This window comes from Acomys minous (genome assembly GCF_964271855.1).
Source record: "Acomys minous genome assembly, chromosome: 1".
NCBI classification, from domain to species: domain Eukaryota; kingdom Metazoa; phylum Chordata; class Mammalia; order Rodentia; family Muridae; genus Acomys; species Acomys minous.
The window spans coordinates 102,806,914-102,951,092 of NC_140483.1; the positions used below are offsets into that span (position 1 = coordinate 102,806,914).

Consider the following 144,179-nt stretch of genomic DNA (forward strand, 5'->3'; position numbering starts at 1 on the left):
GCCCAAAGCACCCCAATGTGCCACCCGGGTTCTTCTCTGTCCTCCTTATATAAAAGCCACTACAGCCCAGCCCCGCCCCACCCCATTCATAAGGATTGACCATGCCAGTATGGTGACTATTCTTTCATCGGCTGAGCTGAGGGAACCAGGCAATGGGGATTTCCAGGCAGCAGTCAGCGTCTTAAGTTCTACAGTATTCTTTCTTTGTCCTGTGCTAAGAGTGCTTCCCTTTTCTCAGGAGCCCAAAGTTGCAGGGCTGGCAATGGAACTCAGTGGTCGGTTGTTTATCATGGAGTTAGAAAAAGAATGATCCTGAGAAACTCACAAATCTGACAATAAAGTAGAATACTGTTGCTTCTGCTTTAGTTCCCAGGTGTACATGTTGTTCCCATTGGGGGTGACTCCCAAAGAGTAGTGCACACACAGCATCCAAAGGACACGCAACGCACCTCTGCAGGTGATTTCCGTTACGCTGCACGTTAGCTGCACGTTAGCTGAGAACTGAGAAAACCATTCCATCATTGGCTCTTCATAGACGATATAGGTATTTGATACTGCAGTATGTGATAAGGCCAGTGGCCTCCACAATCAGGGACCATTCTGGAATCTCCTACAGTATGCAGTGGCCCCCATGTTTTGCCATTCTATACGGCCCTGTCCAATTCTGTAGAAAGTTGAGCAGGAAAAGTTGGACTCATGCCTAGAATAATAAGGATGAGCCATTCCTGCTTCCAGGCTGGGAGCAGCCAGGCAAGTCTACTTGACACCAAGTAGGTGACTTGTTCTCAGGGAGAGTCTCTGTTGCTGGCAAGCAGAATATAGAGAGAGCCATCAGTAGCTAAGCTGTCCTTGACTGGCTAAGGCTGCTAAACTCATGAGCTCCCCATTTCAGATCTGTGATGGCAGATAATGAAAGCTAAAGTTAACTGCCCCAGCCCTGATGTCCACTTGGGATTTCAATGTCTCTCAAATGGAGACTGTCAGCATTAGGGGGCAAAAATACAGCAGCAAACGAATCTCTTCGGAGTGCTCACGCCCACATGCGCATCATTCACCCACATACCCCTGCCTTGAACTTCCAGGACTCTATCTCCCAATGGTTCTCTTTCAAGGCCCCTAATCAGACAGCCAGACTGTTGGCCACTTTCCAGAAACAAGCATGTATTTGGACATTGGCCATTTTTCCACTCACATGAAACATACAGTGAGATTCACTGCTGTCACGGCTCTGTCCACTGGATCGTTTTCTCCCTAGATTTTTCACTCTGTAACACACCTCCATTCATTTCCAGCTTCTGAGATACATCATGCCCATCTGTCCATGAACCAAATGCGGCCTTCATTCTTCCTTATCTCACAGTATAGAATCCTAAGCTAGGCATAAGAGAAGCTGGAGAAATGGTATTAGAATAACCCCAGAGGGAGACGTGGAGGTCTGGATAGTTGGTCCTCTCCGCTTGATACTGGACTTAATATATGAAACTTAAAACCAATTGCTTTGAGTCCATGCAACTTTTTTTGTGGAAGGTTCAACAAGCCCCCCCCCCATCACAATGGAAGTTTCTGGAAGAAAGGTACTAGGTCCTATGGTCAAATGTCCCTTCTCTATTAAGACGACATAACTTACCAAGCACTGTTTCTCAAACGGTATGTACTTCTCCATTGCAGATGACCTGGCCTTGCTTTACATCCCTACCCATCTACACTGTGATGCACTGGGACTTGACAACGTGCTTCTGTTATGTTTTAACACCACCAATATGTCCAACATCTTCCAATATGAATGAGCAAGTAATCTAAGAGGCAGAGCAGCTTAAGTCACAGACTGGGCCTCAGGTTGTCTCTAGCAAAATTCTGTCCCCCCTGAATCCTCTCAAAGCTAGGCATTCCTTACCGTGTAACTTCCCACTAAAGCTGAAGCAGGTTCAGAGCATGAATAGAAAGCACAAGAGGCTTGCCTGGAGCTCAGCATCCTTTATGTGTTAAGGGACAAGATGTGCCAACTTCCCTGTCTTGTTGGAGGGATGTTGTGGGCAGAGCATGGCCTTGGTGTAAGCACAATAGCAGATCAAGGGTCATGGCAGCTGGAGGCTTTCTGCTAGTGTTCTCACTGGAGGCTCTCTTGAAGGGACATCTGAGCAATGAGCCACCAAGGCTACCACATAGACAGTACTCAAGTCTGTGCGAGCTTTTTACAAGCAATTTAAAACAAAAAAATAAGCATTTGCCAAGTGAAAGTGGCAAACGAAATCCAACAGATAACAAAAGTACTAGAGCATGGTTTTGACAGTGAAAAGATATGTAGGCTTTCTCCCTGCCTATGTGGGTATACCTGTTGAGGAGGCAGATGGGGCCATAACACTTAATGAGGATAAACAGCCCCTTGTCATTCAGCTGAAGAAAAGCTTTCTCTGTGTTGCTCGCCATTGTTTCAGATCTCATCCCAAAGCTCTTAGAGTCATTCAATCCTCATTTATAATTTACATTTCTTTCACTGTCCAATAATTGATTTTTTTTCTTTCCTTCAGCTCTGAGTCATTTAGCTGATTTAGTCCTGAGTTGTTCTTTCCACAATATTGTGTGGCCTCTCTCTTCTTTAATCAGCTGCATTATGAAAAGGTTATCAAATCAATTTTCACTAATTTAGTCTTACTATCAACACTCCTAAATACACTTCTCTATTATTCCCTTACCACCCCCAATTTGTGGTATTTCAAATTGGGAGTTCTCTTTGAAACTAGCTCTGTGACTTTCTGTGCTGTGTGCGAGAGACAAAGGCAAGGCAGTTCTTGTCTTTTCAGAAGCCAGGCACACTTTCCCAGCAAGTCTCTTTCCTCACAATCTAAGTCACGGATTCTTCTCATTCCTTGCTTGGTAGGGTGTCTGTGTTTCAGGAGTTCATTCCATTGCAGTGTCTGGAAGGATGAACTTCATTATATCCAAAGGCTAAACAGTGCACCATGATTCCCCAAAATAAATTCAACCATGGCAGTTTACAAGATCACTCAGTTCTTTGAAATCTTAGGATATGTGACTCTTGGTGGCTATTTGCAGCTATTTCCTGTGTTTTCTTATTATTTTTCTTCTTATTTCCTGTGTCTTTAGAGATAGTTCCAAAAGACCTTAAGATCCAAGTCTACGCCGTACATATGTCTCCAAATCTATGGCAGATAGCGCAGATGCATATACACACACATATATCTTATACTTTGTTTAAAGTCTTCTTATTACTCTTTTATTTGTTTGTTTGAGGCAGGGTAGCTCTGTGTTGTCCTGGCTAGCCTACAACCCCGCATGTAAATGTTTGCCCTTGCTATTTCCATAATACTCAATTATTGTTTTTATGCAGCAATCAGACTTGTTTCTAAATTACCCTTAGCCTGCCCTGCAGGACTGCCTGGGTGTAGCAGCCAACAGGTATCCAGGCTGTCCTCAAGCTCCCAGGAATCCTCTTGCCTCTGCACTGGAAGTGTATTTGTTACAGGTGTGCACCATCATATACTGCTGCTTCTGGACCTCAAAATAGAATGGAAGTTCACTCTGCCTCTTCAGGCTACTACTCCTAGTAAGTCTCACACTCATTGCCTTTTTCTCTCCACCATTACCTTTCTCGTTGCTCGAGTGTTCCTGAAAGCTGCTGTGAGCTTTGCTGTTGGACACAGATGCTATTCTCCATGTAGTTTTCCCCATTAGGAAAAGCAGGCAGAGGGCCACAGGGACAAGTCAATGGGAAGAAACCAAAGCACTGCCCTTGAGATTTACACATGGCTCAGCTGGTGTTTTTACATAGGAATTAAGACTGTTTCTAAATTAGACAGTCTCTAGGGCAGGACTGCTAGATACTAGCCAACAAGGATCCAGCAACTGCGCTAAAATTCTGTACCATGATGTTAAAAGCTGGAACACAGCAACTAGCCAAAAACTAAAGAGGATAGAAATAAAACAAGGAATGAGCTACCCAAAGAGGTGGGAGAGGAAAGGTGAGAGACACAAGAAAGATGGGTTTCACAGAAGTCAAAGAGTTGAGTTCTTACAACTACCAAATTCGCAGCTGTCACTGGCAAGACAGGAATTAAAGACAAAGCCACTTCATCTATGAAACAAATGTTTCATAGTGGGTCCCAGCCACTAGCTAATGACACTTCAGTAGATTACTAGGGTCACAATAGGAATTAAGCATTATGAAAATCAGAGATGGGCGGGTAAAGATTGAATTTTGATGCACTTTGAGGAAGCCTGAAGTTTTGAGAATAGACACAAAGGGCTTGAAGAGGGAAAACAAAACAAAACAAAACAAAAGCAAAACAACCAAAGGAAAAAAAATAACAACAAGATATAGAGGACACCAGAGTTTTGTTTTGTTTTGTTTTTTGTTTTGTTTTGTTTTGTTTTTTGTTTTGTTTGGTTTGGTTTGGTTTTTCGAGACAGGGTTTCTCTGGGTAGCCTTGGCTGTGCTGGACTCACTTTGTAGATCAGGCTGGCCTCAAACTCACAGCGATCCGCCTGCCTCTGCCTCCCCAAGTGCTGGGATTAAAGGCGTGCGCCACCACACCCGGCCTAACAGCAGAGAAATTTATTCTGGCTAGGAGAAGATCCTAAAGTGAATGGAGAAATGAATTGACTGGTGCCTTAGAGAAGGAAAATAATCTCTTTTCTCTGTGCCTGGGAGACGAGATGTGAGGAATACGTCAGTCCTCCAAGAGGGATAATGGTAATCTGGTCCTTCCTAGCTCTTTCCTTCCCAAGTAACATGACGTCACAGGTTTCCTCCATCACATTTCCCTCTCCTCTCAAGTTCCTCCTCACCACAGGCACAAAGGTAAGAGTGCCAAGCAAGCCTGGGCCAAAAACTCACAGAAAGCCAACACAGGTACTAACTTGTAAAAGCACATCACCTTTTTTCCTTTGTAAAAGTTCTTTTTGTTCGACTGGCAAGGGTTATGGCTGAGAAGGGCTGGGGGACCATGGCATACATATGCATGTGGCCAGGAAATGATCTGCCACCAGCCATAGGGTCTCTGCATAAAGCTCGTGACCACAAATCTGTGGTGACAATAATTCAATGGTGTGATTGAGTCCACAGGGGGTGTGCAGGACCAAGGGATGGAAAATGGCGGCACAGGATTCAGGATGGGCAGACAGATGTACCAGAGGACACTGTGAAAAAGAGACGGAGTGCCAGAACAGTGAGGGAGAAATGATTACAAAGGCTTCTAGGCAGAAGGAACTCAAGGAGTGGGGACTTTGATAAGAGTCACTGGTTTCTTACGGGACAGTGGGAACCAGGAAGGAATGCTGTCACTGAGTAAAACTGTAAAGTTCCTATTACCAGAACTGGGCTCCATTCAGGTCAAGGTTCTGTCTGAGGAAGTGAACTGTAAGATGAAGGCCACAAAGCTGCAAAGAGTGACAGACACTCAGAGGCCAGGGTGATGCTGTAGAGGACGATGGCAAGGTTGGGAGAGCAGCATACAGATCAGGAGTAGTGGGATAGCCACCATTCCTTTTAGAGCACAGAGCAAGGACCTAAAGATGCTACCAAGAGTAGGCCTCTGGTTCTCAGAAGGAAGAGCTACTGAAAGGAGAAAAAATTTACTTACTAACTTTCAACTTTTTTTTTTTTTACCCTTATTACTCAACAGCCTACTAATGCGTTCCAGTACGTTTCCGGGTCTTGCCTGCAGGGCAGGGGTATGAACGCAGAGCCTTGAGTATGTTAGGCAAGCACGCTAGCCCTGAGCTACCTCAGCTGTGGTGGATTGGCATGGTCTACACATCATCCTCTCCTACATGAGCGTGTCCTTCCACAACCAACGCCTCTACCCTCTAACTCTAATTTGTTCTTCAAAGCCCAGACAGCAGCAGTATAAATCATTCAGCCACGCAAGAAATAAAAATTATCTCTACCATACCTCTCCTTACTCCACACGCAGGCCATTTTCTCCTCCCACCTGAGGGCTCTCAGTGTGTTCTCCAAAACTATTAAAAGACCACCTAAAGCCACAGTGCTGGCACAAGCCAGTAATCCACAAACTCGAGGGGAGGGTGGTAAGGCAGGAGAATTGAAAGTTCCCTGCCAAGACACACAACTCAGTAACACCATCTTTCTAAGAAAAAACAAAGAAGAGCTGGGGATATATTTAGTGGTAGAATTCTTGGGTTCCAACCCCAGTATAGAAAAAATAGGTTTAAGAAGCTTAGCACAAGTTCTGGTATGCAGTTAATTGCCCTAAAAAGTTTGAAGATCATTAACTTTGGAATTCTTCTGATTTCATACTGTCTGAAAAGCTTAGATTTCCTAATTTTTTAAAAATTTATTAAGCACAACTTAATTTTTTATGAATGCTTATTTCAAATAAATCATTTGGATTTCTTGACTTTATAAACCAAGCTAATCACAATCATTTTGAATTACATGAGTCACTTTATTTCTACATACAACTTTATGGACTTTAATTCATGTTCCTTAAAGAATAAACAATCATACTCAGCCCTTTTCTCATCTGTAAAATTTTTATTAAAACTCTCAATAATTCTAATCCAGTCAAATCACTAAATTAAAAAAAAATTGACTTCTAAGCAAAGCATTCTTACCAACATATGAACTGGGCCCACACCAAAGCAGCAGCTCACTGTTTGTTGTCAGTAATTTTTAGAGGAGAAAGTTCTAACCGCTGGGCATTGTGCACAGAGGAAAGGAAACTGCCTAGAGTGGTGGTTGCTGGGGCCCCTGGACTTGGCTGACCTCCCCCATCCCACCTGTCACACCAACATTCACGTTCTCTTCTTACTAATCCGGTCTTAAAGCTAAATTCAACTCCCCCTTATCCAGGGCAAAGGTTCAGAGAGAGAGGGGACATAAGGACACCACTCACCATGACTCCGAAACTGCAAAGGTGGTATTCCACTGCTGGGATCTGCTTGCTCGGCACCTCTTCCCCCCCCCCCCCCGCCGGCCCCTCCCCCACCTACCAAGGCCACCGAATGTCCACATCTGTATGATGAGGAGGCTTTTCTTTGCGGTGCTATCAGGTTAACTGGAGCCATGGCTTATATAGTTACTTGACTGAAAAAGGGTTCAGGAAACAGGAAAAGTTCAGGGCTGACTCTCCCAGTGACAATTAGGTTAGGAGTAAGTTTCATTGGAATTTAACAGTTCATATCTAGTACAAGGTTCTCAGTTTTACTCCAGGTTGCTTGCACGGAAGGTTAGGCAGGAGAAGTAAACAACTGTGTGTGTTACCCTACCCAAACCTCCACACCCCGCCCAGATAGGTGCAGGTTTACCACTATTTCCCTGCACCATGAGTGACTATCTACCTACTGCAGAAGTCAGAAGATTGTGATGTCTAGCATGAAAATCCTTATTTTGGGGGAACTAATTGGGGGAGGGGGCGGGGGACACAAATACTTCCAGAGAAAAAGCTCTTGAAGGACACTTGGATCCTAACACATTAAAGTAGGTCCAACAAAACCAAACATAAATATGCTTATTCTGGGAAGAAAGCCAGTTGAAAGCCCAAAGAAATACCACTTTGAGCAACCCCACTTCTTTTCCTACCAAACCAAACCCTCAGAACAGGTGGGACGCCGTGGATCTACGTGATCCCCCAATTCTGGGGTTTCCTCTGACAGAGAAGTAGAATTGTGGCTCAGCTGGCAAGCTTTTGGGGCCTCGGTTTTTTTTTTCCCCAGTGGCCTAAATCAATCTCCAGGCCAGGGCAAGATGCTGAGCAAGATGCCTAATTATTTCAGGCCACTGGGGTGAGCACTATTCCTGGCACTCTGCGAGCTGTACCGTGGAAGTAGATGAGGGTTTCTGATTCTCTTCGGAGATTTGGCTCAGTGTAAACAGATTTTTTTCCCCTTTGGTCTTTCAGACAGATAAAAGCAGGAAAGGCCAGCTCCAGTTCTGAGAGAGACACAACTCTGTTCAGGAAAATCTCCCTTCACCTTGTTCTCCTCTTGACACCAGTCCTTAGTGTTTATCTGATCATCAACAACCTAGTGAGAGTCCCGAGTGCTCACCTGGTCTTGCAGAAGCCTCTCAGCCTAAGGAACAACTGCAATGCACCGCAGAGCTGTTTGTCTGAGAGGCCTTTGGAGACCCTGCCTTGTGACCTGAGAAGACTTCCCCGAATGGCATCATCTTGAAGGCACTATGTGGCTCAACTGTCCTGTTACCAGTTCTTGAACTCTTCAGGGGACTACTGTCATGATATACCAAGTCATCCCCTAAGACGGAAAGGGAAGGGCCAAGCCTGGTGTTTCCATTCAGAAAAATGGTGGAAAAGGGTTGAAAGGTTTAGAGGAGGTATTTGAAGTCTGTTCAGCAAGGCAGTGGCGCTCCAGGAGAGTGGATCAGCTGACACCTGTCCTGGGTTTAGTAGGTCACAGCTTCTTTGTTCCTTTAGAGGAGTGTTTTACTTACCACATTTTCTTCTTGAAAACTTGTTTACTTTCTTAAACCAGCGGAGAGGTCCCAGGTGTACATTCCAGGCACTCCAACAATATACACAGACTGAGCTTGTTTGGTACTCAGCTCCTGGCTGAAGAAATTCTCAAGTTGAGAACTGATGAGGGAACAGGCTGGAATGTAAAAAGACAATGGCCTATGCTCCTGTAAAGCCAGATATGAAGCCTATCATTATTACAAATAAAGCCTAAACAACTAACAATTTATACCATGCTTTTTCAAACTGCATAGAATTGCTCTCTCTCTCTCTCTCTCTCTCTCTCTCTCTCTCTCTCTCTCTCTCTCTCTCTCTCTCTCTCTCTCTCTCTCTCTCTCTCTCGAAATCTTCATTAAAGAAAGGCAAACACATGAGCCCTGAAATGGGTAGGTGTAAAAGAACATTCTGCACAATTATATCTAGGCTGCCACAGATTTATCCCATGCAGACATATATTTGGAGCATATTAATTCACGATGACAGCTGCGCATGGCAAATCCAACAGTGCACAAGTTGGAATGCTGGAAGAAAAAAATAAATGCAACTACAAACCCCATGCAGACAGACACACACATAGGAGTTTTCACCTCATCACACACGTGGTGGCCTCACTTACGGAAGATTAAATACAATTGAAAAGCCCAAACACTGGAGGTTCTAGCAGCCAAGAGCTTGCCCCCAACCCCCTCCCCAACAAGAGCAGCCGCACCTTCATTCTCAGGCTTGACGGTCACAAGTCTCAGAGTACACTCGCCCTCCCACCCACATCCCACAGCGGGGACACACGTGCGTCCAGAGCTCATGAGCCAGCCAGCCGGCGGGGAAGGGAGGCTCCAGGGGCTGGGGGCAGGGCCCGGCGGGCGGGCGCGTCGTGGGGCCGGGCCTTGGCGCCCAGGGAGGGGACTAGGGGCGGGCGCGGGGCGGTGCCCGGCTCACGTGGGCGGGCGGGAGCAGCTGAAGGTCCGCTGGGGAGCCTGGGCTGTCCTCTCGCGCGCGGCGCTGGCCGGGGCGGCGGCGGAGGAGGAGAGAGGCGGCGGTGGCGGCGACGAAAGAGGAGGGGAGGACGGGGGCGGCGTCGGACTGGAGCCGATCAGCGGTGCGAGCTGCCCGGGGCGCAGTCGTGAGCTCGCCCGCCGGGCCCCCACCCCCGAGCTACACCCTGCCGTGCCCAGCTTTGCCCGCGTCCGTGCGCCCGCGGGGAGCGCGCCGGGGCTGCCCCCCGAATGACGGGCGGAAGGTTCGACTTCGACGATGGCGGCACCTACTGCGGCGGCTGGGAGGAGGGCAAGGCGCACGGGCATGGCATCTGCACGGGGCCCAAGGGCCAGGGCGAGTACTCTGGCTCCTGGTCGCACGGCTTCGAGGTGGTCGGAGGCTACACCTGGCCCAGCGGCAACACCTACCAGGGCTACTGGGCGCAGGGCAAGCGGCACGGGCTGGGGGTGGAGACGAAGGGCAAGTGGATGTACCGGGGGGAGTGGTCACATGGTTTCAAGGGGCGCTACGGGGTCCGGCAGAGCCTGTGCACCCCCGCCCGCTACGAGGGTACCTGGAGTAACGGGCTACAGGACGGGTACGGCGTGGAGACCTACGGGGACGGAGGTGAGCGGCGTCGCGGGCGGCCAGCGCAGTGGGCTCTTACAGGGATACGGGGACGTGGGGAGGACGCGAGACGCACGTGTCCAGAAACCCGCCAAAACACCTGGGGAATCTCCCACCCCTCTCGACCTCCACCCCACCCGGGGAAGACTGGGCACGCTGCTGGGCACGCTGCTGGATCGCGAGGGTCTGCTCAGACCGCGTACCCCGGGCGGGCGGGGTTTTCCATACCCAGGGAGTTAGGCGTGCTTGTACCTGGCGGGGCCCGGAGCCGGGCTGCCACCGGGAGGACTGGGCAGGAGAGGGGACGCTGTCACTTGAGCCCTTCACATTACGTTCCTGATCCCTCCCTCTCCGGGCCGGGTTTGAAATCGCCACTCTGGTGGAGTTAGACGGACGCTTTGGGCTGTGTAGCTGCCGGTCGGTACTGAGGTGCTGACCGCCTCGCGGTTTGGTTTCACGTGGAGTCTCATGTTTCGCTTCTGGTCCTCTAGTTAGCCTAAAGATAGAAGCCAGAACCCCATAAGTAGGATGTTGGGGAATTGGACCTTGTTGAGGGTGTGTTTGGAAGAGTCTTAGTTATGGGCAGCAGAGCGACCGCCCAAAGCAGGTGAAATTCCTAATTTTCTCCCTAACTTTCACTTGGCTCCTTAAAATATTTTGAATCAGCAAAATTGTAATATTTGCTGACTTGGAGATCTTTGGAAAAATGCTTTAGGAAAAAAATCGACAGAGTTTCCATTAAAAACAAGTTGTTAAAAATGTAGAGTATGCTATATCCATGATATACATTAAGGGGTGTGGCCTAAACAGTATACCTGGATGCGATTAATGATTTTTGTCATCTAATTTGTGTATGTTATAGAAGAGGATTCTTTTTTTTTTTTAAACCAGGGAAGCATACATTAGTGAAACAGGTGTCAAAACTTGATTAACTTCTTTGAAAACAAAGCTGAGAGAGACAAATGGCTTATGTTCTGGCAAAGTACATTTTCTGATAATAAACATAATCGTATTTAATTGAAAAGGATTGTAGGAGGCGATGTCACCTTGTGGAATTAAGCGGCTTCAGAGATCCAATTAAAAGTTTCTACAGCCCACTGAAATTCCGTTATGCTATTGCTTACATAAAAGCTTATACAATTTGTACACTTCACTTGCTCAGAACACTTGGGCTGGGCTTCAAATGCAAAACCGCAGAATGGTAGGATTTGCCTGTTGGGGGGTGGGGGGGGATACGTCTTTTCACCCTACAGTATAAATAAGGGCTATGGTTCTCATAGATTAAAAGGGAAGAAATCAATACTTTTCAATGAACTGAGCCGTGAGTGGTATGGTAGTTTAACAGGAGCCTTTAACTGTTCAGAACCAGCATAAAATACCTCGACTGGCAGCCTATGGTTATGTTTGCTTATGAGTGGATTATATTGGAAGCCTAGCTCTAATATAACAAAATACTGTCTTCAACAATGGACAGTTTGTTGCTTTTTAATGTGGTTGTTTTATAGCCCTTATTTTAAAGATTATAAAGTGGTTTTATTTTTTAATTTAATTACAACATAGACTTTTTAAAAGCTAAAACTTATTAAAGAAAATCTGGTGGTTCAGCATATTTGTTATGCTTACTAATCAAAACATATAGAGCACAGTAAAAACCATCTATGTGTCTGTGTTGTTTGTACAAGGGCAAATATATCTCCAAATAGCTATGAATGACCTGCCTTCTGTCTTAAACCAAGTATGAAAATTTAAAAAGACAAAATTTGGCAAAACAACAACCTGGTGGGCTATAATCAGAAAAAAATTAAACATGAAGATTAGTTTTGAATGCCTACTCAGTGCTAGCCAGTTTCCTGGGTTTTCTCATGTCATCACACTTTATTAGATAATCCATAATGTTTTTAAAAAATGGCCTGAGCAGAGTTATATTACTGCAACTCAAGTCATAGGGAGGTTTTAGTCCCAGTAGGAACACCAGCCTCTCTATTCCTGAGTTAGCTTAATTTTGCCTCCCTTCCCATGTGTTTGTGGTGACAGTAGAGATGCCTTATCTATCATTTTATTTCACTACAGATCTCTGTGTAAAACATCACTGAAATAGAAACTCCTATAAAATATTAAGAATTACCTCCATCATATTCATGAAATCCAAGTCTAGATGCCCAGATTCTTTTTTTTTTTCCTTTATTAATTTATTCTTGTTACATCTCAATGGTTATCTTTTGTGCAAACTCTGACTTGCTATTACAAAAAAAAAACCAAATAAAAAAATACAAACAAAAGCTATAAAACTATAGAAGATGCATAGGAAGACTAGGAAAGCTATCTGTGTATTTGAGGCAGGGTCAACTTGTGACCCAGGCTATCTTTAAGCTGAGTGGGGACCTTGAACTATAAGCCAGGACCAGGTGGGGATGGAACCCAGGGCTTGACTCCTGCCAGGCAAGCACTCTGCCAACAGAGATGTGCATCCTCAGTCCCACCCATTGTTTTTAAAACTATGTTTATAACTACATATAGCCATCCACAGCATGTGCTTAAGTTTGACACACGGCAGTATCGAATTTGACTAAAAGTCATCCTCTTCTGGAGGCCGTTCACTGCAAAACTTGGCCGTCAGCTCCCAAGTGGGCACAATTCAAATCAAAAGCTGAAAAACCATTTGTTGGCGTGTTAAATATGCACGGTGTCTTAGGAAGGGAGAACAGTAAATCATAATCCCTTTTGGACAAAAGAGCTTGGAGACCACCTGCTTCATAGAGAAATAGGTCCTGTTTTCTAGGTTCCTTACTAAACCAAATCTCTTTAAAATTTCGGGTCAATTAGTTAGGATTTGAGCAAACTGGTGTCTGGTTGTGCTGTGGATGTCCTGGAGGAATCCCCTCCCATACTGTGGTGTTATAACAACACAGAAGGCAAGGTCTGGAATACCCCCTGCCTCTGCCCTGTTCGATAATTCCAAGGATATTTAAACTTTCTAATCATTGTCATTCTAGAAACAGCTAGAGTCTTCAAGCAGTTCTTTGGGAAGTAAATCCTGCCTTGACGACTTTGGAGGAAGGTGGCTACTAATTTTCCCATCGATGTCTAAGCTTTATTAAGATGGATGGTTGTGTCTTAAAAACATAACTAGTTATGCCATCTTTCATCTTTATAAATTATTTTGAAAAATCATTCTGTAGAAAGATTAGAATGATAGGAACATGACATTTAACAGGTCAAAATGCTAAATAGGCCGTTTGTTTTAAGGGTGTGTGTAAGGTTGTATAACTTTTATTCTGCTATTTAGATTTTATCTAGGAAAAGCCAAAGTTAAAAGTTTCTAATAATTCATTGTTTTCCTATTGAGGCAGTAGCATTTGGGGATAGCTGTTATTCAGTAGGAAGCTCGTTATAATATAATTATAACCCTACTGACGTTTCTTTAGACAGGGTCCAGCTGTGTAGGCCAGACTGGCCTAGAACACAGGAACCTTTCGGGGTGCTGGGATGGCAGGCATGTACCCCCACACCCAGCTTCTGAAGTGTTTTTCTATAGACCCTGTTCTCAGAGCTGTGCCCCGCCCTCTTCAGAAGCTCACAGGTCTACTCAGATACGGCAGTTACAGTCCCAGACCCTGACATTAAATACTATTTAGTAGTTCACTGTTGTCCTGCTGCTGTTGGTTTGCACAATGGAAATATGTCAGCGTGAGAAGAAGAAGGAGAAAGTGGCTTTGAAATTGACTTAGGAACAGTTCCTATTTGCACGGTGGCATAAAAAACCACTAGCCAGGACAGGCATGGTGACATGTGCTTATAATCTCTGCATTCAGGGGATTAAGGCAGGAAGATTGAGAGGACCAGGCCAGCCTGGGCTACTTACTAGAAGTCATCTTAAGAAATAGCAGTACCCCAACCCCGGTAGTATTGTTTCTCGCTGTAGTAAAAATAAGTGTGTCCCAGTCCCTGGAAATCTGTAAGGTAATGTAAAATACAAAGTAATCAAAAGTAGAGCAAAGTCAACAAGACTAAAGAAATGATTTATTTTCTTTGACATTGAGAATTGTTATGAATAACACTGAAGTGCTTACATTTAAAAAAAAAAAATTTCCAGATAGCTGTTCTGAGGGCAGACTAGGATGCAAAATTTGCCTTTAATTAAAGAAAATGGCCTTTGAAAATCCTGAGCTCCTTAATTTAGCCTTCATTTCCTCCAGGAGAGCATTTAAAAACCTCCACCAGGTTATTTTTTTTTAAGCTTATTTTTGGTTATGAAGTAGAAAGACCTTACTGAAAATAATTTTTTAGGGTCCATCTTATTCTAAAAAGTATAGTAGTCACTGAAAAGGTGATCTGAGGCAACAAAACTTTAGTGGACACTGCCGAGTGTTCCTCGGAGATTTTAAACCGTTTCTTCCATCCTGCCGGTTCTCTTAAGCTCTTTAATCGTCATCTTCAGACAGCTAAAGAACACAGGACACACAAGCCATGAGCTTGAGACACTTGGCTTCTTTTGACAATCATCCTGCCCTCAGGTACTTCCAGTGTGATGAGACTCTGTGCTTTGGCCGGAGACGAGGGAGATACATAAAGAGAATGGGCAGGAGAAAACAGATTTAGCAAGGAACATGGTACCGTACGCCCTCAACTCCCCCCACCGCCTCCCCCACCAATCCTTGGTACTCTACAACTTGCCTTTGCCTAAGTGTAGGATGTTTTGTGTGCTCGAAGAGCCAGTGCAGCTTGTTGGACAACCCATGCCCCAAGTATTATGGTCACTTTACTAATGTTAAACCTGTGTGCTTTTGGGGATGTTGTGCTGAGCATAGACCTAAAAGCCACTTTTCAACTAAATTAGTAAAACTGTATTTGACACTACGACTAGAATTAATTTGTTTTTTTTTTCCCTGCTGTGGCACTGCTTTACTTTGATGTTTGGGGGGCTGGGGAAGGGGAGATGATTCCTAATGATCACTCTTTTTGTATTGGGGGAGGTGGGACATTCACAGCTCCGAGGGTGTGGCTCACTGAAAGAGCATTAGCCTAGTATACATAAGGTCCTAGGTTCAATCCCCAGAGAAACACAACAAACAGTGGTTCCTGTGTATGCCTACCACTCATGAAATGTTTTAAATAAAAAGCAGAAGTCAGGCTATCACCAAAGTTTAGACATTAGTCTGTAAGAGTCAAAGTCACCAGGTAGCCATTCACAAGTGGGTGAAAAGGGTTGCCCAAAGAAGTGTGTTGAATTTGACCCTGGCCTTTCTTGCCCAGGGTCCTGCTCTCTCAGTGTGCAGGTGCCATACCCCAAAACTCACACTCTGCTGATGTGCTTTCTCGAAGGTACCTACCAGGGCCAGTGGGCTGGAGGCATGCGGCATGGCTATGGTGTGCGCCAGAGCGTGCCCTACGGCATGGCCACGGTGATCCGCTCCCCACTGCGTACCTCTCTGGCCTCCCTGCGCAGCGAGCAGAGCAATGGCAGCGTGCTGCATGACGCCGCCACCGCCGCCGCCGCCGCTGCAGAAAACCCGGCTGGCACCAGAGGCGGCTTCGTGCTCAACTTCCACGCGGACACAGAGCTGGGCAAGAAGAAGGGTGGCCTCTTCCGACGGGGATCCCTGCTCGGCAGCATGAAGCTCCGCAAGTCCGAATCCAAGTCTTCCATCTCCAGCAAGCGCAGCTCAGTCCGCAGCGACGCTGCCATGAGCCGAATCAGTTCCAGCGATGCCAACTCGACCATCAGCTTTGGTGACGTCGACTGTGATTTCTGCCCTGTGGAAGACCATGTGGATGCCACCACCACAGAAACCTACATGGGTGAATGGAAGAACGATAAGCGGAATGGCTTCGGCATCAGCGAACGCTCGAACGGCATGAAGTACGAAGGCGAGTGGGCCAATAACAAGAGGCACGGTTATGGCTGCACCGTGTTTCCCGACGGCTCCAAGGAAGAGGGAAAATACAAAAATAATGTCCTGGTCCGTGGAATACGGAAGCAGCTTATACCAATAAGAAATACAAAAACTAGGGAGAAGGTGGACAGAGCGATAGAAGGCGCACAAAGGGCTGCCGCCATGGCTAGAACCAAAGTGGAGATAGCAAACTCAAGGTATGTAAATACGGAGAGGGTCATTTGGCTTAAGGTAGGGATGGAAGTTCTTCAAAACACTGCGGTTTTCTGTCTGTCTGCTTGATGGTATCACCGAATAAGTTCCCAATACATTAAAGCCGTGCGGGGAGGCTGATGTTGGGGGACAGAAAATGATTGAATCCAATGGAATGAGAGTGAGAAGCCATTTTCAAATATTGTTGAAGGCTCATGGGCTATCTTTCCTCTTCTAAATTATGTCCCTAATATTTAGCAACCAGGTGGAGTTCATTCAGACATCCTTCTAAGTCTGGAAATTTAATGTTTTTAAAAAGTCCTCTGCAACACTGTCACTGCTTTGTGTGTTAAAAGAAAATATCCCTTTAGGTAGAAATATACCTACAATATAGATTATATGCCTTTATTACGATATTAAGTGGAACATATTTACAACTCCCTAATAAGATTATTCTAACTTATGAAATTTAAATTATTGATCATTGGGGCTTTCTAGGCGAAATCGTCTTAGAGAAAGACGCAAGTGGCTAGGCAAGGAGGCAAAAGCAAAAAAGTGGCAGCAACAACATACGTGAAAAAAAGCCAGAGCTCCTCATGGAGACAGACCAGGAGACCAAGGCTGTGAAGGATCGCCCCAGTCTTTGCAGGAAAGATTAGATCACTGGTGTATTAAAAGGAAGGGGGTGGAGAGAGCTTGACGTGGGCAGATGGCGTTCTCACTGAGCCAAGGTTGGAAGGAAGTAGAGCAGTTGAGAGCAGGGCTGGGGTAAACAGGAGGAGATTGACAAAAAGATGCCAATGGGCATGGGAGAGTTTTGTGTTTGAGGTTTTACCCTAGAAACAAGGCTCAGCGGCTCAGCATAGACACTTAGGCCTAGAGTTTATCTATCCATCCCATCGGTTAGACAGGAAAAGAGGGTTTTGCTTGGAGGTTTTGGGTTTTTGTTTCTTCGGCATAGAATATTTAAAATTCTGTTTCTATTCAGTAATACTCATCTACCTCCTTAAACCTTCCTCTGAAGCCACACAATATTAGCATATCTTCAGGGTTTTCATTATTAATACTGAATGTGATATGCTAATATTCAGAGAGTAACTCGTAACCCCACCCCTTTGGGCTGGACCATAGGAAGTTTACGGTACTTGGAACTATTATTTTTTTTAAGATTTATTTTTTATTATGTGTATGTGCCTGCAATAGGATATGCGTACCACATACGGGGTCCCATCAAGGTCAGAAGAGGATATCTGTCTGCTGCCCTGGAGCTGGAGTGATCAGCAGTTGTGAGCTATTGCGTGGGTGCTCAGAACCAAACCGAGATCCTCCACAAGAGGAGCACATGTTCTTAGTCATTTCTCCAGCTCCAGCAGTTGAACTTTTAATGCACAAATACAAAACAAAGAAAACAAAACAAAACAAAAAAAAACAGGTAGCTTCATAACTATTCACTTGAATATTTCTAGAATCCTAGATTTGTTTTGTTTTGTTTTTGAATACTCCTGTTTTAGGAGTACTGTTGTATCTGAAACAGTAATTGAAAAGTAAAAATGGGGGTCACATTTTTTTTTTGCCCTCATGGCTTTCCTCAGCTCAAACTGCCTTACAGGATCGCCCCTGCTGTCCCTCCCCCCATCCTCCTCCCTCCACCAGCATCCTCTGGTCTAACAGTTTTCTTTGCTAAGCACTAGATCTGTATGCATTTCAGAGTGCTTGGCTCACACAGTCTCGATGACTTTCCTGGCCCTCAGCTCCCTTTTAGAGCTGACACTGCACCCTTTGCTTGCTAGGCCCTAATCTCTAATGGAATCTTCCGTTTCAAGCTCTCCTTACATGGTAGTGACACGCTACAGGCAAATTCAGGCAGGCTCAGTGGACACGGGAAGTAAACCTGTGCCGAACACTCTTGCAGACGCTGTATTCTAACACTGGCCTTTTATGATTTGTTTAAATTAGAGGAAACAACCTTGCTGAAGTGGGCATGCCTGTAACACAGGCACTACTTGTGATTATCCAAGCATCATAAAAATGTTCCCAAGTCAGAGCCACATTCTTCCTTGTTGAAAGACAGGGAGAGTAGCACATAGTTTTGGGACATTGTATCATATAGTAAATAATCCAGACATCTTTAGATCTTGTGCTTTCAGCAGCTGAGATTTCATTTAGCCATCTAAAAATATTCAACTTATTATGCTAGGTGAAACAGACTAGTGGCAGAAGGACAGATACTGCCTGATCCTGCTTAGATGGGCCATCTAAAATGGTCAAACTAAAACACAGAGAGCAAAGTGGTAGCTGTCAGGGAATAGGTGAGCTAAGGAGTCACTCACTGCCTGTGGGTTTGCAGTTGAGAAAGTGTGAAATGTGTCCATTCAAGAGAGCTGTGCATCACCGTGCCTGCAGTTCACAGTACTGGGCTGAGAATTAAAAATGTCTTACGAGGGCTAGAGTTGTGTCAGGAGATTTTGTGTTTCCACGACATAAAGGTAGTATGCAGGTGAAAAAACAGACAAAACATTAAAAGCATTCAACTGCACTTTTATACCTTCTTTCATTTTTCAGTGTCCTTCCTTGAGGCAACAGATAGTTCAAATATAGAGTTTTGGCTTTAGTTTTGGAGGTAGCTGACAGGTTGATATTTTCCAAGAATCCGTGGAGTTTGGACTAACATTAGCCATGAAATGGATGAGTTTAAAGTTCATGACATAGGTAGGTACTGAACATCACAGAGTAGGTATACAATGTGTAGATGACTCCCTGGAAGGTTAGTCCTTTTAAAAGTCAAAATTTGAGCCTGGAAGATGACTCCATGGGGAAAGGTACTGGCCACTAAGCCTGGTAAACTGAGTTTGGTCCCCAGACCCACATGATAGAAGGAAAGAAACAATGCCTGCAAGTTGTCCTCTGATCTTTAGCACATGCCCACACATACACACATAAGCAAATGGCTCTCCTCCTCCTCCTCTTCATCTTCATCCTCCTCCTCCTCCTCCTCCTTTTCCTCCTCCTCCTTCTCCTCCTCCTCTTCCTTCTCTCCCTCCTCCTCTTCCTTCTCTCCCTCCTCCTCTTCCTCCTCTTTTTCCTCCTCTTCTTCCTCCTCCTCTTCTTCCTCCTATTCCTCCTCCTCTTCCTCTTCCTCTTCCTCCTCCTTCTCCTTCTTTCTCCTCCTCTCCTTCTCCTTCTTCTTCTTTTTCCATTTAAAGTCAAAACTTTAAGAGCTGCTGATAATTGTGGACCTGTAGACCTTTTCCTCAGGTTTCTGCTCTGATTTAAAAAAAATATATGATAGAAACTGACATTCTTTTTCTTCCCCTCTTGTCTTGATTGCCTTGATCAGTGACTGGCATTGGTCTCAGCTTTGTTGCTTAAGAAACATTAAGGCTGTGATCATTTCGAGACGTGAGCATGCCTAGCCATCCCTAAGCCTCCGTGCCAATGGCTGACCTCAGCCTCTCTGCCACTCTCTGAGAGACTTTCCAGCCAGGGAGAGAGAACCATGCCAACACCCAGACCTTGTCTTGCCTTAACCCATGTTCACCCTTTCATAGACCTGACCAGCTGGCCTTGCTTTCAACTCACTGAAGTATTCAGAGCATCACAGCTGAGAATGGGTCTTTTATGACATTGGGCTTGTTTTATAGAAGTCTGTCTGGGTAGAAAGGACTAGAAAGCACAACCCAGAGCTTGAAGGACTGTGAGGTCTTACCCAGTGCACTTTCCTCATTCAGAGAAAGCCATGACACTTTGTCCAGAATTACCCACCATCCTTCTGACTGGCCTGCTCCCAGCACTCAGTGACCTTCAGTGACCTTTCTCTTAGCGCGTCCTCCAGCAGTCCCTTCTGACGTCCTTTGTCCTGTTCCTCATTCAGTCACTATTTACTCCATCATGGCTAAAGGGATTCCTTAGGTGGAATGTTCAAGGAGGATCCTACAGCTGGGGAGAGATATTGTAAAGAAGGGAAAGTACGTGGTTGAAAGGGTAAGTAAGAAGTGAGTTTATGGAGCCACGCTTCTTTTAGAAATTAATGGTATTCCGAGGAGTGAGCTCAGAAGCTGTGCCTTGGAAGCAGTCATGATAAATGAGGGCTATGATGTGCACTGACATGTGAGAGGGACAAGAAAGTGCTAGCATCAATGCTTATGCTACGGTTATCCTATCATAGCATCAAGAATCTACCACCACAGGGAGGTGGTAGATTGGAGAGGTCACAGGAATGATTCATTCTGCACACCTGTCCTGGCCCTGGCACCTGGCACTGAAGCTAGTGAGGCCCACTGGAGTATGGCTAGCCAGGCTTCAGTCTTGAGATGTCAGGACCTATAGGTCAGAACAGGTAGCTGTGAAGGACTTGGGCTTCTACCATCAACCTCACCCTGACCATGAGTACCACTTCTAGTGACAGGAGCAGTCTCTGGATGGATAATGTCAGGAGGCTCCCTCCTCTCCTGCCTGTCGTCCCAGGGATGCCTATGGAAAGGGTGGGAGCAGACAGTGTGTGGAGGGCCTTGGGTGCAGGTGACTTGAAGCACAGGTCACCTTGCTGTGTTTGTCTTCAGAACTCTAGGGCAAATTCTGCTCTCGCCAGTTGTAGACTAAATATAAAAATGCCTTACACTTTTCTATAGGATTTTTAAAGACTGCTCCTCATACTTTTATAGTTTCACCCCTTCCCCAAATAATGAGTCACCTGTGGGTCTTTCACTGGGAAAGCCCCTCCACCTGGAGCCTCGCCCTGTCTTCCCCTGGCTAGCTCTACGGTCCTCACTCAAATGTCAGTGTAAAGTATAAATATTCAAGGTAGTTACCCAGGACCCCATCCTCTCCCCTCCACTTCCATCCTCCTCAGTATGGATTAAGTTCTCATGTTACCCTTGGTTGCCATTGCATGGCAGTCATGAGTTGAGTCTCTCTCCCGAGCTGGATTGGGAGAAGCTGACCCTACTGGTAGCTCTGGTCCCTTTTGTGTCCCCGACATGAGCTTTGATCAGAGAATAATAGAGAGTGAATTAAATTGTCATCGCTCAGGGATTTGATACGGTTTTCCAGTGCGTTTATGAACTATAGTTTGAAGCAAGAAGATGTATTACTGATATTTCCTGTGCCGCAAATTGATAGTCAAGGAAGACTAGAAAGTGCAGAGCTGGCAGTCACGGGTACCCTTTTCCTCATGAACCCAATAGGACCAAGAGGTATGGGAAAGGGACAGAGCTGTACGTTGACAAGATGTCTCCGTTCTCAGTGGGAATTGAGCTGGTCCAATAATAAGCTGTAATTTCTCCACAGAATAGGAACCTTTGGGAATTCAATCCATAGTGGGTATAACGATGCTGGTTTGTTCTGTGCACTCGACAGCACCAAGGAGTAACAGAGCAGGTTGTCTCTAAGAGTCAAAGGTTCCTGAACATTCAGCTGTCTTTTTTTTTTTCCAGTTTCTCTTGTTCTGCTTCTTTCTCAGGGCCATGTTCTTAAACTGAATCCTATCTGAGCCCAACACATGAAGTTGCCTAGGATAGATAGGTCAGCCCTTTATAAAAATACTTCATTTAATTCACACTTCACTTATGGGTATTAAAATCCAAAGTCACCCATGAGTCAGTACATGTTAAGAATCCAAAATAGCTTGATTGCTACTGATTTTAGCAAGGGGTGGGGGTGGGGGGGACCCTCATTCTACACCAAATTGTTGTGGAAAGTAAAGTCACTGAATTTCTCAAATTCTATTGGAAGAAGATTGTCTTTTTTCTTTTGAGAGTGAGAATGAAAATTTTGTATTCTGTTTTGTTGGGTTTTTTTTTTCCTCCTTAGTGGGCTTTCTGTTACTTAGTGTTTTTAAGACATACCTGCTGTTTTCTTGCCCACACTAGACTTAAACTAGTAATCCTCCTGTCTCAGACTGAAGAATCTTGGCATGACAAGGCCTCTATACACAATATCATATTTTTAAGAACAATGTAATGTTACCTTATGTATTTTTAAATTGTTTCTTCCACTGGGAGTCTAGTTAGTTCTTAAGTGTGAACACAGTAGTTTTTGCATGAAGAGGAATTCTAATGCCTTCAAAACTAACTTAAGGAGGAGGCAGCTCATCAGATAACACACTGGCATTTTCTGCTGAGCAGAGCATGGGTTATTACTCTCACTTGGCTGCCAGTGTATTTCACATCATTATACGTGTGCACTCTGTCAAGCTGGACCCTGTGTGCACAGTTATGAGTGCCAGCCTGTTCCATGAGGCTGAGGGTGTGGCTCCGTATAGAGTACACATTACCTACACAAAAAGGACCCCATTCCAGCCTCTCTTCTGTATGGAGTCGACACATAGCCCACAGGCAATTATCTTTTTAAGAGGCAAAGAAAATAAGCAATTTTTTAAAGATACATTTCTCCTCTTTCCCAAAGAATGGCCATTCCTGTGGGAGAAAGCAAGGAGCCTGCCCTAACTTCTTCCCACTTACTTGTCTATAGAGTGTTTAATGGCAAACATGGCTTCTCTGGAAGCAGGGCCCCAAAGCTGTCCCCAAATCCTCTGACTGTGGGCATATGGAGAGAACAGCCGGAACTAGAAAGATGACCTCCCAGGGACAGTGCTGTCCTGCCCCCAAGCCAGGACTGAGGCTTGGCAGCTAGAGGGCTAGGAGGTGTAACTCAGGGACACAGAGAAACTACTGTGGCAGTCCAGTCCCTGGTGGTACATCCCTTACCTACTGTTTAACAGGCCATTGCACACAGCTCAGGAGAACATTGTTAGGAGAGCTTTCTCGTGACCTTTGACAGGGTGTCTTGATTAAAAGGACTCTTCCTTCAAAACCTATTTCTTTAGCTCCCAAATCTGAGCCTAGTAGGAAACTCAAACGGTGAAGTTGGGATGTGTCTTAACAATGAAGTAGATGTAACCGAATACAAATTTAGGGACGATTAATGTTAGGCTGAGTCAATGCCACACTGTCAACCCGACTTTCAGATTGTTACAGTCATTCCTTTAAAAACGCAAGTCATAAGCGTCGCTCTTAATTTGACTAAACAAGGAAGACTGTTTTGTGTGGTATGAATGGGATTGGAGGCAGTGTTTAATCCTGCAGAGATCTGTGTGGTGACAACCAGCTTAGAAAACAGGAGGAAAAAAAAAGCTGAAAAATCTGCAGTCATTAGCTAGGTTTGAGGTCATATGTTGACTTTCTTTCAACTGTAGCAGTTGGAGTCTACCTTGTACAAGTTTCAGCAAATTCCATCTCATCTAGTATGAAATAGAACATGTTCCTGAGGGTCTACATATGAACAATTGAAACGTGATATCTTTTAAGAATAGCTTCATTTATAATGAAAGCCATAAGCTATGACATCCTCTTGGAAGTGCCTCCGAATTGTAATGGCGTTCACAATTCTGTCCTATGTATCCTCTGACCTCAGCTCCGAGGGAGAGCTGCTCTGTCTTTGGGCAAGTGGCAGAATCCCATGTGCAAGCGAGCTGTGGAGTCTGCCCAGCAGCAGCTGCCAGCAGCCCAAGCTCCCCACTCACAACTTTCCATTATGGATTAAGCTGACTCTGCCAATCTCCCTTTACTCAAGACACCAAACTGGACGCTTGCAAGACTAGTGCCTTGCAAATCTTTGAGATGCTTTTCTTATTATAGATGAAATATGAACATTGTGTTTAGGAACGGGATCCAGCAAATGCCAGAGGTATTTATGTAAGTCATTCAGCTTTAGTACAACGGCCTCCTGAGAATAAAATCAAATCAGCTTTTCAGAATTCTGACCTTCTGTTTTAGTTGGTGTTTCACATTTGTTGTATACTATGCCAAATTCAAACTAAGCTGATTTCTGAGAAATTTAATTAATATGTAAGGAGTCAAGACTGGCTCCAAAGTGCTCTACTCTTTTGAAGGCAATCTCCTTAGGAGATTGTGTGGGCCAGAAGAAACTTATTAAAGACAACTGAAGAAAAAAAATACATATATACATATATACACACACAATACATATATATATTGTGTGTGTGCCCTCACTTTCTAGTATTTTTTAAACAATTATAGAGATTAACAGATAATTTTCATTTGGTTTCCACTAATTTTCTTTAACTTCAGATTAAAAGTTTTACAAATTTAATGGTATCAAATAATAAAATTTTGGTTTCAGTTGCTGAAAGTCTTTTTTTTTTTTTAACATTTTGCTGCATTGGTATGAAATATTTCTTAATTTGGTTTTGTAATTTCAAGATTTCATACTTTTGTTTTTGTGTATTAAGGGTTTGAGATATATTTGAGGAGCCATTTAGTCAGAATACCTGGAACAGATATACCACTGAAGCCAGCAATTTAGGGCTCAAGGGTGAGACTGAAGACATGTCAAGCAGGGCTATTAGACATCTTCATATTGACCTGGTCCATTGTTCCTCATCCCGTTCTTGCTCAGCTCAGAGAGTGGAAAATCAGTGGACCCGTTATTTGCCTTAAAGAGACACAGATGCCACTGAAACATGGCATTTACCCCTTCCTTAGCTGTCATATCTTACTATGCTCAGTAATATTTTTATGCAGAATCCCAGAAAACACATGTCCTAGTTTGTTTTTTTTTTGTTGTTGTTGTTGTTGTGTGGTTGTGATCAAAACCAACTTGGAGAGGAAAGGACTTATATCATCTTACACCTCCCAGGTCTGAGGAAGTCGGAGCAGGAACCTAGAGGCAGGAACTGAAACAGGTGAGGAGGAGGAACCGTGGAGGAACACCGCTTACTTACTGTCTTAATCTTCATGGCCTGGTTTTTATACGACTCAGGACCACCTGCCCAGTGGCCTGGGCCCTCCTACATCAATCATTCATCTAGAAAATGTGCCCACGGAAATGCACACAAGCCGGTTTGAAGGAGGCAGCTTGTCAGTTGAGGTTCCCTTTTTTCAGGTGACCCTAGTTTTGCTGTCGATAAAAAGTAACCAGCACGATACACGTGTTAGCCAGTCCGTCTCCTAAGGCCTGTTGCTTAGTGAAATAGGAATTTTAATCATTCTTTGAACCTATAAATTTTCAAGTAAATGCACAATTAATACTGAGACTTTTTATGGACTCTAGTTGGGGGAATTTTAAAAAAATATTAACTATGGAATAATTGATGTATTGCCATGAATCTAAGAACCATGTGGGAGGAGCTTTATTCTAATATAGTACTAGAAGCAGGCTTCCACAGGTGGTGTCTATCCTGAGAAGCACAGGATAAGTAGATATTTTCTAGAAGGTGGAGTGATGGAGAAGGGTACACATCAAAATAGTCCACTAAATGGGGGTAAGGTAAAATGTTGGACTAATTGCAGCTATGTGGAGAGTAAGCTGAGATGTTATTCTACACACAGCAGGAAGTACCACTGATAGACGTTTATGATCATATTTATAAAGCTCACTCTGGATGCTGGTCATGAAGGATAACCAAAGGGCTGTAGAACCAAGAGTCATGACACAGGAACCTGCTAACTATTAGCAAAGACAAGAGCCCATGGTTGAGCGATGCAGGGCACTGGGGGATGACAAGAAAGCCCATGTGCAGGTGCACCAGAACTGTCTGATGTGGTTAAACAGATGTGGGTAGAGTGTACAGGTACACCAGAACCATCTGATGTGGTTGAGCAGCTGTGGGTAGAGTATGCAGGTGTACCAGAACCATCTGATGTGGTTGAGCAGCTGTGGGTAGAGTGCAGATGCAACAGAACCATCTGATGTGGTTGAACAGTGTAGGTAGAGTGTACAGGTGCACCAGAACCATCTGATGTGGTTGAGCAGCTGTGGGTAGAGTGTGCAGATGCTCCAGAACCATCTGGTGTGGTTGAGCAGCTGTGGGTAGAGTGTACAGGTTACCATCTGATGTGGTTGAGCAGCTGTGGTTAGAGTGTACAGGTACACCAGAACCATCTGATGTGGTTGAGCAGCTGTGGGTAGAGTGTACAGGTGCACCAGAACCATCTGATGTGGTTGAGCAGCTGTGGGTAGAGTGTACAGGTACACCAGAACCATCTGATGTGGTTGAGCAGCTGTGGGTAGAGTGTACAGGTTACCATCTGATGTGGTTGAGCAGCTGTGGGTAGAGTGTACAGGTGCACCATAACCATCTGATGTGGTTGAGCAGCTGTGGGTAGAGTGTACAGATGCTCCAGAACCATCTGGTGTGGTTGAGCAGCTGTGGGTAGAGTGTACAGGTTACCATCTGATGTAGTTGAGCAGCTGTGGGTAGAGTGTACAGGTGCACCATAACCATCTGATGTGGTTGAGCAGCTGTGGGTAGAGTGTACAGGTTACCATCTGATGTGGTTGAGCAGTGTAGGTAGAGTGTACAGGTACACCAGAACCATCTGATGTGGTTGAGCAACTGTTGGTAGAGTGTGCAGATGCACCAGAACCATCTAATGTGGTTGAGCAGGTGTAGGTAGAGTGATCATGGCCTGGAAATTCTGGTTTGGTTGGTTAGATGGATCGGAGTGCTGCTTACTCAGAATATTGGATTTCATCTTTTCATTCATTCTGAGAGGTGGGGGAGGAGAGGGAGAGGGAAAGAGAGGTCTATCCACCTGTGTCTGCCTCCTAAGTTGATTGACTTCTTGGATTTCTAAGTGATAATTGGGAAGAACTCAGGGAAATTCACAGTCTACCTCCACAGTACAGATCCCAAATTTAAAGACCCAAGATATTTATAGGGCATGCAGAAAAAGGAATTCTGTGCATGTGTTACTAGACACACCTTTCTAAAAACGGACAAGTCAGACAATTCTCACATCAAATGACTAGAAATCTGTTATCTCAAGACAGTATAATTCAGGTCTTTGAATTTTTGGAATTATGCTTTCTAAGATTTGTGCTCTGGAGACTCAGTGAGCACGATCTATGCTGGTGAACTTTTTTTTTTTCTTGGCAAAATCCTAGAACAAAATATCACTCTGGAAAATTATTATGCTACAGAAATACCATCGAGCAAATATTTATATAGTGCAAGCTCTGTCCAAATCTGGCACTAAGCCCTAAGAATACAGAGATGAATAAGAAACAAACCCCGTCCTTGAAAGCAAATACCCAGCCCAATGCACATTACTAATGTGTAGCTGGCAGGTGCCATGGAGCACCAGGGTAGAGGGGGACCCTCCAAGGAGCAACTGACACCGCCTTAATGAGTTTGTCACAGACACGTGCCTACAGAGTCTTCACAAGCAGCTTTCTCTAGTCACCGGTATCTGTACTCCAGACCATCTGTCATTGCCTACTCTCTCTACATGTTTGTGGGTATATTGCATATGAGGTAGACTAAGTACAGAAACTGAATAATACCTCCTCCCTTCTCAATTTTTCTTCTTCTGAGACAGGGCCTACCATGTAGCTCTGGCTGTCCTGAAACGCACTCTGTAGACCTGGCTGACCTTGGTCTCATGGAGATCCACCTGACCCTGCCTCCTAAGGGCTGGATTCAGACTGTGCTCCCCCTATGCCTAGCACTGAAAACGTCTCTTGAAGATAAGTGAACTTGATCATTGCAATCTTGATCGTAGGATTCACGTAGGAATGCAATGGCATTCTGGTTCTTTGGCTCTCAGAATCTCCCCACTCTCTCCTTGACTTCCCCTGGGCCATATGCAAGTGTGTGTGTGTGTGTGTGTTAGAGAGAGAGAGAGAAAGAGAGAGAGAGAGAGAGAGAGAGAGAGAGAGAGAGAGAGAGAGAGAGAGAGAGATTATACACATATTACATACTATACATATATTATATACATATATAGTTTAGTGAGTTGAATTATTTTTTGAAGGGTAATGGGATCTTCTTAGTGGTGTTTGGATTAAGTGATTTCAAAGTCAGCTGTTTGATCTGTGAATGCATTTTTGGTACTGTTTCCGGATGAAGCAGTATAGACAACACTGAACATGTCCCCCCATGCTCATGATGCACTAATACATGGTCTCCCCTCTTCTCTCTGAGGATAGTGGCCTGGCAGAGACCATTTGGCCATATGAAGAACCAGTAGGTCCTGACTTGGTACCTGGACCATGGCATGACGTTGACACTTGTCATCTCATTGAAAACGTGTAGCAACCACATCTGTAGGACATGAGGAGTTAGAAGATCACAAAGCAAGCATGTGACAGATTAGGCTGAGGCCCAAGAAATGTAACGTTTCACATCCTCTGAGTTTTGGAAATTGAGCTAGGTGATTTTTTTTCTTGAACCCCTCCTTAGGTTCATAGAGGCTGGCCTGGCTAGGAGCAGGAGTATTGCAGTACACAGCAGAGCTCTTGGCTCCTGGAAGACATTGCTTCTGCTCTCCTGTGGCCCATCACAGGGAAAGCATGAGAGTTCCTCTTCTTCTACCAGGCACAAAATGAGCATCTCTCAAAATGAGGCATAGATGGAAATACTCACCTGTCAAACGTCTCAGTGTAGTGAAGTCTGGAAAGGAGAGGATGGGTTATGCTGAGAGACGTGAGCTAGAAAGTGTGCAGACCGGGAGAGGTCTTTCAACAGAACCACCAGTGCGATGGGCGTCTGCCTGATGTGGAGGAGAGATTCAGTAAAGCCTTATCCGTGGGGGAGACTTCAGATTTTTTTAAAGCAGTATTTTGTGTTTATGTTTATATTTTATTTTTTACAGTACAGTATTGTTATGTTTTCACAGGCATAGTATTATACCTTGAACATTTCTCTTAATCACCAGCTCCTTTGTCTTGCTTCCCTCATGAGGCCATCCTATCATGGTGTGTTTGTGGCGGGGCTGGGGAGGGAGAGGGATTCGTTTCCCATCCTCCTCACACTCTCTCATTGCCTTCTGTCCCTTTGGAGCTTTTTCTTCCCCCTCACACCCCACCCTCTGCAACATAAACGTTCTGGTCAAGGACAAGGATGATAAAGAACCTTACCTTGCATTGTTACCTTTTAATAAGACTTGGTAGACTGGAAGTGGTGAGTGAGAAACAGAAGCAACACTAAGATGTATGTCTGTCCGATGCCTCTGATAGGTTAGCAAAAGGATTTCAGGATATGCGTGGCTTATCTCAAATATAGGAGGTAAGTCATTGTTATGAGTCTTCTCTTACTAGTAACATGAACCCGATTGCTAGAGAAAACCCAAGTCTACCTCTCTCCTGAAATATAGATTCCCCTCCTTTGTCTGGTGTTGAACCAGACTGGCACTTCTTAGAGAAATTACTCATTACCTGGAGTAAAAGAACCCAGCATGCTGCTTCTTGGATTTCAGACTTGTCCACAGTCAGAAGTTGGTCGGGGGAAGAGATGGGGCCATATTATATAATTGTTTTTCTTTTTCGGAGATTACTCTGATTTGCATTCAATTTGAAGTCCCTATTAAGATGAAAGCAGTGAGGATGGAGCTTTACAAGTATTGTGAAATCACTACATCATCGATAATGGCTTTACACTGATGGGATATAGAAAGAAAAATAGCATTAGAGTTAAGACAGTAACAACATGCGTAAACCAAGCATGTTACCCTGACACAGTCCTTAGTTAACAACTACCCTGGTCAGGTAGTTTTTGACATGGCAGCATGCAGGTCTTGCTCCTTGGAAGGATACACTCTAAATAGCTTCATTCATTTAGAAAAAAAACAAAAAACAAAAAATCCTGTCACTGGCCAATAATAGCCAGAAGCAGCTTTCTGCAGTCTCCACTTGTGTCACTTGTAACCCTAGTGCCTTGAGTCTTCTGATACATCTGGGTGAATATCTGTTTTATCTGAACAAGGTCAGTCTCACTGTGAGTGACTGCAGTTGTGGCCATGGTGGAATCATCTGTGCTAGCGCCCTTTGTAGAATAGTAGAGTCCCTCCGCAAAGAAGGCAGGATGGTTTAGGGCGCGCTGCAAGATGGTCTTAAAACCACTCTCTTTACAAATCCAGACAATTCTGCTCACATTGCTTAACAAATCTCAGTCAGCCATCCCAGAATGAGCCTTCATGGTAGCTTTTAGTTGAGGGAAGCTTCCTGTGCCGAGAGCCATGTTGAGGCAGGACTCATGTCCCTAGCCTCCCCGACCAGCCTGATAAACCGTGTGGTGGTTTGCACTCTGGTTCTTATCACAGTTTTCCTGGTACATGGACCACAGAGATGTTCAAAATGTTCTGGGGTTTCTGACCTAATGTCTTTCTCAAGGTCTCATACAAATTCTAATTGATAATATCTCACAGTGTCTCAAATTTCCTGATTTGCTCTTGTGTACAAAAGTCTCCATGATTTCCTGCATTGTTTTCTGTAAAATCCCGCCATCATAATATGTAGAAGGCATGAACATGGCAAGGATTGATTCTCCCATATTTTCACTCAACTCTGACTTGGGCTCTTTAATTAACTCCTTGCCATACATGCTTCTTAAGGCTGCCTTAATTTGTTGTCTCTGGTCACTGGAATGGTTGGACACAACATCCACCACTGCTTGCTCATCTGCCGCCATCCCCTTCCTTGCTTTCCAGAGAGTTTCTGTACCCTCTCATTGCATCAAAGTTGGAGGTTAGTTGGATCGTTCCTCGGGGGCCCCAAGTCATTGTAGTGACCTGGCTAGGGTAAGGAGTTTGTCCTCTGGGGTACTGAGAAGGCATCTGTCTTCTAGGAATGCCACCTGTCACTGGCTCCTTGACTGATCCGCCACCGTAAAACTGTGCAAGTGGCTGTGGGATAACCAGAAAATCCTGCTCCATCACATAGGACCTCAAAGCCTTGGACTCCAGGATAGGTTGGTGTGTCCCCTGGCTGTAGGACACCAGAATGGCCCCCAGGGTGTGGGTAACTTCTGAGTGTAGGGTGGCCTCCAGCTCCTCTTGGTGCTTGTGGGTAAGCACCTCGTTCCATTGGTAGAAAGCCACTAGGATATAGATGCTAAAGTAAAGATGACCCCTGGCCTTCAGGAGTATACACAGGGAAAGATGGGTAGCCTATTGGCATAGCTTGGGTATGATATACCCACCATCCCATAACGTGTAAACTCTTAGCAACAAGACTGTAATTAGAGGAACCAAAACTAAAACCTGTTTTGAAGTACCAGAAGCATGGCTCTAGAACTCAACTCAGAAGGTTATTATGTATTAATTATTGATATTAAAGCCTGAGCTGTTGGTTTTCTGTTCAGGAAATTGTCTCCTGTGCTAGTGAGTTTAAGGCTCTTCTCCACTTTCTCTTCTAATAGATTTAGTGTTTCTCATTTTATGTTGAGGTCTTTGAGCCACTTGGATTTGACTTTTGTGCATCTTTCTTTATTTTATTTTTATTTTATTTTATTAATTTATTCTTGTTACATCTCAATGGTTATCCCATCCCTTGTATCCTCCCATTCTTCCCTCCCTCCCATTTTCCCCTTATTCCCCTCCCCTATGACTGACTGTTCCTGAGGGGGATTACCTCCCCCTGTATATGCTCATAGGGTATCAAGTCTCTTCTTGGTAACCTGCTGTCCTTCCTCTGAGTGCCATCCAGTTAGACCAGCACCATTTCTTGAAAATAACCATTCTATGGTTTTTGGCTTCTTTGTCAAAATTCAAGTGTCTATAGGTGTGTGGGTTTATATTTGGGTCTTCAATTCAATTCCACTGATCAATTAGTCTGTTTTTATGCCAATACCATGCAGTTTTTATTACTCTTGCTCTGTACTGTAGCTTAAAATCAGGGGTGGAGATACCTCCAGAAGTTCCTTTATTGTATAGGATTATTTTAGCTATTCTGGGTTTTTTGGTTTTTCCATATGAATTTTAGAATAGCCAAACATTGGGCAGAGCACGGAGAGTCTTATGGAAGAGTAGGGAGAAGGATAGAAAGACTCAGAGGGGACAGGAGTTCCACAAGAAGGCCATCAGAGCCAACTAACCAGGGCCAAGGATGGCCCATGGAGACTGAAGCGCCAACCAAGGACCATGCATCGACTGGACCTACGCCCCCTACACAGATATAACTGATGGGCAGCTCAGTCCTCATATGAATCCCCTAGTAGTTGGATAAAGGTGATAGGGGAAATAAGGGGAATGGTAGGACTGGGCGGGGAGGAAGGATATATGACCAGGTTATAAAGTGAATACTTAATAAAAATAAAATAATAAATAAAAAGAAATGATTATGAAATACTTGCATGTTCCACATTTGTTAGATGTGAAGGGAAAAAGGAAGTGTGAGCCTGACTCCCACCACAAGCTTAGAGTTAACATACATGAATTGAAATCTGTTCACCCAGCATGTTTATTACTGTACTACCCCATTGTACAGTAATCCCAAGGCAGTTTGCAGATGTCAAAATGATTGTTCCTAGAGGAATTAAATAGTTATCTACCAGGCCGTTCGAATGGCTCCTTTGTACTTGGCTACGTAGCCCAGTAACACTTCTTCATACTACAAAATGAATTTGGCAGTAAAAACATTTTTTCCTTGGATTGCTAAGGGAGCCTAGGCATGCTAGAGCAGTAGTGCCCTAGCACTCACTCTGCCCTTAGCCAGCAAAAGTTTACTCTCTGTTCTTCAGGAGAGTAGCTTTCAACCTGTTACTGGAATCCCTGAATCTGATTATCAAGTAAGAAACAAGCACTAGTATTTAATTCCACAAGTGAAAACTAGAGTAAGAAAAGTATACTTAGGAAGTGGTGTGGTTTGGTTTGGTTTTGGCTTTGCTTTGTTGCTTCAGCATTTTGGGTACTGTATGATTTTTGGCTTTAAAGTTCAGTGACTAAGCTTTAATGTTTAGAAGCTTTATTTAAACTGCAGCTGCTGTATTTGTCACCATTGTTGAGCCTTCCCTGCATATCTCAAATGCGTTTCAAGGCAGATAGGATAAACCACCAAAGGGAAGATGAGGATGGGCACCCACCCTCACTAGGGTCCTGGTGAACATGCGTGGGTGGATGCTGGCCCCAAAGAAATGGCCAGTGAAGTGGTGTGAATACTGGGAAGTCTGGCACAGTAGCCATACCTTGGGTCAGGTAAAACTGGTTGGGCATGATGCCGTAAAGAATTTGGTCAGGACAGAGCCTTGTAATCCCAGCACTCAGGAGGCAGAAGGAGGGTCATAAGTTCAAGACTAACCTGGACTAGTTGCTGAGATCCAGTCTCAGAGAAAAAAAAGTTGATCAGGGAGCAACATTTTGGAGGGAAGCTAAGGCGTGGCCTTACTAGAGACAATGGACTTAGTGCCAGGGAGGGAAGCAATAATGTACATGATATGTGAAAGCGCATAGCCTAAGGAGAAGGGGCACACTCAAAAGCAGTGAGCTCACTAGTATGCCTAGCTGTGGCACAGTCTGGGTCTTAGACTCACAGGTCCATGGGCTCATGTCCTGTTAATGCCTCAGAGTGGCTCTCACTGCCAATAGCAGCTGGGAACAAGGATTTTCCCAAACACGTGCCTTGCTCCTGCCCTCATGCCCCCATGAAACATGATCAGAAAGTCCCAAGTATTAGGAGAATAGTGGTACTACTTCCAAAACTTCTGAGAGCCAGTGTTGTTGTTGTGTAGCAAAGAATGTATTGATCCCTTGGGAATCAATAGGGAAGTAGGCCAGAAATGCTGGATACAGCGTGACTGTGATATTTAGGCTTGAACTTCATTCTCACTTGAAAAGTCTTAGTCCCAGTGTACCTACAAGAATACGATTCCAGGGGGCCGGCAAGACAGCTCATCAGGTCAAGGTACTTGCTCCCAAAGCCTGGTGGCCTGACTTCAATCCCCAGAGTCTGTGTAATCCTCTGACTGCCACATGTGTACCCACATACAAACAATAAATGTTTAAACATTAAAAACTAGATGTAAAAACCCCTTCCTGATCCCGCACTCTCTTCAGCATGGATAGCCCGGCACTCTGTCTCGCTCTGCTGCGGTGTTGGGCACCACCGCTGGGTGGTGACGTGAGAGGAGGCTGGTGACATACAGAGTGGCACCGTGCAGCACACAGGTGGAAGCTGTCCCCGAGCTCTGAAGAAGCCAGTAACATAAGCAAAGCAGTGTCTCCAGAGAACGAGTTGAGATGCTGTGCGTACCCTGGACTGAAGGCAGAAGTTGTTGGGGCACAGAGAAGACACCCCAACATGAATCAATCCAGTCAAAAAAAAAAAAAACCACCTAGTCCTGAAATTCAAAAGGAGAAAAGTCAGAGCCTGTTGTACACAAGTTAAAATACTAAAGGTGTCCTCCGTAGAGTGACCTGGAGCACGTGGCAGGCAGGGTGATGCTGGGACAGTGGGCACAAACTAATAAATCATATAACGTATGAACATTCACAGTGGGACATGTCTGGGGGACCGTGGGACTCCTATAACAGTAGAACTACGCAGCCTGATCATTGGAGCAGTTCCTAAAGAAAAGAAAACATCAAAATCAAAGATTCATGCTGATATAATAAACGTGCTGGGAAAGTATGTAGAGGGGGTCTACAGAGGTATGAGTGAAACAGGAAATTAGTGTATACTGAGGCAAGTGTCAAACACAGTTTGTGATTGTAAATGTAATTTACTTACATAATTCTACCTAATTCTCTCTCCCTGGCAAATTGGCATTTCCTTATTCTGTAAGGCATAATCAGTGCCTGCAGTGCCCCTCTAAGCTTGAATCTTCATGCTGCCTGGTCTTTTGACTAAGAATCTATAGGAAAGGAATAAAAACTTTCTTCAGAGAGTAAGAACATGTCTAAGTGCAGACAGTTGCCTTACAGCTAAACAAAGAAGAAGAAGAAGAAGAAGAAGGTGTTGATTGGCTAACACAGACCCCTAACCCTACAGCCCAGGTTGAACCTTTGAAAAATGTGCTGACGTGTGGTAACTGCATAGAGTAGGTGGGATGAACAGAGAGATTGGCATTCTGCACAGAGCGCTTGGGAAGCTGAGCATCTATCTGGGATCCAGACCGACATGTCAGCATCCCTTCTCTTACCCTGTGAGGGCTGTCTTTCTTTGGCCTCCCTCCATGGCTGAAGACAGAGAACCTTGCAGGCTCCCAGAGCCACCCTGACAGACACCTTCCCCCAGCTCTCTGTGCGAGCAGCCTCTCCAAGGAAGCAGGCAATTCTAGGACTGGTCAGAGGTCTTCAGGCATCCTAATTGTTTCTGTCAGGATAATAATTGTCAGATAGTCTCTAGTCCAACAACAGTATTTTGGAAAGTTCACCAAACATGAACAAATGAACCAAAATATTAGTTTTTATCAAGCTACCCAGATATGAGTTACTTCTGCAAAATCATGTATTACATCATGCTATATCTTAAACATTTGGTCTATGTGAGAATTTTGAGTTAGCCAAAGATATGGAAGTTTGCTTTTTTTCTTTTTTTTATACTTTTATTTTGTTACACATGTGTAAAACAAACTACATACAGCAGGGAGAACCATGTGACAATCATGAGACTACTGAGTACTATATATGTTACATTCATAGTGTCTTGGCCATCTGCATTCGTCTCGTTTGAAGTCAGTGTCTTTCCTGTCTTGTTGGGTCTAGATCTCCTAATGAGATTCAATATCTATCTTATCTCAACTTTAATAGCTTAACTTCTTTATCTTGAGCTAAAGCGATCTTGTCCCCTAACCAGCTAAACTTGGTTATAGAACTATATTATCTTGTCTTCAATGCCCCTCAGAGACCTGAGAAGGAATAAAACTTAACTTCCTAAGTGAACCAGCAGTGTGGGTTAGCAGTTTCCAAAATGTACAAATTGACTTAAGACAGTTTACCTCCTGACCAGTCACCCAATGCACTTTATAATGCTGGAGCCTCATCTTTAGCTTTCTGGCCTAATATTTCTGCCAGACTTGTTCGAAGGGCAGGAACTATTGAGGACTTGCTTACCCTGACTTGGCAGAGTGCGGCTGTCGACTCTGCCTGCATCTAAGTTGCCCATTTTTAGGCAGATTCTGTTAGTGGTGGAACGAGGACATTTTTCCCAGTGGTTATTTTGCCACCTTTGAAGCCATGTCCATAAGGAGGCTCTGCTTTTAATCCACAGAGATAAGAGGGTGTTTCTTAGATATAGTAATTGGCTTAATCATCCCACAATTTGCATGGATAAGAAAACACTTTCCCTGTTAGTATACACAGATTTTTATTTGGAAATTATGGTTAAATAAAGTTCTGGGGGAAGGGGTATTTCTTGTGAAGAATAAATGAAACTTTGTGCTTGAGAATTGCTATGCTTGCAAGCCATGTTCCAAAGAAATCTAAAGAACTGTGGAAATGTAAAATAGGCTGTACAGAACTGGATTTTCTCTGGACATTTCTCGGTAATTTTCCTTTTTCTCCTATCCATTGTTTTCTTATAAATTGTGGGTAGCTTTTACAAGCCTAAGTTAATAGATGTGATAATGTGACAGCAAACCAGATAGAAATTCTGAAAGTTTCCTCCTAGTTTCTGAAAGTTTACCTTCTACACTGAGCTAAAGTGGGCACGAAAGTGAGCTGGGATTGTTCATAGTAAGGGGCTGACTCTGGCTGCCTATGGAGTAACAGACTTCTGCAGTGCTGAGAAAGAAAGTGATAATCGTGAGAGATCACTACTTATTCAGGGCCTGCTTTGTGTTTACTTATATATACTATAAGCTACTGAGGCCCCCCTTTTTTTGTATCTTACATGGAACCTAACACAAATGGCAGGACATTTGAGGCCCTCTAAATACTTGGTCTTGATTGATTTATATTCTTCGAGAGACTGTTCTTTAGAGGTGTAGACTATTAGGCATGAGGCTAAGATTTAATGAGGTTCTGACAGTTCATACATCATCAGTCCAGTGCTATATATGCATTACAGATATTTTTTATACTCCTTATTGAGGTCGCTGCACGAAGGGGATCAGTTTAGTGGAAGAGATTATTCATCCCTGGGTTCTTTAATGGGCAGTGACACTGACTTTCTTGGACACTGAGCACACGTGATGTGAGAAGAACAGATGGGGGAGCTACTCTGACCCCAGAACTGTACCCACTCCTTCACAAGCCTCAGGAACAGGAGTTCAGAGGCCCTCCTGCAGGCAGACTTCATGAGAACACCCCAACCTTCCCTGGAATACTAGCCTTGTCCCATGTCTGGAGACAAGGATGCCAGAATGACTCCCTTACTATACTGAGCTAACATGCAAAGTATCTCATCATACTTTGTGGCCATATAAGAAACAGAACAAGTTGACATGTAGCTTGAGAAGCATGGGGGAATTCTGTGATATCAAGTATGTGTGAATGCCCTTACAGTGAGCAACAAACAGTTCATGTGTCCAGGCTGCCTGTCATGAGAAGGAAAGCCTTGCTCCCAGAGACTTCATATTCTGAGTCAAGAGATTGAAGGGAGAGCTAACAGATGGTCTGCGATGATGAGGGCTGAGTGGGAACAAACGGCAGAATGTTTAAGAACCTAGCACACTATCCCTATCCATCAAGAGGAGCCCAAGAGACTTCCCAGAGACAGTCTTGAATGGGATCTTGAAGAAACAAGCTTTTCCAGATATAGAAATCTGCAGGAGAGTTATCCAAACAAAGGAGCCCATATTGGCACAGTCTGGTAGGTAGTTTTTCCTGAGAAAATAACAGTGCCATTTATTGTCACTTACCGCTCTGTTGAGACCCTTACGAAGAACACACACTCTGCAGGCTGCAGGCTGATGGCTGGTTCCAATCCTGGTGCTGTCAGTGATGTGAGACTGAGCCTGGATCATGGCTTACCCTTTGCACACTTCACAGTGCTTCATCTTTAGATTGAGAGGAGAGTGATAGCTACTCTGTGGACTGTGGCGAAGGTCAAAAGAGTTAATAAACTCTGTTGAAAGTAAGCACTAAAGGTCCGCCCTGGAGCAAATTTTGGAATCCTTTCAGCAGCATTTCCCAAATGCCTCTCCATGCAAAGGAAGAATGGAGTAAGTGCCTTCATAGAACTCCACACACACAAGAAGAAGATGAGGTATCTGGTCTCCAGGAGATGTGCTGTCGGGTAGCAGAGATGGGCATGTAAACACATAGCAATGCAGTATGAAGCAGCGATGAGGATGTCAGGCAAGTAGAGGAGCGTCACCAGAGAGGTCCCTTCAATGGAGGCGGCAATTCTTGGAAGAAGAGGGGTTAAGGCAGAAGTTTTGCTTGCTGTTCATTTTGGCTTCATCACACGGGAATGAGGGAAGGTCCATCCAGGACTGCTCTTGGCCAACTTTCGATCCCTGTGGCCAGCTGGATCTTGGCACCTCTCCATCCAGCTGGATATGTTCACGAGGCTCCTCTGCCTCTGAGAGTGCGATGAGACAGGGCAAGTGTGCTGCCTGTTTGTCTACTAACCATATAGCATGAGGAACCAATGGCAAAAGCCGGGACACTTCATCTTCAGAGTGGTCCCAGGCCTTGAGCTTGGGTGCTCATTCTCAGTATTCCCCTGATAGCTTAACCCTACTGTTTCTGCTTAGTTGCTGTGGGTTTCCATGGCTCCACAAACATCCTATCAGAGATGAGTACCCAGGAGGCTTTGGTGAGAGTGTCTGCTCATCCCCCAAGATACTCCAACTGTGGGGTCCAAACTCTCCTGGTTCCTTCTGAAGTGCCTCACATTCTAACGCTGTTCCACAGTCTAAACTCTGATAAAGCCCCTGTTCCATTTTGTCACTCTGGTCCTAGGAAGAGAGATAGTCAACTCTAGGTTATGTATGGATGCTGAAATTAGGGAAGATGTAAACTTGTGTTTTGTCATCAAGAAATTGAGAAAGGCAAAGGGGTGACGTGTCTTCAATGTGACAAAGCACATTCTGTCCAGAGAGATTTAGGTGACGATTTTAATGTCTTTCTGTAATATGTAGTAATGGGGAAGAGAAGACTCAATAAGCCAGAAAAGGTTCAGGTGCTTGGCACTGTTACCTTTGAGCAGAGTTACCTCAAGCAATCCACTTCCCTGAGCTTCCTCTGTACCATGGAATGACAGCTGATAGAACCTAACAGAGCTGGAGTAAGGTTACTCTGTGAGTTCTCACTCCAGTTGGGGGCATATCGCGATATTTTGGCCAGGTTTCACCAATGCCGGGCATGTCTTGGAGCATGGTGATGCCACAGCTAGGGCTTTTTACAAGGCTTCTGTGATGTTCAGGTAGGAAGTGTATTCAATTCTGGGGTTAGTGGAACTTTATGAACTCTCATAGGTCGCTCAAAAAGGATCAGCAATGATATTCCTACCCAAATCCTGTCCAGGGTAAATTATTTTCTCCCAATACACTGCATGCCAGGATGAACAAAAGTCCCAGCCTGCTGTACACGTAGCCATGCCTCTGTTTGGAAGTTCCTGAAGGCTTCTCCAGGGTGTGTGCAAACTGTGGTTGTAGAGACAGATTTTTGTGATTCAGATTTCCTTTTAAAAACTTGGGCCAGCATGGTTTACCACTGCAAGCCATCTGCTGTGGGTGTTTAGACAGCTTTGAATGGAACACACCTGTGTCTTTGTCCTGTCCCTTGCCTCGCTCAGCAGGACTCGACTGGGCTTCGCCCACTTACACATCTGCATGTCTGTGTTCCTGCCTCACATGTCCTTAGTCAACCTGCTCAGAAGAAATATGCAAAGTTTAAGCTGTGAAGAAATTCTCCTTATACTACTTCTCCATGTTTTTAAGCAAACACAAAGTGTCTGTCTTAACATTATTAAAAATCTCATCTTCCTTCCAAATGTACAAGCCTTAGGCTTCGCAGCCAATGACCAAAACTAGTTCATTATATTTGGATAAGTTTGAAATCCACAAAGTGACAACAGAAGTTTTCACTTAAGAATCAGGAGGTTATTTGAGTTGTAATCTGAATAAATTAATAAAACTGAAATTAAATTTTTAAAAAAATCAGAAGGTTCAGGTTGGTGATGTGTGACCCTGATATTATGCCTTACGCCAGTTCATAGAAGCCCAAGATCCAACCGTGTACCTTACACTCTGTCATGGTACCATGAGTTAACAGGGCTGAGTGTTCATAGGCTTCACGTGAACTCCAGGCATGCCAATGTAGAACACTGCACATCTCTGCAATACAGGGGGGTCAGGGTGGGGACTATGGGGCAGGGTAGAATGCTGTGGCTTTCAGAATGTTTTGTTCATGGAGTTGCAAGGGGAAAACACGGAGAAGGTCTCCCGGGGAAGGAACACAAGAGTCAGATCTTGAGCCAGAGGAATATTTGAGAACTTGTTCTGAATAGAAAGGATGAACTGCCGGTGTAGGGTATAAGGCAGTCCAAAGGGATTCTGGGAACTGTCTTGGAGCACACCCACTTCCAGGGTACCGCAGGAGCCTGTGATGGCCATGCATTCTTGGAGCACACCCACTTCCAGGGTACTGTAGGAGCCTGTGATGGCCATGCACTCAGTTAGATCCCTGAGAACTGTCTTGGAGCACCCCCACATCCAAGGTACAGCAGGAGGCTGTGATGGCTACACATTTGATTATATACCTTGGTTGCTCATGGAGCTACATTTAGGCTAAAATACCAAAGTTGTTTTTTTTTTAATCTTGCAAAATAAATAATCAAAATCAGACCAAATGATTTGTTCCATTTTCTTAGCCAGAAAGGTTCTGTAGAAATAAATTCTGCTTTCCTTTTAAAGCAGATCCATTATCAGGGAATCCTAAGCATCACTGTAAGTGGATGTTTCTTTGGCCTAATTTGCTGGAACCTGTCAGTTTCCACGCTGCATATGGTATGGATGAGTCCATTTGCCCAGTACTAAACCCTTGCTTAAAACTTTCTGTACTATCCATAAAAGTTTGAGTCACGTTTAAACACGCCAGTTCTATATAATTAAAGCATTAATGTACTTTCCCCCCCCCTGAAATATATTAACAAAATGTCACTCCCATCATGTAAGACTGTCAAATTCCGATTATGTAAGTCGAATGGGGCAATATCTCAGTGGGTGTTGGATTGCCATGCCGTCAGGAGGACCTGAGGTCAGATCCCTGGCACCCATATAAAAACCTAAGTACAACAGCAGCCAACTGCAACTCCCGTGGTAACCCCAGTGTTGGTGTGAGGGGACTGAGACAGACAGCTCCCTAGGGCTTGCTGACTGGCCAATCCAGCTGAAACAGCCAACAGCAAGTGTGAGTGACTTCATCTCAAAAAAAAAAAAGTAGAATAGGAGAGTTATGGAAGAAGAGACCCAAAGTTGGCCCTTGGTCTCCATGTGCTGGTATGCATATGCATGTGGGCTTGCACACACACACACACACACACACACACACACACACACACACACACACACACATACTTGGGCATGCAAGCACATGAGATAGCACACATAGGCATATACACACACATACACACAAATAATACAATCTGGTTTCCTACTCCTTACTTACTTGGCATCCTCTAGTGATGGTGCACAGGCTTGCCTCTCCTGAGACATTATCCAAGTGAAAAACATCTTTCCGCTTCACTGTGTACCAGTGTCCATGGCCACTCTCATGATTCTCTTCCTTTTCCGTGTCTCCTCACAATCTCTTTCGTTGACCATCTTCCTTCCATCTTCGTTATACCCACTGCTCTCTACATGCCCAGTTTACTGTGACTACTCTTATCCTTACGTCATCGATTCGCTGCACTAAATGTGTGCTGAGTGCCAGCTTGGACATGTTGTTCAAGGGAGGGGCATAGATGCACCTGAAACTCTGCAGCAGGTGGGAAGATGGGAAAGTAGAGATAGGCAGTGCCAGAGTCCCTCAGGGCTGCCTGCTCCGCTGTCCCCCATATTCCATCTTTCCTAACAGTGTTTGGAACAGACTCTTGGTTTTGTGGTACCCCGCCAGTTCTTTTAATGCTTAGACATCTCCCCAACAGCACAGCCAATAAGTGTTTTTCTCTGGGCTTTGTTTTCTCGCCTGTCAAGTAAAGACAATGAGTTCAAACTGTTTCTAAGAATTTTCTGGCTAAAAAAAAATGTTTATATCAGCTAAACTAACTGCATCCTTGTATGGTATGCTATATTGAAGTGCTGTGGTTCTTCTGTTTTTACAGAGTCAGGGTTTTAATGTCCAACTGTCAGGTGACACCAATTTCTAAGAGAAAATGTACCTTCTTGTTGCTGCTGCTCCTGTTTTGTGGGGTTTTTTGTTTGTTGGTTGGTTTTGGTTTGGGTTTTTTTTTTTTTCCTCACAAAACCAAAACAGTGGACTAGAAGGAAACTTAGAGCCAGGGGGAAGTTTCACTGGGCCACATGGAAATTCATTCTGCCTCAGAAGTCTTGCTTTTTGCCTTAAACAAACATACTTGCTCAGAAATTTGTTAACTTGAATAAGTACACTGAAGCAAAAGTTGCTAATTGCACATGCATGATGTGATAATTAAATTGTTAATGAAATGTTAAGTTCTATAGGCATACTAATGCAACTTGGTTACCTTTTTCAAAAATCACTTTGGGGTGTGTTCTGGGCTTCTAAGACCGGTATAGATTTAGGTTATTTCTGAACAGACTAGCCCCAGGACTTTTGAAACATTGTGACTCTTGAGTTTAGGTTCCTCAAGACTCTTGATAACAATTGGATGGTTGTTTTCTTTAATATCTCAGGGAAGGAAAGCAATGTTTAACTCGTAGTCACTTTCCTAGCCCTGCTCACATGCTCAGACGTCCTGGAATGCAATTGGGTTTTCTCCCACTGTAAGCACATATCTTTCCTGTGTTCATTTGTGATAACAGGTGGCAGCTGAGTCTTCAAAAGCCTGATGTGATTTTTTTTCCCTTTTATTCTATTTTGAAATTTTTGTGGGCTGTGGTTATGTTTTATAAGCTTGATTCAGTTTAGCAACTATCACTATTTGGGAAGACTTAATCCAGAAGATCAGATACAATCAGAGCTTGATACACTTATCAGTGTTAAGAAAAACTGTAACAAGTGGATGTCTTAAAGGCAGGTGGTTTATCCCTACTTCCGGAAAGACAGAACAAATGAATGAGCATGTTTCCGGTGGGCCACTGTGAGGTTATAGGCAGAGCTGAAGGGATCATAGGGAGGTTAGTGACAGGAAAGTTTCGTTGAAGAAATGGACGGGGGAGGGGGGAGTGGGGCATGGGGTGGGGGTTATGGGGGGTGGGGGGTTGAGGAGTTGAGGGTGATGCTTTGTGGGAGGGAGAGATGGAGGCAGGCAGGCTGGTTACCTAGTTCTGGAAGGGCTGGCCAAAGTGCTCTCCAGCTGTGAAAGTGCAGCCTTGCCTACAGACACCTGCTAGCATGGTGCCCTATAAATAGGTTAGGCTCTTTCCCTATGAGTGGAAAGGGTGGTACTTTTAAATTGTCCTTAATTTTTGAAGATGAGTAATGTTCGTGATTCACAATCTTAAAATTACCAGATGGCATAGATCAAGTACAAATTTCCTGCCACTCCTGACTCTTGCTGCTCTGTGCTCTCACCAAAGGCAGCGAATGTTCGTAGTCTGTAGGTTTTTCTGGATATTCGTACCTGCATATGTATATATCCCCTTTTATACAAATGCCACCATACTGCATGTCCATAGTTACTACCTGGAACTTCTGGAGACGGGTAAGGCTATCATCTTCGGCTGGTGCAGAAGTAGGGGCATCCCTCGGCCCATCCGGATTCCATCATGAGACTCTGTCAAAACAAATAGTACAGAATATACTTGTATGAACTCTTAAATAATAATAAAATAAAAGAAAGGAGGTCAGTTTAAAAAGAAAAGAGCTGGGAATATAGTTCAGTGGCAGAATGCTTGCTTACCTAACAGTTACAAGGTCCTAGATTAAGTCCTCACTCCTGGGACGTAAATGAACAAATAGACCTTCAACTTTAAAAAAAAAAAAAAGAGAGAGAGAGAGAGAAGTCTTCTGAGTAAATGTATATTTCAGTTTTGACATTTCATGGCTTTTCAAAGACCAATATGGAGCATATAGCATGAATTATTGCTGTTCCCTGGGGAATCAGCACATGGAAATTAACATGCACACTAAGTGGAATAAAAAAGAACCATAAACACCTTTATGTCAGTTTTATTCAGGAGTTATTCGGTAGCTCAGCAAAACACTGTACTCTGTTTTTGTTGTTGTTTAACAATATATATTGCAGTTTATCTAATATTAATATATAAACAACCTGACAAGCCTATAAGCAATTAAAACCGACTCACTATGAGTTGGGAGTGTAGTTGCTTAGGCAGTCCATGCCCAGCATACACAAACCCTGGGTCCCATCCCCAGAACTGGTACCAAAAAGAAAATATTCCATACACTGATTTGTTCAGTGTTGGTGGTGGGGGTGGGGGGGGAGCCTTACAAACCAGACTTTAGTCGGTATTACTGCTTGTCATGGGGACTTCGCTGCCAAGCAGCATATCGAGGTTGGTGTGTCATGTCATTGTCGTGCTTGTGGGAGAGTTTCAGTCAGAGCGGCAGCACGCTGTTTGGACCGCGAAGATGCTTTTTCTAATTGGTGTGTCAGCAGATGGCTGAAAGGAGTAGGACTTGTAATAGCATGCGCAGTTGTCACCGTGCTCCGGTGTTGGGCACCGAGTCTGACTAAATAAGGCAATGCCCCAGTGAGCCTTATCAGCATTTGACCGGAATCCGGGCAAGCAGCTGATACACCAGGTCTGTCCACTGTCTCTGCCGTTCCCTCACATCCTAACAGGTGTGTGTTTGTCACTTCAAAACTTACCACCTCCAGCAGTTAATAGTTGCTGCATCTGGATTTTGTATAAAGTTGAATAAGACCGATACCTGAGTCTCAGGGAGAGTTCAGCTTAGTGTTCCAGAAATGTGTTATGCATGTAAGCATACTTATTTTTAGTGCCATGTCAGTGGAGAGTTTGTTTAGAAGTTCATTCACCAGCCCTGGCTCCTGAGGTCCTCCCTGCCCCTACCTATCCCCAAGCGCTGCTGTGCTTCCCAGCTGGCTGGAAGTTAAGGGCTGGGACAACTCTAAAGGTAGAGAGGTTCAAGGGAAGGAAATTTGCAGTCACTGCTACCCACTGGACTCACTAGGTATGGGGGGGTTGGGGAAGGGGGAGATGGGGGGGTGGGGTGGAGAGTGGTCAGGAGATGAAGAGGACAAAAACACAAATGGTAAATCCAGCCAGTCATTAGCTCATCGCTCTTCACTTTCTCCATCTCTCTGCTTCCCGTCTGTGTTTATAAAAAGAGAAAGTAGAGCAGTTTGTGTAGGGTAAAGTCCAAGGCTTCCGTTCTGTTACCACTTTCATGGCAATATCATCGGAGCTACAACCTGAGCGTCCAGCCAGGGCTTGGGAGGAGGAAGAAACGATGTGTGCTCACCGGGATGCTGTAAAAAAATTTTTCTGAAAGCAAGGCTTCTATTAGACCACTGCTAAATAAATATAACTAACAATGAAAACGAATGTGGGAGACAAAGCTCTAAGCCATTTTCTGAACTTACATCCGTCCCCAATTATCTGCATGCGTGTGTGCATGCGTGTGTGCGTGCGTGCGTGCGTGCGTGAGTGCGTGAGTTGCCCCTCTCTAGCTTCCTCCCACTTTCTCTCTCCCCCCCCCCCCAAAGCTAGGTTTCTCTGTGTAGCCCTGGCTGTCCTGGACTCACTCTGTAGAACAGGTTGGCCTCTAACTCCCAGAGATCCTGAGTGCTGGGATTAAAGGCATACACCATCACTGTAATTTCTCCTTTCTTAGCCTTCCCTGTGGAAGGGCGAAGTTTTATGGTCCTCTGTTTCTGACTTGTGTATGCAGCCATCAATTTAGAGCCCAGTTCAAAACCTCTATAAGTGCCCCAAGTAGTAACATATGTCTGTTATGGTTCCTTGGTATGTGTAAGCTGAAATGATAGTAGTGCCCTCTGTATTGTTTGATTTATATGAATGCATAGCACCATGCTATTCCAGCTCAGTTTGATTGTAATTCTAAACATATTTAGTAACTTTTTGTATGTTCCTGCATGTATACATACACACATGTATGTCCTCTATAATGTTGTTACCATGTGTACTCCTGGTCCACTGATCTTGCCTGTCACATACTAAAACTCAACATGCACTATGTTCACTTAATATGTTTACTTTCAGTGACCCCACAAGTTCCCAAATATTCCTCTAGCTCAAACAGTACCATAGTAAATGAAACATTGCATCTATCTTTTAAAAATTATGGTGGTGTTCATTAAAAAATTCCTTCTATAAAATATTTACACCAAATATATACATTACAAATTTCTTAATTGAAAATATTTTCCCACGGTGGACTGCTGGCACTCACAGATATGTTTGTTGTTTTTTTTTTTTTTTTGACCCAGTGTACAAAGAAATACTTAAACATTCTGAGAGTATACAATGTATTCTGTGGTTGGGCAGATAGCTCCTGGGTGCTCTGTTTTAGAATTAAATATTCACACATCTTCCCTAATCATATTTTGAGGAAAGTTGGGAGATTCTAGGCTGGTAGACAGACAACTAAGGAGAATTTACCTGATTCACACTCTGTGAAGTAAGGCCCTGGCTAATGGAAGAATGTAGACTTTGAAATAAAGGTCTTGACTTGGGAATGTTGTTTGGTTTGGTTTGGTTTGGTTGTTTGTCTGTTTGTTTTCGAGACAGGGTTTCTCTGTGTAGCCTTGGCTGTCCTGAACTCGCTTTGTGTGTAGATCAGGCTGGCCTCGAGCTCACAGCAATCCACCTGCCTCTGCCTCCCCAAGTGCTGGTATTGCAGGCGTGAGCCACTGCATCCAGCTTTGGAAAGTTTTTTAAACCTCTCTTGGCCTTGGTGTGTTCGTCAGTTAACATTAAGATACTTATAAGAGCCCTCATTACAGGATGGAAAAGGTTGAGAGACGCATCTTGAGTAGTTTCAGTCATATTATGAGTCTTCAAAGGCGGTAACTGTAGAGCCTAAGTCCCTTCACCTCAGTTTGATTGGATGACATCACAGGCCTTGGTCTGAAGTCTTGTGTCCTTTTGGTGTTGCCTCACTATATTCCTGACCATTTCAGTGTTGGCAAAGGCTGGAGGAGGAGGCTGGCAGTGAATGGTACCAGTGGTTATATCAAGCAAGGCAGGGTGTGGGAGGGGGAAATCCAAGGTTTATCCTATGACCTAAAAGCACTGAGGTATGAGCATGAGGGCATAAGTGTGGAATGAGATGGGCAGGGTTGGGCTAGCTCCCACCACCACTTAGGGCAGATGCGAACAAATCTGAACAGGATGCTTTGATCCCAGGGCTCGGCGCTTGACCCAGCAGTCACAAAACAACATTCTTAGCAAGCTTCAGTTAGAAAGTTGTCAGTGGACACGTCTAGAGGAGCACAGGCTTAACTTGAGTGTGTTGGATGCTAAGGGTGGGTCTGTTTGACTGAAAAAAAAATGGGTAAACACATCTGCCCACTTAGTATTTTTGGCTCTCTTAACCAAATTGGCTGACTGTAGGGGATCAGTGGAGCTTTTGCTCCTACTATATTAAGGCAAGCCTTCCATGCCCAAGTACCCACTGGGGACATTCTCATCCAGGGAGGGTCTGGCAAGCAGAGTTTTAGAAATGCTAGTCAATTAACATCTATGACTCTCAGAATTGATACAAATCCTCTTTATCTGGGTGCTCATTTCATTGGATTTATAAAGCCTAAATACAAAAGCTTAAGATGTTTAAGACTTAATACAAAAGCTGCTATAAGCAAAAGGGATTTGCCCCCCCTCCCCAGCATTCTAATTCTCTCTAGCTGATAGGATAATGTGGTGAGAAAGGGTGGGCTTTGTATTAAGCATGGGAATTCAGCCAGCCCTGGCTCTTCCGAATCCCACCACTGCCTACTGGAGCATGATTCCATACACATGAGATGTTTCCATGCACTGTGCGGTATCATTGTGAGTGGCCACACAATAATTTTCTTCATAAAGTGTTTAGCAGAAATTTTGCAGTGTTTATGCTTAATAAATATAGCAGTGAATTCTTATGCTCCTATAATTTAAGAGTTCATGTGGCTTCATGATTGTGATATTATTATTATATAAATAATTATTTTGAGGTCATTAGACGGTTTTTTTCATTGTTAAGTTTAACTCTTATTTTTTTCCTAGTTTTATGCCCTTATCCATGTTGCACTCACAGGAGACAACATGGATCTCTCTCACTCTTCTCTCTCTCTCTCTCTCTCTCTCTCTCTCTCTCTCTGTGTGTGTCTCTCTCTCTGTCTCTCTCTCTCTCTGTGTCTCTCTCTGTCTCTCTCTCTCTGTCTCTCTGTCTCTATCTCTCTGTCTCTGTCTCTCCGTCTCTGTCTCTGTCTCTGTCTCTGTCTGTCTCTCTCTCTGTCTGTCTCTCTCTGTCTGTCTCTCTGTCTCTCTCTGTCTCTCTGTCTCTGTCTCTCTGTCTCTCTCTCTGTCTCTCTCTCTGTCTCTGTCTCTCTCTGTCTCTCTGTCTCTCTGTCTCTGCCTCTTCCTGTCTCTGTCTCTCTCTGTCTCTCTCTCTCTCTCTCTCTCTCTCTCTCTCTCTCTCTCTGTCTCTCTCTCTCTCTCTCTCTCTGTTTCCCAACATCATTTTTTTTCTAGGCTGAGCCTTCTATTCCTCCCAAATGCATATATTCCATCACTGACAAGAAAGGTGATTTCATTAGTAATAGAGTTGAAACATAAAAACAGATATTTGGGAAGTACTTGTGTGCCTAAGAGTAGCCTAGGTTGTGAGAGTGTACTTGGTTTATGAACTTGCAGTACATGGGGAGGGCGAATCCCCCATGTTTTCATAACTGCGGCTAAGGAAGCAGTACCTTTTGCCCAGCAATTGGGATCTTTGTATTATTTTTTTATTAACCTTTTTATATTTACATTTATATTACTACACATATATAAAATAAACTACAAACAACCAAAAGAACCACAGAAAAATCAAGAATTACATTCATGTTACATTCATAGTGTTTTGGCTGTTTGTACTTGACAACCTTGAAGAAAATATTTTCCTATCTCAGCGAGTCTAAAATTCTGAATGTAACTCAATATCTCATCTCTATCAACTTAAAACCTCTATCTAGACCTAAAAACAAGGCAAGCTTGGATGCAGGCAGAGTCGATGGCCAAACTCTGCCAAGACAGGGTAACCAAGTCCTTAGTAAGTCCTGCCTCACAAATATGTCTGTCAGATATAGTGGGCCAGAAGGTTGAAGATAATGCTCTAACATTTTACAGAGCTGTGGGATCTTCGTGATTTGTTTCCTGTGTGCCTCTGTTGTAATGTTCCTACCGTGCTGTCTGTGGATTCTGGAACTGTAATGCCTGTATGCCAGTACAGACCATCTGTGCATCATGGAGAGACTAGCGATGTGCACAAGGGAGACTGGAAACCTGAGCTGTTCTAGGCCTCAGCTTCCTGGACTACATAACGAATTGGAACTGAATCATTTCTGAGCTCTCTCCTGGTCAGCTTTATCTGTGTGGTCTGCTGGGGCTTGACATGTCACATCAGTGATGTTTGTAAAAGTCTGAAAGTCAGACTCTAGTGCTGTTTGCATTGCCAGACAAAGAACCTGAGACCCAGTGAGGCTGTGTAACTAACCCTGGCTGCATGCTGGTGAACGATGAGAACTAAGCTCACATCAGACAGAAGAATAGGAGTGGACTAGGCCAGCAGCAAGAAGCTCGGCTCTGGGTGTGTCCCACTGTGAGAGGTAGTTTTAGTTCGACCTGTTTTTGAAGCCTATGTATCCTGAGGGATGTGTCCACATCTATAGTGCAAGCAGAGAGAGGCTGTGCAATTACCACTGTGCTAATCTAGCCCCAGGCTTACCTTTACGCTGTGATTGTAACAGTATGCTGTGGTTTAAAGTGCCTCAGTCTTCTGGTGCCAGCACAGAGACACCTGAGGCTGTGCCCAGGGCAGAAGGTGGGAGGGAACAGTCAGAGCCTCCAGATGGCCTAGCACTGCAGGGACCAGGATGGGATGCACAGCCTCGGGGTGGCCTGGCAGGCACATGGCTTCATATGCCACACTAAGAGCATGGAGCAAGAGCTACAGAGGGTTTGGCAAGAATTACTTGCTGAACCCCAGTGGGGGGAAAATCCATGCTGGCAGCACCTTGCGAGGGCCAAAGGCCATGGCAGGGTGGGGGGGAGGGGGGGAAGGCGGGGTGCAGCCATTGACTAAGCTCCTTACCTGGACATAAAACCCTCTGAAGAATTAAGAATAGCCAATAGTCACTTGTCTCTTGGGGCTAGCACTCTCTTGGACTTTTTGTTTTTAAACTAAAAATTGCTTGTCCCTCAAAGGTCATTATGTGAAAAAAAAATCAACTCACACAATAATAATAACGGCCATGCTAGTTTAATAAAAAAAATTAAAAATCACACGTAGAAGAGAATGTTCATCTCATAATTCAGATGATGCAGAAAATCAGTGGAAAGAAAACTGATGCAGGAAACGTGTACAGCCTGACCGAGATAGTGGGCGTGGCTATGCAGGTGAAAATGGTTTCCTCATACCCATGCCTGTGTGTGCCTGATAGAACAGGTGGGTGGCAAGGGATGCTGCATGGAAAACACAAGTTCAAATGCTCACCAGCATCATCACCACCATCCCGTGTATGTGTATTAGTTGATACAGAGATGTGCATAAGAGGGGTTAGACTAATGGAAACTGATGAATCTACATATGTAAATATGATCTGATGACGGTCATTCCAGGGGTTTTTTGTTGTTGTTGTTGTTGTTGTTGTTGCTGTTCCAGACTAGACTTGGTCTCCGTCTGTTTCATGCTTCATTATGTCCTCTTTTTAAGTTCCTGAGACCTTTTTCTTAGAAAACAATGAAGGGCTCACTTACCTATTACTTTCTAAAGAAAGCCTGATGCCTGTTGAAGCAATTGCTTTGAAGCTTTTGAGGTCCCTGTAGGTCTGTTGTGCTCCCATCACCTGCTGCTCTGTGGCCTTGGCCCTCTCCTCTTGGCAGCATTGTCATGGCAGGCTCTGGGTCCAGCCTTTAAGTGGATGGCTGGATCTAGGAAATAAATGCTACTCATAGTTACGTGGAAGTCGCACGTGTTTTTCCTTGTCGTAATTCCTTCAGTAATGAGCCTGGGGCTGGGTGTGTGGGTGTGTGGCTCAGAAGTAAGCGTTTGCCTGGCAAGCAGTGTGAGCTAGGGTTCTATCACCAGCATAAGGGTTGGGGCAAAAGCCACAGAGTACCTTAGAGAAAGAATGGAAAAGAGCTACAACAACTGGTCAATTTCCTACTAGAAATGCATTCAGGAGGAAGATGGCGTCATATCTATTAAAATTTGGAATTAGCCATCTAAAAGATCAAAGTACCAAGGCTAGTATGAGATTTATTTTGAGTTGTGTTTTGCTTATTTTCAAGTCATAATTAGATTTGGTATCACTTGTGTGGCTATCAGTAAAAAAACATACCTCTCTTGATCAGTTTTTTCGTCTCGTTTTTGCCACCATAGAGATAAGTTTGAAAGTCTGTATCTCTGACTACAAGTAACCAAACAGTGTGCTAGCAGCTCTTCCTTTGTTAAGGACAGTTAAATGTGCCTTCAAGTTCATTGTCTTGTGAACTTGAGTCTATGTGAGTCAATACTCTTTTAACACATAATATTTCTAGTGTGGTTTTCTTGCTTATTTCCGAGGACAACACACAGCTGTTGTTCACTACCTGTTTGGGTAAAGTGGTTGTTATTTATTTTTGTTGGTGGAAGACACTACTAAGGACCAATTGTATATTTATTTATTTACTCATTCATTCATCCATTCGTTCATTCATTCATGGATAGAAGACAGTAGTACAGATTGCACCCAGGCACTGGCCATGCCAGGCAAAAGCTCTGCCACTGAGCTGTATCCCAGCTTGATTTTAAAGTTATTCAGCAAAACCAACTGAGTAGAAACTTGACTTTCAGCAGGAAGATTCTCATAACCCAATTAGTCCAAGGAAACAGTGCCAAGGTAAACAGGCAGAAACCCTGGCCCCAGCTTAAGTGCCTCTAGCCCTGCAGAGGAATATGGTGGTGTGCCTCAGCTGGCTTTCCATCCACTGCCCAGCAAATGGACATGTCAGCGCCGTCTGTGAGTTACTTCTGAAGGGCTAGTTTATCTTCTGATTTCTCAGGATGGAGTCCTACATCTGAATTTGAGACTAACATGGACTGTGAACCTGAAGAACTGTGCTACATACAAGTTTATATTTTCTTTAACTTTTAATTATATAAGGGCATTTCCAAAGTGTTGTCCTCTGTGAAACAATGGTATAACTCCCCACCTCCTGCCTGGCACAGACCTATAGTCAGAGTGTACATGAAGGGACAGAGGCAGGGGACAAGGCTAGACACCATCTCCTCAAGGCTCAGGTACTTGAGAGAGCTGGCTTTGCCTGTGTTGCAGTGTCCTTGAAGGTGCTCACAATGGATATAGTATATTTCACGAAATCCATATCTGGAGCTGGGTCCTTGGAAACTTATTTTGCTGACGTTCCAGCCCCTCAGCCTGGAGCCAGTGGGTCTTCACTTTCCGTTTCCTTATTGCCCATGTTTCTCTGTTTACTCTGGGGAGCAGTTGGTGACTGGCCTGTGGGTCCCTGTTGCAGCTCATCTTTCAGAAGACTCCCATGGCTCCCATTTGAGGGGCAAATGCCTGCGGAGCCAGCCGTGGAAGTGGAGATGGTTTGCTGGGGGAGGGCAATGAGATACAGGGCCTCACAATTGGCTTTACAGCCAAAGCACAATTGGATTATGTCAAAAGGGAAAAGGTGCCATGTGCATTAGCTGTTTCTTCACAGCGCCGGCCAATTTAAATATAGCCTACTACCACAACTTGTCCAGAGCGAAAATAGCTCAGAACAAGTGGCAAGTTGCAGAGAAGGAGGCTCTTTGCCAGGAGGTGGCAAAGGAATGGGAAAACAGGCTTTTGAGCTAGATTGCAGAGTTCGAAAGCAGCAGGGTGGGACACCTTAGGATCCTGCTGCTGGTAAGCACTTTGGATCCGTGCTCAGACACCCAGAAGGCCGTGTGTCCAAAGCTGAGCAGAAAAGGGCTGTATTGTTTTAAAAATAAGATCTCATGAGTGAATTCCAGTTTAATGATTTCACATCAGAAGTCAGGGACGGCACCACTGCAATTAGGTTTCCAGGCAGAGGAGACATTTTTAACCCATGAATTGAATTACATAGAAACCCTGCACTGGAGACAAAAGAGCCTGCTGTTTCAACTAATTTAAAAGTCTGAGCAACCCAGACTTAACTAGTTGTCAAAACAGGGTGAGCAGTCAGCAGGGAATCTAATGTTGGTTAAACCCTTCACTCAAATGTTTGTGTTTGCTTGGTAGGTTTTTAGTTATTCTTAATTCCACTTCTATTCTATTCTACTGGCACTCAACAAAAACAGAAGGCAGTTTACTAGAGGTAAGTTTTAGCCCAAATGGAGACAACCCTTTTTAAATACCCATAGCAGTGGCTTATGATTGTTGTTGTCTAATGATAACAAAGAATTTATCAACTTACAGCATGTGATTACTATAAATGCTGTAAAAAATTAAATTAATATACTTAAGACTGACAACTATGATTACAAAGCAGATTTTTTAGTCGTTTATTTTGTTTTCTTGAGATTATAATTATGCTATTATCCCTTCCCTTTTTCCCTCCAAACTCATATAGCCCTCCTTACTATGTTTCAAATTCATGGCCTCTTTTTCACTAATTATTGTTACAAACATATATATATATGTATACGTGTATATATATATATGTATATATGTATATGTATATATGTATATGTATATATATGTGTATTCCTAAATATATAACTACAACCTGCTCAGTGTATATAATATTACTTGTAGATATATTTTCAGGGCTGACCATTTTGTATAGAATAACCAGTTGCCGTGCTCTTCCCTGGGAAAGACTATCTCTCCTGCTCTCAGCATTCTGTGGTTGCCATCAATTCTCTCTGTAGGCCTGAAGCCTTCACCATGTACACTTCAGGATGTCTGTTATTGTCTGTATTCAGCTCATGTTTACGCAGTCATGTTGGTGAGCCTGTTAGTTTCTGATACTATTAGGAGATACAGTTTCATAGCAAACTTCCTGATTCTCTGGCTCTTCAAATCTTCCCACCCACTCTTCTGCAGTGATCTCTGAGACTTAGGTGCAGGAATTGCATTGTGGGTGTATCCGCTGGGACTGGACTCCACAACTTTGTACCTTGATTGGTTGTGTGTTTTTTTTTTAATGGTCTCAATCTATTGCAGAAGAAGTTTCCTTGTTGGAGGGTGAAGACTACACTTACCTTGGAGTATAAGGACAAATATTTGTAATGTAGTTAGGGATTATTCTGGTTTAGTAAAGTATAGGTTGTAAGTTTTCCGCCAGAGTCCATAACGTCACTAACCCTGAGTAATTGGCTGTGTTTCTAGTACCAGGCATGGCTTCCCTCCAGTTGTCAGGTTCCTAAGTCCAAGTAGAGAGCTGTTGGTTACTGCCAAGGTATGTATGCCACTGCTACACTCTTAGGGTTATCATGACATGCTCTTGTTTTTGGGGGTTCATAGGCATGCTAGCTGAGTAGAGCTGTTGGTTTCTTCCCTCATTTGGCAGTTTGCATGGCACTGGTACCCCAAAAGCTAATTGTTGGGGAGGAGGCTTTCAACTCAATGATACCTCAGGAGTCTCTGGGCCATGTGTTTGACCTGCATGGTGTCTTCAGCAATAGGGACTTATGTTCTACATTTGGTGGGGAGGGTGCACAAATGCAACAGCAATAACCTGTAATATTTGAGGGGTCTCTTAAACAACCCTTATCAACAACGCAAAAGAGTTGGGGTTTTGTTATGGGGTCTTTAGCTCTTGGAGGGACCACTGTCAGCCCAGATAAGAACATTTCATTTAAACTATATATGTATATTTATACACAGACTTGTTAGAATGTAATTTATTTAAATAGTTAACAATATGATTCCTTATGATTTTTGGGGGGCATCCTTGCTGTTATTTTACCCTCATTTTTGTGGTTTAGCTCCCTCCCCTTTCATAATTAGAGCCCCCACTCCTTTTTCCCATTTCTTTGATCATATAATTTGTACCTTGCTATTCCTTTATCTATTGCTCCCCTACTCCTGTAACTTGTCATTGTTCCCTTTTTATTTTCCTGCTTTCCGTAGTTACTGCAGAATATGTAATATGTAGTCACCTCAGCAGCCAGGAGCCAGGAGACCCTGATGGGACAGACCCTGATGGATCTGCATTACCTCACTCAGTATGATCTTTTCTACTTCCATCCATTTACCTGCAAAGTCCATGGTTTCATTTTTTTTCTTTACAGCTGTATAGTATTCCCTAGTGTATACGTGTTTCTAGTATCAACCCATTGGCTAAAGGGCACTGAGCTTGTTTCCATTCCCTAAAATTTGGGAATAGAACAGCAATGGACATGGCTGAGCAAGACTCTGTGGAATAGGAGTGGTATAGCTGGGTCATATGGTAGATACATTTTTAGCTTTTTGATTTTCACGGTGTCTGGGCCAGTTATCAGTCTCATCAATGTTAAATGGCAGTTGTTTTTTTCTCCACATGTCTTAGCATTTGTTGTCAGTCGTTGTGTTGATCTTCTGTGTTTTGGCTGTGGAAAGGTAAAATCTCATAGTTGTTTTGATCTGTATTCCCTGGTTGCTAGGGAAAATGAACATTTTTTTTTTAGCTATTTCTCAGCCATTTTTTTTTTCCTTTTTGAGACTTCTGTTCAGGTTCCAGGCTCATGTTTTGAATGGCATCTTTGGCCTCTTGACTCTTACAACACAGATTTCTTAAAAGAAATCATCCTAGGTCTTTCCCTTACATTTATAATAGAAGACATTTTGCTTTAAATTTAAACCTCAGGGGCTGGAGAGATGAGATAGTTGAGTGGTTAGGAACACTTGTTCCTCTTGCAGAGGACCCAGGTTCAATTCCCAGCACCCACACGGTGCCTCACAATCATAGGCTACCCTGTGTAACTCTTCAGTCGCCAAGTGTGCATGTGTTGCACTTACATACAGACAGACAAAATGCTGGAACACAAAACAAAATGTCTAAATCTATTAATTTTAAAAACTTATAAATATGTAAATTCCGGGTCCAGAAAGATGACTTAGCAGGAAAGGGCACTTGATAGCAATTCTGACAAGCTGAGTTCAGCCTCCAGGACCCACATTTTGGGCGCCCCACCCCCGATACATGTACAAATAAATAAATAAATAAAATTTCAGAGTTTGAGAAGCGAAGTATTTTGTGGGGTGGAAATATGCTAATTCTCCGGAAAAGCTCTGTTAGCAAGTAAGTTGCTTGCAAGAGGAGTTTGTGTTATTAAAATGTATCACTTACAGTGACCTTCGTGTCTAGAAACTCAGGCCATGGCAGAGGCACCCATCTCAGACCAGGCTCCAACCTTAGTCATTGAGTTCTGCAGTACAGGGCCACTCCTGACTGCTCTTATTGTGCCATCTGAGAAAACTCAGAGTGCAGAAAAGTCATCCTTGCAGTCAACTGTTGCCAGCAGTGACCATCTGCCAGTGAGAAAGTCAAGAGAAGAACTTCAGAAGGGGCGGGGCATAAGACTAGCGTGTGCAATGCGAGAACCCCTTCTCGGCCATAGATTCACTTCCTGTGACCTCAGTCACCCACGGACAATCTCAGTTCAAATGTAGTACATGGAAGACCCCAGCTGACAGCATTCCGCGAGTCACTAACAAGTTTTATTATGGTGCTTTCTTATGATTGTTCCATCTAACTCTTAAATTATTGTTTCGTAACTATGCCTGACTTACAAGTTAAACGTCACCACTGATTTGTACACTAGAAAAACATCACGCATAGGATTGGGTCCTAACAGTAGTCCTAGACAGACACTGAAATCTGGGCAGATCAAAAAGGAAAATGAGTGTGATTTGAAATTAGGCCGAATTACCCAAACACTCCAAGCAGCAAATACTATGAAAGCACACTCAGGTATATTTTCAGATTACTCCTTATGTCAAGATCTTTGAGGTCGAAAATATCAGTAGCTCGTCATGAGTATGTAAAAAGCGTGAGGTGAGGCTAGCCAGGGTGATTATTTTGGGAAACACCAGTTCAGAAGCACCTGTGTTCCACAGAAGATGCGAACCACAGCCATTCCTGGTGGCATTAAGAGTTCCTAAGAGTATAGGGTGTGTGTAGTGGCCAGCTCCCTGTCTCCTGCCACTGGTCTCCTACAAAGACACTTCTTCCTTTTTCTGTGGCTCACCTGCTACTCCCAGAGCTCCTGCTCCTCCTTGGAGAAAGCAGGATTCCCCTGGAGGGATTCACACCTCCCTCTCCAGGCATGGGGTCCTCTCCAGTCAGGCCTCCTCCAGACTTCATAGGCTTGTGACTGCTACTCCTTTCTCCTTGATGGTCCATTTCTTTACAGGGCAACTGGTCCACCCCAGAGGATTTCACATGAAACGTGTTCATACCATAATAAAGCGTAGATGAAGTCAATTCTTCCACCACAAACAAACATTGCAGTGTTTTGGGTACAAAATTATAAACCGTTTTTTACAGTTCTCAACAGGGCCTTTAAAAAGCTGTCACGGGTGCAGAGTTCTTGACTTTTTAAGTACACGTATGTTTTTTGTGTTTATGCCTCAGACAGGACAGAACTGATTGGTAAAGGTGAAGGCACATCCTTTTGTCACCAAGGTTGCTTTATTTCAGAAGCATAGACTATTGCCAGTACTTGTGGCTGACTATAATTTAGTTCGATGAGAAATTCTAACATGACTACGTTAGACAATAGAGAAAGCACTGTAACTGGATGCCCTAGAGCAAACAAGAGACCTGCCTGAGAAGAGCACTCAGATAGCAAATGAAACTGCAGGACCTTGACACTGGGTAACTCCTCCTGCCTCTCCAGGGTCCAGTCTTGACTTTTACCACTATTGTAGGGTAACAAACGTCAGGCTCTGAATCCTTACCTCAATGGAAATAGAACTGTCTGTTCCCTTTTGCTCTTGAGCATGGCATCTTCGTATGCCTCTAATTCTCTTGAGCATTGTGGGGGACTGTGGTTGACTCTCACACGAATGGCATTTAATTCTGTTTATGTCAGTCCACCTCTCACTATGGCATAGAATCCAAGAATTGCAGCTTCCATATTCCTCATTGGCTGTACCAAAGGGTCCACCTGTACCTGCTGACAGGCCATAGTACCAGTCAGTCCCCATGAAGACACGGGAAAGTGAAATCTTGCGTAATTCTCATCACCATCTTTAAGAGATAGCATGCATTTTTATTTTGATGTTCGTGTATTCACCTTCAAAACTACCTTCGCCCCCCACAATATAACCAAATGTGATTTTTATTTAGAAGATTAATAAGCCAACGAGTTGCCTTTGTTCATGTATTCATTCCCACCTTTCTTTTCCCCCCATTATTTTGGGACAGACTTTTGGATTTACCTGTTGACTGTCAGGATAAAGATTGTCCTTAGGATAAAAAAAAAAATCACAGATGATGAAAGCAAGTAGACAAAACATAGTTGTTGATTTCCAAGCGAAAAGGCAGAGAATGGTCTGCTAATACTTCCTTTAAAATTTGAAGACGTTATGACTAATTTGGTGACTTGGGGATGGCAACTGTAAGTTGACTCAATCTATAGCATTTTAAACACCACCTGAAAAAAGTGTCCCGTGCTGATAACCAGACCCATCCTGCCGTCTTCACAGAGACGTTTCCAAGCTGTAATATTTCGTTTAAAATTTCTCTAAAGATAGGTGAAGAAAACTCAACAATTTGCCATTAATCTATTAAAGATTGATAAGGAACAAGGGCAGTAACAGACTGGAAGAGAAAGTTTGAATATAAGATGTTATGGGAACAAAAATCTTAAAGCAGAAAGAAAAGATGCATAGCTGAGAGGAAGATGAAATAAATATAAAGTTTGTTAAGATAATACGGAAATCTGTTTCACAGCAGCATACTCACTAGCCTTCCTTCTTAAAGTTAAAAGATCTAGGCTTAACCGGTTCCTCAGACTGGGTAGCTGGGTGCACTTTTCATTACATTTATTTTGGAGGAGGCTGCATCTCTCCTTCTACCACGTGGTCCCAGGGATTGGACTCCACAGTCATCAGTCTTGGTGGCCACCCACTAAGCAATCCCACTGGGCCTAGCTGGGTGAATGAATGTGTGTTTTAGCCATTCTGAGGCTCAGATCCCAACACAAGGAAAAGTAATTGCCTGGTTGCTGGGGTAGGGCCCCAGGACGCTCGGATGTCCTTCCGAATTCCAAGTGTGTTTCTAAGTAGGTTTTGAGCATTGTTTCAAAACCAAAGTCAATATATTATCTGAATAACACCATCACGTTGTTTTATTGTTTCCCATCATGCCTGTTGCATCAAAAGGCTGGAGTTTTAAAGCAAATCTTGTCAATGACTTCTTGGTTAAACTGCTGAATGGTCCCTTTTCACAGAGCAGGTGTGAAATAGAAGTAACAGAACTACAGTGCCTACCAGGAAATGTAAAGAGAAAAAAAAACACACGTTCCTTCCTGAGACAACAGCCATACCCTTCGTGGTTAGGAACTTCACACAAAGCAGCCCTTCCTTAAACTCTGCAACTACAAAAGGCATGCCTTGAAAGCACACAGAGCTTAAAATGCAAATTAAAGGACTTAGTTAACTAATTCCAGTGGCTGATGTTCCCATCTCAGTGGAACCAAGCAAGCTGGGAAAATGGCCCCTTGGAATTTTTAGAGAGCCATTTCAGATAGGAAATAGGGAATGAAGTAATAGGAAATGGATATTTTATTAGCTATGAGAATGTCTGTGGGTTCAAAGAGATGTTCTCAGTCATTTTTTTTTTTTCATTTTTAAGGAGTTAAGGAGGGTTGATTAGCCTTTTTTTTTTTCTGCGTCTGTGTGTTCACATGGAGGCCATAAACAGATGTTGGATATATTATTAAAAGGTTTGTGTTCATTATGTTGTTGTTGTAGTTATTATTATTATTATTATTATTATTATTATTATTATTATTATTATTATTATTATTACTATTGTGAGGGTGAGACAATCTCGCTATGTAGCCCTGGCTGGCCCATAACTCACTGTGTAGACCAGGCAGCCTCAAATTAATCAAGATCTGCCTGCCTTTATCTCCTGCGTGATGGGTATTTTTGTTATTTTTAAGTGAGGAGGGGTATGAGAGAGAGAAGGTAAGTGTGCGCACACACAAATGCTCATTGTATCCTCGAAAGCCAGAGGCCTTGGTTCCTCCTAGATCTGTATTATAGGCAGTTTCGAGCTACCTGATGTGGATGCTGGGAATTGAACTCAGGACTTCTGAAAGGGCAGCAACTCTATTATTATTGTTGTTGTTGTTGTTATTTTTATTATTATTAATTTATTCACTTTATATCCCAGTAATATTCCCCTTCCTCCCCTCCCAGTTCTACCTTCCCTACCTCTTTGCCCATCTCCCCTCCCTTATTCCTCAGAAAAGGGGAGCCCCCGACCCAGGGGAGCCCCCCACCCACCCACCTACCCCAGCTCATCAAGTCTCTTCAGGACTGAGTTCATCCTCTTCCCTTGAGGTCTGGCAAGGCAGTCCAACCCACATCTGAAGCTAGAGTTACGTAGAGGTGAACCACTACTCCTAGCATCTACACAGTGCTGCAGGTACCAACTCTGGTCTTCATGCTCTTGACTTTACCCACCAACTCATTTCCCAACCAATTAGTATTTTAATGTATAAATATTTACAAAATGCCCTCCTTTGAGCACTGCAGAGTATACATGTAGAAGCATTATGGGAATAAGTAGGGACTAGGTCAGTTGTGAACCCATCACTTGATTGGTTTGTTGTTAAGTAAACACCTCAGTTACCAGTCTATGTTACGGACCTATATAGTCTTAAATTGCCATCATTCTTAGCCATCCTTTAACTTGTACCCACAGTGGGCCATCTGCAAAGGATGAGCAAGAGATCACTGACGTTGAAATACAGTGTTGACATTTTGAGTTCTCAACTGTTAACCTAAGTTCTGAAGGCTGCCAGGTTCTTTACCACGGATATCTAGATGACTCTATAAAGTCCTAACAAAAAGTTGTCTTAATGATTCTGTGTGGTTTGATTTTATAGAATATACACTCTTTTTTAAAAATAATTTAGTCTGTCTGTTTTTTAAATGCCCACTAGGCTGACAATTTGAAATTGAACTTAAAGCATAAAGCCTTCAGCTAAGTGCGGTGGCACACTCCTGTAATCCCAGCCCTTGAGGAGGCAGAGGCAGGTGGATCTCTGTGAGTTGGAGACCAGCCTGGTCTACAAAGCAAGCCAAGGACAGCCAAGGCTACACAGAGAAATTCTTTCCCGAAAAACCAAAAGTAAAGACAACAAGCCTTCAAAAGAAAGTCTTATTCAGAACAAGACAATTCCTACAAAGCACACCACAGGAAAGCATAAGGTGCCATGTTGTGATCAAGTGAAAATCAACCGTGACCTGTCAGCATTTATGTGGCTGTGACATCCAAGTTGTCTTCCATGGCCCTCACTGTCTCTGGCCTAGAGGCTGCTGTTGGCTGTGGACAGATTCTCCTGCCCACAGCTCTCGGGTGAGAACATCCTGTTCCATATTCTCTTTGCCACACGTCCATCTCTGCCTTCTCTGCATCTCCCAGAGAAGACAGCCTTGCTTGAGATGAAAAATCCCATTTACCTGAAATGGTTCCTGTGGACTTGCTCAGCAATGCTGGCATTTTATAAAGTGCTGGTTCGAAATCTTCACCTCTTTGAGCACCCTCAGTTCTCCCGACTGCCCCTTCACGTCCGCAGAATGAAATAATGGGTCCTTACAAGTCTAGGTACACTGGATTAATTCTGAGACTTCAGCTAGCTCAACCCTGGTTTCACTGCAACTCTGAGAATATATTGCTCACCTGTTGAAACAGGTGAGGAAATAGAGGCATCGCTAATGTGAGAAAAACTGATAGACTAAGTCTAGTTCCAAAGCCCATGACCTTAGAGCCCTTAAAAAGAACTTAGGTTGGATCAACCTAGCACTAGTTTTTCCTGCATCTTTGCACCTCTTCAGTGACATGACTGTGCTTGCCCTCTCAAAGTTTCTTCGTTCTCTCCCGTTCATTAAACATCTTCCTGCCCACCTTCCAGCAGCTCCCATTTTATAAACTGTGAATAAATCATTTTTCCCCTTGACCCAGCTAATTCCTCTGATTACCATCCAAATTTTCTGCCTTCCTCTCCGGGTCAAAAGTCTCCAGTATGTGGCCCACATCTGCTTCCTCTACTTCCTCTGCCCAGCTCCTCAGCAGTTCCCTTCCATCCGTCCCCAGCAGCGGCCGCCTCATTCAGACTGCCCTTCTACAAGGGTCTTATCGAGCCCAGCTGCCTATCCTTGGCCCGCCCTCTTCCCAGCACATGCCAGGATTGACAGACCATTCCTCCCTGGGAGTATATCACGCTTGCACCAGAGCATGCACGTTAATCAGTCAGTCACTCAGGCTGAGAAAATACAGCTGCCCACAGAGAACAGACAGATTTGCCTCTGGCCAGCTAATTCATGAACAATGTACAGGGTTTACCGAGGACCCTGAGGGCTCCCTTGGGAAGTTACCATCTAACTATAGGCATCCACCTGCCACTTACACTGTTCTTGACTCCGCCAAGTCTCTAGGTCCCTAGGCTCAGCCCTTAGCTTTTTGATTCACTTTTTTGTTGGGTTCGGCCTCTCCTATAATTTCATGGCCCTGTACTTGTAACTGTAAATGCCTGTGTCATGTAAACATCTGCTTGTCTTAAGCATAGCTTGTCGTCACCTTCAACCAATAGTAGGGCCTGCGCAGTGTCTCTCTGAAGTGAAGTCATGCGTCTGGATACCTAATTGCACATCTGAGAGTTATCAAGGATGTTTCTCGCCTCACCCGTTTGTCTGTTCCACTTATATTTTTGAATTCAGTCTCTGCCAGGATTCCTGTTAAAAATCTAGCTAAATGGGCCTGTCTCAAAGCTCTCCTATAGCTCTCCCAAACTGTCTACTAATGATCCCTACCCACAGGAGGTGTTTCCTTCTTCAGAATTTTAGCCATGGTTGGGATGAGCTCAGTGACTGCTCAACTAAGAGCAAAACCTTCCTGGGTTTTCCTCTTCACTTTTCTGGACCCATTGGATTCTTTGTAGATACTTCCCCAACCACTGATTTTTCTTTTTAATAATAAACTATTTTAACAAAACCTTATTTAGTATAGCATCCAATAGCATTTCAGTCACATTGTCATAAAGCCAGTTCCCACAAGTTCTTCCGTGTTGAAAAATTAAAACACTGCCCTGACACACCTTTCCCCATTGGCTCTTCCTCCCTCCAGCTCCTGGTAGCCACCTTTCTGTTTCTTATTACAAACTTGTCTACTGTATCTGCCTAATGTAAAACTTGTCTCTTTGTGACTTATTCCATCTGGTTTAAGACCCTCAAGGTTTGCTCATACAGTAATACATATGCATAATTTTTCATAAAAGCTTAATACTGTTTATATTATTTATGACTCTTTAAATTCACAGGTGGCTTTCTATTAAAAGGATGCTCTGCTCATGAATCTAACAACAAAAAACCAAAAATTCTTGAGACCCTGCTTTCAGTGGGGCATATCACTGAAAGTAGAACTGGTGTATCATATAAAATAAATGCATAGTGAATTAGCATGAGATGGGATGTCTCATTTTGGTTTTGATTGGCATTTTTCCCTATGTTTACTTATTCTAAGAATCTTAATGGGTTTTTGCTGGCCATTTATACATTTTTTGAGAAATGATTAATCATGTCCTTTTTCTACTTTTTATATTTTCTTTTGTTGATTTGCAGGAATGCTTTACATAGTCTATAATGAGCATCAGTTTTTGATTTGCTATAGTTTCCTTCGTCTAACAGAGTACAGATACTTAGTGTTCAAAGACATGTTTTAATCTTAATGACAGTGTTTTGTTTTGTTTTGTTTTGACTTGAATGGCCCTCGCTCAAAGTAATTTTCTCCAAAAACAAATTTAAGAATAAAATATCCTAATTTCTTGTATTGGATTTATGGAGATAAATGTTAGGTAAACAGTACAAAATAAATTTTAAGTGAACCAGACACGGTAAAGCATGACTGTAACCCAGCATTTGATTGTGAGTTGAAGGCCAACTTAGGCTATATAAGCAAGGCACTATATAAATAAATAAATAGCTTAGTGGTAAGGCACTGGCCTGGCATATAACAAGCCCCTGGGTTCAGTCTGTACCAACAAAAAACAAAGATTTAACATGGTCCAGAGAAGGATTAGGGAGGTGCTTTTGACCTGGCTATCAAAAACCAGCCTGTGATGGTGCTGCTGCCATGGCTCAGCAGGTAACGATGCTGGCTGCCGAGCCGCACAGTCAGAATTTCAGCCCTGGCATGAACATGGCAGGAAGATAGAAACAGTTCCTCCCAGGTGCCCTCTGCCTCCACAGGGATAGCATGACATGTGTTCATCCACATTCACAGAAGAAAACAGGCAAATAAAAACAAAAGTATTAGCCTTTCACCCCCATTAAGTCCTTAAGCAAATATTAGGAAATAAAGTTTTTAAGAGTACTTAATAATGAGGACTTATTTTGTAAGATTTAAAGTGTTCTAGATAGAGGGGAAAAAAAAAAGAATCCTACAAACGAAGACTGAATGGTAGACTCTGAGGTCCCCAAATCATTACATCTGTCCCCAGGGCAGCAGCGCGCTGTGGGGCCAAAGTTGAAAACCTTAGTAAGAACAGCAGCTTATTGATCGAGGAATTGGCTGCTTTGAATAAACATCCTGCCAGTTTCCAGAAAGTGTCTGCAGGACATTGTGACAAGTCACAAGCCTACAAGCTTTCCTGGCATGGGGAGGCCAGTTTGAGCCCTGTAACTACAGAAGGTACCTGTGTGTGTGGCCTGAGGAATTTCCCGGTAGCTTTAACAAAAAGAGAAACAGCAGATTATGTTGTTTGGATTGTATGACAGTAGGAAGCAAACCAGTTCATGATCGGAGACCGAATTGTTCCTGCCACTAAACAATAAAAGTATTGTGTCCCCTGCTCTTCATAAAAATGACAATGAAAACATAATGAAACAGGTGTGTAAACATTTTTCAGATGACTCTTGGTTCCTTTTTCCCCTTGACTAGAAGCCAGGGGTATGATACTAGTTACTGTAGTGTGTATGTAGGTCTTTGCTAAGAATGTGGTTTCACTTGTGATCTCATTGACAAGGATCACCCGAGGCTCTGAGCAGATTTGGCCTAATTGTTGACTCTAAATGCTTTCAGAGCCTGATTAACACATTCTGCAAAGGTTTAGGCTCTGGAAGGATCAAATAGCAATGTCACTAGCAATATCATGCCCCTTCACGGCCATGTTGTCTCTGAATAGCCCCATGTTGTGCCCTTTCATGTCATTGTTATACATAAATAGCTTGCTATTACTTTCAGATGAAAGGAAGTTGTTAGCTTCAGCACAGGAAAATGTGATTAATGAGTCACTGTTAATATTACTTGTTTAAAATAAGAGCCTAAGAACTCAGTCCTGAATTTACTACCCTAGGTCTTGTTCTGTTTTATTTGCTTGTTTTTATGGGATTTTATGCGGGAGAACACTAACATTCAAGAACTTCTGCCAAGGTGGAAGATGCCTAAAGATGAGCTCTTCTGAACCAGGTTTGCCGAGCGTAGAACAGCTGCAGAGTCTTACCCATTCCAGATTGAAATCCTCATTGGCTGTGTCATCAGAGTGTATAGAGAGCTGGTGATGCTCCTCCGAGGAAGCACACGCTGAGCCTTGCTTGGCTAGTCTTCTCAGAGGACCAAACCAAGAGTGAAGCATGCCTTGCTTACTCAGTGCCAGTGCCTAAGAATCAAGACTCCTATTTTACCTGGGTCTGCAGATCCAGTCCCTTTTTGTAACTACCCACAGTATCCTTGCTCTGCAGGCTGATTTCTTCTTTCACAGGCCTGCAACCGTCTGCATGAGATAATTAGTTTTCTCAAATCTAGGTCTCACATAAATGAATAATGTCGCAGTCCAAAAGAAAGGCCATGGGGTCTTGTGTGTGTGTGTGTGTGTGTGTGTGTGTGTGTGTGTGTGTGTGTGTGTGTGTGTGCATTTTATTACCCATATTGCATAAACCAAAGAAATAATTACTTGTAATCACTGGGCATTTTTGAGAGAACCAGAAGGGAATTAGAATTTGTGTGGGTTTTGGTATCGGAGAGATAGAGGATCTGGCTCTGCCAAAGCAGTACCCCAAGGGAGGTGAGTATCCCAAGGGAGGTGAGTGCCCCAAGAGAGGCGAGTACCCCAAGGGAGGTGAGCACCCCAAGGGAGGCGAGCACCCCAAGGGAGGCGAGCACTCTTGGCTCTAGCATCTGGCAGAATGGTGCGGTCCTGAACCTTGGCTTCCACCAGCCAGTTTGCTCCCATTTTTCTAAAATTGCCTGAATAATAATTTTGTTTAGATAGTTGGATGTCATAGCAAACCCCAAGGACAGACCCTGAACCTATTAGATGGTGGGCTTGGCCATCAAATTTTAAGAGTCAGACCATAAACTAGGCATGACTTAATATATAAGAAAAAAATTAAAAGTTGCATGTTTTCAAAGCACTTCGTTGTTGGGAAGAAGGTGAATAAAATGTAGAAGTAGGAACTCGGTAAGCACCAAAGGTAGTTTCACCTTTTAAAAAAATTCATGTTTGAATTTTCATCAGCTCTGTCCATGAAAGGCCGAGTGGGATAGATGTCTACAAGTCCTGTGTGTGCCTTACAGGATTGTACACTGAACAGTGTCCTAGGGAACAGTGGTTCAATGAGCTTTTTGTAGAAGCATTGTGAGATGTAAGGAACATTCTTGAATTGAATTTTTTTTAAGTTCAAGAAAATTGAGAAAACTAGATTATTTCCTTCAGAGTAAAGTGACTTTAGACCGTATGAAGTATCTCAGTCATTAAAGGAAAACAACTCATGTTGCTGATTAGAAATGTGTAATTACTTTGACTATAAATAAGGCATAATATCCAGAAATCCTGGCTTCTTGTGTGGTTGTATCCAAGAGAAGAGGCAAGCCAGCTGCTGAGGATTGCTCTTCTTGTTCTTGTCACTAAACCCATTCAGCCTAAAGTTAAAGCCTAGCATACGTACAAAAGTTAAGTCCTAGCTGGTCAGTGGCTGCTGCCTTGTGGATAGGCATGACATAACAGTTACTTTTAATTACATCATCAGGGAAAATATGTGATGATGACATGTTGAAACTGAAACTGTGAGGAGCCAAAGACATACATACATGTGTGTGTGTGTGTGTGTGTGTGTGTGTGTGTGTGTGTGTGTGTGTATCAGGAGGTCTCAAGAAGTAAAAGGGGAGGGGGAGCTAAAAAGATGGTTGAGCAGTTAAAAGCACTGACTACACTTCCAGAGGACCTGGGTTCAATTCCCAGCACCCACATGGCAGCTCACAACTGTCTGTAGCTCTAGTTCCCAGGTATCTGACACGCTCACACAGACATACATGCAGGCAAAACACCAAGGCACATAAAAATAAATAATTTTTTTAAAAAAGAAGTAAAAGTGGTATTGAGCAATGTGTGTGTGTGTGTGTGTGTGTGTGTGTGTGTGTGTGTGTGTGTGTGTGTGTACATGCGCACACATGCAGCTTCAGCTAATTTCCTCAGACTAAGTGTTGGGACCCTGACCCCAGGCACAGTGGAAGGTCTGAGCAGCCATTTGTAGGTTTGGAATAAGGCCTGGGATTTAAATAAATGGCTCACACGTGAGCCAGGACAACCCCCAAAGTCTAGCCGTGCCAGTGACCTTGACCCCGTGAAGCTGGTGGGAACATGAGACAGAGGACATTCCTTTCCCCATTTCTCAGAGTCAGAAAGCAGTAGAAGTTCTCAAGCAGCACCTCTGGGTGCAGGTGTGGATGTGGTCTGGCTCATCTGGCCAGCTGTGAGCAGTCCCGACTACCCCTGTAGCTGGCTTAGGTAGAGCCAGTCTGTCTGGACCTTCAGGAATGAGCAAGTGAAAAAGTAAATTTCATCAGGAGTGGTGAATGCGTCTCCCAAAATATGTTTACAGGAAGGGTGAGCTGTACTGTCTGCTCCCCAGTTTGATGGATTCTACGGCGGGAGAGAGATAATATTTCCACTTTATTTTGGCTGACGGACATGTATCGCAGTTGAATCAAGATATGTTGTTTAGTTTTGTAGGTTTATTGGAGCACTAGGAAATCACGTTATAAGGCCGCAATTCTGTACTCTTACAGCTTCATTAATTATGGTACCTAGACATAATTAGGCTCTAGCTAAGAATAGCAAATAAACTGGAAAATCATTCTGGGAAGGAAAAAAAAAAGTCGAGAAGCTGAAAGAATGTGAACAAGGGGTGTGCCTTGATTCTTGGGCTCAACCTCGCCTCCCTCAAATCACCAAGGATGGTGTCTTACGAGATCGCTGCAGCCAGGCACTTAGGAATATGTTCTCTTAAACTCTTGCTTTTATTTTCACTTCAAATTTATAATGATCCAGCGGGGCATGGTGGCGCACGCCTGTAATCCCAGTACTCAGGAAGGCAGAGGCAGGTGGGTCTCTGTGAGTTCGAGGCCAGCCTGGTCTACAAAGTGAGTCCAGGATGGCCAAGGCTACACAGAGAAACCCTTTTGACAGAGAAACCCTGTCAAAAAAAAACACAAACAAACAAACAAAAAATATTTGTAATGTTCCATAGACAGAAACAATCAGAGATATCCCACGTAACACAAATTGTTTGGATACATAGAAAATGATCCATTCATTTTTAATACTTTGATGTTATATAATTTCCCTCCATCCCTTTTCTTCTCCTGGTTCATGCCATGTACTCACTTCGTTCTCAAATTAATGGCACTTTCTCTTTATTGTTACATGGGTGGTTGGATGGATGGATAGATGGAGATAAAATTCACACACACATACATAGTTTTCCTATGTAAACATAGGAAATACAACCTTCTGAGTCTGTATATTGTTATGCTTATAATTGATTCTCTTTTTAAGTTTTTAAGTTGACCAAAAACAACAGTGTTGATGTTCTCATGCACATCTTCGCCCCACCTTGGTCCCTACATGCAGCTTCCTTGTCTGGCATCTTGGGTAGATTTGATAAAATTGATGAAGTAGTCTTGATGCATCTGCACTAACGTCCATTGTTCACATTAGTGCCCACCCTTGATCATATAAAGTTATTGCTCATCTTAGGACCCACCGTGATGACGTATACTCTACAAACTTTGACACATGTGAAATCTACCAGTGTCCATGTGGAGTTGTTTCTCCCCCACCCCCCAGATTTGCCTCTGTCCTACCTGTTCCCCCTCCTTACTGAACCCTTGGCAGCCATGCGTTCTTTACCATTTCTGTGGTTTTGGGGCTCACTAATGTTTTATTGAAAATAAGTTTTTCATACAATATGTTCTTCAGGTCACTTATTTTTCAGCGGCAGCCCAGCTATCCCTATGGAATCATCAGTCATGTTGAGAGCATAAGTTAGGCTCTCAGTAAGTACTGTGTGCCAGGTGGTTCATTTCCTAGGTTTGCAGCAGAGGATAGAAGGTAAAATATCCTAGTCTTTGCAAAGCTTACACAGCTCTAGGCCCAGTGAGGTTCTAGATGGGAGTGAGATGAGACCATGAGGCCCCAGGATAAAAGGGGATGGTTGGAGAAAGTTGAGAATAGAACCTCTGCCTTCCCATTTTAATTCTAGTGCTTTAGCCTTGACAACCAGAGTTTCCTGGTCTAGCTGCCATTTGGGTCTCCCCAAAAGACTCGTAGCATAGTGCCATTTCCTGAGCCACCCTCCCCTATTGTCTGAGATTAGTGGGTGCATTGCAGTAAGTTTTCAGATTTGCAGTAAGTTTTTACTACTAGTATCCATAGTCCTGCCTGGTGCTGATAAACATGATAAAATGTCCACAAAGGCATAAAAGTAGGTATGCATGCTAGCCATTTAAACACTAACTGAACAATATTTTTTAGGTTTGGGAAATAGACACACACATACACACAACCCAATTCATAAATTCTCTCTCTCTCTCTCTCTCTCTCTCTCTCTCTCTCTCTCTCTCTCTCTCTCTCTCTCTCTCTCTCTCTCATCACATATCTGTATGTCTTTGTGTAACACACCATGTATGGAGATGAGAGCACATATCACGGGAGGTAGTCCTCTTGCTCTGCGTGGGACTCTGGGAAATCTAACTCCTGCTGTCAGCTTTGGAAGCAAGTACTGAGCTATCTCTCTGTGGAGAGCTCAGTTCTTGTATGTGTGTGCACTTGTCTGTGCATACAGGTGAATGTGTGTTCAGTTGTGCTTGTACATGTGGAGGCAAGAGGATGGTCTTCTCTGTTGTTCCTTGGGTGCTGCCCATCTCATTTTAAAAGTTGAAAATAGCTTTTCATGCGGGATACTCTGATCATGGTTTCCCTCTTCCATGTCTTCTCAGGTCCTCCTCACCTTCCTATCCATTCAACTCCATGCCTTGTTTCTTTCTCTCTCTCTCTCATTAGAAAGCAGGCAAATATGTGCACACGCGCGCACACACACACACACACACACACACACACACACAAAGAAATAGACACACCCCTCACTTTTGAGACAGGGTCTCTCACTGGACTGGAACTCCAGGCTGTTGCCAGGTGAGCCCCAGGAATCTGCTTCTTTTTCCACCTCCCTGGCAGTAGGGTTACAAGTGTGCACCAATGTACTTGGCTTTTCTTTCCTTTATTAATGTGCACTGTGGGGGCTCGAACTCAGATCTTCATGCTTCAGGACAAGCACATTACCCACTGAGCTATCATCCCAGCCCAGGAAGTCCGATACTTCTCCCTTCTAAAAGGTGGGGATTTTTAATGTATGCGGATGGACAAAGGAGGAGATAGAGGACCAAAGTATCCATTCCATCCTTGCCAGCTTGGCTTCACTGGCTCTTTTCTGTTTCATTCAAGATCCATGCTTTAAAAAAAAAAAATCAGCAAACAGAAGGCCAGTGAGATGGCTTAGCAGGTAAGAGCAACCCCCTGATCTGAGTTTAATCTTCAGAACCCACACTTTGGAATGAGAACCAGTTCCCACAAATTGTCCTCTGACCTCTGCACACCCCTAGCAGCACGCACACATACATACAACAAATAACTTGGAATTCAAATTAATCAGTTAAGTGGATAGCCCTCCCTGAGGACATGTGAGAATCTGCGGTGTCTGCCTTTACCTAGCAACTCATCCAATGACATTATGCTGGTGACCAGAAATGACCACAGCAGCGGCATTCACACTGGTAATCAGCCAGCACAGATGCCATAGCTGGGGTACTCACACATGGGAATCAGTCAGCACTGGTGGTATCAGTTCTGCTCATTTCTTCCACTGAGCAGCCTTTCCTTAGAGTCTTACTCAATTCTACAATGGAATTTGGGCGGAGAACACGGCTAATTCTTGTGATCAAATCCATCATTGATTGTATTTTGGAGTTGGGGGAGTGCGATGCAGAATCAGCTGAATGGTTGGTCCACTCTTGAGTTCTGACAACCAGACACAGAGCCCAACTGTAGAGACCTTATTCATGACTTTCTTTTCCCTTGGAAGAAGGCCTGGGCTGATTCTCACAAGTAGTTTCATCTGCGTGGTAGCTGTTGCTGAGGTCTGAGTAATAGGACACGAAAAGTTGCTGCTGCAGGTGTCGGGCCATGACCTTAATTAACATCTCTCTCCCTGCATCAGAATTTGCTTGCCTGTGGGTAATTGCTACAATGCTTTCTCTGCTGACTAGCCTTTTATACCCATGTAGGACTGCACATGCCAGAGCGAAAGCTGATGCTGCTGACCAGGCTGCGCTGGCTGCCCGCCAGGAGTGCGACATTGCGAGGGCTGTGGCCAGAGAGCTGTCGCCAGATTTCTACCAACCAGGTAAATCTCGTTTCCTCTCTGTACTGGGAAGAGTTGGAGCAGGGGCTTTTCCTTTTCTTTGCTTCGTTTACGTATGTAATAATTGAAGAGTTCGTTCATGAGCAGGACGTCTACTTTATTCCTGCCTCCCCTAGCTCCTCCTGCGTCTCCCTCCCAAATTCTGACCTCTGTGGTTACTACTGTTGTACATGTATAAAGATGTGTTGCATTGATGCGTATGTGTGTGTATGTAACTTACTGGGTCTATTTGCTGTCCAATTGGGATTGGACAACCTATATGAGAGCTCATCCATGGAGGAAACTGGTTCTTCCCACTCAGTGGTCACTGACCTCCTGTAGCCCTTCATCTAGGTGTGGGACCATGTGGAGTTTCCCCTGTCCCTGTTAGCATGACAGTGGGTGTTGGCACCATGATGGTCTTGCTCAGGCAACCATATTGTAGGGAGTTCATGGATGCATTCCCCTTGTTGTGTGTAGGAGCCACTATCTAACATCCTGCGCCTCTGGCTTTTACAACCTTTCTGCGCTCTCGTTTGAGATGTATTTTCCTCTGAGCATTATGTTTCAGGGTTGCACTGCAGTTGTACCAATTGTGTTTATACACCACACACACACACACACACACACACACACACACACACACACACACACAAGTCGTTTATTCTCTACATTTTGGCCAGTTGTATGTCTCCATAATGGTCTCCACCTGTTGCAGAAGGATGCTTTTTTGATGAAGAGTGAGAGCTGCTCTGACCTTTGGGTATCCGGATAAGTATTTAGGATGCAGCGAGACACTATACTGGTTTAGTCAAGTACTAGTAACACATTCTCTTATAGGGCTCATGACCTCACCAGCTATAAATCTAGTTGTGCAGTACCCAACATTAATTCTTTCCTGTGGCGTGAACCTTAAGTCCACTTAGATAGCTATTGGTTACCAGCTAAGATGAAAATGCCACTATTGCGCCTTTGTGTATTTCTTCCCAGTTCACTCAATGTTCTGGTTCATAGGCCTTTACTACTAGGCCATAATTCTCCACACTCATGTACAGAGTGGCTGCACCTGTCCGCAATCCCGTCAGCGGTGAATGAGGGTTCCCCTTTCCTCGCATCCCCGCCAGCATTCGTTGTCAGTTGTCGCTTCTTTTCTTTTTAAAAATATTTTGTTGTAGGCTGGGCAATAGTGGCGCACACCTTTAATCCCAGCACTCAGGAGACAGAGGCAGGTAAATCTCTGTGAGTTCGAGGCCAGCCTGGTCTACAGTTTGAGTTCTAGGACAGCCAAGGCTACATGGAGAAACTCTATCTTGAAAAAAAAAAGTGTGTGTGTGTGTGTGTGTGTGTGTGTGTGTGTGTGTGTATGTTATTATTTTAAAGTATATATATGTGGTGGGCAGGGCATGATATGTGCACATGAATGCAGGTTGCCTGAGAAGGCCAGGTGTATACCTACCTTAAGCTGGCACTATAGTCATCTGTGGTCCACACCACATGGATGCTGGAAACTGAACTTAGGTTCCTCCACTAGAGCTGTATGAACACTTCATTTTTAACTTCTTGTCAATTTGTTGTGAGTTTCACATCATGCACCCCAATCCCTTTCATCTCCTTATCCCTTCATATCTACCCTCTGCTCTTGCAGCCTTTCCCCCAAAGAAATTAAAAAAAAAACACATTACATTAAATCAGAAAACATCTCATTATGGAGACTGTAGTGTGTCACAGTGTGTTCCATGGTGTGCCCTTTTGTCCACACAGCTTTACTCACAAATGTTTATTGCAATGAGTCATTGGACTGGTTTGAGGCTTCTGGCTTCTGCTATGCTATCAATACTGGATCCTCACTGAGACTCTTCTCAGATATCCTGTTGTTGCCCTGTGTCATGGAGATCCTACAGCTTTGGATCTACAAAACCAGTCCCTTCACATGGTCCAGAGGTTCATAGATGAGGCAAATGTTGGGGTGGGTCAACTCAAAGACCTGGATCTGGGCATGGGTGGTAGCTAAGCTGATCAGTCCACCTACTCGCCCACAGCCACCAGCAGGGTAAACTCTCCAGCACTGCTCTGGCTAGCTCACCCAATGCTGTAGCAGGCAAGGGACAGGGCCAGCTCTCCTGCTCTCGTGACCCCGGGGCTCGCTCTCCCACCTGCCACAAGTGGCAAGAGGCAAGGAGGTGAGGAGAACATCTCTCCCGTGCCCATGCCACCTTACTGCAGATGAGTGGCAGGCCCAGCACTCCAGTGTTCACACTCTCGGAGCCAGCTTACCCATGCCTCGCTACCAGGGCCAGCTGCACCATGTTTTTAACTGATAAACCATCTCTCCTGCACCACAAATATGTTTTAACATTTTAAATTTTATTTTAATATATTTTCATTTAAATAAAATTATATCACTTTCCCTCCTACCCCTCCTATTCTCTCTGTCTCTGTCTGTCTCTGTCTCTGTCTCTCTCTGTCTCTCTGTCTCTGTCTCTCTCTGTCTCTGTCTGTCTGTCTGTCTGTCTGTCTGTCTGTCTGTCTGTCTGTCTCTCTCTCTCTCTCTCTCTCTCTCTCTCTCACACACACACACACACACACACACACACACATTCACACATTTCGATTATATCTGTCATGGTCTTCATTTTCTATACAGAGATGCTTCTTTGATAAGGAGTAGTAGCTACACTTACCCAGGAAAAGTAGCTTATACACAAAGAGTTCAGTTGTTTTCTTGATTTTAGCCATTCTGACTGGGTAAGATGAAATCCCAAATTAATTTTGATTTGCATCCCCCTAGTTGCTAAGGATGTTGAGCATGTTTTGAGATTCTTTTGGCCATTTTTAGTTTTTCTCTGATAACTCTGTTCAGATCTATGGCCCATATTTTAACTGGGTTGTTTGTTTTCTGGACATGGTGTTTGAGTTCTTTATATATTCTGGATATTAATGGATCAGATGTATAGTTGACAAAACTCTGCCACTTTATGGGCCTTTTTACTGCCTTGATTGTTTCCTTTGCTATACAGAAGCTTTTTAGTTTTATGAGGTCAATTGTTAGCCTTAATCCCTGAACAAATGAAGCCCTATTTAGAAAGTCCTCCTATACCTGTGTCTAGTGGGTGCAGCCTGTGTTTTGTTCTGACAGCTTCAATGTTTCAGCTTTCACATTGAGGCCTTTGGATGTGTTTGGAGTTGATTTTTCTACAAGGTGACAGATGAGCCTAAATGCATTCTTATACATTTAGACATGGCGATTTCCCCACCAAACTTTTTTAATATGTTACTTTTGATGGTTGGTTGGTTGGTTGGTTGGTTAGTTGTTTTATTTGGTTTGGTTTGGTTTTTTCATGCCATCGTCAAATATCAGATGACTCTATTTTTGTGCTCAAGTTTGGGTCTTCTGTTCTGTTCCACTGCTCTATCTATGTTCTGCTTTTTATGGCCATGCTGTGTTTACTACCATAGCTCTGTAAGATATCTTGAAATCTGGAATAATAATCCTAGCATTGTTCTTTCATGTTCTGGATTGTTTTAGTTATAAGGGGTCTTTTGTTCTGTGTAAATTTTAGGATTTTTTTTCTATTCCTGTGAAGAATGTAGGGATTTTGGCTGGAATCCATTGAATCTTTAAATTGCTTTTGTCACAAAACTTTTTCACAATATTAATTGTACCAATATGAACTGTGGCAAATCTTCCCATTTTTCAGTGTTTCTTCTTTCAGAGCTTTACTGCCTCCATTAGGCTTTTTTTTTCCTTGCAAATGAAACTGTCTCCATGATCATCCCCTCAGTGTCTTTGATGGTGGTGTATAATTTTTTAAAGTTGATCCTGTATCCTACCATTGTGCTGAAATTACTGATAATTTCTAGATATCTGGTGAGATTTTTGGAATGTCTGTGTATAATATATAACTTGTAAGCAGGGTTAATTTACCTTTTTTTTTCCTATTTGTATCCCTTTAATTTGCTTCTCTTACTTTATTGCTTCTGCTGGTGTTCCAAGCACTGCATTTAATTCTGTCATTACTCTGTTTATTTAAATAACCTGTCAGTAAAAGTGGGATTCTGAAATCACTTAGCGTTAGTTTGTATCTTTAATTGCAGTAGGTTCATAATGCCTTCTTTGTTAATTGTTCCTGATTTAGAATATAGTGTCCTTCCTTCTTTATCCTTCTTAGTTTTCATTTGAAATCTGTTTGTCAGATGTAATGTTTGTGACAGCTGCTTGCTTCCTGGTCCCTTTTGCTTGGGATACTTCTGCTCATCCTTTCCTGTCTTCAGAGCTAAGATGAGTTTCTTATAGACAGCAGCCAGGAGGGTTTTGGCTCTTAATCTATTCAGCTGACCCATGTCTTTTGATTGGTCATTGAGAATATTAGTATTTAAGGTGTGTTGATTAAAGCCATTTTGCTTGTTTGCTGTATGTGTTTGTGTTCTTAGTCTTAGCTTGCATTTATTTTATATTTCAGTAATTGTTAGTTCGTTTCTTTTCTTTCTTTAGCCTCTTGCTATACTCACTTCTCTCCTCAGTCTGAAACACTGACTCTGGGTATTCTCCATGTGACTGCTTTGGTGGCATGGGTTATTTCAGTCTGTTCATATCACAGACATTTGTTTTCTCCCTCAGTTATGCTTGATAGTTTTGCTTGGTACAGGAGTCTAGGTTGGCATCCATGGTCTTTTAGAACTTGGAATAACTGCTCTGTGCTCAGTTTCCATCAAGAAACCAGCAATTGTTCTGAGGGGATCGTTCCTGTATGTGTGACTTGTTTCTCTTTTGCAGCCTTCGGTGGTCATCCTTTGTTCTGTGCATCCAGTGTTTTGGCCATGATACGCTTTGCAGAGTTTTTCTGATCCTGTCAAGGTGGTGTTTTGTATGTTTCTTATATCTAACTGTGCTTGCCTTTCCTTGACTTGGGAGGGTTCTCTTGCATGATTTCGCTGAAAATCTGGTCCATATGCCACTAACCTTTATCTCCCCTCTATCTATGCCTATAATTAGAAACTTTGGCCTTCTGAGTGTCCCACATTTTCGTCATGTTCCTTTCATGTGGTTTTTTTTTTCATATTTATTGTTTGTTTGTTCTAGGTCCTCTGCTCCATCTTCACAGCCCAGTATGTCTTCCTTTTGATGCATTCTTTTGAAAGGCTTTCTCTCCGGGTTTTTGAATTGGGCTATTGAGGTTTTTAATTCCATCTTCATTTCAACTTTGTTCTCTTCAATATTTCTGTTTCTTCCCTGAATTCAGTTTTTAAATCCTGCATTTTCTTCATTGTTTCATTTGACCACGTGCTTGCGTTGTCTTGGACTTCATTCAAGAATTTACTGTTACTCCTATTAAGTTCGTTGAGCTGTGTGTGTATTAAAATTTGTATTATTTGATGGCGTTTAAGATTGTTCTCTTAAGTTCTGTGTCTTGGGCTCATCTGTATAATTCCCATTGGGAGACATTTCTAACACACCAGTGGATTTGGGGGCAGATAATCCTGTGTTGGTCTTTCATGTTGTTTGTAGTTCTACAATGTGACCTGGGCATTTGGGCTTCTGAAGTGATGCACCATACCAGGCTGTTCAGTCTGTGCTGCTAAAGCAAGGCCTGTGAGTTGGGGATGGTGCAGGCTGGCCAGGTCCCAGAGAATTAACAGGACTGATTCTTGAACAGATGTGTAACCCAGGCCTGGAGGCTGGATGCGGTGCAGGCAGACTAGTGTCCGGGGGAACCAACAGGCTGGATCAGCTCACAGGATGTGTGACTGGGGCCAAGCCTGGGGGTTGAAATGTCTCAGGTGGGTGTGATCAGAATGGGCCAGCACACAGTATGTACAGTCTGGCCTAAATCTGGGAATTGTAGAAGGTGCAGGCAGGCTAGGGTTCAGAGAGCTCATTGAACTGGACCTGAGGACAGGGTGTGGGACCTGAGCAAGACATAGAGGTTGGATATAAGTTCAGACAACCATAGAGGAAGAAGAGGAAAGGAGAATACAGGTGGCTTGCCTCCAGATGCTAACATAGCACTCAGCACAGTATGTGTGGCCACAGGGTCTCAGCAATACTACAAAATAAGAGGGAAAAGACAGGAGGATCCCTAGGTCTTTCTGGTCAGCCAGTCAAGGTAAATTAGTATGTTCCAGATTCAGTGAGAGACCCTGTCTCCAAAAAAAAAAAGGGGGGGGGGTGAGGATCAGGAGGGTGGGATGGGGTGTAAAGATCCATTGAGGAAGACACAAGAATATCGTGTCTCTAGCCTCACTCATGAGCACAAATGCTCATGTACACACACCCCCATGCCCAACAGAGAGAAGGGGACAGTGAGGAGTGTGGGAGAGAAGAAGAAAGACAGTAAAGCACCAGGCCGTGCAATACTGTTCTAGAGAGGTGCCTCACTGGGTTGCTGGGACACAAGGCCTTGGCAGAGTGACTTCTCCATGAGTGATAAGATGGGTGTCTTCCTTTACGTGCATCTGACTTAAAACATTTACGTTTTACCAGGAAATGGGTATGTTGCCTTTTGCATGTTTGGAAGTGACCTCTGATGAGTGAGCTCCCTTCCACTGGTATCTAAGTACCACAGCGGATTAGCCACTCCAGGGTGTGAAACCCACAGGAAGAGGTCAGCATGTAGAGGGAGTTTTGTCCTGTGCTTCCCAGCCGTGCCGCCATCTGGAGAAGCTGCGCAGTCAGGTGACTGTGGCCCTGAACACTTTGCAAGCAAACAAACTTACCATTGTTGTCTGCAGATGCTAATTCTTGGCTCTGCTGTTAGCTCTGCTGCAGAGCAGAGTCCCTCTGGACTTCTGCTAGGTGTTACCAAAGAGGTAAATGATCCTGAAGGCCCATCTCACTTTCCTAGACTGAATAGATTTTAAAGGCCTTTTTATGGTGGAAAAGCATTTGAGGGAAAAGAAATATTGTGGGAAAATGTAATTCCACCCTTCCTTAGCTCAAAGAGATTCATATAAGCAAGCTGGTCATCAGTAATAAATACATCCTAGGCGCATGAGATGACAGTGAGCCTCTTTGAGACCAGAGCTAAAGAGAAAGGTGCAGTCCCCTTTGACCCACAGCCAACACTTCCTTCAGCACCTGTATAGAGGACCTGTTCTGCATGGCTGTTATGGATCTTCTCGAGGGAACATAACTGATGCTTTCCAGTATGCATTTACAAGGTGATCAAATCAGATAGGCATTTGCAAAAAGACTTTCAGCACCACTTCTAAGCCCACTCATTTAACTCACACATCTCAGATGCACACATCGCCATTGTGTGGAAGAGGCATGTGCTGCGGCCCTTGGAAGAACACTGTCTGGTTGCTTATACTTCAGAAGTTTTCATATTCAAATTACCTACTTTTAGGAGCTGGTAGTATTTTCATCATTGCTAAATGATGCCTTAGTTCAGAAATCTACTATTATATTAAATCAATTAAAATTGCAAGATTAAAAACAGACTGGTGTAGGGATATATTAAGTTCATAAAGGACTAAGTTTCGACCACCAAAGCTGCATACGCATGGAGAAGCCTAAATTGGCATCAGCGTGAGAGAATAGTGACTTTTCCCACTGAGCATTTAGGAAGACCTTTGCCTCCTGAAGGCTTAACTTGAAAGTGACCTATAATATTGCAGAGATGACCCAAGAGATCCTCAGTGGTAGTGCAATTTTAAGGAGACCCTTGCAGCGTGAAAACACCTGAAGAATCAGACAGCGCTGTAAGTGTAGAAGGAAACTGAGTCACGGAGGCAAACGCTGGCACCGTCCGTCCACACCCTGGCTACAAACACCTGGGCCAGAGCTTGAACTGTTGTAGTAGTGTTGACGAGGATATTTCTGTTTATGTGGCAGAAGGCAGGGAACTATATAGCCAGGAGATAGGTATATACTCCACGGGTGCCATTGTCCTGACCAGGGAACGAGACATATCAAGCTAGCTCATCCTGATTTCATTACATGGCGGATTCATCTCAGATCCTCTTCCTGATTTCCCAGTGACCAGAAAGTCAGGAAGCTGTGCCCTCGGGAAGGACACTTAGGGGTGATATCCATAAAAGTTGGGCAGATCCTGTGACCTTCACATTGCTCACCATAGACAAATGAGTTGGCCTCGAAGCCTGGCCTATCCGTCTCGTGGGTTTCATGAAGAGGAGTCTGTTCCAAGCACTTGGTGTGCTAATAATTCAAGTCGCTAAGCCAAGAGGACCAAGCTACAGCTTTTGAGAAGAGATGAGAGAATGGGGATGATTGAGACGCCATGTGCGTGGCTCATCATCCCGCCATTTGAGTTTGCTTTCTGTCATAGTTTTTGATTGGATGTAGGCGACTGCAGTGTGTGTGTGTGTGTGTGTGTGTGTGTGTGTGTGTGTGTGTGTGTGTGTGTGTGTAGAGGCTAGAAATTAGTGTCAGGTGCGTCCCACAATCACCCTCCACCTTAATTTTTGAAACAGGTTCTCTTGCTGAACCTGGAACTAACAAAGTTGGTAAGACTAGCCAGCTGGCAGGCAAGCTCCAGGGATCCACCCGTCTCTCTTCCCTCCCTGCGCTAGGCTCACAGGCATTAACCACCACTCCCAGCTTCTAATATCGGTGCTACAGGTACAAATTCAGTTTTTCATACGTGTGTGGCAAGCACTTCCCTGAGTCAACTCCCCAACTGCTTCCATCGGTGTCCTTATCTCATTTTTAACCCCAAGTCCTATTAAGTGAGGCATAGATTTTTTCCCCACTTATCAGTGAGTTTGGTAATGAGTTAAATACATTGAAACACTAAGCCTAATGGTGGGGCGCGGGGGGATATGTGCCTTTAATCCCAGCAGAAGGATTCAGTCTCAGGAAGGCAGAGGCAAGAGGCTAGTTCTAGGCCAGTTCATGTGAGTTTGAAGCCAGCCTAGTCTACAGAGTGAGTTTCAGGAAAGCCCAAGCTACACAGAGAAACCCTGTCTTGGAAAAAAAAAAAAAGATAGATAGGTAGATGGATGGGTGGATGGAGGGACAGATGGATGGATGGATGGAAAGAAACACTGCCTTGGAATGTGGTAAATTTCTCTCTTCAGTCCTCTTGGGAAACACTTCCCTAGGCAACATCCTCAAGAAGCTATGTCACCCTGTAGTGAAATGTGTATGCTCACACACAGCACCGTCAATTATTTACATGAAACTGGAAGCCTTGTAATGTGTGTTACTAAGTGTTAACTATGCTTGCACTTCTCATGAAGAAGTCAAATATTACTCATTACTAAAGACCTGTGCCAGTCACTAATGTGTACTATTTTAGGGTAAGTAAAGGGAAGCTACCAAGCATAGATGGCTTCTGAGCTCACCTTCCAAACCTAAAATTCCAAATACATTTCTTTTGTTTTGTTTTGTTTTGTTTTTTCATGAAGCAGGAAAACTGAATAGTCCACTAACAGATGTAAAAGTGATTCCTGGGCCTACTGGTTATTCTGACCCCTTACTTTGACATATTCAATTTCACAAACATATTGAGTGACAGCCACTTACAGAGAGTCAGATATTGCAGGACTTTAACAAGGTCCTTTAGGGAAAGTAGTATTATTTCTACTGGTTAGTCAAGTCATCTCTTTAGAATCTTTCAATCAGGTCCTCTTTTCCTGATTGGCATCCCTGAGAAATTGACTAGTTTCTGTTGGATGATTCCTGCTGCTGCCACAAAGCCTTTGACACGGGTGTTGCCCTGTGTGCATTCGTTTGGGTCTTAGTGGTGTTCCTTCTACCTAGAGCCGGTCCAATGAGGCTCACTTGTAAAGTTCAAACTGGCTCCCCTGCAGCTGCCAGCTGCCAGTGTCTGCTCAAAGCCTTTGTGCCAAGTGTGTAGTCTTACCTTTCTGTGTTGGTGATGGTGGGCTGGCTGTTCATGCACGGTATGTTGTAGATCAAATGACTTTTCCCAATGTAAATCTCCAGACTGGTGATATTCTCTTAGGATTCATCAATCCTGCCTATAAAAATATGGCTGCCTAAGAATTCCAAGTGTCAGACTCTCAGCATTTATTGTAGTTTCCCTCGCTGGCAATAATGGCTGGTCCTGATTGTGAGCTGCCGCCACTCACCAGCTTTATGTAGCTGGCATCACACTGTAACACACATTACTACATGGAATGAATAGCACAACATGTCCCTTCCAAGAGAAAAGAGTCCAGGAAAAAACTCTGGCCACTGCATTACATTAACTGTTTAAAATGAATTGAACCTGGCTCTGGAAAAATCTAGTGGTATATCCTCACATTTGGCTAGTTCACATATAAGTGTGCCATGTTGGAACCATTTCCTATTGGGTATAGCCACTAATGCTGGCATTAGGTAGAGGCCAGTTTGACATCCATAATTTTTGCATTACTCCAGTCACTTGTGTCTGGTGTGTAGAATCACCTGGAGTGTGCAAATTCAAATGTCTCGGCTTGGATTTCTGCTTTCTGTTAAGTTGAAATCTCTGGGATGTGTCTGATAGACCCCAAGCATGGGAGCCCCCACTTGGAAATGCATTTCTGTTTTCCTTAAATAGTCATTTCCCAGTGCATAAAGCTAGGCATTTCTAAATCTGGCCAGATGTACTTCCACCATTCTGTAATTTCTTGGAATGCAACAGATTTTCAGGAACATCTGCAAACCAGTAGCTGAGCATCTCTGAAGTCTTAGTTTTAATTGAGCATGCTGGGCCTGCCTTTTCTAACACTTCTGACACAAGGAAACTGTGCAAAGGAGCAATATGTTAGACTTCTAAAGGGGACAGAAATGACCAGGGTGGGATCATGGAGTTAATTAAATAAGGACATTTGGTGTAGTCCAAATTTGAATTTCACAAGCCTATTATGAGTTTTGTTTAATTACTTATAAAACATATTTTAAATATATTAATACTCAAATGTTATTATATATGTATATATAATTATATACAAAATAAATAGATATACAAGTGTGGTTTGGACAAGTACTACTGAATAGGCCAAGTCTCTCCCCAATAGTCTCTTGTAACTGTGGGTGTTGGCACCAGTACCATCCCCCATGGGAGTCATTTGGCTGGCATCTGACAGGGATGCTCCCTTTTCTACTTCTGGCCCGCTCCTCAAGGCAAACAAAGGTAAGACAATGTTGCCTGGGAGAAATCCAGTTCTTAGTGACAGCGTCACAGCCTCACATCTTCTAAAGGAAACACCAACTTTTCAACACTTTCCTTCTCAAAATTGACTGGCTCTTGATGTTTTCCTTCCAACTTTTAGAATGTATAACAGTGTGTGTGTGTGTGTGTGTGTGTGTGTGTGTGTGTGTGTGTGATGTGTTGAATGTTAATCTTTAATGGGCCTTAATTTTGATACAAAGATATTGGCAGGGTTCTTTTTGTAAACATGTTTGTGCATATCTGTTAGGTTGAAGTCATAAGTATTAGTCATTAGTATAATTTGTTCAGTATTGTATAGATTAAATTAGAACTGTTGGCTCCAAGAATCTTGACTATTATAATTATCTTTGCATGGTACATTCACTGTGGTACCTAGAATGATATGTTCAGCAATGCTATAAAATTGATACAGTGAAGCAGAAATAAAAACAGTTCTAATGATACTGGCTAAAGGGGTGTGGGGGTAGCAAGAGCAAAGTAGACAGTAGGCAGCAGTCTGCCTCAGGCTGGCTCAGAGAAGAGATCACAAGGTGGAGGCACCTTAACAATATACCTACAATAGAATTACAAAGGGTTCTCCTGGGACAGGTGAGTTTGTAGGGTTTTTTAAAAGAGGACCAGGATTGTGCCCGTGGCTTAGAAGTACAGCATGAGGCCCTGGGCTCAATGCTCAGCAACTGAAATAAACATATGTAAGAAGTAAGGGCGAGTCTGCCAGTAGAGAATGGAATCTCTTGTGTCCATAATGCTGTTGCTTTCCGTAGGTGCTGTGCACAGCTCTGAGCACCAGAGATGAATTCAGCAACAAAGGCATGGCCTTTTGCAACGCTATAGTCACCCCCTTGTGAGATGCTCTTCTCTAAGCCAGGAGCTCATCCCCCTTCCCAGTTCTATAGGACTAGAAAAGAGAGTGCTTGCCAGGCAGTGGCACATGCCTTTAATTCCAGCACTCAGGAAGAGGAGGCAGGGAGATCTCTGAGTTCTAAGACAGCCTGGTCTCCATAGTGATCTCCAGGCTAGAGAGAGAGAGAGAGAGAGAGAGAGAGAGAGAGAGAGAGAGAGAGAGAGAGAGAGAGAGAGAGGGAGGGAGAAGAACAGAAAAGAAAAGAAAAGAAAAGAAGGTATTTACCACAGTCAGAAAGGTAATCTCAATTGTTGACAAGCTTGGAGATGCTTGAAGGCTGAGAGATGGGCTTATCTTCTAGAGAATGGAAGTGATGCGACACTGTTGTGTTCCGGCTAAATCCACCTGCAAGTGTACTCTCTCAGAAGGTCCCACCACCATGAGCCCAAACATGAGCTGAACACGGAGGACACCAACAAACATGCCAAACTGAATGGGGACACTGAACAGGAAAAAGCCTGCAAGGCCTCAGCCCTACCACTGAGGAAAGCTGGGAGCAGGAGAGGTGGTCCTCCCCTGGGAATAACATAGCATTGCAACTGGCTGTCTAATGCCAAGCAGTCAGCCCTGAAAACATACATACAAGTAGCATCTTACAGATTTAACAGGTTATATTTATAATATACATACAATAGTGAAAAAGGAGGCCACGAATTTGAAGGAGAGTGGAGAGGGGTGTGTGGGAGAGTTTGAAGGGAAGAGATAAATGTAATTATAATCTCAAAAAAATAAGAAAGAAAATATGTTGCCTTACATGCATCGTTGTGCTTTACTCTGAAGGATTGAAGACATGGTGTGACTTCACTTTTCAGAGGTTGGGGGGGCTGTTTCCACATCAGTAGAATGGGGATAATGCCTGCTTCCTATGACTTGGCTGAGGCTTTAGGTATCAAGGAAAAACCACAGCAAAGCAAGCTTTGTAAAATAAGTAGCCACCATATCACTATAATTTATAACTCAGAATACCATGGGAGGGAAGAGCAATTGAAAGTATTAAGTGTTCAAGTGTGGTTTAACAATTAATGTTACTTGTTCTTCATCCCCTTTGTATGTCATTAGTCGGTTGGGAATGAGAGATGGGCTTGGACACAGGAAGGAAAATGAAGTGTGTGGTGTTGACAAGAGCTGCTTGGCTCCCTGGGCAAGCCAACAGGTCTCATTTCTCTCTTTAATTTATTAACGTGTGAAAGTGTTTTACCTCCTGCCCATTTACAAGAAAAGGGCAACTCTGCTGGGTGTGGCTTTGCCTTCACCTCATGAGATGTAGTGTGGTAGCACATTACATGGTTATGGCAAAGGGCCAGGAGCTAACACACCCAGTAAGAAGGCACCACCATGAGAGTTGTCTCGGCTCCCTGGCTGTCCCTGCCCCAGACCATTAGCATCAATAATCTCTCACAATCTGTGTCATCATGCCATGCGCTCTTATTTTATGGGTGTTCAATATGAAAAAAACAGTGGAGCAGGTTTTTTAAAAGTGTATGGGTGTGTGTGCATACACACACACACACACACACACACACACACACACACACACACACACACACACACACACCTGTCCAGTGAAGAGCATCAAGTCATCCCTCCTCCAGTGTCATCCACCTTCTTTTGAGACAAAGTCTCACTAGGCCCTGGGGCTCACCAGAGATGCTAAGCCAAACCTCAGGAACCATCTGTCCACCTGTGCCTCTCCAGTGGTGGGATTGCAGGTGCACACAGCCACACCTGGCTTTTATTAGACAGTTTCTGACTGAACCCAGCACCTTACACTTTTGTGGCAAACACTGTATCAGCTGAGCTGTTTCTCTAGTCATTACTTTGAAAAAATAATTTTAAATTGCTTTTTAAAAATTGTTATGGATGTTCTTGAGGTATATTAAAATATTAAATACAAACCCTGAGACTATAGAGGCAGAGATATCCCCTTATCATGAACACTGCTGGTAACATGTCCCTGATGTGAGTGGACTGCCCAAACATTACTCAAAAGAGCACAGCCTAAAGGCAGTGGTTAAAAAGTTCAGGCTCTCCCAGAACAGTACAGATCTCTCCAGGCTTCTGGTCAGACAAAAACAAGCTTGTTTCTTTATTAAGTTCATGCTTTCTGTACTTTAATTATCCCACCTAATTGGGGTAAATAACTTTTGTTGGGTTTTGACCAACATGAGTTCCACCCTATACCAAACAACCATGTTCTTCAAGTAAAAGGTGATAGAAATATTAGAGGTGTCTGCAATTTTTTATCTTTTATCAATGTTAATATAGTATAAATAATGGCAAGTTTTATCTTGAAAGCGTTTTTCAGCAATAATCTTTTCTTTGCACATTGAAACATGCTCACACCGTATAATGGCCTTCAGAAGGCGGGAAGTTGATCTCCTTTAGCAAAACGATAGTCACCTAGATAGCAAACCTTTATAACTTTTTAAAAATCACTTTCCTTTCCTTTCTGTTCCTTATTTCCAGGCCCTGATTATATCAAGCAACGATTTCAGGAGGGGGCTGATGTTAAAGAAAACCCAGAAGAAAAGGTACCGGAAAAACCTCCCTCACCAAAGGAATCTCCTCATTTTTATCGCAAAGGCACGACACCCCCCAGGTCTCCTGAGGCAAGTCCCAAACAGAGCCACTCTCCCCAGACTTGCTCCCCAAAGTCCACGAAGAAACAAAACCCCAGCTCAGGGGCAAGACTCGGTCAAGATAAAAGGAGCATAGCTGAAGAGCAGGTGACAGCCATTGTCAATAAGCCCTTGATGTCAAAGGCGCCTTCAAAGGAACTCGGAGCAACTGTGCCCAAGTACTCTGGCCGTCACCATGTCCCCAACCCCAGCAATGGGGAGCTACACTCTCAGTACCATGGCTACTATGTGAAACTGAACACGCCCCAGCATCCTCCAGAAGATGGAGAAGATGACAGTGGAGCCAGCCAGTCTTCCTCAGCATTGGTACACAGGCCTTCGCCTAACAAGTGGAGTCCCCCTAAGTCTGTGACAAAAACGGTTGCCAAAGAAAGCAAAACTGAGCCAAAAGCAAAGAAGTCTGAACTTGCTATACCAAAGAATCCAGCAAGCAGTGATTCCTGCCCTTCTTTGGAAAAAGAAGCCAATTCAGTAAGTCCTGCAAGAGCCGTTGTTCCCTTGGGTTTATTCAGGGAGGCAGTATGGGATGGGTGGCTTTATATCTTGATCACAGCTGGCTGACAAAGGTCCTCAGTCCACTGGGTTGTTGAGGAGAGCCCAACATGTGTTCCTCAGTGTGTCTTGGTGAGCATCTTAATCACCTCCTCAATGACCCCTAGAAGGAAAACAGGGTCCCTGCCCAGAGCCAGCACCTCTCCTCAGAGCAGCTAGTTCTAAGCTTTCCTTTGGCCCTTTTCACAAGTACATCACTTGTAGCCATTATAAGTTCTCATAAATAATTGAGCTTGTATTTGACTTAATGAACCAGGCTTTATAGTGAGAGTATTTTTGTTTCCAAATGAGAAGCATTTTACTACAACATAATTACTTTATAACACATCTCTAGATGTAGTCTCCAGTGTAGATGCTCCCATCCTCAGCTCTCCTATAGATGCTGTCCATTGTTGATGAGTCTTGAGCAGGTGAGCTTTCTTCTGCCCATTAAGCTTTGTGTTGTTGACGAATGTCTACTACATGTTCACTAACTTGAGATTGATTAGGTAAGAACTGGAGTTTTTCAGGTTTTGTAGAATTTATGTGTTCTGACCTCTTTTCTTAGACTATTTTTATTTAAATAACTGATTTAAAGTAGATTGATACTTTATCTTGGTCACAATTCTCTGGGTGGTAAGGTTCACCGTGCAGTACAGCTCAGAGGGTACAACACTACCACGTGATGCCCGTGATGGTTCAGAAACATGTGTATGTAAATTTGAACTGGAATCTTGGCCAGGAAGATTACATAGACTATCAGTTTCTTATTTTTGTTCCATTTACTCATGGAGTTAAACAAATAGAATTCATCTTCTGAGCTAACTCATGCTAATTTTTGCTAATATCACTTAATAATATTTGTTATTTTATCAGTCTCTACTTTTTCATTAGCTACATATAAATTAATCAGATCCAACTAGACTAATAACTTCCTAAGAGTCAAGTTCTGTAGAGGTAAATAGCTTTCAAGACAGATTAGTTTTTAAGGTGTTTGAATATTTAGTAACTAGCATTTATCTTAAAATGTTTGAACATTGATGTACCTCATTATCTGTTATTATAATTCCGCCACTACTGATTCGTTGCCTGAAAGAACCGCTTCTCAACAGACATTCAACGGGAGTATTTGTGATGAACAGGGCTTCATATATTATATAGTTTCCATATGCCTGGTTAATGAGTAAATCTGAACAACACCGTTGCATGAGCATGACATCTTTGCCTGACCAATAGGGAATTGAATTTCCCAAATGCCACAGTGGAAGTATGTACCCAGTATCTCCCTCATCAGTCTGTGACAGGGGAAACAATATTGCCATTACCTATAAAGCTTTCTCTGAAGTCGTACTGTAGTAAACACATTACCACTGTATGTAGAAAAAGCGTGGGTTTTACTAATGCGTAGAACCTGCCGTTTCTTGAAGTAAGCCAAGCAGCTTCCAGCTCAGGCTTACTGATCAAAACCCATGCTGCAAGTATATATGATGATGCCTCAGCAGCCCTGCATCCCCCTCATCAGCCCCCATGAGTCACCATCCAGACCTGAAAGTCAGGTTGACTTGGCCTTCAGTGAGAAAACGCTGCCTCCTAATAGCAGTGGGAACCTGCCTGGCATTCCTAGTGCCAGCCCCCCTCCACTGGAAGGGACGTGACACGTGAATGGCCAGTGAAACAGTGGAGTGTCACCTCCTGTTCTGAGGAATTAAGAGTCCTGTGCAAGTTCAAAACAGTTTAAAAACCCATAGAAACATCCACACAGGAACAGGCATGTGGAGGATGATGCTGTAATAAATCAGCCAGCACTTTTCGTGAGCAGCTAGGGAAATTGTTACGTTCTTATTGCTGAGTCTGAGTCGAGTAAATGCATACAGGGCATTGTTATTGTCATCATCAATGACATACTGGTTAAAGCATAAATAGTTCATAAATGGTTCAATAGATTCCATTTCTTTATGTTCACCCTGGATCTGTATCTAAGAAAATCTTCTGGAACACAGATTAACACATAGAAGAAACTGATTGCTTAGCAAGCATGAGAGAGCAGGCCCCTGCGGAGATCAGAGCGCTCCAGGAGTGACCTTGAACAGTGTATATTCTCACGTTTGGACATCCTCTGTTTGATTTTTTCTAACTGCCCCCAAGGTCTCTTCTGGTCTGTACTTAGCGTCTGCCCTACTGCTGCTCCCTCTCACACCTGTCCCAGTCAGTCTGGGCAAACAGGGCTAAGTTTCTCTTCGTTTTGCTATTTTAAGCCACCACTGGCCACCGCAGTCGTATTTATGGGACTTTGCCTTGAAGCTTTTTTCACCCAGAAGCCTGCCTAAGGTGTCTGAAGAAAACCGAGGTCACAGCTTGGTACCTGCCACTTAACCATAGCATCCCAGGTTTTCATTTTCACCTGGCTGCTGCTAGAGCCTGCCACCACTGGTCAGTGCTCATTTTCCCTGAATCTTCTTTAAAAAACACCTTTGCATGTGGAGTTGCATTGGTGGGCTGAACATACATGTGTATTAGAGCATATACATACACATTAATATACATACATGTGTGTGTGTTCAGTAGGAAATACAAATGCATGTATTTGTCATTATGGATAAAGCATTCATTCACCATTCATTGGTGCCAGATTATTAGTACAATGAGAATGGGACAAACCTTTGAAGAAAGATAGTAAACTATTAAATTCAACCCATCACAATCTTTGAAACCCAGAACACTAATCAGTTCAAAAGAGTTGGTGTAAACCTGCAGCACCACACCAGGGCTTATGAAATGGGAGTCAGAGAGTCCAGTGGAGCATGAATTTGTTTTTTCTTTCTGCTGGGATTGGTCCCGAGACCTTGCCCACGCCACACACCCAGCCCTGTCTCCATGTTTTAATGCTGTTTTCAGGGGCACTCTGTGACTTTGCATGTCTTGGGTCCTCACAGACTCTGAACTCCAAATAGGTCCCTTCTAACCCAATATACATTTCTCCATCCTTCATATACCCATTATCTGGAGAGGAATTAAATGTACTAGCCTAAAAAAAATCTGAAGCAATCCCAGATTGTCTACACTTAAGAACAAAGTCTAATTCAAGTAGAGAGTAGCCAAAGCATTTTCATATTCTTTATGCTCAGATGGGATGTTGAAGGAACATTTTTATAATTTTATGTTCTAAGAGTTTCTATGTCTAATGTTTGCCCTCATTGAGAAGTTGCATAGATTAGAACTCACTGTTCATCGCAGCCAGCCTCGCTCTGTAGCCTATCCTAGCCTTGAACCAATGGCATTCCTCCTGGGTCAGCCCTCTCAGAGTGCGTAGATTGCAGGCATGGACCACCGTTCTCGCCTAGTTGAAGATCTGTAAAATTTTCGGACAATTGAAAGGTATAGATGAAAAACATTGCCTTGCAGAAGTTCATTAGAAATTGCTTTTAGCAAGGATTGAGAAAAGAGCTTAGAACACCCAGGTGGACAGACTGACAATCAATTCTCCCTCTGCAGAACCCTGGTTTGTAATTATTGTAGCTTGTAAATATTCTAATACACACATCCTCTTGAAGCCCTCTAGAATGGAACTGATAATCTCATGCGAAGAATAAATAAAAGCAAGGTGATAATCTACTTAGAGGTGCTTAGTCTACTGCCTGGCACTTAAGCCCTGTTTTTTCTTCCATATATTTGGGGCTTTAGGAAGTGGAGGGGTTGCCTCTTCCTCATAGTCCTTCCCTCAAAAGGCCCCATTTCCGGCCCTCACACCCCACTTTACTAACAAGTCATTTGTTCTTTAATGCAGTGCGTTCCCCTGTTTTGTTCAGTATCAGACCACCAGCACCTAGAGACGTGCAGCAAAGTGGCGAGTTCTCCTTCAACTCTGGCTGCATGCATGAACTGAACACCACAAGAGCTGAGTCTAGGTGGGAAGGTGACAGTGCACCAACAGATGGCAATAAAGTGTGACAAGTGTTATGACAGGGGAAGAACAGGGCACCGTGACCTCCACCAGAGAGCTGTGGCCCATGAATACACAGCAGCAATGACCTTCAATCAGTAATAGGTGGCATCAGCTAAGCTCTAACCTGGAAGATGAACACTTGATCAGACTTCCTTACTGTTCAGTCCTGTCACCAGAGAAGGCACCATTGATATCCCTGTAACATTGTTTCAACACAAACTTATTTGGCACTCAGGGTGTAACTGCTTCCTTTTGTGTACAGTTAATTTAGAATTAATTTTGACTGGAGAGGTGGCTCAGTGGTTAAGAGCGCCTGCTGCTCCTACAGAAGACCTAGGTTCAGTTACCAACACCCACATGGTGGCACACAACTGCTTGTAACTCCAGGCAATCTGCCACCCCCCTCCTCCTCATGGAGATGGCATGGAGGTCCCTGTGTTCACAGAGAAGTACTGAGGAGTCAGGAATGTTAAACACAAAGGGTTGTCTCTAAAGGGAGAGGTGTTTTCTGCCCAAAAGGCTGAAAGCAGACATGCTTAATAGCCTGATGACCCTGGCACTATCCGTGGGGCTGAGACCACACTAGACCCTCCCAAACCCTTGTCTTGAGCCTGTTCTCAGTTACTCCATAAGACCCATATTTTATGGGAGATGTCATTTATCTGAACAGCTTTGATGTGATCAAGTCTTCAGTTTTGTTGTACACACGAGATTGAGTTAGTTATCAGCAGGAAACTTTAAATGTGCTTAAACATTCTTAAAATTAAACTACTTGAGGTCTCACTCTTGAAGTTTGAGCCATCCCTGGCTACCAAGTGGTGTTGAACTAAACTGCCTTCTTGCCTTTCACAGATCAGGACTCCGCAGGCTGTGGAGCATGCAGAGACCCCACCCCCACAAACACGTGCAAGCATTTAGGCAAAACACTCATATACAAAAAATTGACTTTTCAAGAGCCAATTCATTTACCTTCAACATAGAGGCAGTCTGGAACACTGTTATTTAAGAATTGTGTGCAATTTTAATAATAATAATAATAATAAATAAACCAAGATCTGTCCTTCTAATAAAGGCTGATTCTTCAGGCACTGCCAGACCTGAATAGCTGGGTCATATATGCTTTATTTAAACAAATAAAAGCTTGATGACCTTGGGGGTTACCTGATACTTATTCTAGTGAAGTTTGTCAAAAGAGGGGTCTACTGTTGGTTAAATATACTTAATTATATGGTCGTTTGGTTGTGATTCAAGAAATAAAGAGGCCTGGAAGAAAAAAAAACTTCTTTAAGTATTCAGCCTACCATTTGTAGCTTTAAAGGAAGGAGTAGGACCCAGAAAGAGGCCCAGAAAAAAAGCAAGAGTTAAGAAAACCTCACTGAGGGCTGAGCCTCTAACTCACTCAGTAGAGTATTTCCCTAGTGTACACAAAGCTCAGCACCACATACCCCAGGCATGTTTCCTGTAGCCCAGCAAGTAGGAAGTAGAAACCTGGGGGTCGTAAGTCAAGGTCTTCCTCCTCTACATAGTGAGTTCAAGGCCCATCTGGGCTACAAAAGAGCCTATAAAAACAACAGCAGCTCTCAGTGTTTCCTGAATTTTTCCTTGAAGGAATAAAATCCTCTGATGTTATGTTTATTTTTCTAACTACCTTGGTGAAGACCTTCCCTTCTCTTCTGACTTGACTCTTTCACACCCTAAAGTCAACTGAGTCCCACTACCTTCCAACTCCTTTCCAGTGGCCTTTCCCGTTGTCCGAGACGAATAAAGTATTAAAGAAAAAGAAAATTGAGATGACATCTCATTATGAACTCACTGTGTAGTGTGGACCAGGCTGACTGCGAACTCACAGACATCTGCCAGCCTCTGCCTCCAGAGTGCTAAGATTAATGGTGCGCACTACCACACCAGCTTGAAAACGTGTTTTAACTTAATACAAATCTAGATTAATTTTAAGTGGGAGTTGGGCTCCATCTAAATGTAGCCTTACTGTTTTTAGCTCACAAAGTTTGGAAGGACTGCTGTCTTTCCTGCCTTACTTTCTGTGGCCAGGTTTGTATGTTCGTGGTTTTGCTTCTTGGTTCTGGAAGATGGGTGTGTGCCCAGCAGGCAATGCTGACCACGCTAACATTGTCCTTGCTCTGTGCTGTGTCTATTTCAGGGCCCGAATTCCGTCATGATTGTCCTGGTCATGCTGTTGAATATTGGGTTGGCCATTCTATTTGTTCACTTTCTCACTTGATTGGAGTTAGGAAAGGTAAGCACAGCCTTAATTTCTAATGAAAATTATAGTAACATTGTCTTCTCCAATTCCTATTTATAATTTTTTTTTAACAATGACATCGTCCTTCATTTTAACTTTGGATGTGACAGAGTATGGTTACTTAATGCTATAACTGTTTTGACCCTTCAGTGAAGTCATGACAACTAGTGGATTTAGCCCACAATTCTGCCATGGTGTCCTCAGCCCTCTAAACGGCACACCCCAGTCAGACTCAGACACACAGGCGAGGAGGCTTGGAATTGGGATGGGAACACGAGAGAGATGAAACTTGGAAAATTCAGCCAGAGGATCTTTGAGGTCCCTCCCCCCCAGGAATGCCCTGTGTCTTTGGGGTTCTCTGAGAGCTGAAGCACACAGCCATGTTGGAGAGCAAAGCTTAATAATGATTCTTTTTTAAAATCTGCTGAAGCAGCCCCATCCAGCGAAGTTCTTGGCGTTGGCCGCTCCATCTGTCCTAGCAGAGTGTGACTAAACTGGAAATGTATGGACCTGCAATTTTTTTTTTTTGATGGAAGTCAACAGCTGCCTTACTATTTTACCATCTGACGTTTTTAGTAGGGAGCTGGGGAGAGAAGACTGCCAGAGGAATGTGGTCTGAGGATTGTGTTGCTGTGGGCGTGGCTCCAACATTCACTCCTATCTCATTAGAAGAAGCAGGTGGCAGCATCACTCAGCAGTCTTCTGCCATGGCCTGCTGCTTTACCATCTCCTGGAATGTTCTGGGAGAGGACGTTTCGTTTGCTTGTGCACGACTCTGCTCATTTTTTTTTTTTTTTGCCATTTATTTAAATATGATGTGTAGTCATCTTCCATCGGCAGTCCTGGATGGACAAAAACACACAGGTTGCATCTCAAGGAAAAGCAACAACAAAAGACTACTTTAAAAAAAATAGTGTTTATTTTAATAGCAATACATTGTTTTCATGTTGTTTATTCTTTCTAAACCAATAAAAGGTTATTTATCTTTAAAATATAGTGATCTGAAGGTATTATACCTTCCAAAGAAATAATTTAATAGTAAATATTTTTAACATCACTGGGGTGAATTGTTGATGCCCTCAGGAGGTACTAAATTCTAAAAGCTGAAAGACAGCAGAGTACTAAGAAGTATAGTCAAAATGTTGCATGGATTGCAGTAATCAGTGGTTAAGGGTTCGGTTTCATTGCTGACGTACGTTACAACCAAATAAAATCTTGTCAGTGGCTGTGTTAATTCCCATGAAAGTTAAGCAAGATGCTATTAATAGCTGCTCTTCTCTTTCTCCACCCCCACCCCACCATGAAATTCTGGTTGAATGCGTTCAGGTAGACGGGAAAGCTTCCTTAGGTCACTGCTCCTCAACTCTCTGCCTTCAGTGTTGTTCTGTAGTTTTATTTTTAATTTTAAAGACTTAGATGGTTTTATTTGAAATATTTGTCTTTTGCTATCCTGTATTGTTTTGATGTTGATTTTTTTTTCTGTTATATAATTTACTCAGAAGCATGCTTACCTAGAGAAACTATATGATCTTTATTTAAAAAAAAAACACAATTATTTAAAAAGGAATCAGGGTAGGAAAGGTATGTCTGAGTCTCTTAAAGACATTACCTTGTGGAGGAGGCACTTTTCCTAAATATTAGCCGCAGTGTCATGGTGTCAGCCAAGTCTCTCACCCTAGCTGCCTTGTCAGTGAAGAAGACACAGTGTGTGCAACTCCCGTGTTCAGCACAGGTATGGGTCACCCACAGGGTAGTTGAGACTCCTGGGTGTAACCAGTATGGATTAAAGAAAAAGGCAGAAAGAGAGCAAATGAAAATAAAATTACAACTTGTATATTTCTTTTTTACATTTTGCTTTAATTTTTGAATTTAGGAAGTCTATTTTTACTCAAAAACAAATGAAATCCCTGTGTTGGTCTCCACATTCTCCCTGCCCCTTCCTACCCTTGTAGCTCCATATGCTGGGAAGGTTGGTTTGTTTTTTTTTTTTAAGAAAATAGAATATTTAATCTTATCAAGTGTTTATTTAAATGTGTAATGCTTTGAAAATAATGGGCAACAGAGAACTAAAGGATGTTTATAAAGTGAGCATGTTCGCTCCATTTATAAATATATATATGATTTATAAGCTTTTTTAAAACAAAGCTCAAATTGTGGGTATTTTTCTAAAACGTGCACAGCTGTATTTTCCATGAAGGCTCTTTCTAACGGGTTGTTATACTGTACTCTACATTTTGGACAGCACATGAAGTCTGCCAATGTACTTAATAAAACATGACTTTGTTTATTTAAAGTTTCTTGCTGTGAAAAAGAACTCTCTAACAGTGAGTTCCTTAATTTATAATCCTTGAAACCAAAATGTAAAATGTACAGTTTCCACAACTGTAACTGCTCTAATAAAAAAAAAAGTTGGTTATTAATAAAGTTGGAAGTGTCTTTCCTTTGTGAGTAAATTATTGTCTGAAGTGTGCAGAACGTTAATACTGATTGTGTTAAAAGAGACGTTGGCTGACAAAATGACCTAGGAGCGTAAGGTGCTTGCTGCCAAGCATAATGACCTGAGTTCAATCCCAAGGACCCACGTAACAGAAGACAAGAACAGAATTCTGAAAGTTTTCCTCTGACCTCCCCATGTATACCATGGATTGTGTGTGTTTGCACACATATGCACATAAATAAAAATATTTTAATTAAAAATTACAAAAGATATGTGCTTAAAAAATTAGCAATAGACAAGAAAGTCCAACACAGCTGTGGGGCAGAAGGTAGGCACACTGCTCCACTCTGTCTACTTGTCTTTTGTACTGGGACCTCTTCTTTTTCTTTTTTCTTTTTTCCCTCTTATTGAAAATAGATTCTTTTCTCACATAATATGGGTTCCCTTCCCTGCACTTCTCGTTCCACTTCCTTTCTGACTCTTATTAGAAAAGAACAGGTTTCTGAGAGATAATCTAAGATAAAACAAAACAGGACAAGCCAACGACGGGGAAGAACACAAGAGAAGGCACAAAAATCAGAGACCCAGACAATAGCACACTTAGACGTCCCATAAAAACACTGAACTGGGCCTGGAGAGATGGCTCAGTGGCGAAGAGCACTGACTGCTCTTCCAGAGATCCTGAATTCAATTCCCAGCAACCGCATGGTGGCTCACAACCATCTATAATGTGATCTGATGCTCCCTTCTGGCCTGCAGGTGTACATGCAAATAGACCACTCATATACATAAAATAAATAAATAAAATCTTTATTAAAAAACAAACAAACACTAAATGGGAGCCATACTATATACCCAGAGGACCTGGCGCAGCCTCTGTACCTGTTGTTTCAATCTCTTGAGTTCATATGAGCTGTGCCCGGTTGTTTTAGACGCCTTGTTTTCTTGGTGTCCTCCATGCCCTCTGGTTCTTACACTCTTTCTACTTCCTCTTCCTCAGGGTTCCCTGAACTCTGAAGGAAGGAATTTGATGGAGACATCCCATCTAGAACCGAGTGTTCCAATGTCTCTCACTCTCTGCACATCTGCCTGTGGGTCTCTTGTATCTGTTCCCATCTGCTGCAGGAAGAAGCATCTTTGATAGTGGCTGAGTGAGGAACTGATCTATGCATACAGAAGAATATCATTAGGAATCCCTTATGTCACTAGGGGGTTTTGTTTTTTGGATTGCTTTTGGTTTTGTTTTTGGTTTGTTCTTTTGTTTTAGACAAGTAGTATCTGGAATCACCCGAGGTCCTCAGGCTGTCTAGTCTGTGGTTCTTGGTCACCCAAGCAGTGTTGGGTGTGGGTTCCATGTCCAAGGAGTGAACTGGTTGGTTATTCCCAGTGTCTTTATGCCACCATTGCAATAACATATCATGCATGCAGGACTCCATTGTACATCAAAGGGTCTGTGGCTGTCTTAGTGGTCTATCTTTTGGTAGTGTGCAGAGTATGCTCCTGTAGCACAGACTCTAGGACACAGAATTGAAGGCTCTATGTGGATGCCAGCTCAACTTCCCCATGTTCAGTGAGTTGTGTGGGTGTTGTGTTCAGCAATGAGGACTTAACTGCCAGTTGTGAAGAGCAACTTAAAGTCTTGGCACCATTGTAGGTTGTTTGGGAGTTCCCATGGGATTCTTTGACCAACTCAATTAAGTGTAACCCAGTCATATAACTGGTAGCTTTATTTGGTGACAAGAGATGGCAAGTTGGGACACACTCTCTCTCCCCATTATTTGGTAATTTCATTTAGATCATCTTATATGTGCAAATTTTAGGAAGTTTCTACTGTATTGGGCTTCCATACTACCTCCTCAATGCCCATAAATTTTAGCTGTGTCTACCTATATTCCCTTCCGTAACTCCCTCTCCCCTCTCCACTTGATTTCCCTGTTCCAAATTCCCACCCATCCATCCATGAGTCTATTCCCTTTCCTAACAAGATCTATCTGTACACTCTAGTCCTTTACTTTATACCTACACTCCGTGGTTGTATAGATTATAGTTTGGTTATCATTGACTTAACAGCTAATATCCACATATAAACAAATACATATAATATTTGTCTCTCTGGGTCTAGGATACCTAACTCAAGATGATTTCTTTCTCATTCATCCATTTGCCTGCAAATCTTACGGTGTCACTTTTTTAATGGCTGAGCAATACTCCATTCTATAAATGTTTCACATTCTCTTTGTCCATTCTCCACTTGAGGGACATCAGTGACTTTCCCAATCTTTGGTCATCATAAATAGAGCAGCAATGAACATGGTAGAACAAGTGTCCCTGTGGTAGGATGAAGCGTCCCTGTGGCAGGATAAAACATCCCTTGGGCACATCCCCAAGAATGGTATAGCTGGATCCCAAGACATATCAATTTCTATCTTCCAGAGGAGCTGCTATGCTGATTTCCACAGGGCCTGTCTCAGTCAAACTTGTTAGTAAAAACTGAAGAATATTGAACATTCAATAAAACTCATGTTTTCTCCAGGAAAAGCAATGAAGTCCTATTTCAGAACTGTATATGTTACATCCTTGTTATTTGTGGCACATAGTAGGAAGGAAATAATCCAACACAGATTTCACCATCCTGTGCAGTAAAGGCAAACACAATGGGAAGAGAGGCCAAAGGTCATCTAATTTCGCATTTTCTATGGGTTTTGGATAACTGAAGCTAACTAGCACAGCAAATGCCTAATGGGCAAATAGCTGCTACTAAAGTTGATAAAAGGCCAAGACAAAATAACTACCAATTGCATTTTTTATTTTTAAATTTATTTTTTAAATTATTTATATCCCCATTGTAGCCCCTCCCTCATATCTTCCCTGTCCCTCCCTCCATCCCTCTCTCCCCTCTCCCCCTCCCCTAGTTCTCAGAAAGCGGAAGCCCTCCTCCCCTAGCATCTGACCTCAGCCTATCAAGTCTCATCGGGATTGCCTATATCCTCTTCCTCTGTGGCCTGGCAAGGCTGCCTGGCCAAGGAAAGTGATCAATAAGCAGGCAACAGAGTCCACGTCAGAGACAGCCCCTGTTGCTCATATTGTGGGACCCACATGGAGACTTAGCTGCATATTGACTACATCTGAGCAGGGCATCTAGGTCCTCGCTATGCATGGTCCTTGGTGCATCAGTCCCTCCAGGACCCCTGTGCCCAGATATGTTGTATTCTCCTTGCAGAGCTCCTGCCATAAGACTCCATGCTCTCTGCCCAAAGTTTGCCTGTGAGTCTCAGCATTGTTTCAATCCCCTGATGGGTGGAGTCTTTCAGAGGACATCTATGGTAGGCTCCCGTTCTGTTCCCTCTCTTCAACCACTTTGAGCATCTTTTCTGTTTGCTCTTCTGAATGAGAAGTAAGCATCCTCCCTAGAGTCCTCCTTGTTATTTAGCTTCTTTGGGTCTGTGGATTGTAGTGTGGTTATCCTGTATTATATGGCTAATATCTACTTATAGGTGAATACATACCATGTGTGTCTTTCTGGTCTGAGTTTTACCTCACTCAGTACGATCGTTTCTAGTTCCATCCATTTGCCTGCAAGTTTCAAAATCTCCTTGTTTTTAATAACTGAGTAGTACTCCATTGTGTAAATCTTTCACAGTTTCTTTATCTATTCTTCTGTTGAGGGACATCTGGATTGGTTCCAGTTTCTGGCTATTACAAATAAAGCTGCTATGAACATAGTGGAGCGAATGTCTTTGTTGTATGGTGGAGCATCTTTCATGTATATGCCCAGGAGTGGTATGGGTTAGTCTTGAGGTAGCACTATTCCCAATTTTCTGAGAAAGTGCCAGATTGATTTCCAAAATGGTTGTACAAGTTTGCACTCCCACCAGCAATGGAAGAGTATTATCCTTTCTTTCCATCTTTACCAGCATGTGCTGTCACTTGAGTTTTTTATCTTAGCCATTCTGATGGGTGCAAGATGGAATCTCAGAGTTGTTTTGATTTGCATTTCCCTAATGACTAAGGATGTTGAGCATTTATTTAAATGTTTCTCAGCCATTTGAGATTCTTGACAATTCTGTTTAGCTCTGTACCCATTTTTTCAATTGTATTATTTGGTTTGTTGGTATGTAATTTCTTGAATTCTTTATATATTTTGGATATTAGCCCTCTGTCAGATATATGGTTGATGTAGCTCTTTTCCCAGTCTGTAGGCTATTGTTTTGCTCTATTGAGAGTATCCTCTGCCTTACAGTATCCTTTTAGTTTCATAAGGTCCCATTTATTAATTGTTAATCTTAGAACCTGAGCTATTGGTGTTCTGTTCAGGAAATTGTCTCCTGTGCCAATAAATTCAAGAATCTTCCCCACTTTTTCTTCTAATAGATTTAGTGTGTCTCATTTTATGTTGAAGTCTTTAATCCACTTGGACTTGAGTTCTGCAGGGTGATAGATATGAATCTATTTGCATTTTTCTACATGTAGACATCCAGCTAGACCAGCACCATTTGTTGAAGGTGCTATCTCTTTTTTTTTTTTCATTACCAATGGAATTTTAAGAGCATCTTTGTATCCATCCTATAATCTCAGCACCCAGACAGCTAAAATAGGATAATAGAAAGCCAAGAGCCAGCCTGAGCTACAGTAGCAAGGTCATATCTCAAAATATTTTCTTTTAAATAAGTAAAATCAGCTTTACATCAAATGATTGGATCAAATAAATTTTCTAGAGGTTAGAAACATTAAAATCTATCAATTATATAAAAGCATACACATAACAAGGCTAGAACACACCTGTGTCCTAAAACCTGCCTCACCTCGGTTAGATGATGACAGAGTTTATTCATCGTGTCCTCAACTTGGAGTGGTTGACTTCAGTGGTCAGATGATGAACCTGTTCTTGTTGAGTTAACCCTGAAATGTCTCACTAAAGTGCCACATTGCAGCTACCAGTTGAAAAACAGACTATAAGCTTTTTAGACAGTATATCAAAACAAAATGCTTTCATTTGTACTATAAAAAATGTGTTTTTGCTGTCAATTCTGTACTTTTTATTGAAAATGTTTATAACTTTGCTTTTAAATTTTGTGTTTTTCACATTACACACTTAATTTAATAAAATGCTTTAGTCACAGAAAAACATACACACATACCATTTAAGTTACCCTGAGAACATTTTCCATTATGATATGGCCACAAGCCTATGGAGGCCAAGGAGAAGAATGTGGTGGTTTAAATGAGAATAACACCTGAAGACTCATATTTGAATACTTTTTCCCCAGTTAGTGGAACTATTTGGGAAGGATTAGGAGGTGTGGCTTTTGTTAGAAAAGACGGTATATCACTAGGGGTGGACTTTGAGGTTGCAGAAACCCATACATATATATTCTCCCCCCCCCTGTGTGTGTGTGTGTGTGTGTGTGTGTGTGTGTGTGTGTCTGTCTGTCTGTCTGTCTCTCTGTCTCTCTGTCTCTCTGTCTCTCTGTCTCTTTGTCTCTTTGCAACACATTTGTGGATCAAGATGGCTACCGCCTCAGTTCATGTCTGCCTATTACCAACCATGATGGTGGTGGACTCTAACGCTCTGAAACTGTCTCAAAAAAATTATATAAGTTGTCTTGACTACGGTGTTAAGGCACAGTCACAGAAAAGTACTAAGACAATTTGAGTTGTGGTGATGCACATGGTGTAAAGGATTTAGCATAATCTTTCATTCCTAATGTGCACTGTGCCTTCCTCAGTGTTTTCTTTGTGTTTTGACTTTCTTATGTTAAAATTTCTGTGCAATGAAATATCTTCCCCTATTTTGTGATAATCTGGTCCATTGTACCCTACATTGGAGTTTCTACTAGTTTGCCCAAACTATTAACAGTTCACCTATTTTATGGTGACAATCTAAAGAATACCTGTCTCCTAGGAAGCACTCTGTCCAACCTTCTTGACACTCCTCTCAACTTTTTTTTTCTAGCAAAACATCCCATTTTTATTGCTGTCTATAAAGATCAATTTCCCAACCTTTCCTTTTTTATCATTAATATTTTTTTTACTTTTTACATACACATTTATATTATTACACATATATACAATAGACTACCTACAGCAAGAAGAACCATAAAACAGTCAAGAATTATATAAATGTTACATTCTTAGTGTTTTGGCTGTTTGTATTTGTCAGCCTTGAAGAAAACATCTTTCCTATCTTGATGTGTCTCAACTTCTGAATGTAACTCAATATCCATCATATCTCATCTCTATCAACATAAAACATCTATCTAGACCTAAGACCATCTTAATCCCTAAACAACTAAGCCTAACTATAAAACTAAACCACCTAACTTTTCAGGAATGTTAACCCTGCTGTGTGCTCAAGACAAACCTGCAAAACCTGAGCTCTGCATCTTTCCTAAGACATGTAGTGCCTTATGTGTCTCCCCAGGCCAGTTGCAAGCAATGTGGTTTGACAAATAGGTCAGATAAATGAGACTATTACTTGGAATAAAGAGGTATAAGAAATTGGCTAAAGAAAATGACTCAGTGGGTAAAGTATTTGCCACAAAAGCTTGAGGACCTGAGTTCAGATCCCTACCACCTGCACAAAGCTACCCGAAGACTTACATCTGTAACTCCAGCTGAGAATAGGGCTCACTGGCCATCCAGTCTTGCCAAAATGCAGAGTTCTGGGTTAAGTAAGAGAGTTTGTCTCAAAACAAATAAATAAATACGGTGTAGAAAATAGAGCCACCTAATGATGACCTGTGGCCTCCGTGTGCTCACATATAGGTATATACACCTGCACACACACGTGCACACACACACACTCACACACAGAGAGAGAGAGAGATGAAAGGAGGAAAGGAGGGAGCAGGAAAGGCAGGTCATGAGTTCAGACTTGTTAGTATCCTTTTTTTCTCAGATGCTAAGCATTTCCTTCCATCCAGGTCTTTTCATAACATACCAAGGTCCCACCAAGCTTGTGTCCATTATGAGAATTATTTTAGAATCTGTGAAATTGGAACCTGAATGGGCTTTTTGTAATCAAATTCTTGGCACAGAGGGAAAATATGTATGTATTATGTATGTATGTATGTTTGTATGTATGTATGTATGTTTGTATGTATGTATGTATGTATGTTGATAGTCTCATTTTAACAAATATCTTTTTGTTTTAGTAAATTTTTGCCATTAAGTATTTAGTATGTTTGTAATTCATGCAATTCTACCAGCCAGTGGTCAATAAGTATCAGATCCACCCCAAAGGAATGCCCTCTGCATACGGAATCCATGTAGTTGATACAAATAAATGGGTTTCTTCTCAAAAGCAAGTGGCAGACAAAATGCAAAGCAATGGATGGTCATCGGAAGGTATACCTGTGCTTATTGATGCATCTCCCATGAGAGGACTGTTCAATAATGCTGAAGACTCATCTGACTGAACACACCTACTTATTAATGTCTGTCGCACAGTTACGGGATGTGAGGAAAGGGCTTGACCAAGGTCTGCCTGCTGGAGATGCTTGGCTATGACAATCAACTGGGACATGGGGCCTCGGTATGAACATTGATATGCAGCAATGCATTAATCAGCCTACTTACTATACTTAATTGCTGTATTTATGAACACGAGCAAATGGTTGTGGCTTTAAATAAAATTAGAATCTATTTGATCAGAAATAGCATGGACAAATACGATGTCAGATCATTTAGTGCTGTGTAGGGTGGCAGCCATTCATTTATAACTTCCACCATCAAGTATATAAGGAACAGAAAATGGCTAAAAAGCCATACATGCCACATCTCCGTGTAGACAACCAGAGAGTTTGTCTCCAGCCCAGGGTAAACCGCATCCTTGTGCTTGTCTTTGATAAATAACGGGAAGCAATTTGCTTCAAATTTGTCTCATTGTTTTAAAGAAAACCTGACAGAAGAAAATCTACTGAAACTGTAAATAACTTTTAGGTCATTAAAACACAGAGACCCTTTTTCCCCCTTTCACCATATTTCATATTACATTGGAGACAAGCGTGAAAAAACACTCTCAAGTGATTTTCAAATGTTAATAAGTGTTGGAACTGCCTGGAGGTGGAGTTCTTTATTGCACCCTTTACTGGTACAGTTTCTAAAGAGCAAGTCTGAGAACTTTTCGGACCTTTTCTTTGGTTTTGGATTGGTTTTATAGCAGTACTAGGAATTGAACCCAGGGCCTCACACATTCTCAGCAAGTATGCTACTGTGAGCTGTCTCCCTGCCTTCTCTTTTGAGGCAGAACCTCATTATATTGCTTGAATGGTCCTGGACTCACCCTGTCGCCAGGGCAGGCTGGAATTTGCAGTCCTCCTACCTCAATCTTCAGAGTAGCCGCCATTAGCCAACCACCAAACCTGGCTTAGAGTTTTTCATTTCTAACAGTCCCCTAGGCGATGAGAATGCTCTTGCACAGTGGTTCTCAACCTTCCTAACACTGTGAGCCTGTAACACAGTCCCTTGTGTTGTGGTGACTCCTCCCAACCATAAACTTATTTCTAGTACTACTTCATCACTCTAATTTTGCTACTGTTATGAATCTTGATGTAAATATTTTTTGATTTAGAGGTTTGGCGAAGGGGCTGCAACCCACTTGGTGCCAGGTATCAATGAGATCTACATTCCTGGACCTCTGCGTGGCTGCATAAATAATACAGTAAGGAAAGAAGACTGAAAAGTAGATATATGCAGCAACATTATTTAATGCTTATCATAATCTAATGAGCTAATAATTTTTTTCCTGCTTTCATATAAGAACACCAAGGCCCAGAAGTTAAGCAGGACTGCTTTATGAAACACAGTTGCTAAGTTACAGTCCCAAGACTCCTAGGGAATTACCCAAGTTTCATATCCTGGGTGCACTTTACTCTTTGTTTCATGCAGCTTGTATTCTGTTTTCTGGCTACCAAGTAGTTAAAATGCAAAGCACAGTCCTTGGTGTTGCTGCAATGTGACATTGATATCTGAGGTTGACAGTGGTGCATATTCTGTTGGTACATGAATAAGTCATTCTCAAATATATGTAGTAGTTTTTCTATAGACATTTCTCTCAAACCAGATAGGATGTTGGACATCATCCTTTAAAGATTTGTACACTCAGATCTTTGCTTTTATCAGACAGTTCTCACATTCCCCCGCCTACATTCCACTCCCTCTGTCCATCTGTGTAGATTTTCTCCCTTGCTTTTGGCTGGCTTTAAAGGAAACAAAACAAAACATCATTAATGACAACTATGGTGTCTGCATGTACAAATTCCATCATATCCTGCTGACCTCCCTCCGTGACCGCCAGTGTAGAAGAGGAAGCTACATGGCCAGAGAAAGGCAGACACTGACAGGAAGCAAGTCTGCTTTTGAGAAAACATCCTGGCCCTTATTTTTGTCCACAGATTTGTGTAGGACTTAGGAAGTCAGTCCTTCAAAGAGCAAAGACAAGTTCCCGATCTGCGTCAGAGCATTCTCTCTCAGTCCTGAGAATTTTTTCCCCCACAGTCTGATGATATGGGCTGACTTATTGAAAAGCAAGTGCATATGGTCAATAAACATGAAAAGATGCTCATTCTGAGGAGTGGTCACAGAAATGCAAAGGAGACTATTAAAATCTGGTGCCTGACATATTGGTTATACTCTTTTTTTCTTTTTTCTTTTTGTATTTTTTATACTTTTATTTTATTACACATGTATAAAACAAACTACATACAGCAGGGAGAACCATGTGACAATCATGAGAATAATGAGTTCTACACATGTTACATTCATAGTGAATTGGCCATCTGCATTCGTCCAGTTTGAAGTAAGTGTCTTTCCTGTCTTGTTGGGTCTACATTTCCAAATGAGATTCAATATCTATTCTATCTCAACTCTAATAGCTTAACTTCTTTATCATGATCTAAAATGATCTTTTCCCCTAACCACGTAAGCTTGGTTGTAAAACTATACTAGCTTGTCTTCAATGGCCCTCAGAGACTTGGTTATATTCTTAGCCGAAAAGAAAAGGCTCTGAAGAGAGCTAGACTTGGAACTCACATCTCTGCTTAACAGCACCAGAAAGTTTTCCTTGGTCCACTCCAAGCTGGGGAGAATCCCTTCCTCAGGCACTCCGACCACTTCAACCTGTTGGCCCTCAACTCCATGAAGCAGTCATCTGGTTTCCTGTCTCTACCCAAAGCTGCATTTCTAACAGGCAGAGACTTTGTCCCATATGCCTCGTTGTCGCAGACAATGCCACACATGGCACGTTAATTAACTGATGAATGCATTCATAAAACAATGCTGCTCCCGGAGACTCAGGCTATGGCAAAATAGCCATTTTCTGTAACATAATTTGAGGACTTCACTCTCTAGTTGTCTTTCATCATCAGTGCTACATGGAGAAGGGAGTGTTGACTTAGGGAAGAGAAAGACATCTTGAGATTTAAAGTACTAAAGAGTTATCATTTGTTTCCACTTTTCCAAGCTTGAGGCTAAAATCTTCTGTACAACTGGTTTGATAAACAACCTGTTCCTATATCTAAGGGGGCTAGCAGACTATCCGTTGTGGCTGCAACAGTGATTCCTCAGCACCCTGAGAAGACATTACGTTAAGACGGTTAGCTGGCATAATGAATGCTGGGAGTTTCTTTCAAAGGTGAACGATCTTGATTTCTTATTTACCTCACAGTGGCAATGGTAGGGTGAAGAGAAATAGGCAGACTAAAGTGACATAGGAGAGAATTCAATAAGAGTGATGACTGATTTGGTGTGGAGAGTAAGGGAAAAGAAAGATTCACAGGAACGGCATCTGGGTCTCTGGCTTGAGCAGCTGGACTGGCTGGTGCCTTAACTATGGGGAGTAGGAGGGGAGGAGCAGGTGTCCTCCAGTGAACCGAGGACATTGAAGTCAGCTTTTGACATAGACCTGAGGTGTCTGAGAGACGTGCCAACTAGATGGAATGTCACTGGATATACAAGTCCCACTGTCCAAGGGATCCAGACGTGTACTGAGGGTAGCATGGAAACATGTACTTAACATGCTCTTATTTGTTCCTCCTCTTACATATTATTCTTCCCACTCCTTGAAGCAGGTCCCTTAGAAGTTTTGTGCTCATTATTATGGCGACACATGCATAATCTCAGTTTTAACCCTTTTCAAGGGGCAGTTCTGTGCCACTGACTGTTCATATGTTGTTCCCAGCTGTCACCACCATCTATCTCCAGTGGATTCTTTGAGCTTATTTTTATTACCTTTCTTTCTGTGTTTTGATTATTGTTTGTTTGTTTTGTTTGTCTGAGACAGGGTCTCACTTTGTAGCCCTTGCTATTGTAGAACTTACTGTGTAGACTAAGCTAGACTCAAACTTACAGAGCTCTGCATTGATGCCTCTGAAGTGCTGTGATTAAAGGCATCTGCCACCATGGGCAGCCTTATTGGTTTTCTTTAAAAAATAAAAATCTATAGTATTTCCTATAGCTGTTATTATTATAGAAATGGTTGGTGTTGATAATATTGATATAATAATAACCTATTTTAATCACTGGCTGATGTCACTAATTAAAAGTGCATGATTTTTCTAATCCATTTTATACCAAGGACTTTGAATAGGAAACTACTGGGGATGGCTGTGAATGTCTAGCTCCCGCTGAATTGTGAAGGTTCCACAAAGTTTTTCTTGACAAGGAAGAACATAGGCATCAAAGGAGCATCTGTTAGTCCTCACAGCCATCCCCTTCCTGCTCCGGGTGGACTGGGTAATGATCTCCTTCCTGTAGTCTCATCTTTCCATGCAGAGGAGCCTTCTGCTGATGGGAGCAACAGTTTAACCCAAAGGAAAAAGAAAAAGATAGAGGAAGAAGGTGGGGAAAGAGAATCCAAGTTCCTTCAGGTCATGAGAAACAAAGGGGCCAAACATCTTCTCCTCTAATGGCCGTTCTTATTCCCTAGAAAACAACCACACCCTTCGTGTGCTTGAAGTCTACCAATCTACAGGGAAAGCACTGGAAGGCTGCTAGAATCTCAGCTGCTTAAAAATACCTCTGCGCGGTAGCAAGCCATCACCAGGTAGCCCTGGTCCTCTTTGCAGATAACTTGTCTTCCCGGGTGTTTAATCCAAGAGCGAAATCTAATTCTGGCCAACTCAGTTGGGTCTTCTGGAAAATGTTTTGTTTCTTGGATGAAAGAAAGAAGGCTATCAGAGAACCCATTGGTGCTAAACCATTCTCATATTCCTTCCTGATCATTTACTCTGTTTCTCCCTCTCTTTCTTCTTCTCCTCCGCCCTCTCCCTCCCATCTTGAATGTAGATGTGACACATTATGCTATGGCAGTGAGCTTGCAACCAAGAAGCTACAGAGGCAACAAGTATAAGACCAAAACCCAAGATGACTGGAGAAGCAGAAAGTTGGAAAAAACCTGGATCTTTTACTACTAGTGTTCAACTTTGTATGCTAAGTAAATAAAAAGCCACTGCAGTCTAAATTCACCCCCCCCCCGCCACCCGCCTTGCAAATTTTGGCTGTTATTAAAATAGAAAGGAAAAACAAGGATTATCAGTCATATTCATGCTTGTCATTTGTACCTAACTGAAAAAATAGTTTGAACTGCTTATAGCCTAATTCTACCTGTTCTTCAAAGAGCTATTCTTCAAAACAAAGAAGACCAGGAGACCGTAAATATCAACACCACACCAATGTGAGCCCCAACCCCAACCCCCTTCATGGCCTAACTAGAAATGTCCCATCCTCTGCAGGCCCAGCTACTGCTACCACCACAGAAATGGTTGTAGGCAGCCCTGGGCAGTCAATACCATTTCTCAAATACTGCTTTCACTGGCCTATGATGTGTAAATGTTCTGTGATGATTGACCATTTCACTTATTCATGGTAACAAATAACTTTTGAAAGAGCCATCACCAATCCAGATTTTACTAATTAAAACACAACAAGTCAGACGGCATAGAGTGGCTCACATACCCAGTGGCACCTACACAGGCCGTACTAAGTAACACAGCTAGAATTTGAAACCAGATGCTATTTTTGAAGCCTATCTCATAGGGTTTGTGAGAACTGGCTTCCCAAGTTAACAGCATTACCAGTCACTAAGCCTCCAGGCAGAAACCACTGTTCCTTCCATACATTCTGCCTCTGACATCACTCATGCCCCCCCTTTTTCATCTCCATTGCTCCTAACCTAGCTTAACTTGTTAGTTGGGGGGTAGGGGGAGGGGTAAGGAGTAATCTCTGACGCACCCAAACTGGTTTCTTTATCAGCTTTTTATCTGTTCCAATCATGCTAGTACCAGAACTTACCAGAGCCCAGCGTTAAAGCTTTCAAAAACTAAACCTGAGCCAGCACTTCATTCAAAGATGCACACTGGCTTCTTTGCTCCCCATGAAGTTAGAAGAAACTGGAAACTGCAACACACACACACACACACACACACACACACACACACACACACACGCATGCACCCACACAAACACACCCACACACACACGCATGCACCCACACAAACACACACACACATACACACACACACACACACACACGCATGCACCCACACAAACACAAACACACACACACATGCATGCACCCACACAAACACACACACACATACACACACACACACACACACACACACACACACACACACACACGCATGCACCCACACCCACACACACACACACACACACACACACACACACACACATGCCTGACTTTGATACAAGGTGCTTGCTGCCTAAGGAATGGTTACCCTGCCAGGGGTGAGCCCCGTGCTGGGTCTTGTCTTTTCAACTGGCCCTGGGGACTCTGCCAGAGTGGTAGCACAGAGTAGTCCTTAGTCAGTCTGAGAGCTCACAGTCTGCTCAACCACAAGCCAGCCTGGCAGCCCTCAGGAACTGTCAGCCTGTGTCCTGTCCCTCCTGCATGAGAGTATTCCCTGGTGTCCCTGAGTTCAAGGGGCTTCTCAACTCTTAAGAGACCCCTGCAGACCTGACCACCTCACTGTTGTAGCTTTGTGTGGACCCAGGCTCAGGCTGCTCTGCTTCAAACTAAGAGAGCACTTGAGTGGAGAGACTCAGCTTTACAGGTAGTCATTTCATATTCAGAAACTGGACTGAAGATTAACTCTTCTCACATAATTCAAACTACAGAAAATAAATCCCCAAGGAATGATCCATCTCAGAAGCTGGCCTTCTGGTTCTGCGCCTCCCCCATCATTTTAGCAAGGAGGGTTTTTTTTCCTCCTCCCTTGGGATGTCCTGTTTGATCTTATGCATATATGAATCCGTTTCACTATAGTAACCATTTTCCCATTAAAAAAAAGGATTTCGTAACATCATCATATGGTATAGCATAAGTACAAATTTTAAAAAGACTGTAGAAAAAATCTTATAAGTGATATTTCCGTATATATCAAAAGTGGGCACAGGTTCAAGGCCCTGGGTCTCATCGCAAAGACTGAGGGAGAAGGAAGAAAGTAGGCACAAATTTGACAAGACTGAGACTGCTGATGTGTCTTTCTTGGATTCTGATTCTCCTTCCTCTCAACACGGCTCCTACTCAATCCTTCTGACTCTGTTTTCGCATACTCCTTCCTGCTCCCTCTCCTCTTCGTCCAATGGGCTGCCATAAAGGCATTTAGAACATAGAGGCATACGGCAACCTCTGCTTCATTGCATTTCCACATTCTACACACACACACACACACACACACACACACACACACACACACACACACTGCAAACTCTCAGATCTGGCCTACCTGTCGTAAAGGAGGATGCCCCTTCCAAACAAGAATGGTAAAGGACAGGCAGAAGGAAAGGAAGGAAAACAAGCCTCGGATTCTAAGCCAGCACACTAGTGCTCCTCTGGGTTTTCTTCAGTCCTCTATATTCACTTCAGCCCTCTCACTATGGAGGGCCTGGGGTGGGCGTGGCCACATAGAGTCAGTTTCAGTCCAGTGATGGAAACCAGAATCCAATATCCAGCTGTATCCCGTTGGGTTCCTTATACTGCTTACTGAGGCAGATGCCCCTGAGGCATCAAGAGGGGACAGAAGAAGTAGAACAGGGTGACCCCATGGTGCAGTTCCAGTAGGAAAGTCCATAGACCCCATGGGGACCTGGGGATGGGCTATGTCACTCACCAGGGGAAGGAGGAGGTGTGGCTCTGGGTGAAGCTATGCTCTCAGCAGTGGAGATCTCAAGAGAGAGCTGGCAGCATGTCCCACATCCAGGAACTAATAAGCCCCTCACTGGGCATCTACAGTACCCACCAGCCTAAAATTCCCTGTCTGATGATTAGCCAAATTCACTTCCTGCGGGAGGGCCCACACGGTTCCACTCACAGAACTGGACCTCCCCGGAGCCTCTTTTACATCCCCACTCTGTGGCCCTTCTGCTCAGAGATCTAGGTTCTGATATTAACCAAAGACAACTGTATACTTTCTGAAAGCGAGACACACATTGTTACTGACATTGCCTCCCGCCCCCACCTTGTCTCCAAGCAGCAGTGTGGTGGGGAAGGAGGAAGCTGAGCTCTGGATTGAAAGCCACACAAGAAGCCTGACTTTCTGGAGCAGCATGGACACACCATTTCAGCTCTTCCAGCTCCAAGCTCCTCGACTGCAAAACAGGGACACTCCGCCCATGCCTCTCTAGTTTGCTTACTCAGATAGCCAGTGTGCTTACGCCAAGAGGGTGCAATGTCCAATTGCTCTTAACTACATCATTTGTACAGTGCTCAGTATCACATTGCCATTTCACAGGGTCACATCGCTAAGAGCAACGCAACAAGCCCTGACCACACCTGATGCCAAAGTCTAGGACCTGAGGCTTCTCCACCTGCCGGGGGTTGGGAAAACTACTTTCCATCAGCACCTCCTAACATGTCAGAAGCTTGTTGCCCCTGCTGAGAGCGTCCTCACCTCTCAGCCAGATGAAACAAGACATTCTTGGTCATGGGCCCCTGACTGCCCATACTTCCTCCTATACACAAAGACACTGTGCTTCTACTTTGTTTAAGATCCTGCATCACCGTCACCACCACCCCCACCTTGTACCACGTCTGCTTAATCACATCTCTCTTTCTTAATGTTGTAAGTTTCCCCAAAGCAGGTTCATCACCACATTTTATAGGACTCAGCATTGGGATATTATTATATAAAGGTAAGTATGCAAATGCATCTGTTGAATTAAAGTTCTTCCAATAATATATATATTTGTTGAGTTTCTTCAGAAAGCACTTTCAAAGCTCTAATTTTATCTCCTTGTGAATCCTGAATCCTTGAGATTGTTTTTGCTAAAGTTCCTTTTTACCTTGTTGATTGAAAGAGCTTTTTTTTGAAAGAGCCACCTAGGTCAGACATCCTGTTTGGGTTTGTCTCTTCATGATTCTGTGTCCAGCTTAGCCACGTGTCAAGGTGGCAGAGCAGTCACTGCACTGAAGCTCACAGAAGGAGCTTGCCTGCTGGGATCCTGGGGATCACCAAGTGATCCAGCCTCAGCCTGCATGGGGAATTGGAAAAGGTCAATGTCTGCCCTGGGCTTGAGGAAAGATAAGCTCCTTCAAAAACTCCTCCCTACCAGAAGCCAGGGAGATGCAATACCTGCTCTCCTTAGAGATCCTGAAATCCATGGCAGAGATGCCCTCCCAAAGCCCCGACAGCTCACCTGAGATGAGCAGTAAGGGTGAAGTGAATGTGTTAAGAATAAGGCTGCTTAGGAGAGTGGAATTGTGCTAACTCATCTACTGGAAAAACACTATACTAGGAACTATGAGAAATACAAAAGCAGCTCCCCTCTCAGTAGATAGCAAAGACCCTACTGACGGGACAATTATTTCTGATTCTGGCTCCTGCGACAAGAACGACACTCTTCTGCACCCCAAATGTTAAAAAGCAGCAGTGAGTGCTTGCTGGCTTGTCATCTGAACAATCCTAGTGACCACACAGTGGGCTAGCGAGGGCCTGTATTACACTGTCTCTAGCCGCGAGCATTTAGAGCTCAGACCAGTGTTTCTCACTCCCAAAGAACAGATTCTCAGTGTCAGGAGCCACAGCTGCCCTGAAGCAAAGCCACACTCAGTGGTGTCTTGGTTTCAGGCCAGTATTGGCAGACAAAAGGAAGCACACCAGTTATCTGCATTTCCAAGTTTTACAGGCAGTGTTTCCTCCTTTTGAGGCATCTGCCTCCCCCTCGTAATATTTTCAGCAGGGGAACCATGAGGAAAGCAAATTCTTTTGCACCCATCAGGAGCTAGAGAAGGTTTCTGCCCAGGTAGGAACCCTCCACACACAAGCAGGCAACAGGAACAAGCTAGACAGGAACTGGCCAGCAAGAGGCCGGTTCTATACAAATTTATAAACATGTTGGAAAGAAAAGATGGGAGGAAGGAAGCGGGGGAAGGGGCGGGAGGGGGGAAAGATAGGCGGTGGTTTACGAATATGTTACCAGTACTATAAGAAAACCATGTAAGTATCCAAGTGGAAAGGCTGGGATACAGCTGCAGTGTGCTTGCCTCCCAAGCACAAGGCCCTGGCTTCAATCTTCAGAATTAAAAGAAAAAAAAATCAGAATTAAAACAATGGGAGAGAACTTGGATTGGACTTTGATTTTTTTTTTTTTATTCTCTCATATATTGCATCCCAACCACAGTTTCCCCTTCATCTTCCCAGTTTCTCCCCTACCTTCCCTCCTCTCCACATCAGCCCTGACACCACTTCTTCCCAGAAAAGAGAAGCCAAACACTGCACAGCAAGCTACAGTGAGGCCAGGTACCAGGTACACACCATCACATCAAGACTGGATGAGGCAACCCAGTAGGAGCAACAAGGTTCCACAAGTAGGCGAAAGAGTCAGGGACAACCCCTGCTCCAACTGATGGGATTCCCACAAGAACACCAATCTACTCAGTCCTAACACTTATGCGGAGGACCTAGGTCAGATCCCTACAGGCTCCCTGATCTTTGTGGGTATCCATGAGTCCATCAGTTGATTCTGTGGGCCCTATTTTCGTGGTGTCCCTGACCCCTCAGGCTCCTCTGATCCTTCTTCTCATTCCTCTAAGGACTCCCCAAGCACCACCTAATGTTTGGCTGTGGGATTCTACATCTGCTCCCATCAGTTGCTGGATAAAATCTCGCTGGTCCCCTTAACGATGATTCTGCTAGGCCCTTGTCCCAGAACACTCTGCAGGAAAGACAAACTGTAGGACGAAGGTTTTGTGGCTGGGTTGGTGTCCCAATCCCTCTACTTGAGTTCTTGCCTGGTTACTGAAGATGGCTGGCATAGGTTTCTCTGCCCCCCTTTAGGGTTACTTTCATAGATTCCATGGAGTTTCCATTGCACTAGGTTTCCACCTTGCCCCAAAATGTCCCCCAATTCCAGTCCTTTCTCCCAGTATTGTCTCCCTCTCTCCCCAGCACCTGATTCCTCCTGTTTCCAACCCCACTCACCCCCAGTTCACCCAAGAAATTTATTCTATTTCTCCTTCCCCTGGAGATCCTTGTGTCCCCACTTCCTCCTTCCTTGTCTCGGGGTCTGTGGACTATAGCATGATTAGAGCTACTACCCATTCATAAGTGAGCACGTACCACGTTTGTCTTTCTGGCTCTGTGTTACCTCACTCTGGATGATTTTTTTTTTCTAGTTCTATCCATGTGCTGCGAATTTCATGATGTCATTGTTTTTAACAACTGAGTAATACACGTTGTATAAATAAATGTAGCGTATTTCTTCATCCACTCTTCGGTTGAGGGACATCTAGTTTGTTTTCAGTTTCTGGCAATTATGCATAAAGCTGCTATGAACATAGCCAGGCAAGTTTCCTTGTGACAGGATGGAGCATCCTTTAAGAATGTGCCACTATAAACCTTTAAGTCCCCAACAACTATTTCTTCCAATAAGGCTTTATCTCCTAAAGGTCCCATAACTTCCCCCCCCCAAGGCACCACCAACTGAAGATCCTGCAGTAATTTGTGAATGTGTCCCTCAATCATAACTCATTGAAATAGAAAATATTCCTAATTCTCTTTTATACTATCTGCTTAAGCCTATCACACACTAGTTTCTCAGGGACTACTCACTAAGAAATTGCCTACTAACATACAGTAAGCTAATGAAAGGAACAGCTTATATGCAATTTCAAAGAACTTATAATTCTATGTAAATATTTAAAAAAAACAGTTTACTCCAATCATACATGTCGTACTAAAATAAAATCAAAATGTATAATACCTAAATTTAAGGGCTGAGATTATAAAACTTTTCAAAGAAGACATAGGGATAAAGTTTCACCATCTGAGATTAGGCAATAGTTTCCTATATTTGATACCAGAAGCAAAAAACCAAATCATTTTAACTTCATCAAAATTAAAAATCACTGTGCTTCCAAGAACCGGTAAGAAAGTGAAGAGGTAAATCACCAAATGAGGCTGGAGAGATGGCTCAGAGGTTAAGAACACTGTCTGTTCTTCCAAAGGTCCTGAGTTCAATTCCCAGCACCCACATGGTGGCTCACAGCCATCTACAATGTGATCTGATGCCCTCTTCTGACCTGAAGGTGTACATGCAGGCAGAGCACTGTCTACATAATAATAAACCACCAAATGAATAAAATGGTTGCAAAGCATATCTTAGAAGGAATACATAGCCAGAATATATAAGGAGCATTTACAACTCACCAATTAAAATCTGGCAAAAGTATGTGGTGAACAACTCCATGTATGGCGAGACACACTTGTAACCCCAGTACTTGAAAAGTAGAGGCAGAAGGATCAAGAGTGCAAGGTCATTCCCAGCTACTTGTCAGATTCTATACCAACCTGAGCTACATGAGACCCTGTCTCAAAAACAAAGCAACAATAAAAGGGGGACAACAGATTTGAACATACATTTCTCCCCAAAAAATAGACAAATTAAGTACTGGAACATATGTTCAACTTAATTCATTATTGGGGAAATGCAAATTAAATCATGTTGAAATACCATTTCATGGGCCAGGAATGATAGACAGCGAATGGTGGTGATCCCAGTAGGGAGGCTGAAGCAGGAGAATCATGGCTGTTCATAGCCAGCCTGTAGTAAGACTGTCTCAAGCAAATAAAATTCAGAGAGAGAGAGAGAGAGAGAGAGAGAGAGAGAGAGAGAGAGAGAGAGAGAGAGAACATGTAAATTTATAAGATAGCTACATAAGAAGCAAACAAAAATCATTGTTCTTTTTCAATGTCATTAAGTTTTATGTTCCTTTAACTAGCACATACAGATGGTTTAGGTGTTGAGGAAAAGAATAGGAAAAGGATGATCGCATAAGTGAACTCAAGGTGCATAAAATTGTGCTGAGAAAATGGCTAACAAGCCAGAGCATTTGCTATAAAAAAAAAAGTCACTAAATCTAAGTTCAGATCCCACACATGACTTAAGCTAGGCTACATACACACACACACACACACACACACACACACACACACACACACACACACACACGTGCGCATGTGACCACACCTTTGCCGGGAATAAAAACAGAAAGACTGCTTAGGTTTGCTGACCAGCTAGCTGTTCCAGTTGGGGTGGGAGACAGGGGAGGATCACAATAGTGAGCTCTGGGTTCAGGAAGATACTTTGTCTCAAGAGATAAGGTGGGGATGGTATAGACAGGACACTATATATATTCAGAAGGTCTTTGCACAAAGTATGCACGTGTACACACACAATTGCATGTACCACATGCAAGCACGCACACGCACGTGCATACACACACACATACAATAATACTTTTCTGGATGTTTGAATTTGAAATTTAGCATCAAAAACCAATATCGATTCAAAATTATCCATACATAAGAAATAAAGCCTTGTTTCAGAAAAAAATTGAGATAATTTAATTGGAAGAGTCACCTGAAGTTATCAGAGGGTAGAGAAGACAATGGCAAGCAGTATGTGAGTTCAAGCAAGGCATCTTCCTTCAAGAACATATCTGGGGAAAACGGATGGAGGAAGAGCATCCATACAAGTTCTGAACATGTCCCCTGATTTTCATAGGCTCAGTCATCAACTTGTTAGCATTAAGGGGTGATTAAGTTTTAAGTGATGCCCACTTGGAGAGTATTAATGACCTCATAGTAAAGGGCCACAGTGGTTCTCCTGTGATTACACTACAATTAAGGACTATTTTACGCAGAAAACAAGACTTCAATAGACACCAGATCTTCCCTGGCTTCATCTTAGACTTCTCAACCTATTGAACTATGAAAATAAAACCTCTGATGCTCATAAATTATCTATGGCATCTTATGATAGCATCTTGAAATTTCTAAACACAAGAGACAAGCTCAAGGAAGAGGAAACAGTAACTAGGGTAAACGACAGAAGACATTCAAAAATTTGAGAGATTATATTTTTTAATGATTGTTTTTATTCAATAGCAAGAGGAAATAATTCAGTTTAAGAAATGGGCAAAGGACTGGAATAGACGTTTTCTCAAAAAGGGATTGATATTTCAATGGCCACTAAACACTTAAAGATTATTGGAGATTGGTCTGATGTAGTGCTGGCTCACAAGATCTTGTTACTGCCCTGAACCTTATCTCCCTGATTGGCTAAGTAAATATACCTGGTCGAGGCAGAAAGAAGGGTTGGAGTGAAAGTTCTGTGGGCTTTGGGCAGAAAGAATCTTGGGAAGGAGGGGAGAAGGAGATGGATGGAGGAAGTAGGAAGAGAACCGTCATAGGATAGGAATAGAGCCACATGGGCCCAGAGAAAGGACTCTGAAGTCCCACAAGGAAAGAGATGCAGAGCATTAGCAAGCATTTTTGGATTATGGATGGGAGGTAGGGCAGATAGAAATTATTAGAAGCAGATGGGATGGGATGGAGACTGGGAGTTATTAGAGGATATTTTAGGACATAATATCTGCCTTGTCTCAGGTAAAGGCTCATTCTAAACTACATCAAGTGTCTCTGTTATCATTGATTGTGAGCGTGTTAGAAAATACTGCTGTAGTAATTAGTATAGGGCTAATAATAAACATTAATTAGGCAATACTTCAAAATTAACCACAACATATTGGCACCCCAGGTAATTCAAGTACCCACACCCTTAAAAAATCATACCTTCTCATAGTTTAGCAGGGCAAATAGCTCCTGAGAGATACCCCAAGTTTAGAACCTACTGCAGGCAGACGGGAGAGAAACAGAGCTAACTGCCTCTAACTGATCCTGCCATACCTGCCCGGGAAACACATGTCCTTTCCCACACTTTAGCTGTTGGAAAGGTGGAGGGGAGGAATGGTTCCTTAGCAACGTTTTCTTTTTTTCTCTCCAACCCTGTAGAGGTTCATAAGGCATGCACACTAGCTTAACACACATGCATCCACAAGCCAGAGCATTTCACAAGTGCTGCTCCCCTGCTGCTGCCTAAAGGCTCAACTCTCACAGTACAGTGGCAGCTTTGGAAATATGTTGGGTTGAAAGGTAAAATTGATAGGCTGTGAGCCTTTTAGACAGAGCTACGCCTAAAATTGCACCTAAAAATGCGCCATGGCAGAGGGTGGTTGGAGCTGTTCTGGCTTTGTTTGGGCTGTTGTTGTTATGGACCTGACTGCAATGTGCTTAATAGTGATGGCAATTTTCCATACTTTCCCTGGGAAAGTTCAGGGGGAAAGTAGGAAGACAGCCAAGAGACACAAGGCTAAGTTATGGACAATAGGAAGAGAGAAAGAAAAGGTGCTTTACTGAATAAAAACTAGATTAGTAAACGCTGAAATTCAGAGCTGTCTGACTGCAAAATGCTTGAGAAAGATCTGCCTATACATTTTTAGCAACAACTAAATTCCAAGTAATGATAGACAGGGCTTCAGCACTGCAGCCTGAAATGGTACGACTTGACACAAAACTTAGAATTTTCTTGTCCCTTTGCTTGGAAGTTTTGTTTTTCCCTATAGCAGAAATAGAGAAAATATTTCTATTGTTTGGTATTACTAAAACATGAGAATTTTAAAGATTTTGACTGGATTTGAAAACAGGATGATTATAGTGCTCCCCTTTAATCCAAACACACACACACACACACACACACACACACACACACACACACACACACACACACGAGCAGGCAGATCTCTGAGTTCTGGGTCAGCCTGTTTACACAAAGGAGACAGGCAGGAACCATCTGCTGAGAAAGTCACTTTTCCAAGCCTCACAGCTACAGGAAAAAAAAATAGTCAGTTTAAAATTTCCTACTGCTGAAAGTTAGGCTGGGAGAGAATTGTGCAAGTTATGTGCCTCTCACAGCCAAAACCTGTTGTAAGCTTTTGAATGCTGATTAAGGTGAGGTATTAAAAAAACATAACTACCCATTCCATATGGATAAAGAGACGGGGCAAAGATAGCCATAACAAATGAAAAAGCCCAGGTACAAAATGCCTAGGGTACATTTAAACTCTAAAAATAAAGAAATTTGCATAAAGTCTGGCTATAAAGACATAACTACCCATTCCAAAAGGAAAAGGGCAGGATGAAAATAGCAAATACAGAAAAGCAGGCCTAAACATCTAAACAGGTACAAGATGCCTAGGGTGTGCTTGAGGACTAAATTTAAAAAGAGTTTATATAAAGTTTGTTTAAAACATAGTGCTTGCTCTACTGCTCTGGACAACTGGCCAATCTCTAAAGTGGGAGACCTTCTCTCTGGAAACAAGTAGTGGCTGGCTGTACATCAGGCACCATAGAGCCCAGAGCCTATGGGATTTAGAGCCCTTGTTTTGGTTTCAATTAAATAATGTATGTATATTCTTTGGTAATGATAATATCATACCTCCTCTTTGAGAAGGGTCAACATAAAACAGCCCTATACACATAAATCTTGTCTTTGCTTTCTTATAATTTTGCACAATTGTTCTTACTATATATTAAAAAAAATGGCCTTTTTATTTAGACAGAAAGGGGGAATTGTTGGAGTTTGGTCTGATGTATTCTGATGCTAATTGCTAGCTTGCAAGATCTTGTTACTGCCCTGGCCCTTGCCTCCCTGATTGGCTAACTAAATATACCTGGGCAAGGCAGAAGGATGTGGCAGGCTTTGGGCAGAGAGAATCTTGGCAAGGAGGCGAGAAGGAGATGGATGGAGCAAGTAGGAAGAGAACCGCCATAGGATAGGAATAAAGCCATGTGGCCCAGAGAAAGGACTCTGAAGTCCCACACGGAAAGAGATGCAGAGCATTAGCAAATACTTTTGGATTATGGATGGGAGGAAGCCCAGATAGGAACAATTAGAAACAGATGGGATGAGGTGAACACTGGGAGTTAGTGTCTGTGTTTTCATTGATTGCAAGCAGGTTAGGAAATACTGCTGTAATAATTATTAGCCTAATAATAAACATTTATTAGGCCTACTTCTAAATTAACAATCACAAAGAGCTTCAATATGACTAGTCATTGAGGAAACAAAAACTTGACCCAAGTTAAGATGCTTTTTTTACACACATTAGGATAGCTAATCTCAACAAAATTAGAAAATATCAGATGTCGATGGAGATGTGGAGAAATCATAACCCTTGTGCTTTGTTGATGGGAACATAAGACAGAGCGGCCACTGTTTGGAACAGTATGTTGGTTCCTTAAAAGGTAGAAACATAAATCCTGTAACTTAATTCCATTCTCTCTCTCTCTCTCTCTCTCTCTCTCTCTCTCTCTCTCTCTCTCTCTCTCTCTCTCACACACACACACACACACACACACACACACACACACACACACACACACACTGAATACAGAGATATAACGTCAATGTTTATAGAAACACTTGTCATATTACCTCAAAGGTAGAAACACCAAGTCCTTCAACAGGATGATAGGTAAGTAGTAAATCCATAACATGGAATACCTTTGAGCCAAAAAAGTTGAATAAAATACTGTTACATCAGATGGACTTGGAACGGCATGGTGCATGGAATAAGTGAAACACAGGATGAGCATTGTATGATTGATGGCGTTTGCAGAGGATCAAGAGGAATCAAATTCGTAGATTCAGAAAGCAACACGGTGACAACCAGGAGCTGGAGGAAGTGGCATGGGAGAGTTGGTGTTTAATCAGTGCTCTTCTAGTTTGGGTAGATAAAATGTTCTGATGGGTACAGAACACCACATCTGTTTTATGATACGGAACTGAACTTCTATGAGAAGTTTCAATGGCCAATACCATGTTGTGTGTATTCTACCACAGTAACTAAAGTGGCTGGAGATGAGAGACAGTGATATGATTTTGCCTGGCCTGGGGAAGAGAGACAGACTGACAGACAAAAACTGACTGAATCTAACTCCAGATATCTTCCAGACCTGGTAGGTAAGGTGAGCACAGCCTCAGACAAACAATCATCCTGCCAGATCGACCTTATCAGCAGTTGCTAAGGAATCAAGTGACTTGACAGATTTGGGGATGTGCTATTATACTCCTATGGGGGGGGGGGGTGAGGTTTGACAGTGAGGGAACAGGCTAGGGGAAAGAGCCAAGAGTTAAGCTCCTGTCCTTTCACCTTCCTAATGGACTGCTGCAGACAGGATCTCTGAGATGTATTGTGTAGAACCACTGCGAAGCTGTCTAGACCAATCTCTGGGGCATCAGGCAGTTTACTGGCACATATGGTGTGCCACTCACCTTGTGTTTGCATCTGACTCCTCCCGGCCTGCAGGTGCCTCCAACACACGCTGAGCAACATTCCACAACAGTGCTTAGGCTTTTCCCTAGATCTTGTTTCCTAGGCTAAGGCAATGTGTTTGAGGATTTTTTTTTCAATTAAAAAGAGAACTAGTTAATCTTTTAGAAGTTCAGTGAACAGAACAAAAGGCAAGAATTGGACCCAAGCCAGGGAAGTTGCAGCTACCCTAGTCTATAATTTTTATTTCTGCAGTTAACCAAAGCTTTAAATATAACTCCATTTTTTTTCTTCTAACAGAATCAAACATCTCTATTTTCTTTATGCGTCTAAGAAGCAGCAAAAGCACAAAGATTAAGCACAATGCATAAAAGAATCTGAATTCTTAATTATTGAAACTTAAAGGGACAGAGCCCCAAATCAATGACATAGGAGAATGCCTGCCTATGGTGTCCTCATCTGACTTGGTCTGGAATTTAGAGACAGTCAGAATCCTATCATCCTGGAATCTGATCTCTCAGACTGCAGGCTCAACCTCAGAGACTCCAAGGCCATGCAGTATTTTCTGTCTTGACACCAATTCTAAAATTCACTGGCATCCATGATTTAAAAAACAAAACAAAACAAAACTTCAGGCATAGGAATCTGGGTCTGGGCTAGATGACCCAAGTGAGAATCCTCATGACGGTATTTCTCAGAAATCAAAGGAACAGCCACATTTGTCTGCTTAACACAGCTTCAAAGTTATTTACTTCTGGGGCTACAGCAGGGAACCAACACTGAGAGAAAGGATTATCAACCAAACACATGCATAGTCCTTGCAGAGCTGGTGCATGGAAGGCCATGACCTCCAGCTCCAAAGATCCATCTTTGATTCTCTGATCAGAAAAATGAAGCACCTCTCAGTCCAAGCCAGGATACCAAAAGGGATTTGTACCTAGAGAGAGAGATAATTCATTACTAAACTGCACACTGTACCCATACTGCATTGTCATTGTGCTCTTGTTCTCTCTTTCCCTTAGAGTCCTTCCTTGCAAAAAGAGGACATGGCAGTACCCTGTGCACATTCTCACGACTGTGCCAGGGACCAGCTGTTGTGTCTAGGCACTCATGAGCCATCCAAAATTCCATGCATGGCTCCAACAGAAACACTGCAGGCCAGTCCCAGTGTGCTGACAGGTGCTTGTTTGAGACAGGAGGTCAAACTGCTGCTCTGACAACAAGTCAAGAGCTTGTACCCCATGTCCATAGCCGAATTGCTATGTGAAACAGCCAGAAGATGGAAGCATCCAAATGCCCATCAGTGAATGGATAAACCAAACGTGCTACAGACATAAAATAGAATGGTATTTAGATTTGAAGAGGATTGAAATCTTGGCATGTGTTATAACCTAGGTAAACTTTCAAGATCTTCAGCTAAGTGAAAAAATCCAAACAGGAAAGAAGTGGTGTTAAAAAATTAGTCTACCTCTATGGGATCCTGAGAATAGAGAGATTTGTGGATGCAGAAAAGAGACTAGAGCTTATGAAGTGAGTCATGGGGGTGAGGGAAGGTTACTTTAATAGGTCTAAAGCTTTTGTTTGGGATGATGAGCAAATTTGGAAAATGGGTAGTGGGGGCTGCGTAACAGATGACTGCCAATGATTTATACTTGAAAATATTAAGTCAATAAATTTTCTTATGTTTTTAACATATATCTTTTAGGTCAGGATACAGAAAGCATTCTTTAATCAGAGATAATCTACTTAAAATAAGCTGTGCCACCAGGAATGGTGGCACACACCTGTAATCTCAGCATTCGGGGAGGCAGAGGCAGGTAGATCTCTGTGAATTTGAGGCCAGTCTGTTCTATAAAGCAAGTCCAGGACAGCCAAGACTACACAGAGAAACTCTGTCTTGAAAAACCAAAACCAAAACCAAACAAACAAAAAAGGCTGTGCCATGACCAGAGAGATGGTTTTGTGGTTGGCACTTGCCATGTAAGCAAGAGGACCAGAGGATCCCCAGAACCCACGTGTATGCTGGATGAGTGTGGCAGTTCACTTGTAATCCCAGTCTCTGAAGGGGTATGGGGTATCCCTGTAGCAAGCTGTCTGGCTAGCCTATCTGTAGGCCTCAGGTTACTTAAGATACCTTCTTTCAATGGATGTAATGAGAAAACTTCATCCTGAGTAAAGCAACCCAGACCCAGAAAGATAAATATGGTATGTATTCATTTATAAGTGGATATTAGCCATTAAAATAAATGATAACCAAGATACAATTTATAGACCCAGAGAGGTTAGGTAAAGAGGAGGGGTCTAGGAGGGTTATATAGAATAGATTTTATGGGCAAACTGGAAGCCCGTGGGAATGAGAGCAGGGGAATCGGGCAAGGAAAGAGATGGGGTGGAGGGAGAGAATTTGGGGAGAGACAGCTGGAATTGGGAAGCATTTGGGGTGTGTGGAAACCTTGTGCAGTGGAAACTTCCTGGAATGTATGAAGGTATCCTAATGAAGACTCCTAGTAATGACAAACACATAGTCTCAACGGACCATCTCTTGTCTCCAAGCAAGGCTTCTAGTGGCAGGACTGGGTTGCATTCAATTAAGTTGTTGGCCAAGGGGGTCCCATGAAAATTCTCAAACAACCAAGGCTACTGCTAAGACAATGGCTGCTCTCTGCAAACTAACAGTGGTGCCCCTTTGCCAAGGATAGCACCCACAGAATGCATTGATCAAGCTGGTGCCTAAATGGAGCCTTCACCCCTACTTTCTAATGTCTTTGGTGCAAGAAGGTACTCTGCAGGCTACCAAAATAGAAATGTGGATGCTAATCAAGCAACAATACCTTCGACTTTCAAGTTGTCTTGCCTGCAAAATATGCTAAAGCAATGGTAGCACAGAACTTGTGGCAATAGGCAACCAATGTCTGATTTGGCTTAAGGGCCATTCCACAAGAGTAGGCTCTCCGCGTCTGATACTGCTTGAGTAACCGAGAACCAGAGACTAGATAGGCCAGAAACCTGAGGTAAAAACAAATACTACTGGGCTTTAAAAGGTCAATAAAATGATTTTAATGACATTCTTCTATACTCATAGATCAGTGCCTTATCCAGGCATCAGAGAGGCTTCCTCTGGCAGCAAATGAGAATAAAAGTAAAAGATCCCCAGTGGAATTTTAGGCTTAAAAGTTGTTGTCTCGAACAAAGCGACAGCCTACAAACTGGGAAAAGATCTTCACCAACCCTGCATCTGACAAAGGTCTAATATCCAAACTTTATAAAGAACTCAAGAAATTAAATGCCACCAAACCAAATAACCCAATTGAGAAATGGGGCTCAGAATTAAACAGAGAATTCTCAACAGAGGAATATCAAATGGCTGAGACACACTTAAAGAAATGCTCAACATCTCTAGTCATCAGAGAAATGCAAATCAAAACAACTCTGAGATTCCATCTTACACCCATCAGAATGGCTAAAATCAAACATTCAAGCGACACCACATGCTGGCGAGGATGTGGAGAGAGAGGAACACTCCTTCATTGCTGGTGGGAATGCAAACTAGTACAGCCACTTTGGAAATCTATCTGGTGCTATCTCAGAAAAATGGGAATAGGGCTTCCTCAAGACCCAGCTATTCCACTCCTAGGAGTATACCCAGAAGATGCTCCAGCACACAACAAGAAAATTTGCTCAACCATGTTCATAGCAGCCTTATTCATAATCGCCAGAACATGGAAACAGCCTAAGTGCCCCTCAGTAGAAGAATGGATAAAGAAACTGTGGTACATATACACGATGGAATATTACTCAGCTATTAAAAACAAGGATTTTCCAAAATTTGTGGACAAATGGATTGAACTAGAAATGATCATAATGAGTGAGCTAACCCAGAAGCAGAAAGAGTCAAATGGTATATACTCACTTATTACCGGACACTAGCCCAAGGGACAGGTCCCATGAAAGTCTGCACCTACCAGGAAATGGGGATAGAGGTGAGGACATCCTATTGAGACTCTAGATGAGGAAAATATAGAGGATAGGCAAGTAGGGGGACCCAGAGGGTCCTAGAAACCTACAAGAAGAACATTATGATGGCTAGATCTGAGCCCAGGGATTCTGTTTGATCTAAGGCACCAACCATGGACAAAACGGGCAGTCATCATCAAACCCCTACCCAGATCTAGCCAAGGGACAGAACATTCTCCACAGCTAAGTGGAGACTGGGGACTGACTTTCACAGGATCTCTGGTGCCCCATATTTGGCCATGTCCCTTAGTGGGGGAGGCCCAATGGCACTCGGAAGAAGGATAGAGGACTACCAAGAAAAGACTTGATACCCTAGCACCATATTCAGGGGGAGGAGGTCCCCCACAGCCACAGTCATAGGGAAGGGGGATTGGGGTGAAAGTGGGAGGGAGGGAGGAATGGGAGGATGCATGGGATGGGATAGAAAATGAGATGTAATAGGAATTATTTTTAATTTTCAATAAAAATGTGTAAAAAAAAAAAGTTGTTGTCTCAAAGCACTAAAAAGGAATGAAGGAAATGATTATTTCTCATTATTTCTGATTATCAGCTCACTTAAAGACCAGCAACTTTTAAGCCTAAAATTCCACTGAGGAAATTCGTCATATATATATATATATATATATATATATATATATATATATATATATATATATTTTTTTTTTGAGGTTGCCAAAGGTGACTTCAGATGAAAGCTTTCTGTGTAAATATATGATGATATTTAGATATTTGGGGGAAATCCTAAATACCCTTTGCTTCAAAGTGAACCTTGAAAAATTTATGCTATCATGCATTTCAAAATTTTGGTTCTTTCTTTTTTTTTTTTTTTAATGAGAACTGGGCTTATTTTATTATTGCACTTACTTGGGACTGAATTTTATTGAGCCTCAGATGGTCACTGACATATTGACTTTTCTAAGTAGATATTAAATATATTTTTAAAAAGTAAAGATCCTCAACCAGACATTAAGTGAAGAGAGAACCTAAATGAGCCATGTCCATCAAGTCCTTTCCCTCGGAGCTCAGGGAAGCCCCGCTAAAGAGGAGCTGGAAAGACTGCAAGAGCCTGAGGGGACGAAGGACACCAAGAAAAACAAGGCAAAGAGCATATGAGCTCACAGGAATGGAAGCAGCAAGCACAGGGCCCACAGGGCTCTACGCCAGGTCCTCTGCATATGTATTATAGCTATTAGGCTAGTATTTTTATGGGACTCCTGACCGTGTGAACAAGTGGATCACTGACTCTTGTGCCTGCTTTTTGGACTCTTCTCCTCCTGCTGGGTTTACATGTCCAACTTCAATATGGTAGGTTTTACTTCATCTTTTTGGGTTTATTTCAACATGTTTGGTTGTTATCTTGTAGAAACCTGTTCTTTTCTAATGAGAGAGAGAAAGGAATAGATCTAGAGAGGAGGGCTGAGGGGGGGGGCAGCAAGAGCTGGGAGAAGTAGAAGAAGGGGGAAATTTAATCAGGATACACTGTAGGATAAAAGAATCTATTTTCAATAACAAAAAATTTTAGAAAGAAGAAAAAGCGGGAGGGGGGAGGGGGAGGTAAGAAAGCTGAAATCCCTAACAAGTATATGTAAACTTTGATAAAAAATATTTCTTTGCTCTTAAGTAAATAGGAAAAGTAACTCTAAATGATTCAGATTAAATAACCACTCAGTTACATACTGTACCTGTGTGTCATAGCTGTCATTTCACAGTAGTGTATACCCACTCACTGTGTAATCTCCCTGTTAGAATGTAAGCTCTGAGGGTAGGAATCATGGCTGTCTCACACGTCATCATGCAGAGGCAACACAGATGCTTACAACCTTTCCCAAACACCCACATCTTAGATGGGACATTGACCTATAAATTCAGGCTGGTAAAAGATGAGACACAAGAGTAGCATACATTTAGACATGCTCTACTGTTATTACTAGATAAAGTAACTTAAGAGGACTAAAAAGTTCATCTTGGAGACTATCTGAGAGGAATTGGAGGAGAAATAGTTATAGTATCAAATATGTTAAAAACAAAAAAAACAAATATGTTGTATGAAATATGCAGGGAATTAATAAAAACTTTATTTTTAAAAAGAGAACTTGCCTCAAAGAATAAATTAGAAGAGTGATAGAAGGAAATTTCCAGTGTCCTTGGGCCTTCACATGCATTGGAACACACTTGCTTACACACAAACACATGCAAATATTCAAGCATGCCACACGGAAGAAAAGAAACAGACTATGCCTTAACATATATTTATTTGGTATCTTTCATGAGGTAAATTCTGAACTGGATTTCTCAAGACCTATTCATGAATGCAAAATCTCAGGTATGGTCAGTGGTGGCCTAAAACATTTGTATAAATAAGAAATTAGTATTTGAAAAAAAATCAAATAAGTGTACTTACCAATGCATAGTGGTATTTAATAATAATTTACATAATGTTATGGGTTACCCAGGATGCTCTTATTTCATCTAATCTCAGCATATGCTGTGTCACTCCAAGCTAGAAGCTCATGAAATGTCAGACTTTGGCTCTACTGTGTCTGATATTATTACTAATTTTACAAGGAAGAGAGTAGAGACAGAATCATCAACACCTTGCCTAGCAATTATAGTGTGACAATACCAAAGTTGTCTTCAGTGTCAGCAATTGATCTTATCCTACTAACTTACAACCCCACCAAAAGGACCCCACCAAATGGACCCCACCAAATGGTTCCCATATGCATGGAAGCATTCATGTTTACATGGGACTTACCAAGACTCAACCGCTGTGAAGGAAAGCAGGCTAAAACAAAGTAAGGTCTGCTTCTCCCTTACATTGCAGCCAATGCATAACCAGTCTGTTTTTAAACTGATAACCTCATAACTGCACATATTTATATAGCATAGTGTGATGTCTTGATATGTATATATAATATGTAATGATCAAATCGGGGCAGTTAGCATAGGTATCACCTCAAACATTTATCATTTCTCTCCATTGGGTCCATGAAAATCCTCCTTTCTAACTATGTGGAGATATTTAATTATTGTTGCTGACTGTACTGTGGGACATTAGAAGTGATTTCTCCTGTAAGACATTAGTATAAGGCTAGGAACACAAGCTCTTTCAATGTTCCGTCACTCTCAGCATGCAGCTTCTATTTTGTAGTCTAATGTAGCAACCATAACCCCTTCCACTATGGCAATATTCTGGCCCAATTGTATACTCTCATAACCCCCAAAGGGGCAATAGAACTTGTCATTTGTGTGTCCAGATAAAAAGAGTGACTATGTGTAAAGAAAGGAAGTCTTCATAAGCAAACAATCTGCTACACTCACTCTAGGTAAATCAGTCATGCTCCCCTGGGTCAGGACCAAGCTGGGCTTTGTCACTGACAAAGGAATGCTGTGTCGTTTATCAGGTGCTCTATGCTGATACTAATCCCATTGCTTTCTCAGATTGGGGTTGCTCTGGCTACTTGTGTGTGGTTTTTAACTCTAATAGACTGTAGGATTATTATTGCTAGTTCAGGGGGATGTGATTGCAATAGCAATGGATATTGCTCTGAAAGTGTGGCTCACTTTCAGCCATATATATCCATTTCGCAATACTAATTCAGCCAGTTCGTGAGCATGGGAAGCCCTCACATGCTATGGCTTCTTTGATGTCTATTTCTCGGTGTCTTCAAGTAGTAGAGGATTAGGTTCATTCTCAGGCATTTTTTTTTGAACCTATGATATATAGATAGACTGTTTTCCCTTCCCTAAGTTCTTGTAGATATATTCAAAGTTATATTTTATGTATTGTGCATCCCATTGCTTTGCTACATGTTTATCAGATCTATCAGTTTTCTGGTCTAACTTGTAGAGTCTTTTAAGTAGAGAGTCAAACCATAAGCAAATAGGGACCACTTTACTTCTTCTTTTTCTATTTTTCTCTATCTTGGTTCTTTTCCTTCTTGTTCTATTGTCCCAGCTAAGACCCTAATCACTATATTGAATAACCACTGAGAGGATGGACGTCCTTGTTCTTTTTCTTATTATTCTTCCCAATTGTGTACATGTGGTTGTCTCTAGATTTGCCATCTATAGCTTTGGTTGTGTTGAGGCATGCCCCCTTTTATTCCTGATCTCTGTGGGGCTTCATCTTAAAGAGATGTTGAATGTTGTCAAAGGCCTTTCTGTAACTATTAAAATGACCACGTGGTAGTATTTCCCTGGGTCTATGTATGCACTGTATTACATATGTTTATTTGTGTCTGTTGAACTACCTTGTACCTCCAAGACGAAAACATTTTGATTATTATGTGTGATATTTTCTTAATTTTTTGCAAGTAACTTTTGCAACTATATTTGTCAGGGCAATTAATCTATAGTTTTATTTTATGTATATCCTTATCTGGCTTAGTATCAGTGTAACACTAGCCTTATAAATTTAGTGTGATATTGTTTTCTTTCTATCTTATGAAGAAGTTTGAGAAGTATTGGTATCGGATCTTAGCACCACAGTAATTCAGCAATGATTCCATCCCATCCTGAACCATGCTTTGTTGGAAATCTCTCTATCATTGCTTCAGTTTCATTTCCTACCCTAGATCTGTTTATGGTGTGTGTAGCCTTTTAATTTTTGAAGGTGATACGTTTCTAGAAGTTTCATACATTTTTTTCCTGATTTGCAGGAAATGTAAGATTGCAAAGTATTTCTTAATGATCCTTGAGATTTCACTGATGTCTGATGTCTGTTGTAATATTCTCTTTTTCTTTTCTAAATCACATCTTCCTGTGGTTTAGTTTAGCTAAGAGTATTTATCTTACTGATTTTTTCAAAGAACCAACTTATTGTGTCATTGATTTATTTCATTATTCTTTTAGTCTTCGTTTCATTCATTTTATCCCTGTCTTTACTGTTTTTCTGTCTACTGATTTATTTGGCCTATTAGATTTCTAAGACTGTGAGGTATATCAATAAGTGGTTTATTTTAAATCTGTGGGTTTTTTTTAAGTATTCATAGCTATAAACGTTTCCCTTAGATACGATTTTGTTATCTCTCAAAAGTTCTGATAGCTTGTCCTATCATTTTCATTTGATTCTCGGAATTTACTCACTTCCTTCCTGGTTTCTCCAATGACTCATCATTTAAGATTGTATTGTTCAATTTTCCCATCAGCAGTTCAACAAAGTCTCAAAAGTTAATACAGAGCCACAAGAATATATTCACACTAGCCAGGCACTGTCACCTCCCATGAATGAAGTGGTTTACAAGGGGAATTTCAGTTCTGATATTTTCTAATAGTATCATAAATGGCAGAACCTAACTCAGGCTCACGTTAGAATGTCAGACAAACTTCAGTAATAGAAAATATTCATGTACTTAAATAGGATAAGTTGGTGAATTTAACTCAATAATATCAGTACTCAATCATAATTGGAAGGAATATATCTGTGTTAAAAGAAATGTGAAATTTTTTACCCCAAATAAAATTATCAGTTGTGCTTCCTTATTTTAAAAGACTGTAATTTTCCATCCCTATGCATTTGTATAGTTTCTCTTACCTTTGAATTTTTAGTTTTATTTCACTAAGACAGGTTCATTTTATTTGTTAAGATTTGCCTTATGAGGTTGGAACTATGGCCCAGTGGTTAAAAGGCCTGACTGCTCTTCCAGAAAACCAGATTACCAGTATCCACATGGCAGATCGCATTGCAACGCAAGTTCCATAGGATTAGACAGACTTTTCTGGCCTCTGTGTGCACTACAAGCACATGGAACATATTCATACACACGGGCAAAACAGCCCAGGAGTGGCACCACCCACAGCAGGCTGGACCCTCCCACACCAATCATTAATCAAGAAAATACAACACAGGCTTGTCTAAAGGCCAAGCCAGGACTGGCATTTTCTCATTCAAGGTTTGATCTTCTCAAATGACTCTAGCTTGTGTCAATTTGACAGAAAATTCTCACCAGAACAGTCACCTAGGCTGGCCTTGAATACCTGATACTCCTGCCCCAACCTCCCAAGATCTCTAACTATGCCTGTGTGTCACCACACTTGCATATAGCTTATATTTTTTATCTATAGTCTACATCTTTTAATTGAAAAAAATTGAGATCATTACACGTATTTGTGCTTTGTTGATTCCACCATTTTACAGGGTGTTTTTCAGGTTGGTTGGATTTGTTTGTTCTTTTCTATTGCTCCTATTTGGATGAGGGTTTGGCTGAGCTGTCATGTTAATTATTTCCTAGCTCCTTAATGTTTATCTATCCTTCTCATGAAATTTACTTTTTCCTTTTCTGTGTTCTTGTGATTGAGACTCTCTTCCTTTCTCCTCTATGCTTAGTAATCCTTTAAGTATCTTCTGATCAAATGAATTGCTTTCATTTGTTACTTTTCTTGAAATGGTATTATTGTTCTACCAACTTTAAAATATAATGTTGCCATATATAGCAATTTCAGCTGGCAATTTTTATTTTCATGACTTAAGATATATTATTCCACCGTTTTTAGTTTTTAGAATTTGTATTGATTGATATGATGTTACAATGATGAGTTTGCCTTTATAAACAAATTAGAATTTTTCTCAATGCATTTGCTTTTTTTTAAAATATGTGATAAAATACCTCACTGTGTAGAGCACAGACCGCCCTCATTCTGCATCAGCCTCCCAAGTTTTTGAGATTACGGAAGTAAGCCACCATTCTCAGATCCTTATAGTTTGTAATGTTAATAGTTTTGCTCTCTTGATTATGTTTCATAGAGAGGTTCTTTTCTGTCACATCTAAGGTTTTAATGCCTTTCATGCGTGGATGTTCACTTTTTCGCAAATCCTGATCCTATGCACTCAGTGTCCTTACCCGTCGCTTCCCATTCTCTGATGCTGGTGGTTACTGTTCCAAAAGTGGAATACGGAATAGAGGTAATGATTTATTTTTTTAATTTTTTATAACTTATTCACATTACATCCTGATTGTTACCACCTCCTCCTGTTCCTCTTCTGTACTATTTCCCTCCTATAGTGCTCTGACTGGGGGTGGGGGTGGGGGATGGGAGTAGAGGGTAGCACCTCCTCTCACATCATCTGACCACAGTCTATGAGGTCTCATCAGGATAGCCTGCATCCCCTTCCTCTGTGGGCCTGCATGGCCGCCCTGCCAAGAGGAAGTGATCAAATCACAGGCGCCAGCATTCCTGTCAGACAGTCCAGCCAACACACAAGTGTAGAGTTAGCTGTCCATCACCTACATCTGAACGGGGGCTTGGGAGGGGGTCTAGGTTCTCTGCATGCATTGTCCTTGGTTGGTGCATCAGTTTGTGCAGACGCCCCCTGGTTCCAGATCCACCGACCTTGATTGTCTCCTTGTGGAGCTCCTGACCCCTCTGGCTCCTTCCATCGCCCCACTCCACCCAGAGGCCCAGCATCTGATGGAATCCACCATTGGGTAAAGTCTCTCAGAGGACATCTATGTTGGGCTAATATCCTCTTATAAGTGAGTATATACCATGCATGTCTTTCTGGGTCTGGATTACCTCACTCAGGGTGATCTTTTCTACCTCCATCCACTTAGAGGCAATGATTTAAATTGAGATATCAATAGTCATTCTAGATGTTTTCCTTCCTTTTTTGGGGGGGAATCTCATTAGAGCCACTTTGCAGGGTCTGGAGCAAAGTAAGAAGTAGAAGTAATGATGCAGCTAATAGGGCCAAACTTGAAGTCGCATCTAATGGCTGGCTCTCATGCTCACCTGATATGATACCATGGGGAGAGGACATATCTAAAGCTTCAATTTCCATTTCTGTGTGTCAAGAAAAACAGCAACTCCAGAGAGGTTCACTATGAAAGTGGTTGCTAGGGAGACACCACAAAGGCACCCAGCATATGGTAAACTCACAGTAAAGTTTCCAGAGAATTCTATATCTAGAAGCATTTACTCCAACCCTCTTGTTTCATAAATAATGGAATGGGTTCAGGGAGGCATCGTTTCCAAGATGGTCCAGCTAAACGGTATGTATGATTTGGGTAATGGACAATGGACCGAATAGCAAAAATAAAAGTCTTCAGTGGGCAACAAGATGTCTCTATGGGTTCAGGCGCCTTGCTACCAAGCCTGATGACCTGAGTTCAACCCCCAAACCCACAGTGTTAAGGTGGAAATCAACTCCCAGAAGCTGTCCTCTGACCTACACACACAGGCCATGGCACTGGTATGCACACTTACACCTGTGTGAACATACATGTGCATACACATATTCTAAAAAATTAAATTCTCAGCAATATAAATAGTTATAAAGCCGGGAAGTAATATATAGCAAATGGTTCACTGGAAATTAACCATAGAAATATCCAGAACAAATAATTAATTTTATTTCTCCAATGTTTCCCCTAACAGTCAGAAAGGGATATTGAGAATGTTGCTGAGTAAAAAAGCCTGAATAAACCCTTTAGCTTCACTTGCTTCTAGTTAGTTTCTTTCTTTTTTTTTAATACCTAATTTTGGAGGTCACATAGATAGATAGTGCATTTTTCATCTCTTGCTAGCCTTGCTGTAGACAGTGCCTTTGTTGTGTGGGCTATAATGACAACAGTTGCCTAGGTTACATTTCAGGGACTTGAAGTTCCCTGTGGCTGAAACATTGACTCGTCATAGTCAACTGCAGATCTCCAATCAGGCAGGCTGAAAGATTTAAACTCTGTCTTTGTATTGTATGTATTTCCTTTGCAGCCTTAACTTGGCCCTAAAGACGTCTACCAACTACCATGAACGGCAAGTCAGAGCACAAAGAACAAAAGGGGGGAGGTGGCAATGGAGTCTGTACAAGATTCCTGCCATTTCCCCGAAAAGAACACACCTGTCTTCCTTGTTGGGCCACGTCTCCCTTGTTATTCATATTCTATAGCTGTATCTTTCAACAGACTAGAGGGGAAGGCTGAGTGGTGAGCAGACCAAGGTCCCCAATTCTCCATTCTTTGGCCACTGAATAGAAGCATTTTCTTTCCCAGTCTATTTTTCCTTTTGCCAAGTAGCAGCAGAATCGAACTCTTTCCATAGGGCTCTCAACAGCTGTGGGTTGTTACAAAGGCAAGCTGATCCCCCTTCTGAGAACAAGCACTTGAGGAATGTGAACAATTAGATATGGGATTCTTGCAGTAGAGGCAAAAGCATTTCAAGGAAGCTAGAAAGCAAAGCTTCTATAAACCAGATAGTAATTATATGACTAAAGCTTCGAGACAAGGAAGAGACTGTGGTCATCTAAAGCACAAGTGGGCTCCATTCATCCATTTGGTCCACTTACTCATCAACTAGTCCTTACCAATACTAGCTAGCTACAAGCCCTGTGCTTTCACCATAGAAACCATATCCAATGTGCTGGTCCTGCCTGCGGAGAGATTACGCAACAGTAAAAGAGACAGAGAACAGTCAAAAATCACACTTGTAAACACAATGGCTCGCTTGGGCAAATTCAGTGAAGGACAGGCTACGATTGGAATTTGTTTGGAGTGGGTGACTCACTCAGGCCTCAGCAATGCCCATGTTTCATGGATGTGCCCATCCTCTGAGATATGTGGAGTTTGTAGGTGAACCCTTATACCCAACACCTCAATCTTTAACTAACCTGTTATGTCTGTGACTTTTCCATACGAAAAGATGTCTACTGACATATGCTACCAAAAAAAAAAAAAAAACACCTTGGGATTTAACAAACCTTGGTAGCCCACACACGATCTCAGGTGGGATTCAGAGTCAGAGGCCCAACATTTGCCGTTTAAATTCAAGGCTCCCTTCAGGATCCCTTCCAGATCAAGCTGGCTTACCCGAAACCACACTCTGGGATGTCTCTCTTACCCCACATCAGTTTACTGACTGGATTCTTGTCTATAAATCCTGAGTAACTCGCTCTTCTTCTTGTAGTGAGAATTCTGGGATTTTAGTTTCTTTATAAAAAAAAAACCACAAATATTATAAGAAGACTATTTCCTCCATTTTACAAAAAAGAAAAAAAAAAGAAAATACTGAAGATTAATGAGGCTAAGTGACTTGGTCAAGAAGCTACAGCTGCTCAATGGCAGGGCTCTGAGCATATTCTAAAAAGAAACACTGACACACAAACAAATAGACAAAGTCTACATCAAGTCTCCAGCTAAGCACATGTAATGTGTAATGATGGATGGAAGGCAGAGTCTCTGAGAGACTCAGAGAGGAGTTTTTCAACAGCTTCCACACTGTAAAAGGGGGCTAGGCCACTCACAATTTTCTTTTCTTAAACACAAGTCCTGTCATTCATTCTGCCAACTCCTATTCACTAAGGGCCAGACTATGCAAAATCCTAGGGCGCAGGGGGTGAAAGCATCTGTGACATGCCAGCCTGTGAGACTGCACAAGACACAGGGAAATCGGCGGCTTACTATGGTGTGCGATAAGTCTTCATAGAAGAATGCATGCCTGAGTTAGGGATCTCCCAAGGAAGGCTCTTGCCCCAGTTTGAAAGGACAAAAAAGCTTCAAAGGGAAGGTGATATTGACACTAAGTACCACAAGGCTTATGTGGAGCTTGCCACAGGGATGGGAGGATAGAAGTGACCCAAGCAATGGGAACAACTTGATCAAAGGCGGGGGGATGGGGGAGCTTGCACAACATATCAAGGGAGTCTCATTTGTAGCTGGGAATGGGACCAATTCACAGAAAGTCATGCCTGTCGTGCAAAAGGGTTTGGAATCTGATCCTGAAGATGACAGGTAATTGTTAAGTAATTTTATTTTTAGACAGGAGTGATGAGATCATATTTCCATGTTAGAAAGTTCACTCCAAAAGATTATTTAGAAGAAAATACACCAAATGAGAATAGTTTAGAGCAATGGTAGTCAAGTACATGAGAAAGAATTAATAGGCTAAATTAATGTCAAATATTAATATGAAGTATTCAGAAATTGTGTGGGATATAAGAGAGAAAACAATAAGAAACTTACAGGTTTCCAGTGATCTGGAAAAATCTCAGTGAGATGGAGATTGTAGAAGAAGTTTTGAGTTGAGGTGAGTTGAGTTGAGACACAGAGGCGGAAAGTCTATGGGACACGAGGGTAGTGTTGCCAGTAGGTAGAGGGCGATGAGATGGGGGTCACAGGAGAAAGAGCTGATGTGAGATTGGATTGTCAGATGGTTGGAAGTTGATAGCTTTCATCAAGTATGAATGAGTTAACCCAGGAAGCGCACACAAACAGAAAAAGAGACCAAAGCTGAAGACAGATATGACAAGTAACAGTAGTGCAAGGGCTGAAGGGGACAAATAAAGAGGGAATGGCTGCAAGATAACTCAGTAGCTAAAACACTTGCCTCAGTAGCATAAGAACCTGAGTTAGGGTCCAGAGAATCCATGTAAAGCCAGAAGCAACAGGATAAGCCTATAATCCCAGCACTCCGATGGCAGGAGAATCCCCTGGAGCTCCCAGGCCAGCTAGCCTGGCATATGCAGCAGGAAACAAGGGATACTGTCTCAGAACAGGTAAATAGTGAAGACTGACACCCAAGGTGGTCCTCTGATCTCCATATGCACACATACTCATGCACACACACACATGCACACATACACACACATACATACACAATGATGCAACAAGAAATAACTAGATATAAGAGGAAAATTGAGGAAGAAGGAAGAGGCACAGGGCAATAAAGGAAGAAAAACAAATCAGTGTAGACATTTATTGAATTTTGATGATATATTCAGTTTAGCCCTGTACTGAGAGTCTTGAATATGGTTTCTCACTTATTGCTCCTAGATGAACTCCCATGAGCAAATTATTGGCTTTCTGATTTAACCTGTGGCCAGTGATGGTGAAATGTGTTATCCAGGATCACAAAGGCACTATGGTAAAAGAGGAACCAAAGGGAGACCTTTCTGGCTCTGAGGACCATAATAGCTTTCCATAGCATAAATTACACTAGAAAAGTCAAGTCAAATAGAAGCTGGAAAATAACTGAATGAACTTGAGAAGCCAGAGCCCAGCCAAGGGCAGAGCGACATTGCCGTGAATCACAAAATGAATATTAGATGAGTAAGCAGATGGTGAGAGTGGGTTGGGTTTTTTGTTTTGGCTTTTTGGGGTTTTTGTTGTTGTCGTTTTGGTTTTTGGATTTTTGTTTGTTTGTTTTAGAAAACTACCCTCACCATCAACAAACATCTCTCAGTGTTAGCAGATAAACCCATGAGATGACACATGCCACTTAGAATGTCAAGCTGCTGCTCTTAGAAGATCAAATGTGGATGACGAGAGACACACAATACACTGTCAGTGGATAGGAAATGCTGAGAAAAGAATCATGTACCCTGTTGGTAAAGTGCTTGCCTATCCTTCAGGAAGCTCTGAGCTAAGCTGACGGCACGGGTCTGAAATCCCAGCAGTCTCAGAGTGAAGGGGATGGGGCAGAGGCGGGGTTGAGGTTCAGAACCAAGAGTTCAAGATCAGGCTGGAGAGATGTCTCAGTGGTTAGGAGCACTGACTGCTCTTCCGGAGGTCCTGAGTTCAAGTCCCACTAAACCACATGGTGGTTCATAACCATCTATAATAAGATCTGGTGCCCTCTTCTGGCCTGCAGGGGTACATGCAAGCAAAACATTGTATACATAATAAATAAATAAATCTTTAAAAATAAATAAATAAATAAGAGTTCAAGATCATCTTCTGGCTGCACAGCAAGTCGAGTTTCCATTGTTATCTGAAAGAACACCTGAAAAACTTAAAAGAAGAAAAAAATCATGCTCGTGGTCTCAGGGGATTCGGTCCATGTGTACCGGGACTCGTTTGGTGCCTTTGGTGGGAAGCAGGGGGTGGAACAAAGCTGCTCACCTCATGGTGTGTGGGAGGAAGGGGTCAGAACCTGCACATATCCCTTAAGGGTGTTGCCCAGTGAACAAACTCCCATCTGTTAGTTGTCACTTCTTCAAGGTGACTTGGGGAACACTTAATATTTAAGCCATAAAGGCCAAAAGAAATAAGAAGCAGAGAGTGAGAGAGGTGTAGAGAGAAGGAAGGTAGTCTTTTAGGTTGAGTGGTCTCCAAAAAGACAAAACATTTGAGCAAACACTTAAATAAAGGCCTTAAATGAGAAAGGTATGAAAACAGCCCCAGAGGGAAGGAACGGCAATCCCAAAATTCAGGACTCCACCAGCATACTCAGGGGTCAGTGAAGAGGCCAGCACAATAGGAGAAAGATCAGAGACTAGAGCAGTCAAAACCATGGCAAGAAATCTGGTTTTTATTCTAAGTGAGATAGGAAGCAAAAGGTGTTATCTTTCACTCATCCTAAAAAGAGAATCGACTAGATTTCTCTCCCCAGAAAATAGTGCCCCTAGTCCTCCTTCACAGCCTGGAGAGCCAAGCACAGTAGATTAGCTATCATGACACTGGTGAGCAAGGTCAAAGCTATAGCAGGCAGGATTCTCAGTGGCCGTCTCTGCCGCTGTTTTACTCATCATATCCCAAGCCTCGATAGGGTGTGGCATTCATAATAACCACTACGTGTAGAATAACCCTCAGCATTCTTGCTTGGAAGTCTGCATCTTGGCCCAACCTCTCTACCCAGACAGATGGACTTAGACAACAGGAACCAAAAAAGGAAAGGAACTCTCCCATACCCACAGCCTTGAATAGCCTCAGAGACATGCTATGTCCCAATGCGGCCTCAGGGACTTAAAGGCTGAGCCTGTGGTCAGAGGCAAAGGTTCACTGGGCGTGAGTACCAACCCTGCCCATCCTGAGGCCCTCCTAAGCTAGGAAGTTAATAATAGACACTGACTCCTTCATCAAGGGATCCCCAAGAGCGTACTGCCTGGGGCTCTGCAACTGACCACAATTAGCCTCATCCTCATCCTAAGAAGATTCCAGGTGATGGAAACAACAGGCTGCCTCAGCCAAGTGGATATGTACACTCTCCAAAAAGTTGGGCTGGGGAGCCAGTCTTCCAACAAAGCTCCGTGTATCGTGATTTCGCTGTCACCCTCAATCACCTTTCTTCTAAGATATTGGCAATGTAGAGATGTCAAATGGGGTCATCAGGAGCTGCTGTAGCTTCCCTTCTATAGCTTCAGGAATAAAGAATGCTCAACTGGAAAGGAGGCTCTCCCTTGGGAGTAATGCAGTGACTATGTCCCAGGAAGGGACACACTAAGAACTAAGAACTAAGTACACACTAAGAACCGTCCAGCCCCAGAAGCACGGCACCCTTAGAACTATATAACATAGCCAACCAACAGCACTGAAATGCTTTTGCTCCTTGAATTTTGTCTTGGATTGGGTTTCTGATTTTATTTCCTACTCAGATCCAAGGGCTTCACTGAAGTCAGAAGTAATGATTTTACTTTATTTATTTGTTAAATATTTTTACAACTCTCTATTGTTGGTCTAAGCTAGTATGTAATTCTAAAGAATATCATCAAAGCACAGGTCAATATAGACAGCAGGATTTGTGTCCAGCATATTTTAAAGTAATTTCAAATGTGAATAGAAGTTTTCTATTTTAACCAGCCATATACGATATTTTAAAGTTCCACTATTTCTATTTTGCTAGATTTGAATGAATTATATTTAGACAATGGTTTATATAGAATAAGCCCATGGCATCCTCTGTTCTTCTAGCACGGCACTGATGAGCGTGTCCTGCATTGGCTTGACCATACCTCTGTTTAGATGCCATAAAACACATCACAGAGATCACTGAGTAAATGTATGGGTAGACAGGTGAACAAGTTCTCACTTACTTATTAGCAAATGTGGTTTTACTCATCCTCTTAACTAGAAACATCTTGTTTGGGGAAAGTTTTTGTTTTCAATAGAATATAGTTAATTCAGTCATGTCTGCTAACTAATCATTTTAAGAATGAAATCAAAGGAAACAGAAAGCCTCAAAATATTTTCTGTTTAAAACGATATAGGAAAGAATTTTGACCCAAACATCAGAAGTTAGTGAACAGATGAAAAGCTCACACTACCCCAGAAAACAGAGGTGGTAGTTTTTCTCTCTGCAAAAATTGTGGTGATATCATTTGTTGAATAAATTACATGTATTTATTCTTCATGTGTTTATTTTTATAATTACAAAGGTAACAGCATGGGCAAGATTAAACCATATAGAAATGCAAAAATGTAATATACACATCTTCAGGTTTTTAAAAAGGGAACCACGGTTATCTTTTGTGTCCAATTTTTCTTCGACATAAGGCTTTAGTAAAAAACAGATTCAGAATAAGTTACGGTCATTCTACCGGCTTACTGTCCTTCCTAAACAAAGGTCAGCTCCATGAGGACAAGCTATGCCTCCTTCCCTGTCTGACTCCAGCAGCATCACACAGCAGGTGTTCTATAGCACACACCTTGCGTGCACAGGGACTAGCTGGACCCACATCGAACTACATTGTCCTCAGCAGCTTCACTGATGGGAACTTGAGTAAAGGCTGCTTTCTCCAGAACTTAGAAGACAAGTATTTGTACAAAGCCAGTCACCAAGGTTATAGACTCAGTGCTCACTCCTCCCTAGATTGGTCCATCCCTTGAACTCTTACACTTACTGGTAATCATTTCCTTCAAAATACCTGCCAAACCAGAAGTCTATGCTTATTTTCTTCTGTTTGCTGATGGGTGGTTAACATGTTGAAACAGAAAGGGTCAAAATTGTACTTGGTTACAGACTGAGCAATAGGTCATCTCAATATTGAATTAATGAACAACTGGTTGAGTAGACAAGGAACCAGTCACACACTGAAATAGCTTCATGCACTGAAAGGAATCTAATTAACTGTGGCTCTTGGTGGGAATTTGAGGAATGGAGCAAATAAGGTTCCGTGGGCCCCTGTTATATCCCTGGAAAGCAGCTGCTTCCTTGCCTGTGTCTGGATGAGCCCAAACCATGCTGCCTCCTTTCTAATTTTCTCCCCGCTCCAATTAGACTTTAACTGGGTCATGCTTGGCCCAAATCTTTGGATTTAAGACATCTTCTCCACGTAGAGATTCCATTTCATTGTTTATTTCAACCCCTTCCCCGCAGGCTACTTCTTTACTTGATAAGAAGTATTTAAATGTCACATAATTATTTTGAATATTTATACAGAAGACGGTGATGCTTCCTTACAAGCAAGCACGCATGTGAAGGGACATGTGTGCTCACATGCACACACACACACACACACCAGCATCCACACACGCACACAAGGACAATGTGGGATAATCAAACTGGAGGACTAGTATATGGATGACCTCAACCATGCATAATTTCATTATGATCATTAAATATTCAAAATCCTGTCTTCCACCTATTTAGGAAAAAATCATTAACTAGTCACTCGATTTTGCAGTCTTGAAGAAAGTTACTAAATTTGTGGGCTTTAGAACCACAAATGCACCAGGCATGATGGCATAGGCCTTTAATGCCAGCACTCAGAAGGCAGGGGCAGGTGGATCTCTGTGAGCCTTAGGCCAGCCTGATCTACAAAGAGTTCCAGGACACCCAGGACAGAGAGACCCTGTCTCAAAAATTAAAAATAAAAACATAAAAATAAAACCACACAAATGCTTTCATTATCTCAAATCTTCAAATCATCTAAGCAGAAAATTTAAATTCCATCCTCCAGAAAACCCAGTGTTTGTCACTCAGTTAACACTTAAAGGAATCCCCATTTCTCAGTCAGTTGCAACTTTTGTTTCCTTTTGCCCCCCAAGAGCAAGGGTTCCTGGCTTTTTTCGAGTTGAGTCTTGCTGGAAACTGAGATGAATCATCAAGTTTCCGCAGCAGCTACAGGGAAACCTGAGCCGGGCAGCTGAGGGCTTCTAATGCAGAGGACACGTAACACCCATTTTACCCAGACAGCTCACTCATTTTCCATAGCATTTTAAAATTGAGCTTGGAACCACTATTTATAACTTAACATGTAATATAATATTTACTCCAGGCTCCAATAGGAATGTTTCTTATAAATGTCAGTGGATTATTTACTATGGCAAACTAATTAGTTACATAAATGCTTCCCTTTGCAGAGTGAATTGAGAGGAAACTGTTAATGCTTCTTGGATTAACCTCCTGTTATTAACATTTGAAGTTTTTTTTATACATATATTTACAATACTTATCCCAAGACTGTAGAACGTAGCATAGCCTGCCCATCTGATATTTAAGTGATGTGAAGTGCTTCCATTTTAAATCACATAGTAAAACTAAACAATGGAATGTGAAAGTCTTAGTTAAAAGAGAAGCCTTCTCCTCCCAATTTGAACAAGGAACAGAAATAGGCAATGCATGTTCATGTTCTTGATTGATGATTTCAACACATAATATATTTATGACACTTAAATCAAATATTTAAAATGGCTGTAGATGGAAGAACCTTGAACAGACAGTGGTCTCTGAGGAAATTCTACAGTAATGGACTTTGTGGGCATCTCAAACATTTAGATTCATGTGATATTAAATAACAAATGATGGCTACACTTACAGAACTGTTATCATGGGGTACGGGGTGTGGGGGGGTGTGGGGGGGGCGGGAACATGCTTTCTCCACTTCTAAGCACAAAGAAATTACGGCCATGACATTTCTAACTGAGCTTAAAATATATTGAAGAAAAGATCAACTTGTTTTTAAAATTACTTCTTACTTACTACTATCTTTCTGAATCCAGATTGTAAGTAGAAGATATATTCCTAAGCAAGAAAGTAACACGAAATTAAATCATACATGGATGACACTCCATTACAGATTAGAAAAAGTTATAATTATCATTGCAATCATTTTTCAAATCACAAAATAGCTGGAGTATCTCTGTGTGAAGCTTGGCTCTCGGGTGCATATGAATAGGGATTTAATCTTCAAGGCAATCCTGGGAAGGAAGTAGTGTTATTCTCCTTTTCAAGATGGAGGAATCCAGCGTCAGGACAAGCGGCCTCTTCCAAGATGGTACAGCTGGAATGCAGTAAGAGACATGTTCTCAGTGTACACTTTAGATCCAGGAGGATGCCTGGGATCCTGAGCGAGCCCAAGAAACCAAAACTGTTTTTGTAATAATGCTATTATTCGCCATTTCTAGTCTTTTCATCCCAATACGTAAGATAGTGATTTTCAGTGCTGGACAGCAGTTTAGCAGATCAAATGCAGAGTCAAACACGATAACCCAGCTGGCTTCTGTAAGCCAAACAGCCAAGAGATGTGCAAAAAATGCAGCAGTGTTGCCCTTTTTCCTAAATTTTGTTGTTGCCTTGAGGAAACACGTATGTTCATAAAAATTATATTTTTAATATGTACTAGCTTTATTATTTGTTAGAATTTTCTTAGTTTTAATCTCTCATGTAGCAAATATCAATAGATGCTATCTATGTAAGCAAAAGCCCTTTCAAGGCCTCAATAATTTTTTTTTACTTTATTAATTTATTCTTGTTACATCTCAATGGTTATCCCATCCCTTGTATCCTCCCATTCTTCCCTCCCTCCCATTTTCCCCTTATTCCCCTCCCCTATGACTGTTCCTGAGGGGGATTACCTCCCCCTGTATATGTTCATAGGGTATCAAGTCTCTTCTTGGTAACCTGCTGTCCTTCCTCTGAGTGCCACCAGGTCTCCCCCTCCAGGGGACATGGTCAAAGGTGAGGCACCAGAGTATGTGAGAAAGTAATATCCCACTCTCCACTTTACTGTGGAGAGTGTTCTGTCCATTGGCTAGAT

At 42.7% G+C, this 144,179-nt stretch overlaps 1 protein-coding gene and 1 pseudogene across 6 annotated transcripts; one reads left to right on the forward strand and one right to left on the reverse strand.

Annotated features, from left to right (window-relative positions):
• The first annotated feature begins 9,419 nt into the window (after positions 1 to 9,419).
• JPH1 (junctophilin 1) lies at positions 9,420 to 108,219 on the forward strand. 5 transcript variants are annotated; one of them, XM_084786774.1, is made up of 6 exons: positions 9,420 to 10,055; positions 15,378 to 16,146; positions 71,895 to 72,013; positions 86,504 to 87,147; positions 93,309 to 93,404; positions 108,133 to 108,219. In XM_084786774.1, the coding sequence occupies exons 1-5, from the start codon at positions 9,677 to 9,679 to the stop codon at positions 93,387 to 93,389; spliced, it is 1,992 nt and encodes a 663-aa protein (XP_084642900.1). In that variant the 5' UTR covers positions 9,420 to 9,676; the 3' UTR covers positions 93,390 to 93,404; positions 108,133 to 108,219. The 5 variants fall into 5 exon arrangements, with proteins under 5 accessions (XP_084642900.1, XP_084642896.1, XP_084642898.1 ...); XM_084786770.1 differs by lacking the exon at positions 108,133 to 108,219 and adding an exon at positions 93,561 to 96,009; XM_084786772.1 differs by lacking the exon at positions 108,133 to 108,219 and adding an exon at positions 93,841 to 96,009.
• LOC311600327 (annexin A7-like) lies at positions 29,252 to 32,235 on the reverse strand (annotated as a pseudogene). The gene has a single exon. The product of its transcript is annotated as an annexin A7-like (transcript).
• Positions 108,220 to 144,179: the final 35,960 nt, after the last annotated feature.

Excerpts from the sequence above, each read along its gene's own strand:
- JPH1 (XM_084786774.1), top strand. The coding sequence starts at position 9,677 with ATGACGGGCGGAAGGTTCGACTTCGACGATGGCGGCACCTACTGCGGC. Across the intron at positions 16,147-71,894 it reads GTGGAGATAGCAAACTCAAG|GACTGCACATGCCAGAGCGA; the intron begins GTATGTAAATAC and ends ATACCCATGTAG. Across the intron at positions 87,148-93,308 it reads TGGAAAAAGAAGCCAATTCA|GGCCCGAATTCCGTCATGAT; the intron begins GTAAGTCCTGCA and ends TGTCTATTTCAG.